This window comes from Myotis myotis, unplaced genomic scaffold, assembly GCF_014108235.1.
Source record: "Myotis myotis isolate mMyoMyo1 unplaced genomic scaffold, mMyoMyo1.p scaffold_m19_p_2, whole genome shotgun sequence".
Classification (NCBI taxonomy): domain Eukaryota; kingdom Metazoa; phylum Chordata; class Mammalia; order Chiroptera; family Vespertilionidae; genus Myotis; species Myotis myotis.
In genome coordinates, this window is record NW_023416324.1 from 132,336,472 (window position 1) to 132,480,650 (window position 144,179).

A 144,179-nucleotide genomic window follows, 5' to 3' on the forward strand; every position below is an offset into this window, starting at 1 on the left:
ATTACAGATTTTGAAATGTGAAATATTTCCTAAGATTAAAATTATATAAGCAAATTAGGTTAACTTTTTTTTGAGGAATATTTCTTAGTCTGCTTATATCTCAACTCAACTCTTATGGTTTTTGGCTTATTTGTTAAACCAAAGTCAGTGAAGCAAATCCAATAACAACCATATTTCCTTATTTTACTGCATATCTATGCTTTAAAATTATATATTAATGATTTTAACAAAATCAATAAATATAGCAATAACACCTGTCATGATATTGCTTTATTTTATATGTGTTTCATAATGTAATATATCCACATTATCTTAAAAATAATACACATATGCTAGCTAAAGAAAGAAGGTAATTGAAACAATTATCCAAATGGTTAAAGAAAAACAAATACTAATCTAATACAAACCTTTTAAAATTTACATGGAAAATTTTCCATTTATACATTCTTTTTGAAATTTGCATAGCTTTTTCAAAACATATTCTATCACTAGTTATCTAAATTTGAAATCCCAGAGATAGTTTTGAGTTTCCTCTTCTACACTTCTTGCTTATCTCTCTACCTAAACTTTCTGTTCAACTTATTCCCAAGTTCGATAGTTTCTGTCTCCTCCATTTACAGTATATTGAGCTCATTACTCCTTGACTTTCTCTCCCTCTGTCTCTCTAAGAGAGCTCTTCCATAGTAAATTCCTAGCTTCTTCTCCTTAAACAAATTCATCATGTAGAAAGACTAGTTATTCAATTTACTTACTCTTCTACATAAAGGTTCTTTACTGTTGAATCAGGAAAAAGATTCTCAGCCAACTGTCTTTATAATTAATTAGCTAGCCCTCCACTTCCTCTTATATGAACTAAACAGGAAGCCAAACCCACAGTACAGCCAAATGCATCTCATGATTTCTAAACTTTATGTTTTTGTTACAGTTTTTTGAACCTCATCCAGCATGGTCAGTGGTGAACCTGAGGAGGGGCGGTGAAAGATTAAAGAAGACAGGCAAGAGAATACAGCTGGGGCGAGGTGGGACAGAGTTCTCAGATGAAGAGACAGTGCCACAGCCTATAAGCCGAGTCTTTATTTTATAGTCAGATCCCATGAGGCAAAGCAAGGGTGTGGTCAAGATGTTTACAATGTTTTTGTTTCAGTCTACTTAATTACATGCACCTGAGAACTCTATCAAGCTTTGTGTTGGCAGCACTTGCTGCACCTCCCGCAGCCTACATCACTCAGCCACCTGGGACCACAGGTTCAGACCATAAGGCTTTGCCCTCCAAGCTGGGACCTGCACGTGGCTTTGCGATGAGAGGACCATGCCCTCTCATTAGACCGAGGCTTGAACCTGTCCAAACGCTGTAGCCGCTCTCCACAGTTTTTGCTAAATATTCTTAATTTTCTAATTAATCCTTTAAAAAGCTTACACAAGTATTGTGGTCCCTATCATAAAGCATGTTTTATTTTTTTATTTTTAAATATGTTTTTAAAAGAGAGAGAAAGGTAGAATAAGAGAAACATTGATGAAAGAGAAACATCAATCCATCAATTAGCTGCTTCCTGCACACCCTCCAATGGGGATTGAGCCTGCAACCCAGACATATTCCCTGACCGAGAATTGAACCTATGACTTTCTGGTGCATGGGATGATGCTTAACCAACTGAGCCACACTGTCTGGGCTATAAAGCATCTGTTTTATGAAGTAGTCCTTGATTTTCCAACCTGATGACAGCACTCTTTTGAACCACATTATTAGGGTTCTCTTACTAACAACCCTCTCTCTACTCCCCAAGTGCAAGATCACAATCATCTTGAGAGTATAGTTTCTTATTTATAACTAGAGGCCTGGGACATGAAATCGTGCACAGGTACAGCCCCTAGGCCTAGCCTGCGATCAGGGCCATCTCCCCGCCACCCATCCCAGTTCCCCATTCACCATCTGGTGATGGGAGCCTGAGGGCCAGGGGAGGGACTGAGAGGTTGGCTGTTGCTCCCTGCTCACCAGCCCCACCCCTGATGCGGGTTGCCCTCTGTGTGTGGGGTGACTGGCAGGGTGGGAGCCTTGGCCTGGTGCTGCCCGAAACCCCGCCACCCACCCCAGTTCCCGTTTGCCATTGGCGATTGGAGCCGGTGGGATGGGGGGAGGGACCAAGAGGTTGGCCATTCTGCCCTGTCTCCAGTCCTGCCCCCCACTGCCACCCACCCCAGTTCCCCATTCGCTTTCAGCAATCAGAGCCTGCTGGCCAGGGAAAGGGATCGAGAGGTGGTCAGTGCATCTTATAGTGACTGGTCGAGTGGTCATTCTGGTCGTTCTGCCATTATGGTTGCTGAGCTTTTATTATATCGGATTCTATATCTCACCACGCCTAATTTTGCATCTTATAACTAGATTTACTACTTCTGTTTTTGTGGAAACAGAACTGAATTTTCATTTGTTGACATACATTAAAATAATGTATTCCAGGCCTTGGCCAGGTAGCTCAGTTGGTTAGAGCGTTATCTTGATATGCTAAGCTTGTGGGTTAGATCATTGGTCAGGGCACATACAAGAATCAACCAATGAATACATTAATAAGTGAAATTGATCTCTCTCTCCTGTTTCTTTAAAATTAATAAATTATAACAATAATGCATTCCATTTATAAAATGAAGTAGGGAGTTAAAATAAAGAGTAGACGTGTAGAGCTATTTAGTTAGAATCAGCTACCGTCTAGTAATAATGTTTAGTGCCCAACATTTTAATTTACTGAAGTTTTATTTTAGTTAGATTCATTTTTCTCATTTAGCCTTTCCCCCTTTCTTCTCTCCTTTCATTTTCGCTATATATGTCTTCACGTAGATACAGCAAAGACTCTTTCTTTTTCATGGCGTTAAAGGATTCTTCCTCTACTTGATTTTTCCTAAAGTTAGACAGAGTGATTTAGAATGAACTAAATTTGACTTGAATCCTTACACATTTCAGAAAATGTCAGAGTTTTAAATTGCATACCTCTGTATGCATTAGTGAAATCTTGACTTACTTCCAGATTCTGCTTTGAGCAACAAAACACACCATGCTTAAAATTGAGCTCATTTGAAGAGCACTGTAAGTAATGTCTGTAAGAAATGTTACTCAGATATCATTTTCTCTCAGAAATATCTCAATATGTTCAACAGACCTGCCTGTAAAGCAGCAAACTGCTAACTCAAGTAAGTGAATAAAGCGGATATTAGTTAGCAGCTTCCCTGTGGAGGAAAAGTGGCCATGTGAGTGGGGGGGCAAATGCTATTTGAGGTCTATCTTTACTCGTGTGTGGGGTACTTTCAGCAGCTGTACTTTCAGAAAGTTATTTCATTTATGGCTCTTTGGGGGGGAGTGTTTCTATAAAATACTAACCTGGACACATTTAATTTTTACTTTTTTAGGAGAAAGCTGCTCAGTTTGGAGCATGTTCACTTCTGTTGAAAGCTGCATGTAGATCTTTCGAGAGGCCACATGCTTGAGTCTCTACTTTTAAATTTTCATGACAGCTTTTGCACACTCCTGAGCATTCAGGATCCAAGTTTCTACTGAAGCATGTAATTACTGGTGATGACTTAGCACCAGCCTTGTGGTGCAAAGTAATGACAAATGGAAGCAATGTCAATAAGAGGAAATTGGCAAACTGGAGACAGCCAAGTAAGACAACACAGAGACTCACATGCTCTGGCAAACTCTCCCACTATTGCTAGTAGCAAAAAAGAACTTTATAAGAAATTCTTATGTAAACCCCAAGGTGCTCACATCAGACAAAGGGGGGCGGGTGTGGGGGAAGGAAGACGGAGACGGAAGGACGCCGCCTAGTCATGGGATGAGGGCCTCCGCCTCGGCAAGTCTGATGGCGGGGCTTCGTCTTTCGTCTTCTCTCTTATTCTTCTTGGATCTTGCTCTTTCTTCTTCTTCTCCTACTTCTCCGCTTCCTCTCCTCCTCCTCCTCCTCCTCCTCCTCCTCCTCCTCCTCCTCCTCCTCCTCCTCCTCCTCCTCCTCCTCCTCCTCCTCTTCTTCTTCTTCTTCTTCTTCTTCTTTTCTTCTTCTTCTTCTTCTTCTTCTTCTTCTTCTTCTTCTTCTTTCTGATTTAGAATGAAAACAATGAATTCATTGATTTGTGTGTCCTACTCTTACTGTTGCAACTAGCTAGTTAATATTAATAATAGGAAGAGAGCAAGGATGAGGCTAGACATTATAAGCATGGTCATCTGGGCAGCTTCACCAGAAAGCTGCAGTTTCACATTCCTCACAGGGAACTACTAGTCCATTCCCTGCAGATCACTGGGGGAAGATTTCCAACAAAGGGGAAGATGGGCACATGCCAGTGAAGTCAGGATGATGTAGGGAAGATGTTGCCTATCAGTCTAACCTTGGAAACCATGGATTGGCTCGGATGGTAGAGCCACTGCAAGTGCATGAAGTCCTGAAGGATTCATTGGTTAAACTCCTAGTTAAAATCACCAGACTAAGAAACTTTCTCTCTCTTGTTCCTCTTGCTTTGATCCTGCTTCCGTGCACTCACTTGCTCCATGATGCATGCACACTAGCCTGCCATATGGCCCAAGAAGCAATATTGCTCATGGCCAAGCAGACCCCACACACAATGGACTGCATCTGGGAACACAAGCCAAGCTAGCCAGATGCCAGACTGGACTAGACTATGCTTTAATATGGAGTGAAGACTCTGGATAGTGATGTTGATTCTAGCTCTATTGAAGACAAGCTGGGACTTTTTCCATGGTAGAAAAAAAGGGAGATGGGACCTTGGAAAGGAAAGAAACTCCCTTAATGTTATATCATCAATACAGCTTTTCATGATACCTTATCCTCCCTTGTGGGGTGGTCTCTGGAAATTCTTGTTTCTGCAGAGCCCCAAGAGCTCCACTTCCACCAGTAACAGGAGGGGATGCAGAGGACATCCTACTGATAACCCTACTCTTCCAATTAGTTTCTCACCTAACCATCATTTTATTTGCTCTCTCCACTGTTTGCTTTGCTCCTTTGGCTTAGGGCAGTGTCTGTAGAAGCAACTCTCTAAACACATGACTATGACTTATGGAAGACCTAGACACTGCTCTAACTTGGAAAAAAGCTCTTTCAGTTTCTTTCTGCAGGATCCTAGCAGGATCCCAGCATCTCTATGAGCATGATAGAACCACAAGATCACAGGCCCCACCCCACTTATTAAATAAGAATTTTCATTTTGACAAGATCCCCAGGTGATTCATATACATATTAGAGTGTGAGAAACATTGCTTTAGCAAATACATTGGATTTAGTTACAGCTGTCTAGTTAGGTTAGCTGCGTTGAAAAAATTTAATCGAGTAAATCTAATTGGCTTTATTCAGTGATTCATGAATGGCTGCAGCCCATCTAGCAACTAGAAGGGTACTTCAAGTGTCTGGGACATCTTTTCTTTGGGTGAAGAGAACCTAAAGTGTTTTTTTGTTATGCGGATTGCTTCTTTCTGTGGGGTAAGTGGATGTGATCAGAGTGACAGATGACCTTACTGGTGCTTGGCTAGAAAATTCCAGAGTGGTTGATTAAGATTATGTTTCTGGGAGAGGTTGAAAATGCAATTAGATCAGATATTAAATCTAGGTTTGGTGTCCTGGGCTTTGGTACCTGTGACACCATTTTGGGCCTGTGGTTTTTCTTTTTAATAACTGTCACCGAGAGAGAGAGAGAGAGAGAGAGAGAGAGAGAGAGAGAGAGAGAGAAACAGAGAGAGAGAGAGAGAGAGAGAGAGAGAGAGAGAGAGAGAGAAAAGAGAGACACGGGAGAGTAAGACACAGAAGACACATCTTTGGATGGGAGAGTGGGCTATAGTTGGGAAATCAGGTGGGAAGATGGTGGAGAAGGCTCAGGCGTTTTGGTGGGAACAAGCTGGGGATAGAAAGGGTACAAAGGTAAGCAGGGTAGATTTCATAATGAGTCCAGGGGCCCTTCAGCCCAGTATTAAAAGGTGCTAAGCTGTATTGCTTCTCCTTTGGTTAAAAATATCCTATCTATGTAATTTATGCTTTGGACTTTTCATGAATTCAGCTATTTTAAGCATCATTAAAGCAGAATAAATTTTATGATAATAAATTAAATCACACAACCTAATGAATGTACTTTTTGGCACTTAGCAAGGGATTATAAGCTAAGTACTAAAAGCTGTGCATTTAATTGATAAAAGCACACTTATTACATCACAAATACATAAAGTTACCCTTTAATTTCACTACTTCACAGAGTTCTGTCTCATTAATTTCTAAGAGACACTGTGAAAGCTTTATGGTAATTTTAACAAATTGGTGTTTTAATTTGGATTTTGTAACCTTTTTTTGCCAAATAATTACTTAACCTCACAAATGCTAGCTTTGTAATAATGAATTAGTATTTATTATATAACCAGTAAAGTTATAATATTTAAATGAAGTTTATTTCACTTAAACACTCATTTTAATTTAAAATATTTTTTCAAAGTAGTAGTGGAAGTTTTTATGCATGGGAGAGTGAACTTGGTCATTCTTCTTAACTGAGCAAGCAAGTAATGTTTCAAGCTCAGCAAGGAATTTAGATTCATTCTTTCTGAAAATGCCCTGAAATTTTATTTTCTTCCTAAAAATTAATTCTAAATCACTTTTTCCCCTTGGTAATCTAAATAGAATAACTGTTTTGTTTGTAACATTATACTTAATGGGTAAAAAGATAAAAAGATATGAAAGCTAAGAGGTATAATTCCAGTTTCATGTGCTGTTCTAGACAATATTCTTGTCACTCAATGCAAAGTAGAAAGAATCATACATATTTACCTATTTTAGATGTATCAGTCTTCCCTGTATTTCCATAATGAGAAGAATCACCTGGGGTGCCTGTTCAAAACAACACAACAACAACAACAAAACTCTTCCTGGGGCTTTCTTGGAAATTCTGATTTATTGGTATTGGGAAGGAATTTACAATTTTTGTTTTTATCAGTGATCTATATAATTTTAATCTGGGAAACAGTATTCTCATATTAAGATTTAGAAAAAGGAAATTTGGAACACACGTGTGCCCAAACAGGTATATAGATGAGTGGTGTCCACCTGACTAAGCACTGGAAACTCTCTTTAAATCCTGGTGGCCAAGGCAACACGTTGAAACCAATGAAAGCACAATCCCTAAAGCAGGACCCAGGAGTCAGAATGAGTATTGGGGAAACTACCTTTCAGAAGGTTGTAACCACCATACCAAGTAGTTTCAGAGAATTTGAACAGGTTTGAAAGTAAAAGATCAAGAAGATAAGCATAAGAGAAAAAATTACATAATTTTCAATGTGATAAATTTACAAGGTCACTGCCTTTTCACAGAGAACATAGTCAGAAACTTGAGCGAATTAGGAATCTCAGGCAGTGGTTTAAAAAACTTGAGGGTGCTCTAGTAGCACATGGAGGGCTACTTAAAACAGATTGATTGGCTCCACCCCAGAGTTTCTGACCAGCAGGTATGGGTTGGGGCCTGTGGTCTTGCATTTCTAACAAATTCCAGGTGAAGCTGCTAGTTGACCAAGGGAGTACACTTTGAGAACCAGTGATGAGAGAGATCAAATGGGAGCATTGTGGAATCATATTAGATTGAGCCCAAGCCTTGGTAAGATGTTTGTCTGATAAATACCTCCTACTGAGATTATAATAAAAACTAGAGGCCTGGTGCACAAAATTTGTGCACAGGTGCGGTCCCTAGGCCTAGACCAGGGGTGGGCAAACTTTTTGACTCGAGGGCCACAATGGGTTCTTAAACTGGCCCGGAGGGCTGGAATAAAAGCATGGATGGAGTGTTTGTGTGAACTAATATAAATTCAAAGTAAACATCATTACATAAAAGGGTACGGTCTTTTATTTTTTTTAGTTTTATTCATTTCAAACGGGCCGGATCCGGCCCACGGGCTGTAGTTTGCCCACGGCTGGCCTAGACAGTGATTGAAGTGCGAGTGTCTGGCATGGGAGGGCAGGTCCCAGCTGACTTCTGGGCCTGGGCAGCACCTGGGCTCCTGGGCCCTAGTGCATCCCCCCTCTGCCTGAGTCATAGTGCCCGAGTCCCCACACAGAAATGTGGTGAGCACAGCTGGATGCCGTGGGCCAGGGTATAGTGTGGGCCTCTGGGCCACCCAGCAGTGCTACATGGAAGCCAAACGGGCAGCACGCTCTATCCCGGCCGGCCTCATAGACTGGCTCCTGCGCGAACCCATGGGGAGTCTGACCAGCCCCTGTAGTCCTGGTGGCTGAAGCCCAGCTCACTGATACGGGCTGTGCGGGTGTGGGGTGGGGTCCTCACAGGTGCCTGGTACCTGAGTGTGGGGGGACTTCCCCGGCATGTGAGCCCTGGTTTCCCAGGGGAAGGTAGCAGGGGGAGTGAAAGCGAGCTTGGCAGACACCCCACATTCTCACCGCACCTCCGGCCCCATCACCCCTACCCCCAGGTAGCTGGTGAGAGGTCATGGCATATCGCTGACACCCACCATATTCCTTGATGCCCCCTGGAAGTCAGTACATGTCATAGCAAGTGGTCGAACTCCTGGTTGAACAACTGCCTGAGGGGACAATTAGCATATTAGGATTTTATTATATAGAAGGATAGCTATCTGTTGTAGAATGCCTACCGTGTGCCAAGTGTTGTTCCAAGTATTTTATATATAATAGTCATCTAATCTTTAAGATAGTCCTACATGACAGATATATCTTTATCACTTTCATTTTATCGCTGTGAAAGTTGAGGTATAGGAATGTTAATGAACTTGTCCAAGGCAATACAGTTAGTAAATTGTAGAGCCGGAACTGGAATTGGTGTAGCCTGCCTCCAGAGTTTGTGTAGTTAACCACTGGTACACTGATGGGATGAGATGGAAAAGATTTGCTCAAACAATAGATGTTTGTAGCAGACCTAGAACTCACTTGCTTTACTTCTTTCACTATCCCACAGGGAAAATATAGAAAGATATGTTAGGGAAATAAATAACTGTATGAGAAATCAAAGTAAAAGGGAAGAAAACAGGCAGATTCAGAAACAAGTTTATATTTGAAAGAGGAGGAAGAGGATCTATTTAAGATAGAGTTTAAAATATTATAGCTCAGTTATGCCTTCCTGTAAGAGCGTGGAAATAGTAGAAAGGTAAATAAAACCAGTAGAGGGGTATCCCAGCACTACAGAAAAAGATGCAGCCTAAAGAGATGCTATTCAAGGGCTGAAACTGGTTTTGGCTTTCATTAGGTTAGCAGTAGGCAGTACAGGCGTTGGCAACACCTATTGCAGGTTCAATTAATGAATTTGCAAGGGTGATTTTTAGTCAGAAAAATTCCTGTACTTACTAATATCTTTTCATTTACCATTGAAGATCTATCTACTATATGCTAGGCATCAGGGCACAAAGGATTCAGTAGTGAACAAGCAAGAACATGTTCTTGTTGGGATAGTGATAACATTCTAGTGAGGGGAGTGGAATAAAAACAAAATAAATGTAATAAGTTTGATGGGATAAAATGTCTTAGAAGAAAATAAAACAAGATGATGGGAGATAAAGCATGCTGGGAATGGTGGCAGTGTGTGTGAAATGGTGGGTGAGAATAACATTTGATCATATAAAGAAGTCAAGGAAGGCTCTGAGAAGTGGATAATTGAACAAAAACCTAAAAGATCTGAAGTGTGAGGGAAAAGGATAAATGAGGCCTTGGTCAGAACTTTAAAGCAAGTCATCTGGTTTTACAGAATCAAACATAGGTGCTCGTGTCATGAATGGTTGGGCCAATGACAATACATTTCTTTTGCACCTGAAGAGACTGACGTCCACAGGAAAGAAGTCACCCACACATAACTGCAGGCAAAGTTTCCTGAGCACAAGGTCCACTGTCCCTACAGCTGGCAAGTAGACTACGCAGGTTTCTTGCCAACGGAATTTCTATGGGCTACACATGGCTGCTAACTGGAATTGGCATATATGTACTCATTCCAGACTTTGCTTATCATGTAAGAAAGGATCTGTAAGGATGCAGAAAATTCTGAGCAGAAAATTCTCTATCAACTTGACCCACTAAGATGTTTCTTTTAAAAAAATCTTTATTGTTGAAAGGATTACAGTTGTCCCCTTTGTTTGTTATCCCATTGACTCCCTCTACTCCACACCCACCCCTCCCAGACCTTCACCACTCTATTGTCTGTATCCTTGGGCTATGCATATCCTATCTAATAAAAGACAAAAAGGGTAATTGACTGTACCTTTGCTACACTTCCCATTGGCTAATCAGGGCAATATGCAAATTAGCCACCAACAAAGATGGCAGATAATTTGCATATGTAGGCGCCAAGTGATGGAGTGAAGCTGGCTGGCCCCAGGCAGGAGCAGCGAGCGAAGGTCAGCGTGGCGAGCGAAGAGCTAAGGCTCTTGCCTGCTGTGTCGGCCTCAGCCACGCCCCTGGGGCCCGCGCGGTGAGCGAAGAGCTCACCGCTAAGACCGCCCCCGGGACCAGAGTGGCCAGCAAAAAGCGAAGAGCGAAGCCCGCCACGCTGGCCCCTTCTGGCGAAGAGTGAAGGCCTGGGTTCTGGGCGCTGGAGGAAAACTGTTGCCAGCAGCCAGGGGAAGGGGCCCCCGAGGGGCCCCAGACTTCGAGAGGGCACAGGCCGGGCTGAGGGACCCACCCGAGCGCACAAATTTTTGTGCACCAGGCCTCTAGTCTATATATAAAAAAGCTTAAGCAACTGTAAAGGTGGAATGACTGGAACAACCGGAATGACCAGACCCTATGAAGCACACTTAGCAGGCAGGCAGGCGAGTGGTTAGGGGCAAGTGGTCCGGGATTGTGAGGGGATTGTGAGAGGGATGTCTGACTGCCAGATGTCCAACTGCAGGGGTTGGGCCTAAACCAGCAGTTGGACATCCCCTGAGGGGTCCTGGGTTGTGAGAGGGCACAGGCCAGGCTGAGGGGTCCCCCCATCCCCCTGCACGAATGTCGTGCACTGGGTCTCTAGTATGCATATAAGTTCCCCAGTTAATCACTCTCAATTCCCACCTTGCCTTCCCTCTGAAATTTGTCAGTCTGTTCGATGCTTCAATGTTTCTGGATCTTGTTCCTCACTTTATTTTGTTCATTAGCTTCCACATATGAGTGTAATCAAGTGATACTTATATTCCTCGGACTGGCTTATTTCACTTAGCATAATACTCTCCAGGTCCATCCATGCTGTTACAAATGGTAAGAGGTCCTTCTTTTTTACTGCTGCATAGTATTCCATGGTGTAAATGTACCACAGCTTTTTTACCCACTCATCTGCTTAGGTGCTTGGGCTGTTTCCAAATCTTAGCTATTGTAAATTGCACTGCTATGAACATAGGGGTGCATACATTGTTTCTGATTGGTAAGATGTTTCTTTTGATCAATAAAAACATTTTACTGCTACTAATGTACAAGAAAAAGCAATAAAATATAACATTATATGAACATATCATATTCTTTGACTCACTGAGCTGTGTTCTCATTGAAAATTAGAATGTAAATTAGAATGAAAATAAGAATGTAATTCTTATTTCATAAGAAAAGAAGTGGGGGAGAGTTTCTAAAAGCTGGCTTAGTCAATTGAATACAAGTGTGAGAGGGGAAGATATATAGCTGTTTGTGTATTTTGTCTAATCTGCTTATCCTGAAAGTAGGTAAAAATTAAAAAACACACATTTTTTGTACATTAAATTTTTTTGTAAATACAATTTATTTTTAATATAGTTATTATAATAATAATCAATGAGAGCAACCACAGAGTTGGAGAAAATAATTACTATACCCATATGTAACAAAAGGAATTTTAGGGAAATTTAGGAGTCTTTAATTTTCTTTGTTACTCTAGTTTTGAAAATGTAATTTTGCTGTAGGCATCTACACTAATAAAAGAGAAACATGCAAATTGACCATCCCTCTGCTATGCCCACCAGCCAATCAGAGCGATAGGCAAATTAACCAACAAAGATGGCGGTTAATTTGCATAAACAGGCACAGAGCGAAGACTGAAGACAGCGTAGAAGGAAGCCAACCGCTGCAGAAGGGAGTGAAGCGGCGGAGAAGGGAACGGAGCTGAGGCAGTGGACACAGGAGGGATCTGAGGCAGCGGACACAGGAGGGAGCGAAGTGGCAGAGACGGGAGGGAGCGAGGCAGTGGAGAGGGGAGGAGGCGAGGCGGCGGAGACAGGAAGGAGCGAGGCAGCAGAGATGGGAGGGAGCGAGGCAGCAGAGATGGGAGCGGCGGGCTTCGCTCCCTTCTCTGCTTCGCTCTGGCCTCAGGAAGCCCTAATTTTGCAGGAATAGGCCTGAGGAAGCCCTATTCTTGCAGGAATCTTCCTGCAATGGGCCTCTAGTATGATCATAAACAGGAGTTTATAATAAATGTGGGGATCTCTATATTATTTTCCTTTTTTATTATTTGACTATCTTTAAGTATTTGTTTAGGCCAGAGTTTGGTAAATTATTTTTTCTGTAAAGGGCCAGATAGTGGTATTTTAGGTTTTGAGGTCCATGCATCTTTGTTTATGATTATTCAAATCTGTCATATGTAGTTATAGATAGATGTAAATAAATGGACACAACCAGATTTGGCTTATGGGAAATAGTTTTTCAATCCCTGGATCCCATGATATATTCTGTGGTGAATTTTATTAGGCAAAGTGTTGGACATAGAAATCAAAGAGTGGATTTGTTTTCCTTAAACATTTTATAAGTAATTTTAATTTCTATATCATATATTAACATCTTCTGAAGTTACTGGAGAATCTAAAGCTGGTTTTAATTTTTTCAATGATTTTCACTCAGAGTGGCTTATTTTTTCGTTAATTTGTTGAGTTTTTATTGTGAACTGTACTTAATTTGTAGGTACTGGGGACTGGATTGCAGGTTTATTTCCAAAGAGGATTTGATTTTGCTTTTCTGATGAGTACCAGGTATGTAAAGAATCTGGGTCCATTTTAATTTCTCAGTTTTAGGTTTTCCCAACTGTGGTGTTGGTGAATCCCAGAATAAGAGTAGATTTATTATGGCAAGTATCCAAGGGAGATTTTACTAGTAGTGTTTTTATCATCATCATCGTCATCATCATCATCATCATCGTCTTTCCCATTCAGAACCCTGCTAAATAAAGGTAAGTTCCCTATCTTTTCTTTTAATTGCTAGATGAACTTTTTTCAGCCACTCTTACACTAAGTGGATGCAAGTTCATCAGCAACATTTTGCACAGTCTTAAAGCCTAATCTACTGATCTCCATGCAGTTCTTAATCTGAATATTATCCAGACAATTTTATCAGTAACAAATTGGGAGTGTCCATCTACCTGACTCCTGTGTTTTCCTCTTGGTTGCTTCTGAACTTATATGTGGAATAACAGTGTAACTTACTTATTTGGCTTCCTAAAACTCTAATACTATTAAAATGATGAACCCAGTTCTAGATGTTGATATATCATATATATATATATATTTGCATAAAATCTCAGATGGTGCACAGATCCTCTGGAGACAATCCTTGGACCCCTGAGAGTCAGGCTTTAAGGATTTCTGTTAATTATTAAAGTTTGAACAAGATTCTTTGGTTAAAATCAAATTCAAAATTTCATTTCAGTAAGATAATTGTAATTCTGAATGTTGTTGTATAGAAGATTACATTACTTCCTTAATGTATATATGGGATCTTGTGGGTATGTTGGGTTGGGAGAAATGTGAATAGTGATTAGCAGTGTTCCATTTATTATAACTGGAAGTGGCATTATTGACAATAAGCAAAATACTCTGGTTGCCTTGCTAATTATGTGGTGTTACTTCCTGCTCTAGATAAGTGGATGGTTTGAAAGAACAGTGATCAAAGAAAGGTTTATGCAGTGTGGTTACTTTACGCATTTTTCATTTATTGATGTTGGTGAATGTTTTTGCTTCTTGGAATTATAAAGAAATTAAGTTAGGGTTTACATGTGAATCCTGTCAAAAGAGAAACATTTCAACTGAATCAATAGGTTCAATAAAATATTTAGGATTGTGTATTATATATTTAAAATATGTGCAAGTGTTTTCTCTATTAAACTTCCTCTTAAAGCCCATATTTATAAAAAAAAAAAACCCACCCTTTTAAATAACATTAATTAGAGTAACACTTCAAAATGTCTTGATAATAGATTTTCAAAAGAGTTTTATGGTTAAATGAATTATCAATGTCCGGGGTTAGACTTAGTAAAAAGGGATTCTTCAGCATAATTTTTAGGAAATTTTAAAGTGCAAATGCAGTATTGTGGATCTCTAAAATAAGGTTTAACTAGCTGCATTTTGTATCCCTTCATTTAAATAGGCAATTCTTTTTTTGCCTCTCCTAGCACCGTTGTCGGCAAACTGCGGTTCGCCAGCCACATGTGGCTCTTTGGCCCCTTGAGTGTGGCTCTTCCTAAGCCTTAGGAGTACCCTAATTAAGTTAATAACAATGTACCTACCTATATAGTTTAAGTTTAAAAAATTTGGTTCTCAAAATAAATTTCAATCGTTGAACTGTTGATATTTGGCTCTGTTGACTAATGAGTTTGCTGACCACTGTCCTAGCAGAATAGATTTTAAACAGATCTGTATCTTTTTATACTACTTTTCTTTCAATTTAAATACAAAAATTTATACCTACATAAGTCATGAATATTTTATTCTATTTCTTTAACTGAATATGTACAAAGTTAAATAATTAGTGCTGACAATACAAACTATGTGTACATAAAACAAGAAGAGTAAGTTTATTTTAATATAAATCTAAATTATTAAGCTGGCTAATGGAATAAGCAGAATTTGTCATATCATCCCTGCTCATTATTATTCATCCTAAATCTCCCAAAACAAATTTATATATGACAGAAACAAAATGCTTGTGGCCAAATCCCTAAATGTCTGCTACCTAAAATATAGATGTAAGTGTGAACAACATATTTTCCTCTATGGGTTGGGTTGAACAGGAGGAGTAGAAGTCTAAGGTGCTAATTCCATGTGTTAATACCATGTCTTCCTCAGTAACTATGTGTCATTTTATTATCTGTGAAAAAAGTTATAATTAGGTTTAATAAAATTGAATAATTAAAAATTAAATAAGATCTTAAATATTTTAAAACACATTACAAAAATCTCTGGAAATGCTGAATCCTTTATGCTGACTGTCATGCATTCACCAGGTAGTAGCTTTTAGAGTATCTCAATTAGCTTAGCTTGCATTACAAGTTTAATACCTGGGAAATTTCAACCAACTTTCCTCTATAGAGAATGCTATTTAGTATGTTTCACAAGGGAGCATGTTTTATCCACATCATATCACATCTTCTAAATAATAAATAAATTTAGTTTAAAAAACAAAAATAATGCCCCTGGGTAGTGAGTGATATAGGGGCTGACTCTTCCTCCCCATGTCTTGGGTCCGGGCTGAAGAGGGAGGTGGTCCTTGGTTTACATCCTCCTGCAGCTCTTCTCCTGGTCAATGTCCCATTGAAGACCAATGCAGATCGATCTTTTTACATCATATTCTCTTAGGACTCATGCCCGTATTTGCTAGGAAACTGGACTATATATGCATTGTCACTTTAGTGGAGGGAAATGAAACTAATCTGAGGACATTTCTTTCTGCAGAGTTTTGGCTTTACTTCATTTTAGTCTAGGCTCATACCTATGTTTTTGTTTGTTTGTTTGTTTTTAAATCCGCACCCGAGGATATTTTTTCCATTGAGTTTTAGAGAAAGTGGAAGGGAGAAGGAGAGACCGAGAGAAACATCGATGTGAGTGAGACACATCGATTGGTTACCTCCTGCATGCTCCCTACCAGGGCCAGGAGCCTGCAACCAAGGTACGTGTCCTTGATCGGAATTGAACCCAGGACACTTCAGCCTGCAGGCCAATGCTCTATCCACTGAGCCAAACCGGTTAAGCCCTATTTTTTTTTGATAGGAAGAGAGTCACTCATGTTCTTGCCCTTGGGAAAATACCAGTCTACCAGCAACCTTGAGAACCCTGGGTCCTGGTAAGGCTTATGCCCTATTGTGGGCATCCAGTCCCAGTGACAGCAGCTGTGCCTAAAACTGTCGTTTCACTATTTCATTTCTACCACTTATATATTCTGCAGTACACATAAGCATGTCAAATGTCTCTATGTAGTTTTACCTTAAACTTTTGGATATTATCTAAAAGCAGCATTTGGAAACTTATGAAGTTAGAGCTCCAAGGTAGAAAATGACCTGGCAAACTCACTTAAAATATTTAAACATACATATTTAATAAATATTATAGAAATATGTTATAATATATTCTTATTCATGTCTTTTATAGTATCCAGGTACATAAAGTGAGATGAGTGGAGTATGGGTTTTAAATGTAATCTTATGTTTATCTAGCATTTTTAGTTAAAATTCAAATTTGTAATCAAAAGAGCTAAAAAGTGATATATGTACTTTGTTAAAATAATATTTTACTTCATTAACAGTAAGTCTGGAGCTATTGTTTTTAATTGTTCTTTTATTAATGCAGTGGTTTTTCCAAATTTGTCAGTAGCTTACTGAATAAGATGGTTTGCTTTTCAGTGACTTCGCATTAAGAGTTAACAAAATTATCACTCAATTTTCTGTTACATCTGTGAAATCAGTGTAAAAATACAAAATACAATATGTTTCATAGTGACATATTGTGTATATTTTTGAAAATGAAGTCGATGTCTAGATATGAGTTATAAAAACATATATTGATACTGTAGCAAAAATAAAAATGCATTGTTTGTAGAAAATTATTATTAAATTAAGTTGTCTGACCAGAGTTTTAAATCAATTTTATTTAACTAAAATACCATCCCACCAACTGAAATCACATCAGTAATAATGGAAAGGAAGAGTGACAAAATACCTCATCAGCATCAGCTCCAGGAAGGCCATGGTACCAACCTTGGATTAATATGTGAAGGCCTTCATAACTTTAAAGGACTTAAGAAAACATGCAAGTTGCCTGATGGTCCTAACTGTGATGAAAATCATCCACTGAAGTGGGTATTATTGTAAATCTTTGTCTACATGACAGATTTATATCTCTCTACCTCCATAAAATTCACCTTTAATGGTACAACACCTATTAAGCTGAGATATTTCTAGGTGTAGTACGTCATGATATTTCCCTGTATAGTTTACATTATTCTTGGCATTTTACTGCCTGTCTCATGAGATGGCTGAGAAGGAAAATATAGTAACTTGCACTCACTTCTCAAGGACAAAATGCCATGTCTTACCAGAAGTAACATTCAGAAAGTGAAAAGCAAATTGCGAATGCTAAGGTTGAAAAATGTGGCATATGAGAAGTCTGGAAACTTAGGGGAAAAACATTTTGTTTTGTGGAATACAATTTTAATATATTACCACATCCCCAGTTTTTAAGGTTGTTTTTTTTTAAATAAACATTTACAAACGTTAATTCTCAGAGATGTATATGTATGGGAAGAAAATATGATCTTTGACATAAACCCAGTCTCCAAGCTTATACTTCCACTAGTACTTGTATAGGGAAACCCTGGGGCCTCAAAAACATTTGAGTAACACTACTGTAGCACTTTCTGACAATACACACACACGGAGCAGGCTTTGTATAACAGAGGCAATTAAAATGTCCAGGCTTTCCCTTGAGATATGTCAGCACTTTGAAAACCTGGGATACTGAATAACTTAATTATTATTCACATGCAGCCTGAGAGGAAAATAATTTTAACTCTTACCATAGAGTGCTTCTATTTTTTTCTCTTAGGAGAAACAATTTAAAAATTACAAGCAGGTATTAAACTTTTGACACATTGTTATGAGTTTTTGACCATGATATAGGGTAGAAATTACATCTTACATGGACTACAAATAAATTTACAAACCAGAATGTAGCATTCCACAACTGAAAGAGATGGGTGATATTTTGTCAATCAAAGCCATCTATATATATAAAAGCTTAATATGCTAAGTGTCTGACCGTTCAACCAGTTGCTATGACATGCACTGACCACCAGGGGGCAGATGCTCCAACTGGTAGGTTAGCTTGCTGCTGGGGTCCAGCCGATTGGGACTGGGTGAGATAGGCCAGACATACCCTGGAGCCCTCCCGTGGCCCCTCCCCGGCCTCTAAAATATTTCTTCTAATTAATTTCCTTTCAATGTGCACGAATCCATGCACTGGGCCTCTAGTGTATATGTGAAAGAACTGAAAAATGACCAACACAAGTTCATATTATTAGCTAATGGGAGAATCAGGGCTTAAGAAACAGGTATTCTTTAGAGAATCTTCTCTTGAACCCAGGTAAAGTACAATCATGTTTTCTTCTCATGGAGCTAACTTTGGGGAACATTATATAATACAAAATGTTTCCCTTAGCCTTTGTGCTTTTTTACTATGGGGAAAGAGAAACAGAGAAGATAAAATTACTGACATTTTAAGTAAATATTTGGAAGGAGAACTTGTACTTCCTTTGTATGCATTGTATACTGCTGCCTAATCCATTTCTTTCCTTGCAACAACAGCTCTTTCATTTTATGTTAGTAATAAAGGACACAGTGAAGAAAACCTCATGTGCAACAATGTAGTCATTACACAAAGCTTTGGATGTATGGTGTTTATTGGTGCTACAAACTATTGGAAATAGCCATATAGATCTTGTAGAAGAGCTGTCCTATAATAGCTGGTAATGGTTTCACATAATAGGGGATCAGGAAATATTTGTTATTTGACTTGGTTCTTTTGAGGGTATCTTTTGTTGAACCTATATCTAAAATAATCCAGTGTGGAGCATGAATGGCCTGAAGAAATTAATATACTGAAATGTTCAACATATATCTTGTGTTTATAGGTTTTTATATAGAAGGATTTTCTTGAGACTGTGCTGCACAATTTTGCAATCTCCACAAAGCAGGACAGGAAAGCTCCCATAATCCTAAGTATTAACAAATAATCTGTACTTCCTTTTGACCTATAGGGATAGTGCAAGAGCATTCTGGTTAAACCATTGACCACGAGACAACTTCTTATAGGAAGAGACACTGGAGTGCTCTCTTTCTCTCCCATTCCACCTTATGAGGGCAAAGTAAGAAGGTGCCCATCTGCAAACTTGGAAGAGAGTCCTCACCGGAAACTGACCCTGCCAGACCTTGATCTTGAACAACCTCCAGAGCTGTGAGAAATACATTTCTGTATTTACAGCACCCAATTTATAGTATTTCACTATGGCACCCAGGGCTGACTAATACAATTTTCATTTAAAACAAAGACATGATTGATCAACAAATAAGTGTTTTTGGAAAAGTATTATATGCTTAAAATGTTCAAAAAATTGCACTGTTGTTTTTTCTTACTTTTCTCCCTTCCCCTCACCCCCATCTCTTAAGGCTCTTTACTTCTCCACTTCTTAGATCATTAAGAGAACAAACTGTTCTTGGGGGGAAAAAATCCAACACTTACAAACCTATAAAAAAAGTAAATGCATTGCAATCTTTCTACCAGCTTAATTCCTTTGTACACCAACTGAAAAAAAGAAATGAGAAGTTTTAAATGGAGTTTAATTATTTAAAGACCTGACATGTCATGTGAGCTCTATTATCCTCACTCAGATTTTAGTTTTGCCTTTTGGACCAAGCACATCTTCATGAACAGCTACTGCTTCCACGAGAGCTATTTGGAGTAAAAAATGCTGATTTTCTCCAAAATGAGAAATTATGTTTACATAGCAGAAAACACAAATTTAAGTAGAAATATGTTGGAAATGTCAATTTCTTTCCAACCCAAACAAATTAAGAGGATGGGAAATATCATTTGGAATTCAGAGCTTGTGAAATTTTGAATGAGTTCCAGAAATTTGGCAACCTAAAAGATTGCCTGGTATTTATGGCCTAGGATAAGTAGTTTAGGACTCCAAATTGAACTTGTTAACAGATATATATTTGTTTCTTGCTATAAGTACAGTTCCATGAACTGAAGATTTGTCTTACATATAACCTATTCTAAGTTACTATGTGTAATGCAGATGAAAGATTTATATTTATTACATATTTAAGATTATGGACATGTGCTCATGGTTTAGAGCATTTTCAAATGCTTATAAAGCTAAACACAGAAAACAAAATTGACCAGATTTCAAAGTTACCACTGTGCTATATATTATCTACTGATTGAGGAGAAAATAGCAGATGCCATGGAAGTTAGAGTTTAAGTGGGCTACTAAATGACCCAGCGATTCCACTTCTGGGAATTTATCAAAAGAAACACAAGGCATGAATTCGAGAGGATATATGCAACCCTATGTTCATTGCAGTGTTATTTACAATAGCTAAGATCTGGAAACAGCCCAAGTGTCCATCAGTAGATGAATGGATAAAAAAGATATGGTACATTTACACGATGACATAGTACTCTGCTGTAAAAAGGAAGAAAATTGTACCCTTTATGACAGCATGAATGGACCTGGAGAACATTATGCTAAGTGAAATAAGCCAGTCAGAGAAAGACAAATACCATATGATTTTTTCCCCCTTCTCTCTCTCTCTCTCTCTCTCTCTCTCTCTCTCTCTCTCTCTCTCTCTCTCTCCTCTCTCTCTTCCTTCCTTCCTTCCTTCCTTCCTTCCTTCCTTCCTTCCTTCCTTCCTTCTTCTTTCTTTCTTTCTTTCTTCTTCTTCTCTTTCTTTCATAATCCTCACCCAAATATATTTTGTCCTTTAATTTTTTAGAGAGAATAGAAGGGAGGGAGAGAGGGAGAGAGAGAGAAGGAGAGAGAGAGAGAGAGAGAGAGAGAGAGAGAGAGAGAGAGAGAGAGAGAGAGAAAGAGAGAGAGAGAGAGAGAGAGAGAGACGTGGGAGAGACACATTGATTGGTTGCCTCCCACACTCACCCCGACCAGGGCCAGGACTGAGGACTGAGCCTGCAATCAAGGCACATGTTCTTGACCAGAACTGAACTTGTGACCCCCCAGTCCTCAGGCCAACACTCTAACTACTGAGCCCAACCAGCCAGGGCAGTACCACATAATTTCACTTATATGTGGAATTCAATGAACAAACCGAACTACCAAGTAAAATAGAGACATACTCATAGATAGAGAGCCGGATACACAGCTCTGATGAGACCGGAGGATGTTGAGATTGAACAAAAAAAGGAAAAAGGAGAGAAAACTCATGGACATGGACAATAGTATGTTGATTGCAGGGGTAGGAGAGGGAATGGGTGGGGGTGGAAGAAGACATAGAGGGGATAAATGGTGATGGGGAAAAAAAGCTTCTGAAAAGTTCTAACTGCTTCCATTCCTTAGATGATATGAGCATTTGAATGCTGTAAACAGTTACTTGGAGCCATTACTATAGTTACACATCTATATTTCATCCAGCTTGGACAACTGGATTGCATTAGTATCTCAATTTTCACATAAGATATTGGAAAAATGAAGTTATAGCTCAGGCGTAATGGAATATCAAGATGCACGGCAGTCCGTAGAGATGTTATGGGGGTAGAAATCATTATGGTTGAGATAGCATAATCTATCTTTTGAAGCCAAAGTTCTAAACTTAAAACTTAAAAAATTACTGGCATTTTGAATTCTAATCCTATAGAGTAATCTTAAACTGGAAACAGCCCAAGTGCCCATCAGAAGATGAGCAGATAAAAAAGCTGTGGTACATTAACACAATGGCATAATACAATTTCTGGAGATTTCCCCCCGTATATCTGCTAAGTAAAATAAAGCACACAAACATCTAGTGAAGTACTTGTGTAAATGTTATTTCCTTTCCTTCTCCTTCTTAACAGAAGACCGGGGTGGAGGAAGATAACACTTTGATCTGCTTTGGCTGCAGTGTGGATATTGCTCAGCTCTCTAATTTGGTGGTTATAAAGAAGGGAGAACAATGGAAGGCAGTGGGCTAGTTCCAGTGTCTCTAATCTAGTGAAAGGAGCATCTGATTTCAGAATCTTTTGGAGAAGGTAAACGTTAATTTTATGTGTCAACTTGATTGGGCTGAAGGATGTCCAGATAGCTGGTAAAACACTATTTCTGGGTATGTCTGTGAGGGTGTTTCAGGAAGAGTTTGGTATTTGATTAAGTTCCCTGAGTAAAGAGATCTGCTTTCACCACTGTGGCTGGGCATCATCTAATCCTTTGAGGATTTGAATGGAACAAAACGGTGAAGAAAGGGTGAATTTTCTCTCTTCTTGAACTGGGACATTCATTTTTTCCTGACCTTGGACAATGGAACTTTTGGTTCTCAGACTTTTGGACTCTAGGACTCACACCAGCATCCCCCTGATTTTCAGGCCTTCAGCCTTAGACTGAATTACACCATCAACTTTCCTGGTTGCGGTTGACAAAGTGTGGTGGACTTCTTAGCCTCTGTGATTGGATTAACCCATTTCTCTAACAAATTTGTTCTATTATCTATCATCTATCTATCTATCTATCATCTATCTATCTATCTATCTATCTATCTATCTATCTATCTATCTATTATCTATCTATCTATCTATCTATCTATCTATCTATCTATCTATCTATCTATCATCTGTCTATCCTATTGGTCCCGTTTCTCTGGAGAACTCTGACTAATACAGAGAACAAAGACATTGGAATCAAAACAATTTCTAGCATACAGTAGATAATAAATATTTGTTCAATGAACACGCTGATACATGCCTTAAGATATTATGTGCCAAAATAATTGCAAGTGATTACTGAATAAATCAGAAACATAAGAAGTGAAGTGTATTAGCCTGTTCAGTTTGCCAAAACGAAATACCACAGTGTGGGTGTTTAAACAATTGGAATTGTTGCAGAGGCTAGATTCTAGTCCAAAATGAAAGTGTTGTCAGGGTTGGTTTCTGGTGAAGCCTCTTGTCCCAGTTTGCAGATGGCTGCCTTCTTGAGAAGAGAGATCTCTGGTGTCTCTTCCTCTTGCAGTGGTTCTCAACCTTCCTAATGCCGCGTGGCCCTTTAATACAGTTCCTCATGTTGTGGTGACCCCCAAACATAAAATTATTTTCGTTGCTACTTCATAGCTGTAATTTTGCTACTGTTATGATTCATAATGTAAATACCTGATATGCAGGATGTATTTTCACTGTTCGCGACCCACAGGTTGAGAACTGCTGCCTTATAGGGATACCTGTCCTATCGGATTAGGGCCCTAACCAATGATCTCATTTCACCTTTATTATCTACTTAAAGGCTCTATCTTCAAATACAATTGCATTAGGAATCAAGGCTTCAACATATGAATTTTGGGGGAAGGGGACACAATTTAGTTCACAACATGGAAGAACACATATTATAAGAAATGTGAACTATGTACTTTAGGCTGTTGTTGTCTAGTAACCATTGTAGGTATCCACACATCTTCCACTTGAAGACGAGTTTTAGAGCTATGAAATCTGCCCTAACTCAGCACTTGCAAAGTGGGGATTGAGGAATTTTAAGTAGTTCACTGTACCTACAATATCTTCAAAGCTTTCAAATTTGAGAATGACAATATAACATCTCTTCAGGATGGCCTAACATTTTTGCTTTGTTAAATTCCTTCACTATACCCCTCAAACAACAACAAACAAGTCAAAAAACACACTTGACAAAAATCAGCTTTTGGTTCAGCAGATTCCATCTGGCAGTTTGTTTGAATTTCACTTAAGTTGTTTGAAAAAAGATGAACTGTGTATCAGTGAGTTTTATATTCCTAGCTATTTAGCTACATTTATTGGTCAATTAGTAGAGTATATAATTTGATAAATATTCACTTTTATGTGTGTGACCCAGCAAAATTAGTAGGTATTACACAGTGTCTTTGGAATAGTATTTATAACTCCCATGGTAAACTCTATTTTTATTTTATTTTTATTATTGTTTAAAGTTTTACAAGTAGTAGTATATATGTCTCCTTTTTCCCCCATTGACCTCCTCCCGGCCTCCCCCACGCCCTGGTTTGTGTCCATTGGTTATGCTTATATGTATGCATACAAGACCTTTGGTTGATCACTTACTAGTTTTATTTTTAAATTAAAAAGTATGGCTGCAGTTTAAGCTCTGTATTCTCGCAGATTTACTGAACCACCTGGGTCTATTATTATTCAAAAAAACATATGTCATTAGTTTAAAATGAAAGGATAAATTAAATATATTTGGAATAATTCAGATTACATTATCTTATAAAGCCATACCTGATAAAGATGCTCTCCAGTGTTATAACAAGAATATTAAAATTAGTATTTAAGGATGAGTTATAGAGATGACATTATTTGAAGCCATTAAAATAAAATGCAGCATCTCCTCTAAAACCACACCCTCCTATGTTTTCATTTAATCTCATGAAAAACCACCAAGCCACAGTGAGAAGAGAAGCAGTAGAGACTCTTCTCTGGTTTCAAAAAATTATATTTCCATATAGTGCCCACCTAACACTTCTGTTTCAAAAACGATAATTCACAGAGCCTTGCAAAGAGACCATAGCTTAATGGTTAACCAACAGGCAGAATTGGGGAAGGACATTATACTAACTACAGATGAAAGGATTTGTGCATGTCTGGAAACTATGAGATTTCATGTTCAGCAAACTTCATCCCCCTATTCAAAAAGATAGAAGAAAGTCAATTCACATGTTTTGCGTTAAATATCAACTTTCTGCCATTATTTAAAATTTGCTTGGAAGTGGCATAAAAGTACTGAGATATTTCTATATCTTCATTTGTATTTGTGTGCAAGAGAAAGGGAGAAAAGGGAACACCTTTCAAAGCAAACGATTTGGGAAAGAGTCAGGGAAATATGTACACTTTAGATCTTGATTGAGAGTTAAACCTTGATGGAGGTTGTCAGGAAATGAAATGAAAACATAAGAGCATGTGGTTTTAGAGGAGGTGCTGTATTTTATTTTAATTAATTGGGCTACTCTAGGGGTGGCAGTTGGTTGGTGCCGTAATGTTACTTTTAGCTCTGTTAGCTTTGTTCTATGATTTCAGTTACAGTGATAGGAGGCCTCAGAAAGTTTCTAGAAAGACTGAAGGATCTGTGGCATGGCAGTATCTGGAATATAGCCTTGGCTTCTTTTAAATGCTCTGATAATTATTCTTGATGATGCTCAAATTAGTGTTATATGAAAAAATTATACCCATAGAATGTTACATTCATCAAGATTCTTTGAGTAATAATGGGCAGGAATCTAAGTAATAATGGGCAGGAAACTGAAGGAAAGAAAAGATTAAATAGAAGTTAAATGATATAATTCACAAAACAAAGAAGGACTGTTCTTCAGATCACAGACACTGGAACTGAGATTCAATATTGCCATGATTCTTTCTCTTAGAATCCTATTTCTACCTGTCTCTGAGTATAGGTTCCAGTTTGTTAGATTCTTCTATATATTAAAAAAAAAATTCTCCAGATCAAAGATCAGAGAGCATAGGGGAAGATTCTCCAACATATTTATTTAGAAAAATACTAAGGAAAGGCTCTTATTGGACTAATCTAGCCATGTTACCGTATCTGGAATAATCTCTGGGCCAGGAGAATGAGGTATAGCTATTTGTGGATCATGTGTTCACTTCTTTAGCTGGAAAGGTGGACCACTATAATTTACAGTTCAATCAGAAACACAAAGTTCTAGTCACTAAGGGGTGGGGGATGATTTATAGGTAGCAAAAACAACAAATATCCTCAAGGGCCCACTCTGGGAATGCACAGTCTCCTATATAATAAAAGCCTAATATTCAAAATGCCCCCACGGGCGGTGGTTCGACCGGGAATTCGACCAGGAGACTGAGAATTCGACCACTCACTATGACATGCGCTGACCACCAGGGGGTGGCACGGAACATGGCAGGCATCGGCGAGGTGGGGCTGGCAGCTGGTGGCAATGGAGGTGTTGCCAGCCCCAATGGGCCCCGACGAGAGTGGGACCACTGCGAAATGGTGGAGCAGGTGAGCAGGCAGCACCAGGCCAAGGAGGGTATGAGCGGGGGCCCAACTGCCCCAGTGATCACCAGCAGATGGTGACCAGCAGCGGCGGTGGGGGGCGGGGCTGCCACTGGCTCCCAGGCACTGATGGAGAAAGGGCAAATAGCAATATTAAAATATTTCTTCTAATTATTTCCCTTTCAATGTGCACAAATCCGTGCATCCAGGCACTAGTATACATATATTTTTCCACGTGAACAATATTTTAAGAACTTCTGTGTCATATCCAATTGTTTTTTAGATTTATCTTTATTGTTGAAAGTATTACAGACGTCCATTTTCCCCCTATTGACCTCACTCACTTCCCTGCCCCAGGTCTTCAAAGCACTATTGTCTGTACAAATTCTCTTATCTTTTCCTTATGGGTGACAGTCAAAACTGCTAAATCTAGCTTCAAATATAGAATCTCCTGGCAATGGGATATCATTATGATCAAGTCCAGATATGGCTTCTTATGAGCCAACAACTTGTGTGTTGAGTGATACATTTGACAACCTGATAGAATATACAGTGACAAATCCTAGAAATATTTCCACCCAGGTAAGGGGGAGTTTCTCAGCAGTGCCACTATGGACATTTTGATCTTAGCCTAAAGGCCAAGAAGTGATGACTATGGACTATTTGGATTGTATAATTCTTTCTTTTGGGGGTTGTCTTGTGCATTGCAGAATGTTTAGCCTTATTCTCTACTCACTCGATTTCAGTAGGAAATCCACCCCCACCCTAAGAATGACAAACAAAAAAATGCCTCCAAACATCACCAAATGACGCTCCATCACACCTCTGCAGCCCGAGGTTAAACAGGCACATTTAAAAGACAAACTGCTTTTTAAAAATTGCTTAATGAACTCCTCCACTGTCTTATAGCAATTACTTCCTGGGATGGAAGTACCTTCACTATTTCCCAGTCCAACTTGAATAGCCTCTTCTACATTTTTAGACTTACAACTTTTCATTCTCCTTTTTTGGTATAATTTATTTTATTTATTGAAATTATTTCTTTGTAAGTGACAAAAACCACAAATTCAAATTAACTTCAAGAAAAAGAAATGTAGTTTTTTGTTTGTTTTTTTTTCATTTCATTTTTGAGAGATGATGACTAGAATAGCTACAGAAGGCCAGAAAATCCCCAGGATATCAGAGACTGAAATCAGAGATTTGTTTATTAATTTAGCAAACTTTAATTGAAGAATTACTATGTACAAACCCCAAGATCAAGGTAGAGCAAAAATAGGCACTTTCTGATTTCCTAAAGCTTCAAACGCTATTTCAACAAGATTGATTATTTTTAATTGTTACTACAGCTTCTCTACTGGTTATTGGATTCATTCTTTCAGATTCCTTTATGTCAGTGGTTCTCAACCTTGGCTGCACATTAGAATCACCTGGGAATCTTTAAAATCCTAATTTCTGAGCCTCATCCTCTGGAAATTCTGTTTCTTTGTTATGGGGTGAGACCACAAGATTAGTAACAAAGGAACAGAATTTCCCGAGGATGAGGCCCAGAAATCAGGATTTTAAAAAGATTCCCAGGGAATTCTAATGTGCAGCCAAGGTTGAGAACCACTGCTTTATGTGGTGATAGGCACAATCCTTAGCATCTCCAGGGTTATATTTTTTAAATTTCCCAATTTGAAGAAAAGATGATTCTTATTTGATAGTTGTTGTTTTTTAAAGAAAATCCTGGAGGACCCACTCCTGGATCAGTCCCATTGGGGTGCAGTGGCCAAGTTTGGGGTCTCTGGATCCAGTTCTCCACAGAGTAAAACTCTCTTCTCCTGGAGCTGGGAAGGGGCAATAGCCGCTGTTACCCTCTGCTGCTGCTGTGGAAGACAGCTCGTGTCTCTGCTTCCTAAGATTTGGTCCTTTATGGCAGGTTTAGCCTTTATCTTTCAAGGTGTTTTCTACCTTTTCAAATGTTCTTTCTGTTGTGTCCCATTGTCTTTCTCATGAGAAGTTTATTCTTTTTACTTAATTTTTTAAAAACAGTTTTCTCCCAGTTTATTACAGAGTCAGAGAGTGTGTAAACTGTTACATCATCCATAAGTTTCATGTGCACTTTCTATAAAATATCATTTGACTGTTGGGCTTTAAACCCCTTACAACTGGTACAGGCCCATCCCAAGTGTGTGCAGTTGTTTTGAAGAAATCCCAATTTAATTAGATTTTCACTGTATCAGTGTTGTTCTTCAGTTCAATAGCTATATATTTAATTATTAGATAAATGGATGTAATGGCCAAATTCAGATAAAAGACAATCATTTGCCTTTTATATTCTTAATTTTCTTTAAAAAATCAGTAGATAATTTCATGTCATTATCTGTTTATAATGATACTAGAGGCCCAGTACATGAATTCATGCCCCTTGAAAGGAACTGTGGGCTGCGAGGCTGCAGTAGGCACAGTGTGTCTTGGCCATCCTCCATTCCCCAGCCCAGCCCCTCCCACTGCAGGGCCCCGGTCCTGTCTGCAGGCAGCCCTGCTCCCGCCACGACCACTCCCACGTGCTGACAGTGGCAGCCCTGCTCGCACCCACTGATGGTGTAGAGCGATTGAGGTTGGTGCCAGCAGTGGTGCAAGTTGGGCCAGTGCTGTCAGTGGGTATGAGTGGCGGCTGCTGCCCCAGTTGCCCCCAGGAGCAAGGGGAGGTGGAGCAGCCCTCAAGGGCAATCAGGGCCAGCAGCCGCCACTTGCACCCACTGATTGCGCCGAGTGATCGGGACTGGTGCTGGGCATGGGCATTGGGTGCAAGCGGCGGATCCAGTGCCAGGAGCAGGTGCAAGCAGGGCCTGCGCTGTAAGCAGGTGCGAGCACCGGGCAGGACTGCGGTGCGTGGGAGCAAAGAATTTTCAGTAACCACTGAGGCTCACCCTGATGATAGCAACTGGTGCCCCACCTTGGTCTGGCACCCCTGCTCACTTGCTCCACCATCTAGCTGCGGCCAACGCCCACCATGTTCCGCACATGCCCCGTGGTGGTCAGAGCATGACATAGCGACTGGTTGTTCAGGTTGTTCCACTGTTCCATTTGTATATTAGCCTTTTATTATATAGGACTAGAGGCCAGTTCACGAAATTCGTGCACTTGGAGGTGTCCCTCAGCCCAGCCAGTGCCCTCTCAGAGACCGGGGAGCAGGCCTAAGCCAGCAGTCGGTCATCCTTAGCACTGCTGAGGAGGCAGGAGAGGCTCCTGCCACTGCCACTGTGCTTACCACTCGTGAACCCGGCTTCTGCTGAGCGGCATTCCCCCTGTGAGAGCGCACTGACCACCAGGGGGCAGCTCCTGTGTTGAGCGTCTGCCACCTGGTGGTCAGTGTGCATCATAACGACTGGTCGTTCTGCCGTTTGGTCGATTTGCATATTAGCCTTTTATTATATAGAATGACTACCTTGACTACTGATTTATAATGACATTAGCCAGGTCCTTTTCATTTTTTTGTGCCATCAATTTTGGAGAAGGGCAATCTTTTCATGGAAAAAAAATCTATATTGGTTTGCACAATAAAAAATGTACTTTTTAATACTGAAGAATATCTTTAATATTTTCACAATGCTAACAAAGGTTTAGTGAGAGGAAAGGCAAGATATTTTTAATTCAAGTTGCTATGCAGCAATCAAAATTCTCATCTGAATTTTTACAGTTGCAAACACTGATATATAGTGACAAAGGTTACCTTGTAGTTTCTTTTTCTTTTTTTTTTTTTTAAAATTTTGTATCTATGCCTTTTTATTTATTTATTTATTTATTTTTTAATTTATTGCTTAAAGTATTACAAAAGGTATTACATATGTGTCCATTTTATCCCCCCGCCCTAGACAGTCCCCTAGCCTCCCCTATCCCCCAGTGTCTTATGTCCATTGGTTATGCTTATATGCATGCATACTGTAGTTTCTGACTATGATGCATCTAATGAACTATATATTAACAAATGATAAAATATTAGTTGACAGTTTTTAGAAATATTTGCTGTTTCTCCCTCTTTCCTGATATTATTTACTTGGCTTTTAATTATGTATCTATCTTAGTGTTTTTTCATATTAGAATTACCTGTGGGGGTCTTAAAAATATTGAGGCTTTGGCCCCAACCCAGACCAATTAAATCTGAATTTCTGAGGATGTATCTGGGCAGCAGTACTAGGCTAAGCTCTATAGGTGATTATAAAATGCAGGCAGAGTTGAAAACTATTGACCTCTCTTTATGTCCTGTAGGAACAGGAAAATGAATGTTTTTGCCCTTTTGATGGTGTACCTAGCTTCAACTTTATGCTGTATCCAGGATCCATTTAAACATATAAGGTCTTAAAATATGAATAGGATTTAAGAGAGTTTTGCTCCAGTGCAGCATTTAAAACATAAAGCCTATTTTGGACTTTTTTGTAACCTCACCAGAAGAGTATATGGAGACTTAGTTATTCAAAACTGAATTATTTTTATTTAACTATTGAATACATTTTATTAATGTATAACCTTTCTTTTATGTTGTGGGTAAGTGCTTTGTATCATAGCTTCTTATTTTTTCTCTCTCTACAACATTGATTTTGGCTCTCCAGATAAAAAACTAATTTTTCCTTATATAACATATACCATAGGTTACTTGAGAGTGTCAGGGTAATAAAAGTGCTATTGTGGATACTATGATGTCATGAAGAGTTGAGGTTTTAGAATCTGAATTATTCTAGAGAGAGTATTGAACATAATGGAGTGTCAAAAATAGAAAAGATAAAGATCCCTCAAAGAGAGACTTCTTGCTAAAAAGTGTTCTTTATGGAATGTTGGTTTTTATAGAAGTGATAGAAGCCATTTATCAAATGTCCAATTCTTCATTAAAATATTTAGTTGTGCCTACTATGTGGCAGGCAATATGTTAGAGATTTTAAATGGGGAGCCAGATTGAAGGAGATGATATAATAAGTATAGAAATATGTATACATTCATTAATACATCAAAAACGTTTCAATTGTACTTAATATTCCTTTTTCAGATGGTCATGTCTCCTAGGATTTTTCAAGCAGACAAGTTTCTCCCTTTTGATGTTGTCTGTGTCCCTAAGGTGATGCACAGAACAGGGGTCAGAAGAGGATGGCTCTGGCTCCTACTTAGTGCCCGACTCCCTGAGCATCACTGGTTCTCCCACCCTCTGCGTTAAGTCTTTATTTGAATCTTCTACTTACCACCACTTTCTAAACTTTGCTCTTAAATCCTAAACTTTGTCTTGCTTATCCTGGTTGAGTGTGTTTCCCTTATCATTGATTTATCAAATTTCTTGGATGATGCAGGCCACTTTTTGTGCCGATCATAAGTCCAAGATCAGAAATGATATTTTCATATGTTATAATCAATTTTGAAATCACTGCGAATTGATTTTATCTCTCTTGACCTCATGATTCTCATGACCCTTAAACTGTTTCAGTAATTTATGTAGGTCCTGAAGATATTTCCTAATTTAACTTGGGAAATAGCTTGCTTATTATTTTTCCACAGATGATTATTTATATACTAAAGGCCCAGTGCACGAAATTCGTGCACTGGGGGGGGGGTAGGTTTGGGGAGGGGGGTCCCTCAGCCTGACCTGCACCCTCTCACAGTCTGGGAGCCCTTGGGGATGTTCAACTGCCGGCTTAGGCACAATTGCTTTGATTTGGTTGAATGGCCGACTGGATGACTGGACACTTAGCATATTAGGCTTTTATTATATAGGATTAAAACTAGTACTAGATAAGAATTTAACTGTTATATAATATTATAACACTGAAGATTGACAATAAAATTATTTTGTAAGATGGTGTGCTTCTCAACCAGGGGCAACTTTGCCCCCCAGGGGATATTTCACAATGTCTGGAGACATTTTTTGAAATTTTCACAAGTAGGCAGTGCTGTTGGAATCTAATGGGTAGAGGCCAGAGAGGATGCTACACATCCCCCAGTGCACAGGACTGCTGCAAAGACAAAGGCTTGCTCAGCCCAAAGTACCAATAGTGCTGTGGCTGAGGAAGCTTGTCTTAAAATAATTATAAGAAAAATACTCTATTATTGAATTTTTAATGTATGCTTGAAAGCCATGGTACTACACATTTTTATCTAGGAAAAAGATAATTTAAAATCATCTATACTTTGAGTACTTCTTTCCTTTACACCTTAAAGTATTCCTTCTAAAGCTCTAAATTGGGTGGATTAAGTGATTTCCCTTCTAAAATGTTCAACTACCTATTACCACGAGTGCTTCCCTTAAGTGCAAGAGCAGGCTGTCTTCTCAGCAAGTTATGTCAGATTCAGTTATTAAGGAAATGAATACCCTCTAGATAAAGTATGGTCCCATTTTGAAATAAATTACACACTTAAAGGGTGCTGCACCAATTTTTCAAATATGTTTCTTCTGTAGAATAAAAATTATATATCTCTGTCAACCCTATAGTTTCACCCCTAATACCTAGGCTTGATTTTTAGATTTTTAAGGGAATATAAATGAATGTGAATACTTATGCTCTCTTGGCATGATAAATATATGAGTTGCCCATAGGTATACTTCTATATATTTGAGCATAGTTTATGCACATATCACTTCTAACCTTTACTGGTGCCTAACATAATGCCTTTCAAGAATGTTGTGATACTGTGAGAAGTACCTACCCATATCTATGCTTTCATAAGAAAAACATTTTTTGTTGTTGGATGTGTCCATATAGTATATTATGATAATGTGCCTATAGCCTTAATTTCTGTTTATAAAATTAATGAAGTAGAGTGAAACTGTCTGTCTTATTTTTATTTTATTTTTTAAAAATATATTATTATTCATTTCAGACAGGAAGGGAGAGGGAGAGAGAGAGAAACATCAATGATGAGAGATAATCACTGATTGGCTGCCTCCTGCATGCCTCCCACTGCGGATCCAACCTTGGACCAGGGCATGTGCCCTGATCAGGAATCAATCCATGAATTGAACTGTGACCAGGAACTCGACCAGGTTCATAGGTCGAGGTTCAATCCCTGATGAAACTGTCTCTTTTATAAGCCTTTTCTTGTGCTCTCAGTCTGGAGTACACAATCCTAACACTCCAGATATGTCACTGTTAAACTTCTTAGCAGAATGCTTCAAAATATCTATTCATGTGCTCTCTCCCACACGTGACTGTCAATTTTTCTTTAACTCCAGGTCTGTCACATTGCCTGGCATAAAGAAGGAGAAAGAAAGGGCCGCACGCTGGCAGTGGGCCACTCTCTGCCTGTGACCTCAGTGCTCACTGATTCAGAACACACAGTGACAGTTTCTAAAACAGAGATCAGCTCCACGTTAATGGAAAGCCAAGATTTTTTTTTTTTTGGCTTATTTTTTTGTTTGTTTTAAATTAATCTTATTGCGAAGTGAAATGGCCACATGTATAGCTCCACGTCATGTGATGGTTAGTAGGCCGATCTCTGGAAATCCATCCTCCTTTCCAGAGAATGGTGGGGGAGTTCATAATTAAACCCGAAGTACTCGGACTTTGGGGAGCTAATTTTTAATTCAGGGGATTTAACCTAATCAGATGGGAAGAAAGGATATTTCCCTCATTGTTGGGGGATAGGATTTTTTTTTCTAATTTTCTCACAATAGGTGAACAAGGAAGCACCCGGCCACAGTTGCTGTGGGTAGTCTTCTTGTTCCAGTGGAGAAAGCCTTTCTAGTAATAGAATTGACACACAGAAGAGGAGAGGGCTGTGGTAATAGCAGAGGAACAGGGCTGGATCCTGGAATATGCCACGCCTGTAACCTACCCCACTTTTTGAATTAGATGATGTGAAAAAATGTCCTTCTGTAATTTTTAAGCCTGTTGAGGTTGTGATTTCTATTACTTGTAGTCTAGGTAACAGAATGTTAGAAATTCCTAATTCCCTCCTTTTTAAAAATCATTCATATCTGTTGCCTTTTTTGTTCTGTAATTCAGGCTATAATTACCAAGAACACATCCAGCAATTATTATCTTTCTCTCTACTTATTTGTGCTGAACCTCAAAATTTCTTTTCATATATTTTCTCTTATCTTGAGGCCTGCTGACAATTGTCTTTGGTTCTCAACTTTCCTCATGTGTCTGATCAAGACTCCGTTAGAACAAATAATTTCTCTCTAAGAGAAATTCCAGCACCAGTTAAGACAGCTATTCACAACCTGTAGGTCGTGACCCCTTTGGGGGTCGAACGACCCTTTCACAGGGCTCGCCTAAGACCATCGGAAAACACATATATAATTACATATGTTTTTGTGATTAATCACTATGCTTTAATTATGTTCAATTTGTAACAATGAAAATACATCCTGCATATCAGATATTTACATTACGATTCATAACAGTAGCAAAATTCAGTTATGAAGTAGCCACGAAAATAATTTTATGGTTGGGGTCACCACAACATGAGGAACTGTATTAAAGGGTCGCGATATTAGGAAGGTTGAGAACCACTGAGTAAAGACCTTACAATTTTCACATTTTCTTAATCTTTCTATTCATCACTGAGAATCTGAGAGATGACAGAATCCCAGAGGCAATGTAACATAGCGGTTAGGAGCTCAGGTCTGGAGTTTTTATATTTTCAAATGTGGGCCTCACTGCTTAGTGACCTTGGGTGAGTTATTTAACCTTGCTCAACCTCAATTTCATCATCTGGAACCGGCACAGGCAGAGAGTGGCCCACTTCCAGCATGTGGCCCTTTCTTTCACCTTCTTTTAAGGTTATTTATTTATTTATTTATTTGTAAATAAAGTGTTATTGAATACAGTTACTCTTAGTTATGTATTGTCTATGTAGATTTTGCATTACAATAGCAATTGAGTAACAGTGGCAGACTATGAGGCTGGAAAAGTTTGAAATATTTAATATCTGGCTGGCCCTTTACCAAAAATGTTGACTGACTTCTGATCTAGAAAATTATCCTATCTAACAAAAGAGAAACATGACCGCTACCCTTCCCATTAGCATATGACCGCTACCCTTCCCATTGGCTAATCAGGGCGATATGCAAATTAACTGCTAGCCAAGATGGTGGCCGGCAGCCAGGCAGCTTGAAACTAACATGAGGCTTGCTTGCTTCAGTGACGGAGGACTCCAACGTTCCCCGCCTGCCTTGCCGGCCTCTGAGCCTGCAGTTTGAAACATTGTAACAAATACAGAAGCTAAACAAAACCCCAGAAACCTGCTTTCAGCTAGCCGGGATCTCAGAGCTGGAGTTATACATTGTTTCGATTATAGAACTGAAACAAACCAGATACCTGCTTTCAGAAGCAGAGGCCTAAGAGCTGGAGCCTTAGAGCTAAAGCTGGCCCAGAATAAAAAAAAAGAAAAAAAGTAGCGGTTGGGAGCTTCAGTCACCCGCCAGCCTGAAAACAGCCCTCAGTCCCTCACCCAGACTGGCCAAGCACCCCAGTGGGGACTCCTACCCTGAAGGGTGTGTGCCCAGCTGCAAACAGCCATCATCCCCTCACCCAGGCTGGCCAGGCACCCCAGTGGGGACCCCCACACTGATCCAGGACACCCTTCAGGGCAAACCAGCCGGCCCCACCCATGCACCAGGCCTCTATATAGTAAAAGGGTAATATGCCTCCCAGCACCGGGATCAGCATGACAGGGGGCAGCGCCCAAACCCCCTGATTGCCCTGCGGCTCTGTGTGTGACAGGGTGTGGCACCCCCCCCCCCCCAGGGGCCCTGCTCTGTGTGTGACGGGGTAGAGCCATAACCTCCCCATCGGCCCTGTCCTGAGTGTGACAGGGTGGGGCGCCCCAACCCCCTGATCCGCCCTGCTCTGTGTATGACAGGGTGCAGTGCCCCAACACCCCTATTGGCCCTACTCTGTGAGTGACAGGGGGGAGCTCCCCAACCCCCTGATGGGCCCTGCTCTGGGCGTGACAGGGTATGGAGCCCCAACTCCCCTGATGGGCCCTGCTCTGTGAGTGACAGGGGGCAGCACCCCAACCCCGATTAGCCCTGCTCTGTGTGTGACAGGGAGTGGTGCCGCAACCTGCCCATCAACCCTGCCTTGAGTGTGACAGGGAGCAGTGCCCCAACCTCCCAATCAGCCCTAACCTGAGCGTGACTGAGGGTGGCATCGCAACCTCCTGATCCCCCCTGCTCTGTGCATGACAGGGGCGGCGCCCCAACTGCCCAATCAGCCCTGCTCTGAGCCTGACCAGGGGCTGCACCTAGGGATACGGCCTGCCCTCTGCCACATGGGAGCAGGCCTAAGCCAGCAGGTCGTTATCTCCCGAGGGGTTCCAGACTGCGAGAGGGCACAGGCCTGGCTGAGGGACCCCCTCTTCTCCTCGAGTGCACAAATTTTTGTGCACCGGGCCTCTAGTCTATACTAATAAAAGGGTAATATGCTAATTAGACCAGGAGACTGGACATCTTCTGACTGTCCACCTTCCTTCCAGACAAAGCCACGGTGGTGGGGGCTGAGGCAGAGGCAGTTAGGGACGACCAGGCCAGCAGGGGAGGGCAGTTGGGGGCCATCAGGCCAGCAGGAGAGCAGTTAGGCGGCAATCAAGTCAGTAGGCAGGCAAGTGGTTAGGAGCCAGCGGTCCTGGGTTCTGAAAGGGATGTCCGACTGCCGGTTTAGGCCCCATCCCGCAGGAGTCCCGGATTGGAGAGGGTGCAGGCCAGTCTGAGGGCCCCCCCTGCCCCCCCCCCCGTGCATGAATTTTGTGCACGGGGCCTCTAGTGAGATTAATAGAAACCTGTAGCTCATAATATTGTTAGGAGCTTTAATCAAGATAATCCACATAGATAGTTAGCAGGGTACCTGACACACATCCTTCAATAAATGTTACCTGTCATTATTGTTGTTAATAATAGTAATGTTTAGGAAAAAGGTTAGTGCCTGCAGATCAGAAATTATTTGAACTGTCCTGGCTGGGTGGCTCAGTTGGTTGGAATATTATCCTATACACCAAAAGGTTGTGGGTTCAATCCCTGGTCAGGGCATGGACGGGAGGCAACAAATAGATATTTATCTCACAATGATGTTTCTCTTTCTCTCAAAAAAAAAAAATTAAAAACATATCCTTGGGTGAGGATTAAAAAAATTTATTTGAACCAATAACCGCAAACACTTTTTGCAGTTGAGGAAAATGATGGCAGTGAGGACACATGATGTAGTTTCACTGAACAATATTTATTAGTGGATGAAAAAAAATAATATTATTGGAGTCAGTCCCCAGCTGAGGCATAAACATAATTGCCGAGCTACATAAATATATTTATACCATCCCATTGAGACTGCAGTACTTTAAATCTTATTTTTTTATCCAGAGAAAATAAATGTTATTTTAAAAATCATAATTTATTGCTATTGTTAATTCAATAATATCAATTGTGTATGGGGCTGCCTTAGGGAGGATATATCAATAGTGTTTGGCCAGACAGTGGGGCAATTAATAGAATCCCCATTTTCCCTAAGAGGTTTATTTGTCATGTCAAAGTTGCTCTGGTCGGGTGCAACACAGATGGTGTTGTGACAGCACAGAATGATGAGTGCCACATTGTTCCTCCTAATGACCGTCTTCTGCTCAATTCATCTTGTTTTGCAGTCTCGGATCTCTGCTACATGATTGTTTTGAAAATAGGGAGCATCAAACAGGGGAAGTAAAAAAACACATATGAATCCTTTTGTTATTTTTTTGATTGGTATGTAGGCCCAGAAAGTACTAAAAGATAATATGAATGAGAATACAAAAACAAAACAAAACAAAACAACACCAAAACACACCAACAAAACCAAACCAAAACCCCACCCACTTGATCCCATAGATGAAAAAATAACATACATTTCTCAGAAATAGTAGAGGGTATGGACAGTTTTATACAAAATAAATTCTATCAAGCTAACATGGTCATTTCTATGATTATGCTGGGTATGGTAGATAAAAGAAAACTGCTTTACACATATTAAAAAAGAATACGAGATAAATTGTGATTCCCTATTAATTCATTGTTGAGAGGACATTAAACTAGTTAGAGAATCAATAAAAATCAATAAAAATAATGTAAATGTCAATAGGAAAAAGATAGTTAAAATAATGAGGCATACTGAATTAAAAAACTGACATTATGATGATATACCATTAATAGTTTGATTAAAATTGATCAGAGTAAGAAAAAAATAATGTTATATTCAAATTTATACTTTTCTGACATTCACTGTATGGCTTTCTGATTTTTTGAACTTCTGTAATTTTTTCTTTAGATGTTGAAATAAATGCCAATGGAAGTTTCTTCATCCCATAAATTTTTTCCTAAATAATGGGAATAATGGTAAAATGTTTAGGACAGTTTTTCTTAACTAAGACTCTTAAGAATATTTAGCATAGATTTAAATAATCAAGTTTAGATAAGTTATACATTTTAGCAATTTAAAAAATAATATTTAAAATTAGTAATCATATCAATTTCATAATTGTGAAAAGGATGTTTACAACTTTTCACCAAGACATACATATTACATTTGATAATAGTTAGCTTGAGCCTGGCCAGGATGGCTCAGTGGTTGAGTGTCAACCTTATGAACCAGGAGATCATGGTTTCATTCCGGGTCAGGGCACATGTTTCTGGGTAGTGGACTCAATCCCCAGTATGAGGTGTGCAGGAGGCAGCTGATTAATAATTCTCTTTCATCATTGATGTTTCTATCTCTCTCTTCTTCTCCCTTCCTCTCTGAAATAAAAAAGATATATATATTAAAAAATAGCTTGAGTCATAGCTTAGATTCCTGACTCATTCAATTTTATTGTTATTTTTTTAACTAAAGTAGAAAATCTTATCTCACAATGAGGGCATTATAAGTGGCTTTAATTGTTAGATCATTCTGGTTATTTAAATAGAATGTTCTTCTAAGTTGAAAGCTTTTCCATTCGGAAGCTAGATCCATTAATTCCTAATCTATTCATTGTTTACTTTAAACTCTAGAAAGTTCTGTTGTATTTGTACATTGTTTGTAAATGTGTCCAATACATTTTTTATTAGTCCTTACAAGAGAATATTTTTCCATTGATTTTTTTTTATTTTTTAGAGAGAGTGGAAAGGAGGCATTAAAAGAGGGAAGAAGAGAGGGAGAGAAAGAGAGAGAGAGGAAGAGAGAGAGATATATTTATTGGTTGCCTCTGGGGCCAGGGATCAAACCTGCAACCCAGGTACATATCCCTGACTGGGAATGGAACCCTAGACCCTTTGGTACAAGGGGTGACACTCTAACCACTTAACAACACTGGCTAGGGCTGCACCTAATAATTTTTTACATCTATTTCTTTCTCCAATCAATGAAAAATAATAATTGTTAGGAAAGAGTGAAATTCTCGCTGGCCTCATAGAAATTCTTGTTTTATTTTTGTTTTCAACAATAAAAATTGCAATATTTTTATGCTAAAATGATGACTTTTGTCACTCAAGATATTAAACGTATCACTGAGCTGTGCCACTAAAGCAAGTCCTATGTCATCATTTAATGCTTTTATCAGGCATTGCTGTTGTCATGAAGTCATACTTTTCATCTCAGACCCTATTTTGAATTTGGAAAATACATTGTCCCTAGACGGCCAGTATGCTTCAGTGTGAAAAATTAGCCATGTATTTACTGCCAGTTTTTTCACACAACTTGCTGAGAGACATATATGCTCAGTAGATGAAATGTGATACTAATGAACGTTTTCATCATATTTTTCTCTATGGATGTGACATTGTGCTGGATTGGCATTCAGGTGGATATATGTATATATTTTTTTAAAATTGTAGAGCAGTGCTTTTCCTTGTTAGACATAAAAAGGCTGCTCTGTTAAGATGAATTCTAGCACATATTTTCTAGTGTACACTACAAAATAAAAATATTACTCCTTGTAGCACATTTTCCAGAAATAAACCATACAAAAAGACATCAGGTACTTCTTCCATATACTGCCTAGAGCTAACGCTCATTCACATGCTAGGCAAATGTATGGTCTTGCCTACTGCAACATGAAATATGCGCATTTCAGTGGTGCTATTTTGCATTATATGCCATGGATATATGTGTATGACTTTTAGGTTGTACCTTAAAAGGTAAGAACTCTCTTCTCTGTTTGGGCAAAGGTGAATATCAGGATAGACTCCTGGGACCTAGAGATGGAATGGTGCGTTGAAAAGAGTAGAGGCCTCCTTCTAGCCCTGGATTCTATGTGACTGAGTAATAAACTTTGATCTTATTAATTGTTTTATTTATCTCTCTTACAGTAGCTAAGCTATGCTCTAATTATTTTACTAACAAATTTAACTAAAAAATTGTATTAAGAGCAATGTCTCTAACTGCATCTATATCCAAAATCATTAATATCTTTTCTTAATATCTCTGAGCCTCAGGTTTTTTATCTATAAAACAGGGATGTTAACAGCTAACTCACATGGTTATTGTGAGGATTAAATAAGATAAAATACATAAAATTCTTTAGCATAGTTTCTAGTGCTGTGAACAAGTACTCAGTAAATTTTAACTGTTATTGAATTTGCTATTTAGGTAGCTTGGACCATTATTAAATTAATCATTCATTTACTATTCTTGTAAATAGAGATTATAGTTTATTAAATAAGTTTCTGATAATTTTCCTGTTGCTTTAGCACACTTGATCCTGGGATATACATTGGCCTGGTTCTTAACCTGTCCAATAGCTGGATTTCCAACCAGTTAACTCAATCCTCAACCAGTGATCAGGTATCCCTCAGCTTTGCTAACTGAGTTCTGGTCTCTGCATATTCTTATGCATTAAATAAAATAATGGTTGTAAACTCATTGGCATTTAGTTAGCACTTAATAATTGGAAAGTACTATTATTATGATTTTTTGTAGTAATTATTTATCCATCAATTTAGTGGTGAGAAATAAATAAATAAATAAATAAATAAAAAGTCAGATGGCTTATTCAAAGTTTCTTTCCTCTTTGGTATAGTTTTGCCCTTGGTGAAAGTAAAATAAATCAAACTGTAAAACCATTTCAAACAGTAAGAGGAATTTGTGGAAATAATTCTATGGTAGTTTGAGGGGGAAAAGAGGGGGCAACCTGGAGGGGAGGGGCTAGCAATCTGAATCTGTACCTAGTTAACCAGTATCCTAATGCACATTCTTGTTAGCCTATAATTAAGTCACTGCCCCTTCCTTAGGCAATAATCTGTCTTCCTAAATACTCCCAATTTACAAGGGCCACAAACCAAGAATTCAACTACTTAGCCAGAAGGGAGGTAACTGGCACCACTCAGGCCAGGCCTTTAACTGTAATCTTACTTCCCCATTCTAACTAACGTAGGTAGGGATGCAAAAGCCCGCCACAAAAGCCCAGAAGTTAGGAAACAAAGAATTTTAGGAATACATGTAAGGAGTGATCTCGTTGTATAAGAGGCTCAGGCTTTGGATCTTCAAATCCCCTGAGCCAGCAGCGTTGCTTTGAATAAAGGTTTCTTTTTTTCCTGAATCTTCTGAGTGCCCATTGTGCGTTTTCCGGTTGCCTGGTAAATCCTGTAACAGCTAACCGAGTCAGTGGCAGAGCTTACTCACCACTCAGATCTCAGGAAGGACAGAAAATTCAGACGGCCTTGGGACCCAGTGGTCACCAACAAAGACCCTAGTGCCATCAGAACTTGTCATCTCTTTCTCCTTCAGGAAAATTACATATTCGTAGAGTTGCCTTATATCCAATTTATTTATATTGGAAAATGCTTGCATGTCTTTGGAAAATTCCAATCATACAGATATTTAGTATATATAAAAAAGTAATCCTATATAACAAAAGGCTAATATGCAAATCGACTGAATGGCGGAACGACCAGTTGCTATGATGAGCACTGGCCACCAGGGAGCAGACGCTCAGCACAGCAGCTGCCCCCTGGTGGTTAGTGCACTCTCACAGGGGGACCACTGCTCAGCCAGAAGCCCTGAGCCAGGCTCACAGCTGGTGAGTGCAGTGGCATTGGTGGGAGCCTCTCCCGCCTCCACAGTAGCATTAAGGATGTCTGACTGCAGTTTAAGCCCATTTCCTGGGCCTAAGCTGCAGTCAGACATCCCCCAAGGTCTCCTGGACTGCGAGAGGGCATAGGCCAGCCTGAGGGCACTCCCCTCCAGTGCACGAATTTTGTGCACCGGGCCTCCAGTATTTTATAATTATTATCATGTAATGATGTGGCTTGATGTACTGTAGTATTTTCACTGATTCTCTTATCTCTACTTTATCCTACTAAACAAATTCAGTAGAGAAGAACATATTAAATAAAAATGCTAAGTTAGATCCAATATTTACCATAGCATCGAGAACCAGTCACACTATGCAAAATTTTTAATTGTCTACTATTTGCAAGAACTGTATGTGCTCCTTGGCACTGCAGATTAGTGCTGCATTTTAAAAGCAATGATCTTTGTCTATATTTCATTTTTAAAAACATTTTGTTATACTGATCAAGAGATGGACTTTCAGGTAGTTTTATATTAAAGACTTGCTGTAATAATTACATTAAAAATTAATTTGGATTTTAAAGCTCTTGGGGGATGCTTTGATCAACATTTTCCTAAAAAAGTGTCATTCATCATTTACATTAAAGTATGCATAGTGGTTAGGAGCTGGAGTTTAAAACTAGATTCCAGGGTTTGAATTCTGATTTTGTCATATACTGGATTTTGACTATTGTAAAATTACTTAACTTCTTTGAACAACAGTTTCTAAATGCAAATAAGAATAATAAGAATAATGACCTTATAGAGTTGTTAAATGAGTGTTAAATAAGTTCATATGTTTAAAGTCCATAGAATAGAGATTGCTATTATAAATGTTGTTACTACAAAAGTACAATTAAAAAATATTGCCTTGCAAATACACTTTCAAAATGAAAACAAAACAAAACTCATTTAACAGTAATTCTTGAATCTAGGGCTTGATGTCTTTTGCAATTTTGGAAAATATTTGGCCTTATTTTTCAAATATCGCTCTTGGGATTCTAATTACATGTATTAGGTTTTTCCACCATATTTCATATTTTTTTGTGATTTTTTTGCATATTCCATCTTTTTCTATTTATGCTTCAATTTAGATATTTTCTACTGCTCTATTTTCTAGTTTACTCATCTTCTCTTTAGCTAAGTCTGTCTAATTTGCTATTAAATCAATTTGTTGAGCTCTTAATTTCAATTATTAAAATTTTAGTTTTGGAATTTTCATTTTTTAATAGGCTCTAAATTTCTGCTGATTTTCCAATTGAAAGGAGTTTTTGGGATAAAATAGGAATTTTTAGGGGGAAATAGGCAAGTCTAGAAAAATGTTAGAAATTAAAGGGCCCATGGAAAACACACAAGGCTACAGAGCTGGGAGAAGGTACATTTCCATAACACAAGGGAGTCAGGTGCAGTTACATCTCCATAAGACAAGGGAGACTGGGAAAAGTTACATTTCCATAAGACAAGGGAGACTGGGAAAAGTTACATTTCCATAAGACAAGGGAGACTGGGAAAAGTTACATTTCCATAAGATAAGGGAGACTGGGAAAAGTTACATTTCCATAAGACAAGGGAGTCAGGTGCAGTTACATTTCCATAAGACAAGGGAGACTGGGAAAAGTTACATTTCCATAAGACAAGGGAGCGGCAACAGCTATCCTATATAATAAAAGGCTAATATGAAAATTGACTGAATGGAGGAACGACTGGTTGCTATGATGCACACTGACCACCAGGGGGCAGATGCTCAATGCAGGAGCTGCCCCCTGATGGTCAGTGCGCTCTCACATGGGGCGTGCCACTTAGCCACAAGCTGGGCTCACGGCTGGAGAGCACAGTATCGGTGGCAGTGAGAGCCTCTCCCGCTTCTGCAGCAGCGCTAAGGATGTCCTGGGAGCAGGCCTAAGCCATCAGTCAGACATCCCCTGAGGGCTCCAGGACTATGAAAGGGTGCAGGCCAGTCTGAGGGACACTCCCCCACCCCCAGTGCAAGAATGCCATGCACTGGGCCTCTAGTATTTCCATAAGACAAGGGAGAGGCAACAATTTTATTTCCATAAGATAAAGAAACTGGGAATAGCAAGGGGTCTGTATTTACAAAGTAAAGAAGGAGGAAAAGTCCAGAGGGAATGGGAGAACAATGAGGGAGGAGGGCTTCACTTGTCCCATGTGAAATTTGACTTTTGAGCTCAGGAGTTGTTATAGTGACCAAATCAAAGGTAATACTGACCAATCGGAGGGGATATCAGGACACAGGAACTGTGGCCTTTACAAACTTGGAGAAAAAAGGAACTCAGTGGGACTCTTTCCCTCTCCCCATGTGGGAGTCTGTGCTGTGAGATTCTTCCTCCTTCCCCACATGGGAGTCTGTACTTGTTCTTCAATAAATTTCCACCTTTGCTATACCACCTTCTGTCTGTGGGTTCATTCTTCGACTCTGACAGACAAAGAATCTGGGGAACCATCCTGCCTAGGGGAACACCGCGTGTTTCAGTCCAAAAATCCTGTATCACAATTTGTATTTTCTTTTCTTCATTATGTTAATTTCAATATATGGATCTTCTGTGTTTCTATTATATATTTTTTTCTCTTTTGCTTTTACTTTTTTGATCTTATTGCCTGATATATGATAGTTAACTTCTGGTTAATTACTGGACATTGTGTTCAATAAATTTTGGTGTCATTTATGGCTCTCAATGATCTTATCTTCCTCCAGGGAGGACTTACTGATGCTTCTGGAAAACTATTAGGGAAAATGCAGATAACCTTATTTCAATTTTTCTAAAGGCAGGACTATGCTTAATTAGCTCTACAGCTACAATACAGTCAGCTAAAGATCCCAACAGAAAGTCTACAGTATTTACCGGGTGGTCCTCCTTAGAGCTTCCTGAACCTCAATGTTATTCATACTGAGTCTGCTTACCTCTTCAGCCATGGCTTTATGCGTTAAACTTTCTGTAGCTTGGTCATAGGTCATAGCTTATGAATCGGCAAATGCTTATTGGGCAAAGCAGTACCAAATACTAGGTTTCCATAATTCTGTTTTCTCTGGGATTTTGATCCCCAACTTCTTCTACTGTTGAGGATTTTTAACATCTTTAAACTAATTTTAAAACACTATTTTAGTTTCTCCAAATGTTCTCAGTGTAAGGTTGGTATAAAAATACCAATCACCACAGCCATTTGTTTCATCTACTCTTCCCCCCCCCCCCCCCCCCCGGACCACCAGCCTCTTTTCATGTTTTGCTTTGGAAAATGTTTAAAGTGGGTCAGTTAATATTGAGAGATTGTCTAAAATAAAATGAACTAAGTTTTTGCAAATGAAAGATGCAATGGTTGCTCTCTACAATTCCTTTGAAAAAATAGCAAAAGGCAATAGAGAGGAGGCTGCACTTAGGAATTAGGCTTTTGTGTTTGGGAATGTGATCATTGTGTTTGCAGAATAAACATATCAATGTATTCCATATTCCTCAAGTATGAATAGACTTAGGCCCCAATCTTTTATAAAGTCAGGGAATACTTGTGATTCTATTTGTTTTTTGGTTTCATTGTTTGCTTTGGAAAATATTTTAAGCAGAATCAACAAATGTAAGAGAATTTGGCACTTTGAAGAGGGCAAAGAGTCATTTGATTTTGTGAGAGTTACACTGTAGGGTTAAAAGTTTTACTTAATTTAAACATAAGATATCCCTTTTTCTTGTTAAGGATTAGAGTTAGCTACTAGTATAATACACCGTGCCTATTACTGTCTTGGGTTTTATTCTCCTCCATTTCTTCCATGTGTTAATGAAAGTAGTTTCTGATCTAGGATGGCTATTTATCATGAATTGCATTTATTTTTCAGTGTCTTAGTTCTTATTGCAGAGAACATCATTTGAAAGACATCATACTTTCACAGATGACTAATCTGTGATTAAGATAGATCACCCATTGCTTCATAAGTAACATCTGGCATCAAAGATAATTCCATTGACTTGAAATTTCATAAAATCTAACATAACATCATTAGCTTGAAGAAAGGACTGTCATTCTCTCTGGTTATAATGAAGCATTCCTACTAGAAAGTCACATAAAGGTGCTTTATAATTTTCCCCAAAGATGTATAAAGCGGCAAACACATTTTCTGGAGTTATTCTAGAAGTTTGCTTCTGCACAACAGAGATCCTTGAACAATGAGGAAGAAAGTGTAATTCTGAGGCATAGATCATGCTTTACTGAGTAACTTCTAATTTGCTAATACTTGTTTTGCTGATGCATAACCTCAGATACTAACAGAGGAGACAATTGATTTCTAATGAAAAATATGTTTCTGTGGCCAATATGACCCATAAACACTATTTCTTTCCCTCCAGATAATAAATTTAAGTGAAAAAATCATACATAGAATTACATCATTGATAGGTTTGAACTGATGAGAAAGCTTTACTGTTTCTGGGAATAAATCAAGATGTCATTTTTTTCTCCTTCCAATCTATAATGATGTCAAGTCAATGCTGGGAACTTTCCTGAGTACATATTAGGTAACTATAGGTTTAACAACAACAATAAAGGTTAAATTTTACATTAATTAAAAACAATACTAGTTTCTAAATTATTATAAAATTATATTATAATTAAAACCAGAAATATTTTCTTTAAAGAAATTTTTTGATAGTTTTAATTCACAAATTAAATATTTTCAAGAGCTCTATTTATTCTAACACTAAAAAGTTTTGCTCTCACTGTCTATCCTATAGCAAAATGAAAAAAAATCCAGTTCACACTTTCTCTATGAAAATAATGTCCTTTTAAAGGAATTAAAATAATGTGTACTGAAGGTGAAAAGGATAGTAGGAGGTAATTATTACCATACTCTCCTCATTTAAAGTGTATAAGTTGATAAATCTGTAAATGGTAAATGATATATAGTACTAATATACACATAACTTTTGAAATCATCCTCTATTTTTATTTAATATACTAGAGGCATGGTGCATGAAATTCATGCACCTGGGGGGAGGGGTTGTCCCTCAGCCCAGCCTTCACCCTCTCCAATCTGGGACCCCTTGGGGGATGTCCAACTGCTGGTTTAGGCTCAGTTCCACTGGGATTTGGACATCCCTCTCACAATCTGGGACTGCTGGCTCCCAACTGCTCGCCTGCCTGCCTGATTGTCTCTAACTGCTTCTGCCTGCCAGTCTGATCACCTCCTAACCACTCCCCTGCCAGCCTGATCACTCCTTAACTGCTCCCCTGCCAGCCTGATCAATGCCTAACTGCTCCCCTACCGGCCCGATTGCCCCCAACTGCCCTCCCCCCCCATTGGCCTGGCTGCCCCTAACTGCCCTCCCCTGCCAGCCCAGTTGCCCCTGAATGCCCTCCTCTGCTATCCTGGTTGCCCCCAACTGCCCTCCTCTGTTGGCTTGGTCACCCCTAACTGCCTTCCCCTGCAGGCCTGGTCCCCCCCGCCTGCCCTCCCCTACAGGCCTTGTCGCCCTTAACTGCCACCCCCCTGCCAGCCTGGTTGCACCTAACTTCCCCCCCATTGGCCTGGCTGCCCCTAACTGCCCTCCCCTGCTGGCCTGGTCCCCCCTAACTGCCCTCCCCTGCTGGCCTGGTCCCCCCTAACTGCCCTCCACTGCTGGCCTGATCGTCCACAACTGCCCTCCCCTGCAGGCCATCTTGTGGTGGCCATCTTTTGATCACATGAGAGTCGCCATCTTGTATGAGGACGTGAGGGTCAATTTGCATATTACCTCTTTATTATATAGGATTTTTAATCATTGGTTCAGCCTTCCCTAGGAAACAGGTACAGTATCATAAAGTATGAGGCAGCTGAATTCATGGGACATAGAAGGCTGTTTCTGTGGACACTACCTTTAATTTGATTATACTATTACCAAGAGTCTTCTGTATTTTAAGACAACTAACAGCAGAAAAGATAGTATTCATATCAATGTCTTTTTCTTGCTTTCTAGTGCTTAGATTTTGTTACTCTGTCTATAAAATGGAAAAACTAACACAAACAAACAAGCAAAAAAAAAAAAATATGAATCAAACACCCAAACTAGACCAAACTTTGTAGTGTTTAATTGATTATAAATGATACTTCTAAGTGGTTCTCTCTGACCAGTTTCAAATAAAAATTTTAAACCTGTTCTTGTGAATAATTTATTTAAAATACAGCTTGGAATTTTATAAAATATGCAGTTTGGTTTTAAAAACCTGGTGATAGTCCTCAAAGGGATGGGAATTAACATTTTTAAATTACTGACTGCTTAGTACTATGCCAGTTGCTCTTCATACATGATATATTTAAATCCAAAATGGTAGTTGTTATGGTTCTATATTACATCATATTGGTTCACATCTTTTGTGCCCCAACTCTTTTTTCCTCACCCTCACCTCATGTGCTTGCCTGCAAGTTTCCAAATAAATCAGTTTCCCTTTCATATTTGTTGCAAGCTCTGCTTTCTAGAGGAATTAGGCTGAGAGAAAGTACTTCGTTATTTAAGAAATATTTTCACAAACATCATCTTAAATACATAATTTTAGAATGAAGATTTAAAAAAATCAAGGTGACATTGAGAAATTAGATGAACTATTATACTGTTTTCAAGGTTGCTTATGTAGAAAAAGCAACCTTACACCCTACTGCCACTACAATTAGCAATATTTTCCAACTCTTTTTTTAAAAATGTATTTTATTGATTTTTTACAGAGAGGAGGGGAGAGGGATAGAGAGTTAGAAACACCGATGAGAGAGAAACACCGATCAGCTAACTCCTGCACACCTCCCACTGGGGATGTGCCTGCACCAAGGTACATGCCGTTGACCGGAATCGAACCTGGGACCCTTCAATTGTCAGGCCGACACTCTATCCACTGAGCCAAACCAGTTAGGGCGTATTTTCCAATTCTTTAGTAATAACTTTTATTATTCACTTTTAAATCTAATATATATTGTACAGTTTTAGAAAATACTAATTTTAGACAGTATCTATTTACCACTTACTAAGATGTTGAGGGATTATCACTCCCACCGTTCTTAAGCTTCTCTCTTCTGATGATCTCATTCACCTATTTGTTTTCTTTTTGGTTAAAATTGTTTAATTTTTCCATTTACTCAGTATTATATATACCAATGATCAGTTTTCCCCAAAAAATTTTCAACAAAATATAGTGAATACAAATGGTCATATATCCTAACACTCCAACTTATTAAATAATCTATCAGTTCCATTCATTTTCTCGGAAACCTCGCCTCCAAGCCTCCCCACACATGCTCCGACCTGGAAAAATTGTTCTCTAGAACTAATGCATATGTTAATCTGCGTATTTTCCTTAGTTTCTCTCCTCTGCTAGATATCCTATTTCTTGAATCTTTTTTTCTTTCTATTTTTTTGGTTTACTCCTTCATTTGGTTGGAGCACATTCTCTAGCTTTCTAAAGAAAGGAGGTAAATATTTGAGGCTTCTTGAATTAGGTGACATCACTTAGATTTGGCTCAAGTTATTTTTACATTGATTTATACTAAACTAATAAAAGTATTGAAAAAATATATGAGATGAGATAAAAGTGAGAGAGTGTTTATAGCACAAATTATGTTTAAAGTTCTGTGTCAGTGCAGCCTGCACATAGTGGACAGACCTTCAGATCATAAACACTATGACCTGGATGCTTTTATTCCCTTACATTGCAGGCGGGGCTGGCAGCATTCAAGGGTCTGCTTAATGGTTTCTGTTTTATTACTGGGGCATTTGCCCATGGCTGAACACTTCTTATTTATGTGAAAATGCTTTTGTTTTCTTTGTATGCTTGATCAATGGTTTGTCTAGATGGAATATTCTGGATTGAAAATCATTTTTCCTCACAATCTTGGATGTTTGGACTCATTGCCTTTTAGCATCTAATATTGTTCTTAAGTAATTTAATCCCCTTTTCACTTTTCTTTATTTCATTGTCATCTGCCTTTTTCCCCTTCTTAAGACATTTTGGTCTTCTCTTGAGGACCTTCTCCAACCTCTAGCCCACACCAGTATTATATCCGTAGCAGTTACAGGAGTAGGAAGGCGGGGACTTTCTGTTCAGGTAGATATTTATTATCTGCTCTTGGCTCCCCTTCAGGCTTTTCATAGTTCAATTAATTATCATTAGATTTCCCTTTTACCCATTGTTTCATATCACCAGGACTTTAGATTTCAAGACAGATTTATATTCCAATTGATTAAAAGAACATATCTGGCAAGCTTGATGATGAAATCCAGAGATGACTCAAAGTAAAGAGTTTAGCAATTATGGAGGTGAATTATAAATAGATGGATAGTGAGCTTTGAGCCTTTCAACACAAAATTAATGCCAGGTAAAAGTTAGAATTAGTTTAAAGATCTGAATATAAATGTATAAGCATTGAAAATGTAGAAATACACAGAAATCAATGGTTTGTGCAAAGGAAGTTTAAGAATTCCATCTACTACCTTTTTTCCTTCTTGGGAATGGTAAATGGATAATATCTCAATGTAATAATTAAAGAAATAATGGTTTGAGTGTATTTATTAAAATTATAAAAGTAACTTTCCAGAGAACTGATTTAATGTAAGCAGTAGTAATCCATTGTAAGAGTTCAAATCTGATATTCTCATGGGAGAGAGAAGATTTCAAATTATTAGGGATTGTTATATCTCCCCTGTTTTAAGGAAGGAGTATTTATTTATTGTTGGATCTAGCACTGTAACTTGTTTGAATTAAAAATTCCAGGTTATTGATGAGAAAAAATTTTGCAGGTGAAAAAGTGTCCATGGCAGTTGCTAAGTACCATTTGATAAATATTTGGTATATATTAATTTTTACAGAGACCAGTAAATATGTTATTTGCTTTAAAATTATTTTTAGTTTTTTAAATTGGCATTTCTTGGATGAAATTTATGCCATGATTCGGCTACAAGGTAGTTTACTTCTATGTGTCATACATTTGCAAATGCTAACCTACATCCTATCGAATAAAAGAGAAATATGGTAATTGGCGTACAACAGCTACCCTTCCCACTGGCTAATCAGGGCAATATGCAAATTAACTGCCAGCCAAGATGGCGGCTGGCAGCCAGGCAGCTTGAAACTAACATGAGGCTTGCTTGCTTCAGTGACGGAGGACTCCAACGTTCCCCACCTGCTGCTGCAGGCCTCTGAGCTGCAACTCTAAGCAACTATGTAACAAATATAGAAGCTAAACAAAACCCCAGAACCTCCTTTAGTCCGCTGGGCTCCAGTCAGCAGGATCGCAACATTGTAAGCAAAGGCCAGAAACCTACTTTCAGCAGCAGAGGCCTAAGAGCTGGAGCCAAGCCTCAAAGCTAAATCTGGCCCAGAATAAAAAAAGAAAAAAGAAAAAAAGGAGCGGTTGGGAGCTTCAGTCACCCCCAGCCTGAAAACAGCCCTTAACCCCTCATCCAGACTGGCCAGGCAGCCCAGTGGGGACCCCCACCCTGAAGGGTGTGTGACCAGCTGCAAACAGCCATCATCCCCTCACCCAGGCTGGCCAGGCACCCCAGTAGGGACCCCCACCCTGATCCAGGACACCCTTCAGGGAAAACCAGCCGGCACCCACCCGTGCACCAGGCCTCTACCCTATATAGTAAAAGGGTAATATGCCTCCCAACACCGGGATCAGTGGAGCTGCGAGGCCTCCCGGCACCGGGATCAGCGTGACAGGGGGCAGCGCCCAAACCCCCTGATTGCCCTGCGGCTCTGTGTGTGACAGGGGGTGGGGCCACAACCTCCCTATCCATCCTGCTCTGTTTGTGACAGGGGAAGGTGCCCCAACCCCCTGATCAGCCCTGCTCTGTGTGTGACACGGTGCAGCGCCCCAAACCCCCTCCCCATGGGCCCTGCTCTGTGTGTGACGGGGTAGAGCCATAACCTCCCCATTGGCCCTGCCCTGAGTGTGAGAGTGGTGGTGCCCCAACCCCCTGATTGGCCCTGCTCTGTGCGTGACAGGGGGTGGTGCTGCAACCTCCCCATCGACCCTGCCTTGAGTGTGACAGGGGATGGTGCCCCAACCCCCCAATCGGCCCTACCCTGATCATGACTGAGGGTGGCATCACAACCTCCCAATCGCCCTGCTCTGTGCATGACAGGGGGTGGCGCCCCTACTCCCCAATCAGCCCTGCTCTGAGCCCGACCAGGAGCTGCACCTAGGAATTGGGCCTGCCCTCTGCTACCCGGGAGCAGGACTAAGCCAGCAGGTCGTTATCTCCCGAGGGGTCCCAGACTGCGAGAGGGCACAGGCTGGGCTGAGGGACACCCCTCCCCCCGAGTGCACAAATTTTTGTGCACCGGGCCTCTAGTCCTATATAATAAAAGGGTAATATGCAACTTGACCCTAACGGCAGAACAACTGGGAATGACCTGTCACTATGACATGCACTGACCACCAGGGGGCATATGCTCAATGCAGGAGCTGCCCCCTGGTGGTCAGTGTGCTCCCACAGGTTGAGCTTTGCTCAGCCACAAGCTGGATTGATGGCTGCGAGTGCAGTGGTGGAGGTGGGAGCCTCTTCTGCCTCCTTGGCAGTGCTAAGGAATCTGACAGCAGTTTCAGCCCCCTTCCCAGGGAGCAGGCCTAAGCTGCAGTCGGACATTCCCCAAGGGCTCCAGGCTGCCAGAGGGATGTCTGCTTGCCAGCTTAAGCCTGATCCCCTGGGGAGTGGGTCTAAGCTGACAGGCAGACATCCCCTGTGGGGTTCCAGACTGCGAGAGGGCGCAGGCGGGGCTGAGGGACCCCTGAGTGCATGATTTTCATGCACTGGGCCTCTAGTATTTCATAAGATTACATTTGCCAGTTTACATATATTAAGTATTTTGAAAGGAAAGAGTTGTGAAATGGTTGGTTAACTTCTTCAGTTAAAAAAATATAAATCAGAGCCTGAAGCAAGCTAACTTTCATTCTTTCTTAGTTTTCCCACCAGCCACTCATAGGTCTTACTAATGACAACTCACGCCTAAATACAGTTCTATTTATTTCCTATAAAATCATATGGTTGAGTTCATAAGATCTCACAGTGGTAAGGTACCTAGAAGGTTAGCTGACTTGTCCAAGTTCCCTCAGGTGGTTAAAAACAGAACAAGGATTAGAATTGTTTTTTTTGGTTTTGTTTTGTTTTACTGATTATCTCTGCATAACAGCACAGTGTCTGATTAAGGCTATGATTCTCAGATTTTAAAATATAATGCTCACTAAGAAATCACTTGACAATTTCTCAGATCTGGGTCAGACTCCAGAATCTGTCATAAGAAATACTCCATTTGTCATAGTCCACACTTGGGTATGCATTGTTTTAAGGTTGTTTCCCTTAAAGCAGTTCATTAGTCACTTATCTTCACAAAAAAAACTTATGTCAAATTGCTTCCAATCTTGATTAGTAATATTGGAGTAATTTTTGTTCCAATCCTAACAGAAAGAAATCAGGTGAAATCTGATCTTATTGTGCTTTATTGAACAGTTTTCTAAAGTTGAAAAAGAACTGGATATTATCAAAATAAATATATAAAGTACTTATTTCCCATCCTGGTTACCTTGGGTTATCCTCTTAGAAACCTGTGCGAATCTTTAGCAGTATCATTAAATTTCATTCCTAAAAACATATCTCAGATTTCTCATAGAAAGTAACAACTTTTAGGCAATTGAATTTGTGTATATCCCATCTGCAGCATTATTTCATGTTATCTTTTTTCCATCTGCATTATAAAACTTCATGAACCCAGGCTGTAATACAACAATGTAGTTCGCAGTCCACTGGTGCTGCTGAAATCAGTCTTCTGAGATGCCTGATTTCAAACATGATTTTGCAGGTAATGGGCTGTTTCAGTTCTGCTTCAGCTTTCATTGCCATTTTCTTCCCAGCAACAGCTGTATTTTATTATTGTCATTTGGAATACATAAGTAAAGGCGAGAACACTGGTACTGTGTTTAATAGTATTTCTCATTAAATAATTAGGGTTAGCATAAAGAGTGTGCAATTTCTTTGAATGAAAGATGCTATCAAATTTCTGACAATTTGGCATATTTTTATAAATCATCAATACATTTAATAAACAGAATATTGTCCACAAGGGTTCTGAATCACATTCTAAAAGTTCTCTGTCAGATTTTAGTTGGTCTTATTTTTGACAAATTTTTAAAAATGAAACAGGCATGTGCCTTGTCAGTAATAAAATGGGAAATGAAACAACATAAATAAAGTCATTTAGGTAGAGAGAGGATATAAAATTTTCCAATTCAGAGGTTCACAAACTATGACTTGTGCCAAATCCAATCCACTGCACGTTTTTATAATTGAACTTTTAAAAATATTTATCTTTACCAGTATTGTTGAAAATATTACAGATGTTCCCCTTCCCCCCATTTTTTTCCCTGCTGGAACACAGCTACTACCATTAGTTTGTGTATTGTCTGACTATAAATGAGCTATAACAGTAGGACTGAGTGGTTGTGACAGATACCACATGCTCCACAAAGTCTAAAATATTTCCTATTTGATCTTCTAGAGCAGGGGTCCTCAAACTTTTTAAACAGGGGGTCAGTTCACTGTCCCTCAGACTGTTGGAGGGCCGGACTATAGTTTAAAAAAAAACTAGTCGGCTGCTAAGCAACAGGCAGCAGCGGCAAAAACACCCGGCGGGCCAGGTAAATGTTTTCGGCGGTCCACATGTGGCCCGCAGGCCGTAGTTTGAGGACCCCTGTGAGTCTAGAGTCTCTAGAGTTTAAGTTTTCTGATCCCGCATCTAACCCAATAGCTGTAGCCTTCACAGAATTCTTGGAGATCTTTGGGAAAAAATGCAGAATGTAGACCCCATACTTAAGGATTTGAATTCAGTAGGTCTGGAGAGAGGCTTAGAGCTTTCTAGATAACTTTAGTGAGCAGCAAGGATTGAGAGACCTTATCTGACATCGGAAATAAGTTTATATTCCCCTAAAGTACATTACATTGTGTTCAGAGAGTGGGAGGCCAGTCAGAGAGAGTTGGGCTTGTCACATTGGTCATGCCTTCAGATAAAAACAAATCCAAGATGACTTTTTTCTTCTTCTGGTTGACCAAATAAATGCTTCAAACATGACCTGACATGACTTGTGATGATCCTAGAGAAGCTGAATATCATATCAAACATATTTACTGTGGTTCAGAGGTAAAAAGGTTACTTTGAGTTGAGGTGTCAGGGAAGTGTCACAAGTGTATGTTTTGCACTGTGCCTAGATGCTTCAAAAATGAGAAGGAACCAATGCTTCAGATAAGGTCATTGCAGAGATTACTTTTTTTTTTCTTCTCCATAAAATTCCAGAATCAGAGTTTACCAATCTTGGCTTGCCTTAGTCCGATTCAGTTAAAAAAATGTATCCATCCAGGCACTATAAAGTTTTGAGCATAAACAATGAATAAGACAGACATGACCTTGCATGTCTCTTCCATACAGCAACAATACATTATGATAAAGGAAAAGTACCTTCTGGTCATTCAGGAGAGTGCCTTACTCAGCCTTGCATGAGCTGGGAAGTCTTTTCAGACTAACTAAATTATACGTTGGTATAAAGTAAGGTGGAATTGAGGCCAATCAAAGGGAGAAGAATGAGGATAAATTAGTGCAATGGCAATAATCTTGACATGATTAGCACAGAGTACTAATGGTAGACATGAATTTGGAAAATAGTGAAGGATTAATATTTTAAGGGCTTTTTAAATGCCATTTTGAGGACTGTGGACTTTCCACAAGACAATAGGAAAACCTAGTAGAGTTTTGAGCTGTAGAATGACATGAACAGAGGGCAAAAATATTCTGTTGATACTTGGCAGGAGATATTCAAGAAGGGCAAGCAAGTCTTGAGACAGAAAATCCAATTGAGTGTCTGTGATAGTCTCTTGGGACACAGAAACTGGGCCTTTGAAGCAGGGCATTACAATAGTGAAGGAGATAAACAGATGAGTTTTAACTTGGAGATTCCTTATGTGTTGCATGGAAAGAGGAAGAAAAAGGAACTGGGATAGCGGAGGGTCTGGCTCTTTGTTCAAGAAAATGCATTTGGAGAGCCTTATGGTAATCTAGAATTTACTACTTCAGTTTTAAATCTCTTTTGCCTCCAATTCTGCCATTGAAATAACAATAAAAAAAAACCCTGCCAACCCTCTGGCTCTACTGAGACCACCAATGCAAAGTCAATTTGCTTCATGACCCTTGAGGAGAGGGTTGATTTTGAGGATTTCATTTTGTAAATGGCTGAGGGCTCACACTGAAATGAACTGTGACACATTCACAACTATCTTAATATTACAAAATGTAAAAGGCAAGGCTATTTGCATACCTCCCTCCGTCTGCCAGCTTTGGACAAGAAACCCCTTTCACCTTAAAGATCCATTCATCCTTCCAAATGATCCCACTTAATGTATGACTCATATCCATTCAACTGCTGTACTTGGAACATTTAAAGGATCCATGGGCCATTTACTTCTTTTAGAGATTGTTAGCAATGCTATCTTGGGGATTTATGCTTCCTTTACCATGTTTCTTGAACTGTGAGGGGGGACTTTACTATTCATTTATCCTAGTCCTGGAAAAGCCAAAACAGACATATGAGAAAAATAGTGAGGGAAGCAATGTTTGCATTTGTTGTTTATGCATTGAACATTGGCAAAATAGTGTTCTGCATTCAAATGATAAATATTTGGAGAGGTATGTATAAGCTATAGAATCACTCAGTGAAAAGAATAAGTTTTATCTGTATTCATATTGATTCCAGGTTAGTCATACATCGTCTTTATTGAAAGATGTAGATGGCTTGCTATGATAGCAACGTGTTTTCACATGCTCTTGCTAACTTGCTGCATTTTTACTCCATGCATTGTAAAATTTTCTCCTTCATTTTAACAGCCAAACATTAAATGCAAATAGGTTTGGGGACTGAAACTGGATAATTGATAAAATTAATTACCCTATTTTAAAATTGTAAAATCTTATTTCCTTTGCAGTTCCTTTCAACTAGACTGTAAAGCCCTCTGTAATATTACAAATTACTTTCTCTCGATATGCTAATTTCTTAGCTAGTTTCCAATCATAGAAGATATTTGAACTATATTTAGAAACTTTGCTGAATTTCCTTTTCTACTCACTTTCATACTGAACTTTCCTAGATACTTTTTTCATTTATTGATTTTTGTTTTAGAGAGAAACATCAATTTTTTGTTCAACTTATTTATGCATTCATTGGTTGATTCTTGTATGTGCTCTGACCAAGAATCAAATCCCAAACCTTAGAGTATTGGGGTGATGCACTAACCAACATAGCTACCTGGATAGGGCCTAAAGACATTTTAAAAAAAAGCTGTCTAACAACTGTGATCTATTTTTTTTTCTTTCTCTTTACAATGTCACTTCTTTTACTTCTAATGTCTGAAGCTCTGGCAGAGTTAGCAGTCTTTTGGTAGGTTTCATCTACTTGAATTCAAAGTTGTTACCTTGAACCCATCTGTCCTTGGCATTTCCAAATGCAGTAAAAGAGTTCCATGATATTTATGCATAATTATGGATAGCAGGAATACATTTAGCTACAGGAAATGTAGGTGGAACTCTCCAATAAACATTTTTTTCCCACTGTGTCTCTATAGGAAGATACACGAAAGAAACAGTCTCTGTCCTAAGAAGCTTTCCAGGGAAAAATCCAGGGAGCTTCTTATTTAGCAGATAACTAAATGGCAAACACGATGGTACTGACTATCGACACAACAGTAGATATTTAGAAAAGCAGAGACTTTTAGGGGTTGGAGTTATTGGAAAGGCTTAATATCACACATAGTGCTTGAGCTGGAAATGAATAACTAAAATAGGCAGAGAATGGATATGGAAGAGGTAGCAAGACAGTAAGGGAAGACAGTAGCTACTGCAAATAGAGAAACTAGCCTAAACAAAAAGGTGAGGTTGCTTCAGGTTATAGCAGACACCTTACCTAATGAAATCATCATACATGTGCCTCTCACCATTTTGCTCATGGGTGTGTCTGCATTTCAGGACTTGAGTGTGATGGGTTTGATTTTCACCTCTGTGTATCTGATCTTAATTTGATAAACAGCTGTATATCCTCTGTTGCTGAATTTATTTTTTGCCTTGATTGCTTCCGCCAAGATCCTGGCTTCATTGGGCTAAACCTGACCCAGTTTTTGTATTGTTTCTCTCCTTTTTTCAGTTTGCTGCTCTTGTTTGATTTATGAACCACCACCATGCTTTTGGTCCTTATGGTGTAGCAAAAGACAGAAGATGAAAACTAATTTATTTTGAGTTACTAACAGGCTTTCACACTTGAGTATTTATTTTCTAAGATCTATCTATCTATCTATCTATCTATCTATCTATCTATCTATCTATCTATCTATCTATCATCTATCTATCTATCATCATCTATCCTCTCTCTCTCTAAGAAACTGCTTTTAGTTTGGTTTATTATAAATTTTCAAAATGAAGATAACAAAAAACTACCTTCAATATGTTTTAAGACTTTCAGGTTAGTTATCATAAAACAGCAAAAATGAACCATCTCCAAAATGATGACTTTGATATTCTGTCAGTAGGTCACTTTAGAAATAAGTGTCATGCATGGTTCTGCTGTGGGTGGTGGGAATGGCACCAGGTACTAGACCTCTGGGGTAAGACTGGACCTGGGATCAGCAACTTCGGTACTTGATTTCTGGCTAGCAAAGAATTCAGAGCCAAGACCCAAACTATAAGAAATAAATTTACAGTGGGGCCTTGACTTACGAGTGTCCCGACTAACGAGTTTTTTGAGATACCAGCTGTCTCTCAGCCAATTTTTTGCATTGAGTTGACAGAGTAATTTGAGTTAACGAGCTCCTTAACGAGCTCCTTAACGAGCTCGGTCTCAGAACGAATTAAACTCATAAGTCAAGGCCACACTGTATTTGGTAAATCAAAGAGATAGACAAAGTAATTTCTAGAAAAAATGGGCTTAGGAAACAAGTTATAGAGGTAAAGAAAGGGCCCTTGGAGCTTGGGAGTGAGGAAGCTAATGGTGAAGCACCTGGGGAGAGGGGTAGGGGCAAAGGGGAAGGGAAAGGCACAAGGCGCATGGTGCGCCCAGGAGGGAGAGCACACTGGGTCCTCTCCTGTGGTCAGCAAACTGCGGCTCGCCAGCCACATGCGGCTCTTTGGCCCCTTGAGTGTGGCTCTTCCTAAGCCTTAGGAGTACCCTAATTAAGTTAATAACAATGTACCTACCTATATAGTTTAAGTTTAAAAAATTTGGCTCGCAAAAGAAATTTCAATCGTTGTACTGTTGATATTTGGCTCTGTTGACTAATGAGTTTGCTGACCACTGCAAGTCTATCCTAAGGGTTTAAAACAGGGGTGGGCAAACTTTTTGACTCCAGGGCCACAATGGGTTCTTAAACTGGACCGGAGGGCCGGAACAAAAGCATGGATGGAGTGTTTGTGTGAACTAATATAAATTCAAAGTAAACATCATTACATAAAAGGGTACGGTCTTTTATTTCAATAGTTTTATTCATTTCAAACGGGCCGGATCCGGCCCGCGGGCCATAGTTTGCCCACGGCTGGTTTAAGGGCTGAAATTTTAGGGGAGGTTCAAGTGGAAGACCTTAATAGAATATTGAGCAGGTGTGTCCTTTCAGGGTTGTGGTCTCCACTGATTGATTGGCTGGCACCAGGGCAGGGGGTCATTATTCAATGCAGCTGGTCTTGAGGTCAGCAATGACTGGTTTTGTTGCTTCTCTGGACCTGGAGCTGAAATACAGCTGAGGCCTAGATGTTATCTCCAGGGAGAAAAGGTGAGGGGGTCCAAGCCTCATGACTAGGGATATGCTAGTGGAGGAAACGTCTCCCTGGGGATGAGGTCCCACCCTACAAGTGTCCTTTGCCAGGCACCTGGGGTTCCCCACCCTGGTTACCTTCTGTACCTGGCTCATCATCTTTGCTCTGCTCATGTCTAACTGCCTACCAGAGTTCTATGTCCTGGTCACAAAGAAAAAAAAAATAACCCTTAGGAAGCTTGCTTGTTAAGGTCAGGAAGAAGAATATAAATACAAAGATAATTGAATAATTTAATTTTATATGCTTATAGAGTTTGGAGGGGTGGATGGTGCTCCTGTAGCTAAGATGTTCAGTTGAAGTATCTCTGAGGAAGTGATATTGAAGATGGGATATGACATTTTTGTTGAGACAGGACAGATGAAAAGGAATCAGTCATACAAATTATTGGGGGAAGAATATAAGCACGTGAAACAAATGCAAAGGCCAAAGTGGGAATGAGCTTGTTATACTCAAGGGACAGAAGTAAGGCCAACATGCTTTGAATAGAGTGTGAATGGAAATATGAAAAAAAGCCTTGAATAAACAAGACTAAAGATAAAATTGAAAAATACATATGTTAATATTTTGGATTTCTACACAAGTAGGAATTTTCCCAATGTACCATATTGGCCCAGTTTTTATAACACATTTTATGTGTTGTGGCATTTCTATTTAATTTTTGGCTTACTTTAGGAGTTAGTGGAAGGTCAGACATTTTGAAAGATTAAATCAATTTCTAATCCTGTGGCAGGACTTTGGCTTACAGCATATTCATCACTTATCAAAAACCAGAGTAATTTGTTTCCTTTTTAATATTTAAAATATTTAAAATATTTAAAACTTTTCTTTTTTATTACATTTTCCAGCAGGCTTAAAGGTTATGATGCTATATGTAGGCAATGCTAAATGAAGGAAATGCTAATAAAATGCAACCAAGGGCTCATTTTATGTGAATACAAAATGGAGGTGAATTTGGCATGGGTTGATAAATTTTGTAGCTCTTAGGTGTGAGTTTGAATCCTAGAAATTTTCTTTATTACCTCTGTAAACTAAGACATTTTTTATCCTTTTTAAATTATTTTTTTTTATTTCTTGTGTTCACAGCACACAAAGAAAAGGTTGGGAAGTGTTTTGGTTCATATCAACATAATAAAAGAATTTATTAAATAGTCAGTCTTGAGTGATGTCTTGCTTGTTTCAATAAGTTAAATGTACACTCTCTCAGTCTTTTTGATATTTACAACTGAAACAAACTTTGTGCTATCTTGGGATGCTGCTGACAGTGTCCTTTTTGTCCTCTTACCCTTGCCTTGCCTCTCTTTTTCTTCTGTCTCTCAATGTATGTGCTGTAGGTGGGGAGATGGGATATTTAAACTAATAATGAGAGTAAAATATAATAAGTGCTATGGTGAAGGTATGTAAAGTACAGTGAGAACATAGTAAATTTCTTTCCCCAGAGTTCAGTGAGAAGTTAAAGATCAAATTGAGGCTTCAAGTATGTGTGTGAATTTGCCAGGCAGACAGGGGAAATGGGGATTCTAAGAAGATGCAAGGGTGGATAACCCTGTATTAGTCAGGGTTCTCCAGAGAAACAGAACTAATAGGTTACTTGTTTGTTTTCTTATTATGAGGAATTGGCTCATGTAATTATGGAGGATAAAGAGTTTCATGATACATTGTCTTCAAGCTGGAGACCCAGGAAAGCCAGTGGCATAATTTCAGTCCAAATCTGAAGGCCTGAGAACCAGGGGAGCCAATGGTATAAATCCCTGTCCAAGGCTGAATACTGATATCCTGGTTCAATGGGCAGGCAGGAAGCAATAGGGGTGAATTCCTCCTTCCTCTGCCCTCTGTTCTCTTCAGGCTCTCAATGGATTAGACAACTCGCACCCACATTGGGGAGGCTAAGCTATTTTACTGAGTCAAATGCCAATCTCATCTGGAAACACCCTCATGGACACACAAAGAAATAATTTTTAACCTGGGCACTCCATAGACCATTCAGGTTGGTACATAAAATTAACCATCAGTGAAAACCAGTCAGTTGTTCATTGTAACTAAGCAACTTTGAAGCCTCCAAATAAATATCTTAGAAATAGCTGTGATTTTTCTGAAAATTCTCCCTAATCCACAAATCTCTTGGTTTGGTCTGGGAATTTAGTGAGTCACACTCTGTGTGACCTGACCTGGACCTTAGCTTCATCTCCTTCATCAGCCTGGTAGAACTAAAGGAGATCAGAAGTTGTGTATAAATGTTTCTAAGTATATTTAAACTTTCCAGGATGATTGTAAATTGGATGAAAAATCCTCTTTGATTTCTGGCTAGCTGAAACTTCATGTGGAAATGTGTAAACAGAGTTGCTTACATTTCTAAGCACAACTAATCTCCTGCCAGAGAAAGTTAAAACATAATTTGAGGGCTGAAAATAGACTGAAAAGACACCTATTTTACTCTTTACCAACCTGTAACCTTCCAGTTACCTGAAATGCTTGTGCAACTTTTTGATTACTCCTGAGGCTCAGTCCCCTTAAAATCACAAAAATTATCTGACATCTTCTAGCCCTTCATTTAAAGATGAGGCTACAGTTCTGGAAAGTGAAGTGTTTCTCTGATGTTCACCTATTTAACAAATGATAGAGCCAAAGATGGCAGAAAATTGGTGTTTGTTATTATGGCAATTTCCCTAATGGTTGATAAAAAGTAAGTGAAAATAAAACAATGACCCTTAACCATCTCCAAAAATATGAGCCAAATCAGAGAGTTACACTTCACTAGGACATCAAAATGGAAAATTCGTCTCAAACATATCAGTAGTGGGTATTCTGCAAGGCAGTTAAAGCTCTTCTCTGTGAGCCTTCACTTTTCTGCCATCCTAGACTCTCTTATTAATTGGCATCAGATAGTTTCTAAATCTTTGTCTGAAGGAATATCTGTTTATAACTCCTCCACAGATTATGTAGCCTTTGAAGATCAAGTCTTACGTCTCTTGTGTAATCCTATCTAATAAAAGAGAAACATGGTAATTAGCCCTACATCCACTACCCTTCCCACTGGCTAATCAGGGCGATATGCAAATTAACTGCCAGCCAAGATGGCGGCTGGCAGCCAGGCTACTGACACGAACAGGAGGCTTGCTTGCTTCAGTGATGGAGGACTCCAACGTTCCCTGCCTGCTGCTGTTGGGCTCTGAGCTGCTAAGAAACATTGTTACAAATATAGAAGCTAAACAAAACCCCAGAAACCTGTTTTCAGACAGCCAGGATCTCAGAGCTGGAGTCGCAACAAAGTTTCAAATACAGAAAGTAAACAAAGCCAGAAACCTGCTTTTAGCAGTGAGGCCTCACAGCTAAAGCCGGCTCTCAGCTCCAGTGACAGCCATAAATCCAAGAATAAAAAAAAGGAAAAAAGGAGCAGTTGGGAGCTTCAGTCACCGGCCAGCCTGAAAACGGCCCTCAGCCCCTCACCCAGGCTTGCCAGGCACCCCAGTGGGGAACCCCACCCTGAAGGGGGTGTGACCAGATGCAAACAGCCATCATCGCCTCATCCAGGCTGGCCAGGCACCCAAGCGGGACCCCCACCCTGATCCAGGACACCATTCAGGGCAAACCAGGCGGCCCCCACCCGTGCACCAGGCCTCTATCCTATATAGTAAAAGGGTAATATGCCTCCCAGCACCGGGATCAGAGGAGCCGTGAGGCCTCCTGGCCCCTGGAGCAGTGTGGCAGGGGGCAGCACCCAAACCCCCTGATCACCCTGCGTCTCTGTGTGTGACAGGGGGTGGGGCCCCAACCGCCCTATCCGCCCTGCTCTGTTCATGACAGGGGAAGGTGCCCCAACCCCCTGAAAAGCCCTGCCCTGAGTGTGACAGTGGCGGTGCCCCAACCCCCTGATCAGCCCTGCTCTGTGAGTGATAGAGGGCGGCGCCCCAACTGCCCCCCATGGGCCCTGCTCTGTGTGTGACAGGGTAGAGCCATAACCTCCCCATCGGCCCTGCCTTGAGTGTGACAGGGTGCGGCGCCCCAACCCCCTGATCTGCCCTGCTCTGTGTGTGACAGGGTATGGAGCCCCAACCCCCCTGATGGGCCCTGCTCTGTGCATAAGAGGGGGTGGCGCCGCAACCTCCCCATGGACCCTGCCTTGAGTGTGACAGGGGGCGGTGCCCAACCCCCCAATCGGCCCTACCCTGAACGTGACTGAGGGTGGCATCGCAACCTCCCAATCCACCCTGCTCTGTGCATGACAGGGGGCGTCGCCCCTACTCCCCAATCAGCCCTGCTCTGAGCCCAACCAGAGGCTGCACCTAGGGATTGGGCCTGCCCTCTGCCACCCGGGAGCAGGCCTAAGCCAGCAGGTCGTTATGTCCCGAGGGGTCCCAGATTGCGAGAGGGCACAGGCCAGGCTGAGGGACCCCTCCTCCCCCCAGAGTGCACAAATTTTTGTGCACCGGGCCTCTAGTCCTATATAATAAAAGCCTAATATGCTAAGTGTCCAACCATTTGACTATTTGCTATGACACGCACTAACCTCCAGGGGGCTGACTTGCCAACCAGTAGGTTACTTAGTAGCTTGCTACTGGGGTCCAGCCAATCAGGACTAGGCCAGACGAGCCATACATGCCCTGGAGCCTTCTTGTGGTCCCTTCCCAGCCCTTATCATGCACTGGTGGGGTCCGTTGGCCTGGCCTGCCCCCTCTTGTAATCTGGGACTCCCTGGGGTATGTCGGAGAGCTGCTTTTGGTCCGATCCCCGCAGGCCAGGCCAAGGGACCCCATTGGTTCACTAATTCATGCACCAGGCCTCTAGTTTAAAATAAAATAAAATATGGACAAATATAAGTCAAAGCTTTAAGCTGCTATATTTTTGTGTTTTTTTTTAAGAATCATGCCTATAATTACTAATCCATCAAACCCCCTATGTCTTTCTGTTGGTCACTCTCCTTCTATAGATTAACATATTCCTTTTTTCTATCTATTGTTCCTTATTTGTCCATTTGTTCCTTCCTCTATCCATCAAAATATGTTTATTCCCTTCATCCAGTCATACAGGCATCCTCTTTTATCATCTTTAAATATTAATTATTTTCTACACTAACAAAATTTTGGAGTACAGAAAAGTATAATGTATTGTTGCTAATGACAACAATTTAAAAAAATACTTAACTTTTTATTCTATTTTAATTCTTTGTTCCCAACATAAAGATGTATCTGTTAAATAAAATGCTTTCACTTTATAATTTATTTTATTTACCACTTTGAAATAAGCACCATTATGTTTTTCCTAAAATTTTCTAAATTGTTTTTCTCCTATGAATATTTAGGAGCTCAGAGTATGTTTTGGAGAACTTCTATATTAGGATTGTGAGATGGTTATTAAATTTATGGGGTGATTGTTAAAATACAGGTGAGTGGGAACTCCTTCCTTAAGCACTGGTATCTCTGGGTGATTATTGTGCAAGTTGAAGTTTGAGAACCACTAATATGCTGCTCTTTTGATAGCATTACTTCATTCTTCTTCTTTGTTTTCTGTCTTTCTAAAGTCTTACCTAATAGTCTACCTGTGGAGAACCAGCTTCAAATGTTTTTAGCCATTACATTAAGTTTATATTTGGTTTTTATCAAAGTGGAGCATAAAGCTCAATAAAAATAGCACTTTACCATAGCTAATGCTCTCCCTGAATCCCTAGAAAACATTATCAAGACCACACAAATTATTATAGACTTCCGTGTCCTGCTGTGAAAAAGCACAGCCACATCTGCCCACAACAGCCCGGAACAGCGAGAGCATTGCCAGGCCTCTGTCTATTCCTCACCGAGAAGTATGACAGGTGTTCTCGGTCCCGAAGTTTTGCCTCTGAGCACGTTGTAGTCCAACTTGGAAACAGATGAGATGATGCAAACGGCAGATGAGAGCTGTCAACAGGCTTAAGAGGAAATGAAATATTTGAGAAAAATGTGGCAATATTTGTAATTAATAATGAACAATATTTGTAAAAAACAACAATTAGTTGTTTGAAAAAGTCTTCAGTTCACACTAGTGATATAACTTTCTGGCAGTTACTCTTTTCATATCACAGAAAGGCAGATAATACTGTGATCTGTCTCCTGAGGTATTTTGTGAAAGGTTGGGGGATTATTAAAATCAGCTGACTGCTTCCTCTATTTGATGACAAAATGATCATTCAGTTTATTTATTTGACAGAAAAAGCAGAACCAAATGTTTATTTGGGTGCCATCTTCATGTTCCGGAATTACACAGTATTTCAAAGACTTCCTTTTCTGGATCTGAGTAATGAAACAACTAACTTTAAGGAAAGAGAGAGATTGTTTGTAACCAAGTAGATCAATATAGAACTTTATTGTAGCAACTAGAGGCCTGATGCACAAATTGTGCACAGGTGGGGTCCTGCCTGCCCGAACTGGCTGGGGGAAGGGGACAAGGGAGGTTGGCTGGCTGGCCCTGCCCCTGGTCGAACTCCCGAGGGAGGGGGCAATTTGCATATTAGCCTTTTATTATATAGGATGTGTTGATTTGCTGGGGTCCAACCCCAGCAGGTCCAGGGGTCCCCAAAGGTGTGGATGGAGTCAGCGAAGAAGGAATGACACAGAGACAGCGTTCAGTTGATCAGCAGCCTAGCCAGGATCTCTAGCCAGGATCTCCAGCCAAGTTCTGGTCTGGATCTCCAGCGAAGTTCTGCTTAGGATCTCCAGCCAGGTTCTGTGTCCATGTTCTCTTGCTAGGTTCTCCAGCCAGGTTCTCCAGGTTCTCCAGCCAGGTTCTGTAGCCATGTTCCCTCGCTAGGTTCTCCAGCCAAGTTCAGTCACCAGGTTCTAGTCAGGTTCTCTTGCCAATTTCTGTAGTCAGGTTCAGTCCAGGATCTTTTGCCATGTTCTCTCCAGCGAAGTTCTTCTGTCTGTAGGTTCTGTGTTCTAAGCTCTGTATTCTAAGTTCTGTGTTCTAAGTTCTGTGTTCTAAGTTCTGTGTCTTGCTGTCTTATTACATCTGTATTTATACCAGTTGATTCAATCCTATCAATCTCTATTACAAAGGTTAGGGCGTTTCTTATCTCCATTCCAGGGAGTAAATATTATGTAGCTTAAGCATGATTGTTCATAGTTAAAGTGATTAATTACCCACCTGGCACTAGTTAAGAGGTTTTATTCCCTCCCTAACTCCAAGGGAAAATCCCTACCTGGGGAAACAACCTTTCTCAGAGACCTTGGTTAAAACACATAGTGCCAAGAAGGTGAGCAAACATATTAAGAACAGTATGCCATATATGCCAGGTCCCTTGAAACAGCAAGCATGGACCAGCTCCCGGCATTGATTCTATGCCAAACACTGAGCTACAAGCTTCATATAATTTTTTAACTTAATATGTGAATATTGATCCTAATCTCTTGGTTAATTTATTTACTTACTTATATTTGTCTGCTTATTTATTGTCTTTCTCCATCATTAGAATATAAGCATTGTCTTCCCAGTACCTAGTGTGTTTGGCACATGGTAGATCCAGGAATATTCCCTAGACTTGAACTTCCCGGCTTCCTGGGGAAGAAATGTTGCCTCTGCGTCAGTGGTTCTGTTTCTCCTGAAGGCATGCATCTCTCAGTGCAGCACTTACTTGTTTGAAAGGGTTATATTTCATTTCAAGTAAAAAATATAGTCAAAAACATACCTTAAGGCTCTCCAGGGATCAGGCTCTAATTTTCTTACCTAACCTTATCTTTCACTGTTTTCATACATATATTTTCCCACCTCTAGGTCTTTGCATTTTCATTCCCTGAGCTTAACTACTCCTCATTGCTCTTGAAATCCTACTTAGCCTGCATGCCAATCTTGGTTTAAGAGCCATTTTCTAATTTCCCTGGATAGAAGTAGCTTTCCAGCCTTGGAAATGTCAACAGCTTTTGTAAGCTGTCTCAGGACACTTATCACACGGCGTCTTACATCATTTTATTGCTGTCTGGTCTTCATGTGTGTGTTTTCCTTCATACTAGATGATTACCTTGAGAAAAGTAATGGTGTTCCTCAGTCAGCCAAGTACAAAATAAGTGCTCAGTATTTATTTATTGAACAAATAACTGGATATATGGGGGGAAAAGCCTGGAATGGAGACTTTATTATATTTACCCAGAAAAACACACACAACCCCTCAATAAGGCAGAGCTATCTTCTCCTTATGCACTTTATGGGATGATTCTCTTTTTATTTCTAGAAGTTTAAGATTTAGGTATTACTTATAATTAACTGGCATTTAAGTATTTTGCAAGTTTGCATGATTAGAATAACTAACAGACCAAGTAAATGTTTATTTCCAATAATTAAATCATTAAAAATGTTTAATATATCCTTATGTAGGTTTATTCAGTATTTCTAAAACTATTTGATTATGGCTATCAAAATTGGTAGCTTTGATATTTATCTTTCTCATCATAGAATACAAACCAATTTATAAATGGTAAAAATTCTATGATGGCAAAGAGTTTTTGAACTCGGTATATGCTGAATGGTTATGAATATATATTAAATATATGTATTAGAAAATTTTATGAAGGAATTTATGTAATTTTGAAATGTGTATTATCTAAATTATCTCCAAGATTTACATGAATTGTGAGAGTATTTTCAGTAAATAGAATAATCTATAGCTCTGAACATAAAGTATCAAGAAATGTTTTGATAACTGCATGGATAATTGAGCCAAAATGGGCCATTGAAATGTAAGCTTGGAATGCTGATTATGCCATTTAAATATTTTTGAGACTGTTGTAATAAACCAAGATTACTTGCCTGTAAATTATCTATGATCACTGTTGCAGACAGAATTTGAGATTCAATGGATTGCCCTGTCTGATTCAGATGGCATTTCTCCATTAAAAAAATATTTTTAAAGAAATTTTTATTAAGCACATTTCTTGTATTAGGTGACATGTGTTTAGGGAAATGGAAATGAATAATACATTGGATTTGACTTCTGGAAGCCTAGAGTACAGATGACACTTGAACAAGGAGACTAATTATTTCTTTAGAAGATACTCCTGGTTCATAATTTTTATCAATGCTCCTACTTTGCTTTTCCATTTCATTCACTACTACACAGGAAAATTACTTTAAAAGTGACACATCTATATTTCAAGTTTAAAAGAACACAAAATTTCTCACAAATGTGCATTCTATAAATTTGACATTTTTCCCCCAGTGGGCGCCATGTAGGATCCAAATAATTAGGTACTAGAGCAGTGGTTCTCAACCTTCCTAATGCCGCGACCCTTTAATACAGTTCCTCATGTTGTGGTAACCCCCAATTTCATTGTTACAAATTGAACATAGTTAAAGCATAGTGATTAATCGCAAAAACAATATGTAATTATATATGTGTTTTCCAATGGTCTTAGGAGACCCCTGTGAAAGGATCATTCGACCCCCAAAGGGATCGTGACCCACAGGTTGAGAACCACTGTACTAGAAGAAATGTTTATGAGGATATGGGTACTTATTATATTTTATTCCTTGTTTTTCTTTTTCTTTCTTTTGCCTTTTTTTAAGTGATTGAAAATCTGGCATAGCAAGGCACTGTAAGTACATGTCCTGTAGAGAATCTGTACCATCACTGTGAGGGGTGATGTTCAGATGTTGACTGATTGACATTAATAAAGAGCATGAATCCTTTGGAAAAGATTTCTTCCCAGCCCTTGGGTGTGCCTCCCAGGAGTTCCAACACTTGCTTGACAGACAAGTGTCAATTGTGAATAGACATATATAACTGAAAACTCAGAGAGGAAGGAAGCTGTCTGCAATTCTGATGCAGAGGATAGAAAAAGGGAGAGAGAGAGGATTGTGCAAGTTTCATAATATCTTTCACCGGGAACAGGTGGAAAGAGCATGCGGTTTCTGAAGGAAGTCCTCAAAAAGATATTTTTTTTTTACTGATTGTCACTTAGATTCCTTACCTGTAAGTTAACCCTTTCAACTATCATTAGAGATGAGCTTTGGTTATTATTATCCTGAGATAGGTAGGTTTGTGAATTAAACTCATATAGAAGTATAAATGAATGATAACTGACATTCTCCCAGGAGAAACTTTTGGCCACAGACAGGGTAGAAAATGCATAAGAGAAACAAGGAGTTTGAGAATAGAGGAAGCTGCATGGCACAGTCAGAGGGCAGAAAAGGGACTGGGTAATATACAAGCCAATCCTTTCCTATTCAATTTTTCAAGGCCCCAGAGCTCCAATCCATACATTATCATGAAATTGCAGGAGATGGAATCTGAGACTGAGCGGATTATGTGATTCAAGTGCTATGAGTGAGCTCTTGGAAAGGCACGGCATTTTGCTTACACATCCTCGGGATATGCAACAGAGTGAAAGAGGGAACAATTGGAGAACAGCATAAGAAAATGAAGAAAGAAAAGATGAAAGTGGGTTGGGGGAAAAACAAAGCAGATTCCTAATGGAAATTTAGAGATTTTGTAAAATGAGCCACAACCAATTTTGAAAAATACGATGTAGGCATTTGCTAGAATTAAGTGGCAATGGATTAGCATATAGGACTTATGACTCTTGCTTTGAGGTTAGACTTCCAACTCCCTCCTTTTTTTTTTTCCTGTTGACTGTAGGTGAAATAAATATTATAATGATGGGACTCCAGTCTACATCTAGAGATAATTCTAGAGCTAGCCAGAACCTTAGTTAAAGTCAAATACTCAGCTAATTATATTTCTTTCTATCACAATTGCGTTTTCCTTTTTAAAGAACCCATTTCAGAATTTCTATCTCTGGACATATTACCTGTGCACATCATTTTGCATTATGCAAAATCCTATGACTTCATTTCTAGTCACTAGTAATTTTTTGCTGATATATGTAACTTACAAAGTACCACATCAAATATTATACAGTTGAATTCTGATAGTTTCTATTTCAAACAAACAAACAAACAAACAAACAAACAAATAAACACAAGACTTTCTAGTTTTAGTAGAAAACATGAGATTAGCACTGACTGCTGATAGTGGTTTTGATTGTGGCATAATATCAACTAGTGGAGATATTAGTAAGAGGATGTTTTGAGGGAAACATTCTTAACAGTAAGTGATATTCTGAGTTCTATAGTTTACATAGTTCATTGCACATATTAACATCTGAGAATGTCTGTATGAACAAATTCTGCAAAGAAATGAATAGTGCCTTTACCTAACAATGACTAATGATAAAAGCCTTCTCTTCAGTTAGCATGTAGTGCCTGGTCCATGGATCTTCCCAGGTGTGTAGACATTATTAGCCCATCTCTGGGAAGTATTAGGCTTTTGCAGGAATATCAACTCTGTTGAATAATTTTTCACTTTATTTTTGTTTATAAACTTATTCATTAAAATTATTTCTTATTTTGGTACATTCAACCAGACAAGCTGAAATAGTAAGATGTTTCCCATTAACGTTATTAATCCATGTGGATTCCCTGTGAAACGGTGCTAAGTAAGAACAATACTGTCACACAGTGACTCGGACTCTTTGTCAGAGTCTCACTTTGAGAGAAGTGTACCTAAATCTGTAGCTGGGTAACAAAGAGTTATTGTGTAGTGTGTCTGCCTGATGGGTCCTTAGCAGGATAGGAGTGCCTGTAGGGCTGCTTTTGAATAATCTGCCAGCAGGGTTCCTTCCTGTTCTCTTAATATACTATGCTCCCTACTGTGGGTAATGATTAGAAAATGAATGTGGAGAGTAGGAGAGTCTAAGATCTAACAGGACTCCTATTAAACTTCCTCCTCCATTGTTAAACTTTCTGATAATTCCAACCCCCTGATCCTTCCATTCTCTGATGCCTATAACACTTATCATCACATTCTTTCATTATGGCTTTTAATCATGTGCAGTCTCTACCATTTTCTAAGTGTTTCTGGCATCCTATGTTATATTGCTCACTCTAGTAGGAAAAAATTGCCCCTTTAACAATTGCCCCTCCATAGGGTCTACCAAAGGGCCATTCCATTAGTTCAATAAATTCTAGCCCTGTTGAATAAATGAGGTGTAATCACTATTAAAGATTTAAACAGTTCAAAAGCAATGTTATGTTTTAATGAGCAACATGGTCAAATGGGCTGATTATTATCATCTGATAGAATGGATAGACAATGAGTTATAACAAAGGCAGCACTGTTCAAACTTCAAGAACATCTGAAAGAATACATATTGTTAAAATATAGTGAATTTTGTCTGGTTCAATCAGAAAAGATGGTTTTAAATGTACTTTCTTCTTCAGCTCTGTTTCTTTGAAATATTTGAAAAAAACGACTGCCTGTCAGTTACTCAAGAATACTATAAGTTGATAGAGCCAGTGCCTTGAGAAGTGGTGGACTATTTATGCTTCCACAATTATATCCTCCTGTTTGCAAAGAAGACAAATAATTTATTAGAATGGAGAAGTTAGATGACAGTTTTAGCTGTTAGAAGAAAAGGGAAGCATACAATCATGGGGCGACAGAAACCATTATACTTCCTGACTGGAAACTGGAATGGGAATATTTTATGTACTTGCCAGCCGGCCTTCAGTCTCAGGACATAGCAGTAAATGCAGAGGAATTCTCTATAGCATTAGCATTGACTCAGATGAGCTTTGTCTGGATACTTCAACTTTCTCAGCTTCAAAACAGAGTCAATGCATCCTATTTTGTACTTACGCATTCACTAAAAAATATTTTTCTGGCCTTGCTATGTGCCAGACCCTTTCTAGGGTTCCAGCAGGAGACAAAAGAGATATAATCTCTGATCTCCTGAATCTTACATCCTAGCGAATATGTGTGTAAATGTGTGCTGAGGGAGTGGTAAGGCAAGGTGTGCAAACATTCTACTAGTAGAATACAGACATTCAATAATAACAGCCGTTGTTTATCAAGGTGCTATGCATCAAGAATTTTACATACGTAATTTCTCATAACATGATAGCCATGAGAAATTTGATTTGATGAGAAATTGATTTGGCAAGAATTAAATGATTTTCAGTAACCCTTACTTCATACAGCCTGGATTAAATATTCACCTTCCCTTATTTACCTTCTCTTTCTCTTGGCATTGCCCTTTATGACATATCATTTTATCAGGCTTATGCCAGGTGTAGTATATTTGGAACTATAATTGAACATGTACCAAACATTAATTTTGGTAATAATAAGCTATAGTCATTGCTCCATTTTGTCAGAGATCATACATCTTGCTTAATTTATCTGTCTCTAATGGGGTTGCCTAAACTCAAAATTATTTCATCATAAATGAAGGAATGAATATATATGCTGGATAATATGAAGGTTCTTTTGTCTTACTGTTTATTATCCAAGGAGTACTGTCTCCTTTACTAAGTCAGTCTTGTAGGGAGTGGGTTTAAGCCTCAGCAGAATTGAGTTCTCTGCCACACGAGTCTTGTAGAAGTCATGTTTTACTGCCTAAACTCAAATGACGTATTTTTAGCAGGGATACCAGAGGACTTCAGGCTGGAGGCATGTAGTGGGCATGGATTGCAAGACTCCTCTGCTTCCTCAAGGGAGATGTGCTCTGTTGGGTAATGGTATTCAGCCTGGCCTAGAGGAGGACCTTTCAAGTCTCTCAGCCGTGGGCAAACTACGGCCGGATCCAGCCCGTTTGAAATGAATAAAACTAAAAAAAAAAAACAAAAAAAACCCCGTACCCTTTTATGTAATGATGTTTACTTTGAATTTATATTAGTTTACACAAACACTCCATCCATGCTTTTGTTCCGGCCCTCCGGTCTAGTTTAAGAACCCACTGTGGCCCTCGAGTCAAAAAGTTTGCCCACCCCTGTGTCTAGAGCCTCCAAATAGTTCCTCCCCAGGTATGTCTTTTACCTGAACCACATCGTCCTGATATCACTGCATAACTGAAAAAGATACTTCCAGTTTCTCTGTTTATCCAGTCCCAAGAGTAATTTGTTTCTGACATCTGCACTTTCTTGCTACATTATCCATGAGTTGGGTGCTAATGACTAGGCAATTCACGTACCCTCGGGGGTGAAAGTATGACCAGTCTGTATGCATGTGCTGTCAGCAAATTTCCCTGCTGTATAAAATCCAGCAGGAACTCAGTGCAGCAGGTTGCAGAGGGCCTCCAGCAGAATAGCCTTTACTTTATTTACTGCTCAGACAACCCCTATTGATAATCATCAATTGCCTAATTGAAAGTCTGATGAATGACAGGCAGCAAAATTATGGGCTAAAAAAAAAAAAAGATGTATTGAGCTCCTACTAATGTGCAAGGTATTTTGCTAGGCACTTACTGCATAGATGCAGGATTTGGGCCCAAACACTAGAAAAATTAAGGGAAAAAAAAAGGTTAGACCGAATACTCAATGCTTTATGAGTCAAAAACTTCCTCTTAGAATGTAGCACGTGGTAGGGTTTTGATATATTTTAATGAAATGAATAAAGCATAGCATTAGAATTCAAATCTGTGAATTTCAATTGAATGGATGTTGATCAATTCTCTAGAACTTTGATACTGTCTATCTATCTATCTATCATCTATCTATTATCTATCTATCCATCACCATCATCTATCTATATATCACCTATCTATCTTCTTCATCTATCTATCTATCTATCTATCTATCTATCTATCTATCTATCTATCTATCTATCATTTATATCTATCTTTACTTGAATTTTGCAAAATACTTTATCCTTACAATTTTATTTTGATCTTATTAACCTTTCTGGGAGATATGTGGTGAGACAGATAATCTCATTTTGTAGGCAAATATCAAATGGCAACAAGAGTTTAATATTACTTTGCACAGCAAAGTTGGGACTCTGAATCAGCTCTTGTTATTCTCAGTCTAGTGCTCCTTCCTGCATAGTACAGTGTCACCTTCCACTTTAGTAGAAACACTGCTACCAGCTGTAGCAGCATTTCATTAAATTGATGTAGATGCTCTAAATGCAAGCTGTCTTCATTTGCTGTCCTAGAATCTGGAGGAACATCCTTTCAATCATTCTCTCAGTCTTTCAGGTAGGTATCTCTAAACACTGAATGTTTATGTCTTTTAAAAAAAATCAGTGTTAATCAATGACAATAATTGAGGAATCTGAATGGGTTTTTCTAGACACTCTGGGTGCTTTAGATTCAGTGTATGTGGAATCAGTGAACAGGGAACTAGGTGAGGGTGAAAGGAAGGGTGAGCATGCAAAAACAGACAGGAGATCATGTAAACGACAGCCATTCATCCACAAATGATTCTTGGGCAGTGATTGCACAAACCGCACTGAGGGACATGAAGCCTGCCCTAGTTAGCCTGCCAAGAAAAACTGTGTTTTAGCCCATGTGGTAGAGCACATTTCTGGCAAGAGTGCTTTCTAAATAGCAGCCCCATTCTAGGGACTGGAACGGATTTCACAAATGATAACCTGCCTTGTACCCCAGGGCAGATGTATGATTCTGCAACAAGAAGTTGATGCTTAACCTCTGCACGGCCTCAGAAACCATTCAGTGGTAGAAGCCACGCAATTTCAACCTAATGTACCTTCAAACCCCAAGGCTGCCTTGCTCTATCTGTTGAATATCATGTCTTTTGTGCAAAATCAAGTCCCTTAACAGAGAGGCAAAGATGCTTTAAGGAAGTGGGCTGATAGGACTCTGCCGTTCCTTTTAGGGGAATCACTCTGCTCCCCTGCAAGCTGCCCAGACGGGACCAAGAGGGCTGTGCATGCCTTCAGCTCCGACTATCCCTGGAGTAACTGTCTCATTGCCTTGTGGTGTTTGTGATTTGTTCGTGTTCATGTAACAAAGCAAAAGAGATATAAACCAAACTTGCATAATTTTGGTTTGGCCACGAATCCTGGAATTTTCAACAAGAAAGATAATGATTTGGAGCTGGTTGGCCCTTTCTTTGTGTCAGACCCAAAGGTTTGTTTAAGCAAAATGAGTAACACCTCTGAAGTATCTAACTTTTTCTCTCCCGTTTTTTGTTCCATATCTCTGTTGAACTCATCTCAAACAAGGATTTTTAAAGTAACTTGCCTTTTCTGGTTTCAAAGTGATACTCCAACATTCCTGACATGATTGCTTTGGAATGTCTGAAATTCACCAAGAAGCTGCATTATTATCCCATTAGTGTTTGGTTTTAAATACTATCACTTGAAGCAATGAAATCCCCATGTGCATCAGCCTTTATTGTTCTGTTCTCATGTCACGTGCCCTGATGGGAGATCTCCTTTTCTGTGTATCATGCCCACTGGGATATCACTTGCATTTTCTATACAGTATTCCTGACATTTCAAGTCTCCACTACCTCACACTGAATCACTCAGTTGAGAATGTTACATGCATTATTGTTTTCCATTTCATGAGTTTGGTCTGCTTTTCAAGCTAGAATATCAGCTCTAGTTAGTTGTCCATTTGTTCGCAGGAGAGGCATAGTTCCACGGGACATTATAGTCAAGACTACAGAAGTAGTTCCAGAGCCTTCTATCGCCACTCACACCTCACAGATGTTTAATAAGTGCTTGATGTGAGTGTTGACTTATCCAGTGCATATTCGGCTTCTTGGAGCAGCTTTTTTGGTTTGTCAACACTGGTAGTGTGAGTGAAATTCTAGTAGAAATACCCCTGCCAGTGCTGTGTCTATTACTTGCAAGCTCAGCACCATGTTCAGGCTCTCAAACTTCTTCTCCAGGAAAACCCTGTAGGTCTCCAGGCCCACCAGCTCCACCTCCAGCCTCTGCTCCTGGTTTGGAAGCTGCCTGCTGCCTCTGCAGAGCTTGCTGCTCAGCTTGAGCTCTTTCTAGTCTTCCTCAGCTCTCTAAGCTCAAATTCTTTGATTTTTCAGAAGTTTAAAGATAAACTCTTGTAAGAAATGCTAGTCAAGTAGAGCAAAACATATACTAACACACATGTATGTATATGTGATACACACACATAATTTTGGGCTTCATGACACTTTAAATATGGTGTTCAGCAAAATGCTACTTTTCTTTATGTTAAAATTGTGAGGAATCCCCAAAACTTTTAGAAAAATGTCCATATTATGTCTAGGAAGGTGACCATATTAAACAACATTAAATTAATATAAAATGTTACTACAATGTTAAGTATTATTAAAGCCAAAACTTAGACGAAGGGTTTAAAGTAGTATTTCTTTTTTAGTGTTGACATGTTTTTTATTTTATTTATTTATTTTTATTTTATTATTTTTTTAGATTTTTTTTTCCTTTATTGATTAAGGTATTACAAATGTGTCCTTATTCCCCCAATGTCTCCCCATCCCCCCACTCATGCTCTCACCCCCCGGTGTCTGTATCCATTGGTTATGCTTATATGCATGCATACAAGTCCTTTGGTTGATCTCTTCCCCTTACCCCCACCCTCCCCTACCTTCCCTCTGAGGTTTGAGCTTCTCTGTCTCTAGATCTATTTTGTTCATCGGCTTATGTTGTTCATTATAATCCACAAATGAGTGAGATTGTGTGATATTTATCTTTCTCTGACTGACTTATTTCACTTAGCATAATGCTCTCCAGCTCCATCCATGCTGTTGCAAATGGTAAGAGTTCCTTCCTTTTTACAGCAGCATAGTATTCCATTGTGTAGATGTGCCACAGCTTTTTTAATCCACTCATCTGCTGATGGGCACTTAGGCTGATTCCAAATCTTAGCTATTGTAAATTGTGCTGCTATGAACATAGGGGTGCATATATCCTTTCTGATTGGTGTTTCTGATTTCTTGGGATATATTCCTAGAAGTGGGATCACTGGGTCAAATGGGAGCTCCATTTTTAGTTTTTTGAGGAAACTCCATACTGTCTTCCATAGTGGCTGCACCAGTCTGCATTCCCAACAGCAGTGCACGAGAGTTCCTTTTTCTCCACATCCTCTCCAGCACTTGTCGTTTGTTGATTTGTTGATGATAGCCAGTCTGACAGGTGTGAGATGGTACCTCATTGTTGTTTTGATTTGCATCTGTTGGATGATTAGTGACTTTGAGCATGTTTTCACATGTCTCTTGGCCTTCCTTATATCCTGTTTCAAAAAGTGCTTGTTTAGGTTCGTTGCCCAATTATTGATTGGGTTGTTTATCTTCCTTTTGTTAAGTTGTATGAGTTTCCTGTAAATGTTAGAAATCAAACCCTTATCAGTGATAACATTGGCAAATATGTTCTCTCATGCAGTGGGCTTTCTTGTTGTTTTGTTGATGGTTTCTTTTGCTGTACAGAGATTTTTATTTTGATGCAGTCCCATTTGTTTATTTTCCCTTTAATTTCCATTGCCCTAGGAGCTGTATTGGTGAAGATATTGCTTTAGCATATGTCTGAGATTTTGCTGCCTGTGGATTCCTCTAATATTTTTATGGTATTAAATTCTTATTTTAGATAAATTCTGCTTCACTTGGTAAACTTTAATTGAAACATTTGGGGCGATGAATTATTTGGGAGAAGTAGGTAAGATTTCTGGGTTATTGGCCAAATATTACAAACCTTAAACCAGCAAGGTTGATTGAAGTTTAGTGTTGAAGTTCTGATTCTATTTGTCATTACGCCAAGAGCAGGAACTCTCTGGTGAAGTTTTTATTATTATTAATTTATTTATTTATAATTTTTTTTTATTTAGGATAATTTAACATTTTAATACTGAGAGGTTTGGGAGTTCACTTTTAGTTTTTTGTTTAGTTATATCACACTAGGTAGTAGATAACTTATAATTTATTATCCTTGTATTTAACAGTTCTATTCATAAGACTCTCACTTTCAGAAAAATGTTTTTTACCTGGAATGTGCAGGTTTACAGGATGATTCTGAGCAGAATGCCTGGGGGCCCATATTTTAGGAATTATTTCCTTAGTGGCTAGTATGGGACACTTTCCACAATTCTGGATTCTCATTGCTGTAGGCTTTGAGAATGTGCATGTCTACAATATCTATGTAAGGCACACACACACCTACTTAAAGCTGGTGCTGAATGTCCTGGTTAATCAAAGTGAAATATTTCAGAATTTTCTTGTAGCCCAAGTTGTTCCTATTTACTAAGCAAACTTAGTGCTTTGAAAGAAAGGATCATACTTTACCTACTTATATAAAAATATATGGACTCTTGTCTGTGCTTTTAGGATTGGAGTAGTTCTGGGATGCAGGGCATAAAAGGATATTCATTCTAGTAAGTTGCTACCCCTAGCATTTTCTTCAAGGCCTAGAACCTGTTGGTTCTAACATATTCAGACAAGCTTTGGGGAATCTTCATGAAATTAGATTCCTCCTGATCCCTCTAATACAGGTGAATCCTGAAATTTTATCTCCATTTAATAGAGTAATCCAATATTAAATTATAGCATAAACATTTATAGAAAAATAAAAACAGGTTTTTTGAACTTTAACCTGTTGAATTCTTAGCCTTGGTCTCTGGAGTTGGTGTGAACTTATGAAGACATGGGATATTGTGCTAGGAGTACAACCCACCATTGTGCATAGGCCTGTAGAAGGTTTAGTCCCAAGTTAAGTTCTTTGGAAATAGATGCTAAGATAGAATTTATGGTGCAAATGTTTATTAGGGTTCTCAACTCCTGAAATAAAGTAAAAGAATGGAACAGATAGAAAGGAGAAAGATGAACTTTGAGGGAGGACTAACAAAACTCTAGCCTATCCAGTGGGGAATTCTGGAAGGTGTATCACCATGCGACTGTTCTATGTTGGGCCATCACTTCTCTTAATCACTGGATGTGGACTGCCCTATAGAGGGTTTGACCTTGAGCAACATGACTCTGTACAAACAAGATGGACCCAGGTTCTGGAACCTACAGGGATCTATTAACCGTGAGTTGTCTTCTGACTCCATTCTCCACAACTGGGCAATAATAGTCATGTCTCTAAGTCTACCACTCTTTCTTTGATCTAAATTTTCAAGAATAAGATATACTTAATTATTGGAAATTCTGCCAAACTTTTGCTCTACCTTACAGAACTCTTGAGGGTTTTATTGCTTAGAAGTTGAGAAACTGACCATAAATAACAGTATTTTAGAAACAGAATTATGATCTTAGTATAACCTGCTCATTTTACAGAAACAAAGGGAAGTCCAGAGTGATTGTATAGCTTGGTTCACATCAAACACCTTGTTAGGCATAGGACAAGGATTAGATGGATTAGATCTAAGAATACTTAGGTTACAATCCAAACTCTACTCTCACTGTATTATAAAAGTATTTACTCTTAAAACTATTTAATTTTTTCATTTTGATCATTATTGTGAAAGATAATTATTATAATACTAGAGGCCCGGTGCACAAAAATTTGTGCACTCCGGGGGGGGGGGGGGGGCGTCCTTCAACCCTGCCTGTGCCCTCTCGCAGTCTCGGACACCTCGGGGGATGACCACCTTCTGGCTTAGTCCTGCTCCCCGGGGGATTGAGCCTAAGCTGGCAATCAGACATCCCTCTGGCAGCCCAGCAGCCCTCAGGGGATGTCCACTTGACAGCGTGGAACAGGCCTAAGCTGCGGTTGGACATCCTTAGCACTATTGAGGAGGCAGGAGAGGCTCCCACCACCACTGCTGTACTGGCAGCCATCAGCCTGGCTTGTGGCTGAGCAGAGCTCCCCCATGTGGGAGTGCACTGACCACCAAAGGGCAGCTCCTGCATTGAGCGTCTGCCCCCTGGTGGTCAGTGTGTGTCATAGTGACCAGTCATTCCCAGTATTTCTGCTGTTAAGGTCAGTTTGCATATTACCCTTTTACTATATAGGATAGAGGCCTGGTGCATGGGTGGGGGCCAGCTGGTTTGCCCTGAAGGGTGTCCTGGATCAGGGTGGGGGTCCTGCTGGGGTGCCTGGCCAGCCTGGGTGAGGGGATGATGGTTGTTTTCAGCTGGTCACACCCGCTTCAGGGTGGGGGTCCCCACTGGGGTGCCTGGCCAGTCTGGGTGAGGGGCTGATGGCTGTTTTCAGGCTGGCTGGCGACTGAAGCTCCCAGCCTCTCTTTTTTTTCTTTCTTTTTTTTTTATTCTGGGGTTTGTTTAGCTTCTATAATTGGAACTTTGTTGCCGTCACTGGAGCTAAGAGCCGGGCTCCTGCTCGCTCCAGCTCTGTGGCCATGGCCTGCTAAAAGCAGGTATTTGGGGTTTGTTTAGCGTCTATAATTGAAACTTTGTTACTTTCAGAACTCAGAGCCGGTCCGCGGCAGGCGGGGAACCTTGGCTTCCTCCATTACTGGAGCAAGCAAGCCTCCTGCTCGCTTCAGCTGTGTGGTTGCCGGCCACCATCTTGGTTGGGTTAATTTGCATATCTCGCTGATTAGCCAATGGGAGGCGTAGCAAAGGTAAGGTCAATTGCCATGTTTGTCTATTATTAGATAGGATGAAGTGATGCCCTCGAGTATTACCCAAGTTGCTGTTTACTTCAATGATGTAGGGAGTGGTGACCTCTCGTATAGTGACAAAGAGCTGTACAGGCTTGAAATATTCACTTGAGGTGTTTCTCATCTGAAAAATATCCTCTAAATAAAAAGCCATTTTAACAATTAGTATCCAATGTACAAAAGGACACTATTAACAAAAGGAAGTTATAACACATATTAAATTAACATATCAAAGAATTACAAATTGTTTCTTCAAAAGCATAACACCTACAGGTAGGCAGGAACTATTAGCAATGAGGTCACACTTAGGTTAATAGTGTATTTGGATTACAGTTTGGGGCTTTAAAAAGAGATACATTTCTCAGGACTAGGTTGACCAATCTTATTCAAAATACAAAAGAAATAAAACTCTGCTTTCCTGCTCCAGACAATCTCCTTTTTCCACATGAGTCAAGCCCTAAGGAAAAACTAGTTCCGATAAAATGTCCTTGTCAGTTTCAGTGCTTGCTACTGCTTTGTGATTTATTTGGGGGCTGTTAGGTCGCTGAAGGAGGAACGCAGGAGGCCAGAGTGGTGAGGGATTACGAATTTACTGTACACCAGGTGGCTGAGCCTGGATGGCTTCAGCACCCAGTGAAGGGAGTCAGCGGCTTTTAAAGGACATTTGGCAGGATTTTTTTTCTGGGTGGAGACTTCTTTATGCATACCTGGAGGGGGATGTGGTCACCACAAATGAAATGTGGTCTTCAACAAAGGGAATATCCATGATGAAATAGTCTGAAGAGCCAGTTCCTGGTCGGGGGGTCGGGGGTGGGTATCAATTCAATTGCTCGAGCAAACCTAACAGGGGCAGTTGGCCTTTTTCATAAAATAATACTTTGTTATTAAATGGTTGTAATGATATTCAATCTCACATCTCAGAATATGAATTAAGGCAGGTCTTCATTACTTAGTTTTACTTTTTTACTTTATGTATTAAGGAAACAGAACATAGCTTTAAATGTAACAAAGTTTGATTTAGTTTTTTATTAAATTAATATACATATCAGCAATCTTTTCATAACTTTATACTTTATATGTTGTTAAAATCATTCTTTTAAAAATGAAATCCCTACATTTCTAGGTCATTTCCTACAAGGAATTTCAGCAACTTCCTAAGTCCCCATCCCCAGATATTTATGGTAGATATTCTATAATGTTTGTAAGCATAGACATTTTATAATGTTTATAAACATAGACAATCTTCCCTAGCTGGTTTGCCTCAGTGGATAAAGCATCGGCCTGAAGACTGAAAAGTCCTGGGTTCGATTCCGCTCAAGGGTACGTATCCAGGTTGTGGGCCTGGTCCCCAGTGTGGGGTATGCAGGAAGCAGCCAATCAATAAAAATATATAAAAACAAACAAATGAACAAAACAAAACAAAACAAAACAAAACATAAACAATCTATGAACATTTGAGAATGCTTGCCTGTTCCACAAAGTTGTCCTGGCAACTTCTCCTTACCTAAGACATCCATTGCTTCAACTTTAACTACCCTTACTTCTCAATTGGCTTTCAATGGTCTACAACAGGGGTCCTCAAACTTTTTAAACAGGGGACCAGTTCACTGTCCCTCAGACCATTGGAGGGCCAGACTATAGTTTAAAAAAAAACTATGAACAAATTCTTATGATCACTGCACATATCTTATTTTGAAGTAAAAAAACAAAATAGGAACAAATACAATATTTGTATTTGCATGTGGCCCGCGGGCCGTAGTTTGAGGACCCCCGGTTTACATTATGGTCCTTCATCCTAAAAATATACTCAATTTTAAATTCCCAACAGTGAAAGCAGAGAATAAATTATAATTTTAAAAAATTCATGAAGAATATATAGGTCCTTAGAAAAATTACATTAGGTTAAGTTACTCTACTCAAGGTCAAATCTAGGCTCACCTTTGGGATACTTGTGAAATGTGCTTTCATCTTTGCTTTTGACCTAATGTCGTTTAGGAGAGCCAGTTGACCTTCTTCTCTCTAATGAGAGTTTACTTTACCATGTCTGTGCTACTGTGATTTCAGGCACCATCCAACCACAAGACTCCAGACTGAAAGAGGACGCTCCACTGTTACATTAATTAGGAGATCTGTTGTTTAAATTTTTATTTCCACCCTTGGATTGACATAATCTTAGTAATATTAATCATATTTCCACTGATTTAAATGAAACTATACCCATGTGTTGTGGCCTTGCCCTGTAGCTATAAAACAAAATAACTATACATCAGTCCATTTTGTGTAAGTCTTAGATAACATTATACTTAAGATAACAATTTATGTTTCACTGTCAAATTCAATTCAATTCCTTTTTACATCAGTCATCTAGCTACCTTTAAGTCTTTCCCATCTCAGTTCTGAATGTCCTGTAAACTAAAACTTAGAGAAGTATTTACATACATCTTTATATACAAATAAATTTTATGTGTGTATATTGTCAAATTGCTTACTGACAAAGCATTATTTTTTCCAATGATTAGTTTTCAGAGTCAATACTTTGCTAAAATATATACCCAAATGAAATGATCAGATAAACCATTAACTTTCTTAATATGAAGCATATGCATTCAGGTTACTTCCCTTCTTTCAGGTCTCCTCCATAAACAGGAAACAAAACAAAAACAATATGTGAAGTTCTTAAATAATAGCTTTTGAAGCCTACTAATTAAAGTTACATGAATGTCTATTTTTGAATTCATTGTTGTTCTAGCTGGCTACTTAGATAACTCTCAAAAAGTATCCTAACTAATAAAAGAGAAACATGGTAATTAGCATGCGTCCGCTACCCTTCCCATTGGCTAATCAGCGAGATATGCAAATTAACTGCCAGCCAAGATGGCGGCCGGCAGCCAGGCAGCTTGAAGCTAACATGAGGCTTGCTTGCTTCAGTGACGGAGGACTCCAATGTTCCCCGCCTGCCTTGCCGGCCTTTGAGCTTGCAGTTTGAAACATTGTAACAAATATAGAAGCTAAACAAAACCCCAGAAACCTGCTTTCAGCCCACCAGGATCTCAGAGCTGGAATTGATACAGTGTTTCATTATAGAACCCAAACAAACCAGATACCTGCTTTCAGCAGCAGAAGCCTCAGAGTTGGAGCCAGAGCTAAAGCTGGCCCAGAATAAAAAAAAAAGAAAAAAAGGAGCAGTTGGGAGCTTCAGTTACCCGCCAGCCTGAAAACAGCCCTCAGCTCCTTACCCAGACTGGCCAGGCACCCCACGGGGTCCCCCACCCTGAAGGGTGTATGACACGCTGCAAACAACCATCATCCCCTCACCCAGGCTGACCAGGCACTCCAGTGGGGACCCCCACCCTGATCCAGGACACCCTTCAGGGAAAACCAGCCAGCCCCAACCCATGCACCAGGCCTCTATCCTGTATAGTAAAAGGGTAATATGCCTCCCAGCACCGGGATCAGCGTGACAGGGGGCAGCGCCCAAACCCCCTGATTGTCCTGCAGCTCTGTGTGTGACAGGGTACAGCGCCCTAACCCCCTGATCGGCCCTGCTCTGTGTGTGACAGGGTGCGGCGCCCCAACACCCCCCAGGACCCTGCTCTGTGTGTGACGGGGTAGAGCCATAACCTCCCCATCGGCCCTGCCCTGAGTGTGAGAGTTGTGGCGCCCCAACCCCCTGATCGGCCCTGCTCTGTGGGTGATAGAGGGCGGCGCCCCAACCCCCCCTCCATGGGCCCTGCTCTGTGTGTGATGGGCTAGAGCCATAACCTCCCCATCGGCCCTGCCCTGAGTGTGACAGTGGCGGTGCACCAAACCCATGATCTGCCCTGCTCTGTGGGTGATAGAGGGCGGTGCCCCCACCCCCTGATCCGCCCTGCTCTGTGCATGACAGGGGCAACGCCCCAACCCCCTGATTGACCTGCTCTGAGTGTGACAGGGGGTGGCACCGCAACCTCCCCATCGACCCTGATTTGAGTGTGACAGGGAGCGGTGCCCCAACCCCCCAATTGGCCCTACCCTGAGCATGACTGAAGGTGGCATCGCAACCTCCTGATCCGCCCTGCTCTGTGCATGACAGGGGGCGGTGCCCCAACTCCCCAATCAGCCCTGCTCTGAGCCCGACCAGAGGCTGCACCTAGGGTTTGGGCCTGCCCTCTGCCACCCGGGAGCAGGCCTAAGCCAGCAGGTCGTTATGTCCCGAGGGGTCCCAGACTGCGAGAGGGCACAGGCCGGGCTGAGGGACCCTCCCTCCCCCCTGAGTGCACAAATTTTTGTGCACCGGGCCTCTAGTCTATAATAATAAATGCGTAATATGCTAATTAGACCAGATGTCCTTCTGGATGTATTCCAGACGACCTTATGGACAAAGCTGGGGCTGCGAGGGAAGCCCAGATCCCGGGTGAGAGAGGGAAGACAGTGCTGACAGCCGAGGAAAGGAATGCCTACTCTTGCACAAATTTCATGCATCAGGCCTCTCATATATTAATATTTTGATGATTAAAATATTTGTTGAAACTTGAATAGCTATATTATTCCTAAAATTGTGCATATTTCAAATACAGGCCTTCAAATACAGACATACCAAAAGTACATTAGCATATCAAAAAATCACAAATTGTTTCTTAAAAAGCATAACACCTATAAGTAGCATAAAATTGTGCACATTTAAAATATAGACTTTCAAGATCCTCATACCAAAAGAACATTGCATTTTGACCTCTTTATTATGTGGAATGGGAGAAAATACATTTATAAATTATCCCAAGATTCATGAAGTTTTATTTGCATTAAAGTAATGTCACTTATCTAGGCCTTTGAAGTTATAGGGCGATTAGAGCTAGATAGAATGATGTACAAACATCTGGAACTTTACAAAACTCAATGGGTTTTTGAAACTAATTTAATCTAAGTATTGGTTAACTTTTTCTTTGTAACAGAACATCCTAAATTGTAGTGCTTGAAAATACAGTAATTTACTTCATTTGTGATTCTGTTAGATGATAATTTGTGCTGAGTTCAGCTGGGTGGTTCTGTTAATATGGCCAAGCCCAGTTGATTTCTGCTTGACTTTCTTGTATATTAGCTGGTAGATTGCCTGGTATAGGAAAGCTTGTCTGGGATGCTTCATCTCTGGTCTATGTAGTCTTTCATCATCCATTGAGAATAATTACCAATTCACAACTACTTTTCAAGCTTCTGCTTATGTCATATTTGCTAGCATCCCATTGATCAAAACAAATCACATGGTCAAGCTCAGAGTGAGAGTGACAGGACAAGGTGTCATGGATAGAGGGAAGGGGATTTTTGTAATCATTCTAGTTCACTGTAAAATGGCACATTGCTTAAAATATAAAGTGGTGTTCATTGCTCATTACACCTAAATAATTATACTCAAGTATTCTACCTAGTAAGGGGCTAAATACATCATTAAACCTTCTTGATTCAAATTATTTGATTAGTTAGTCCTGATGATTAAAACCCAATTTAAAATTTTCTTTGTGACTTTTAGATTATCCATTTCTTGAAGAGCACAGGAAAATCCTATATCTGTAGTCCCATACACATATTCATACCTTTATTATTTGTATTTTCAACTAAAAAAACTTCTAAGTGGATGACTAAAAATATATTACCTTAAAATGATCGTTTACCCACTATGTTGGCTAGAATGAGCAGCTGGAGAGAATTCTGCTCCATGCTAATAATGGTAATTTCAAAGTGTATGACCTTCTAATAAAACTATTTGATAGCTTAACATCTTTGTGTTTCTTATCTGTAGAGTTGCCAATAATAATGATAGACACCCTATAAAAAACAAATTATTATTATTTTTTATTTGTATTGATTTTCAGAGAGGAAGGGAGAAGAAGAGAAAGATAGAAACATCAATGATGAGAGAGAATCATTGATCGGCTGCCTCATGTACACCCCCCACTGGGGATTGAGCCTGCAACCCAGGCATGTGCCCTTGACCAGAATCAAACCCGGGACCCTTCAGTCCGCAGGCTGACGCTCTATCAACTGAGCCAAACCAGCTAGGGCTAAAAACCAAATTATTTCCCTTCCCAGTGTTACTTAGTTTGGTAAGATTTGATGTCATTTATATTTTCCCCCAATTAGTTGTGATTTCTTAGTCTTGGCGATTATTTGGAATTGCAATGTGATGGTATGTTTCTAGGGAGATTTAATCATCACATAAAAAAGAAAAACAATAACCTCACTCATGAAAGTGATTTTTATATATTGTGATAATTACAGAAATTGCAGCTGCCATGTAAAAAAAGTTTCAGTAAGAGGAAACTTGATACCTGTGACAGGATGACTTTATGTTACTATTTAAATTTGTGTTAAATTTTGTTTAAATGAGCTATACTTTTATTTGCTTTGGTTTCAATCTGGAAAAGATGATATAAAGTAAAAGTACAATTTTACTTTAACTTTTGTTAAAAGTAGTTCATATTTTTAATCAGACTTAATTTAAATGTAAAAATTATTCAAATACATGCATGTGCATATATATGTACCTGTGTATATATGTCTATCAGTATATCTATTATCTATCTACTTATTCCCTATCTATTTACCTATCTATCTATCTATCTAATCTTCTATCTATTTATCTATCTTGACTACTTAATCTACATTGATTACTTTCTCAGTTTGTCCTCCTATATTCAGATGGACTATAGTCAAATGAGGAGGCTATTTTCAGGATGTGATGTGAAAATATGTCTTTTTTTGTAATATCATGTCAAGGAAAATAAAATTAAACCTGTATATATATAATAATTGAAAATATCAGTTTCAAAGTTGGTTATACAGAACTGTGACCTACCATATATTTACTCGTTCATTCATAAAATTTTGATGCTAAGTGCTAGGCACTATAGTAAGTGTTGAGAAATCACAGTGCTTGCCCAGGTACAAGGAGTGGCATGTTTCTAATGAGCTGAGCCCTCCGATCCACTCTGCCTGTGTTCTTCAGAAAGGAATTCATGGCCATGTAATAATAGCCACCTGAGTTGGTTCTTGACAGTGTGATTTTCAAAGAGAATTACATATATCTATTTGATAGTCTTAAACATTTACCTGAGTTGGTTCTTGACAGTGTGATTTTCAAAGAGAATTACATATATCTATTTGATAGTCTTAAACATTTTATAATTTTAGGGATATATATATTACATTAAAGAAGTATAAAACCAAAGAAAAATATGAGGCATACTTTTTTTACATGACCTTTTGCAATTCAGGTATGTGGAGTGTATTTATCCACTCTTCAAACTTACAATGGCTTTTCTTTGCCTCAGAATAAAGTCTTAAACAGTTCCCAAATCAGTACGGATTTTCTCTGAACTAATCTCAAACTTTTCATTCTGTTCTTCTACATCATTTTATAAACTTTAAAAAATTCCATATTTACATTTCCTACATGTTATATGCTTTTACCACTCTTTAATTTTGTCTGTGTTCTCCCCTCAGCATGGTCTTTCTTCTACTTTTCTACCTGTCAGTGTCTTTTTTCTGATTAAAAGCATAGTTCACCTGAATAAAAATGCTTTGCTTGGTTCACCTGTCATAAGAGCTACTCTCACATAGTAGGTGTTCATTAAATATTTGCTCAATGAGTTAATTCTGTCAAAATTTAATTTACTACTTATTTAATTTGGGGTTATATTATAGATAGCTGTTGTATCTTCCTCTTAGTCATTAGTTTGCAAGTTCTATGAGAGATAGGGTCATGCATTAATCATTTTTGCAAAGATCTAGTACAATATCCTCCTCAATACAAAGCTAAGAACTAAAATTATCTCAGGGAAATTTCTAAAATTAAAGTCTTGATAAAGTAGTATCATGTGACTTGATAAAGGCAAGAGAATTTTGGATATCAAGGCAGAAGGCATTCTACTCTATTAGGACAATTTTACATTTCCTTCAGTAGGAAATACATTTCTGGATGGCCTAAAACATCTATTTTGGATCTCTGTTGAATTCTCCCTCTTCATCTGTGAAGTCATTTTGAAATAAGACCTATAGTCAAGTCACAGTTGTCCCTTCTGTACATAAGGATGAAAATATTCACTTTGATGACCTCACTGGTTTGCTGTGAGGATCAAATATAATAGAATATTCACAAATATTTATAGATACAAACAAAACTGAATTATCTTAAATCTTCTTGGAGCTGACTTTAAGTTTTCCAAGGTCATAGCAAGAAATCTGGGTTTTAACATATTTTAAAAAAAGATATTTGGGGGGGTGGGGGGCGGAGAGAAAATTCTCCTCAGAGAGGGCTCTCCACATCTGCCTCCTTACTTGGATTCCTGCCTTTTCCTGTTTTTGTGATGCATCCTCTTTTCTTCATAGGGGTGATCATGATTTGTCGTAATAGATTTACTTGCATACTTACTCATTTTATATTTTACACGTCTATAGGACTGATGAGAGTAAAATTGCCTGTGATTCTCACTACTGAATAACTAGTATCTACGAGCCTAAAAGGTGAGTACCTAATACATTCTTGTGGAATGATAAAATGACCCTGGACCAATGGGTCTCCAATTTCAACGTGAATAAGAATCATTGAATCTGCTGAAAAATACAGAATCTGACTTTTAACCTGGGAGATTTTGATTTTATAGTCTGGCCCAGGGCCTGGGAATATGCATTTGCCATATCCCTCTCCCCTCCGTGGCTCTACTGTGGATGATGGATAGATCTCCCCTTGATAAATAATGACACGGTGGAACATTTCATGCATTTCGTGTGATAATCACTGCTGCCTTCAGTGACTTGGAAAGAGTTAGAGCTGGTTTCTTGATATAACCATAGAGGATCCCTTCTAGAAATGTGCACTGTGAGGAGGCAGGTTAGTCTTTCATTTGTCTCAGAAAATGGCAATTACAATTCATACTTTTGAAAGAATAGAAACTAAGGCTACTTAAAGTCTTGGTTTGGCAGGCCACAGCAATGCTGTGTCTTTGGGCATTGGACGCCTGCCTGAAGCACTTGCCCAGCGCTAATTACAGAGCACCGGAACTTTTATCCATCGTCTGTTCAGCTGCACAAAAACTCGAACACCTCGATGAATGGTTTGCACTCTTTCCAGCAGCTCCAGGAGAGAGGAAATTCCTTTTATTAAATTGGACTATTATTTTTCATTTTAAGCTTCAATAGAGACCCAGAAACAGGTGACTGTTTCTCTTTTTCCCCTAGGCCTAAAGAAATCAGGATAGCTGCTCCTGAGGAAAGAAAGCAGATAAAGCCTCAGCAACATTGCTATTAACTTGCTTCTCCCAGAAGCAGACGTTAATGACCAACCAGTACCGCCCCAAACTGAAAACAGCTTAAGCACTGCTCTGGCTTTTGTTGATTACCTGTTAATGCTTTCTGCTGTTTCTTCTGTGTCTGGAAATCTCTCTGTATTTCCATGTCTGTATCTATCTCTATCTATCTCTATCTCTATCTATCTCTATCTCTATCTCTATCTCTATCTCTATCTCTATCTCTATCTCTATCTCTATCATCTATCTCTATCTTTATCTATCTCTATCTACCTCTACCTCTACCTCTACCTCTACCTCTACCTCTACCTCTACCTCTACCTCTACCTCTACCTCTCTCTCTCTCTCTCTCTCTCTCTCTCTCTCTATCTCTATCTCTATCTCTATCTCTATCTCTATCTATCTCTATTTCTATCCACATGCATGACTATATATCTATACCTACTTCTATTTTAACAGTTGGGTTTGTTTACTTTTAAAATTATTGACATTACCTCATTATAGATGACCCTGCTCAGGGCATTTTGCTTTCCCAAGGCCATGGTTGGCAACAGAGGCACTTGCAACCACTCACATTAGATTTGTGAGGTCTGATCATTTCCTAATACTAGGAAATGGGCTCTATATTCCCATCTCCACCCAAGGTTTACAAGGGTAATTTTTCCCAAGCAAAACAAAACAAAATAAAAAATTCAGGCATTTACCTGAATAATCTGCTTTAAAATTTATTTTATTCTATAAGAGGAAGATTTTTGTTTTTCAAACTTAAGTTGGATTGCTTAAATTTCTACAGTCTGGGTAAGGAGACCATTAGAGGAAACTGGGAACTGAAATTAAATGGATGGTTAAAATATTCTGTGGTACTAGAAACATACCCTGCCTTCCCGTGGCTTTGATTGTGGTACTCGGGAATGGCCGAATGGGTTAATGGCCACAAGACAGGAGACTGCTAAGGGTAATGATAACCTGAAGCTGGCAAGTGAAAGGTTCTGAGTGGGCCGGGTTCGTGCACCTATGATATGAGGCCATAATGTTTCGAAAGAGATTTTATTCCAGGCATCTGGGTGCAGGTGGGCTGAGTCCGACGAAATGGAGTCAGCGAAGAGAGCAGGGAGAGATAGGTTTTTATTAATTTTTGCTGGCTGTAAGCCACTTTGCTGATAGCAAAAGTCTGGTCTGCCCTTGGTTCCTCTCAGCATCAGATGGCTAGTGGTTATCTGGGCTACGTGTGCTCAAGGTTGCAAGCTTTCTGCAAGATATCTGCTGAGCACAATAAGTTTTCTCTCTGCCCCATTTTATTCTCTTAACCCTTTCAGAAAGTATTTTAACATATGTGAGAATTATAATGCTGAGACTGAAGGTAAACTGTTGAAAAGGTAAAGCAAAATTGTAAATGACCAAGGATGGTTGGATTGACTTTCTCAGTGAGCATATTCTAGGGAAGTACAGTCAACAGTTTTCTTTTGGCTCAAAAAATTTATCCTGACTGTCTAAAAACAGGGGAAGTAAGCTCAATTCCTATGGGGGCAAGGAATGAGAAATATAATTAAGCAAAGTAGCTTGGATATAACCAATATTTCTGGAATCATTTGCCCTTTTTCAATTAAATTTTGTCTTCTTACTTTTGCTAGAAATATGGACACAAAAATATTTCTCTTTTTCATAATTTAACTATAAGAAAATAAACGGTCTAAGTGAGACGGTAGATGGAAACTGGACAGACAGCCCTAGGGAGCCCAAGCAGAGAGAGGCGAGGACTGGAGCTCCTAGGTCCCTTCTAATAGACACTCTGCTGCCTAGCTAGAGGCTGCCATGCGGGAATGTGGGCACAAGCCTGCCAGTTATTCTCTTTTTAAGAGAAGCTAGAGAACTGAATTTTTAGATGGAAACTCCCAATTTTTAAATTGTGGCTGCTAATTCAACTTTTCATGCAGTCTTTTTCTAGTATAGATATTCATCACTTCAACAGTTACATAGCTATCTCAGCATCCTCTGTTTTTAGCCTAGAGCAAGCTTTCCAGAGGCAGAGAGTGGGGTGTGATTTATGTTGCCTTATGCCCTGGAAGAAAGTTTCCTAGTGAGTTGATAAACTCTGTTTTCTTTTACCTAGAGCTTAATTATTTTTCCCTTGCAATTGGCTTTTGAAAATTTTCCTTATATGCATCATTTGAGGAATGCAAGAAGCATAGCAATAAGGCTTATTACAAATAGATTTCAATATCCATGTGTCAAATTGCTGTCCCCCAAATATAAAATGTATGTGACAATATATAAGTGACCACTAGTCATGCACAGTAATACTCTTTAGAAAAGGGTTCTGCACTGGTGACTTGTTTCTGGAATATTTGGAAGATTTTCAAAACTGTAATTATGGAGCAAAATAGGAATTATAAGGATGATAATCTTTTACCAAACCATCATTTATAGAAGTTAATGAAACTTGAATAAACAAAACACAAAATAAAATAAAAAACAAACAAGCAAGCAATTCACAAGTATTCTCAAAAAAGACTAAATAGCAGTGGGGCAAGCCATGTTGTTATGGTTCTGGTTATTTGGGTGTATAATCAAGGGTTATATCCTATATAATAAAAGCCTAATATGCTAAGTGTCTGGTTGGCCATTCAACCAATCAAAGTGTAATATGCCAATGATATGCTAAGGCCATTCAACCGCTCTCTATGATGTGCACTGACCACCAGGGGGCAGATGATCTGACCGGTAGGTTAGCTTGCTGTTGGGGTTCAGCAGTTCGGGACTGAGCGAGATGGGCTGGACACATCCTGGAGACCTCCCTCAGTCCCTCCCCAGCTGGCCAGCCTCCCGTGTCCCTCCCTGACCCTGATCCTGCACTGGTGGGGTCCCTCAGCCTGGCCTGCACCCTCTCATAATCCGGGCTGAGGGACCTCCCCCAGAGTGTACAAATTTCGTGCACCGGGACTCTAGATTTATAATAAAAACAATGTATTCTTGAGGAAAATACAGAATTTTAAAAATCATATTTAATGAGTATTTTAGTAAGGTCTCAAACAGCTTTAGATTGTACTCTGGGATTTAGGAAAAACTTTCAAATTTCAACAGTTTCTTTGAGGGAGAGTAAGTTCATATTTTATGGTTACTTTTCCTGTATTCAGAACATAATTTTTTTTCTGTCACTGATAAAATTCAGTGATGGCAAAGCAGTTTTATGCTATGAATCTTATTTATGGCACATCCCCAACAGGTTAATAAGGAGCTTTCCTAAAATGTTGCTGCTTTCAAGAATCATTAAAATCCATTCTTTACCTTCTGGGTTAAAAATATGATTGTCATCTGATTTAGTGAAACATGCAATCATTCTCCTCCACCCCCTGTGCTATCATCTCTCCACCTAATCAAAAGAAGTAGCCAATCTACTCCTTACCCATCGAGACCCTTTCACCAATCGCCTATGTTCCAGTGATCTATGGCTGCCTAGAAACCACCCCAATCCTAGTGGTTTAAAGCAATAAGACATATTTATTTTTCTTATGAATCTGTATTGTTCATTGCTCTAAAGAGATAGCTCATCTCTGCTCCATGAAGGATTGCTGGGAGGCATATATGAGGGTTGAGGGTCCACCTTCAAGTGACTCTTTTATGTGGTTGGGAACATGATGCTTATTCTTGGCTGGAGGTCAGCCTGTATTTCCTGTGATAAGATTACGTTTCCTTGCATCCTCTAGAAAAAGGCAGACACGGAGTTCAAGATACCAATGTAAGCGCTTGCCTCGTGTTCTATTGGCCATGTAGTCACAAAACCCATCCAAAGGGAGGGTACATACACTGCACCTCTTGGTGAGTGTCAAAGAAAAAAATGTGTATGTTTACCTATCTTTTTTATTTGATTTCTTGCAACTATCATCCCTCACCATTTCTACTCCCAGATCCCAGATTCCAAACACATAACAATCCTGGATTGTAACCACAATAGACAAATTTAATTTTACCAAGCAAGACAAAACAAAATAAAAAAATTAGTATTTACATGATTAATTTGCTTAAAAATTTATTTTATCGAATAACAGAAATATATTTCTTTTCAGAACTTAAGTTGGATTACTGTCCTTTTTTTGACTCTTTTATGCAGTCTTCTTGGACTGCTCTTTCTTTCCCAACCTGAACCCAGAATCCCATTCACCTGGTAAAATGTAATCATATTTCATGAATTAACTAATGTGTCTTTTTCCTCTATGAGGTTTTTCCCAACTCACCTCAGGGAATAACTACATTTGGCACTCCTTACCTACAGATTCCAAATCTATGGATTCAAACAACCACCAGTTGTAAATTTTTGGAAAAAAATGTTATGTTACTGACGTGTACCATATAGTTAGACCTAAATGGTTGTGTCTATACTGAACATCTACAGACTTTTTTTGTCATTTTCTAAAGAATGCAGTAAAACAACTGTTTACATAGCACTTACATTGTATCTATATATATAAAACCCTAATATGCAAATAGACCGAATGGCGGAACAACCGAACAACCAGTCACTATGATACACACTGACCACCAGGGGGCGTATGTGGAACATAGCAAGTGTTGGCAGCAGGTGGCAGAGCTAAAAACATGGTGGACTTCATCCACAGCGGGATTGTGGAGCAGGTGACTGGGGATGCCAGACCAAGGTGGGCCACCTATTGCTGTCATTGGGGTTAGCCTCTGATGGTACTGAAAACTCTTTGCTCCCGCATGCTGTGGTCCTGCCTGGCTCTCGCATCTGCTGCCAGCACCAGCCGCACTAGCACCTGCTGCTGGCGCCGGAGCCACTGCTCACACCCGCTGCTGGTGCCCAGCGCCAGTCCCAATTGCTTGCTGCCGTCAGCAGGTGCAAGTGGTGGCTGTTGGCCCTGATCGCACCTCAGGGCTTCTCCACCTCCCCCTGCTAATGAGGGGCGATTGGGGCAGCAGCCTCCACTTGCACCTGCTGACAATGCTGGCCCCGCTTGCACCTGCTGCTGGTGCTGGCCCCAATTGCTTCGTGCTGTCAGTGGGTGCAAGCGGGGCTGGTGCCATCAGCGCATGGGAGCAGTGGCGGCAGGAATGGGGCTTCCAGTAGAGAGGGGACCCCACTGGTAGGGGGTGTGGAGGGTGGGCCGAGACCTACCCCTGTGCCCTCTGCAGTCTCGCAGCCCACAGTTCCTTTCAAGGTGCATGAATTCGTGCACTGGGCCCCTAGTTACATATAAAAGCACTTGAAATATACAGAATGCTAGTGAAATGCATAATTTTAAAAATCAGATAAGTATTAAATGTCTATGGTACTATATGGAAGAATTGAGCCAAAGACATGAATATGACTTCGGTATTCCTTTTTGTTCAAATAGTTATTGATTTAAGAGCAATATTTTTTTGCAAATTGTCATGGTGCTGAGTGACTTTAGCCCCCTCCCCCAGCTTTTTTTGAGATATAATGGGCATATAAAATTGTGTAAGTTTAAGATATACAATGTGATATCTGCCACACATATATATTGAGTAATGATTGCCTCAATAAAACTAGTTAATACCTCTATCACTTCACAAAATTACTTTTGTGTGTGTGGTGATAACATTTAAGATCTATTCTCTAAACAACTTTTAGTACATAACACAGCATTGTTAACTATAGACACCATGTTGAACATTAGATTCTCAGAAGTTATTCATCTTAAAGCTGGAAGTTTGTTTTCTTTGACCAATATTTCCCCATTTCCTTCACTGCCTTACCCCTGGCAACCACCATTCTATTCTCTATTTCTATGAATCCAGCTTTCTTAGACTCCACATATAAGTGAGAACATGCAGTATTTGACTTTCTCTTCTTACAAAATACACGTTGAAAGTTATCATCAATAGAAAGCTAATTCTCTTCTTGTAGAATGCTTCCTCAGACAAATTGTAAAGTGCTGATCTGAGGACAAGTATTATTCAAGGAGATAAATTTTTATATTGTTTCAGTCCCCGTTTTACTGAGGTTTTGGAATTTTAAAATACCTCCAACAGAAGCAAACATTTGGAAAGGTAATTAAAATCCAGATTTTTAATTTGTCCTGTTGTACAGTTATCATAAGAAAGCAGAGCCCTGGCTGGGTGGTTCAGTTGGTTGGAGTGTCATCCCACATGCCAAAGGGTCATGGGTTCAAATCCTAATGTGGACACATACCTGGGATACGGGTATGATCCCAAGTTGGGGCGCATTCAGTGGTTGGGGGATAGGGGGCAGTGAGGGTGGCCAAATGATGTTTTCCTCTCACATGGATGTTTCTCTCTTTCCCTTTCCTTCCCCTCTCTCAAAAATGAATGAAAAGATATCCTCAGGTGAGGATTTAAAAAAAAGCAGAGCATGCTGTGCTATTGTAAACCTGTAGTTGTTGCCAACATTTATAGAACAATTAGTTTTTCCAGTTCTGAAGTGTCCAGAGAAAGAAGTTTATTATACATTTGTCATGTAGTTTGAAAAGAATATTTAAAAATGTCTGTTCTTTTGATGGTCTTTCTGGTGATAGTGAACATACAGGCCAGTTTTCTTAGTCTAAGGTGATGTAGCTTTATTAAAAGGTTAAGTAGCTTCTTTTCTTATGTGAAAAAAAAAGGAAAATATTTTCAGAGAAATGAAAGACCTGACTGGCCAGGTGGCTAAGGTTGGGAGAGGGAAGTGCCAACATAGATAGCCTGCCACAGACTAAAGATGTTTTGCTGCCAAGGCAGGCAAAATTTAAAAAGAAAAGCTCAGAGCTCAGAATGCACAAGCACAACATAAGGAGACATATGGTAATTTAATTCTGTGAGAGAACATCTAAGTGAGAGGGTGTTTGCAGCAAGTGCAGGGGGAAGCTTCGATAATAGTGTCAGGCAGTTGCGGAGAGTGTTATGTGCTGGTGTGCAGTATACAGGAGAAGAAGAGAGTTCAGGTACAGATCAAAAAAGGAAACATTGTGGTGTGACACGGCTAAGAAAAGGAAAGGTGATTCTGTAAGAGGATTCAATCAGGGCTGTGAAGTCCTAGTTATAGAACAAAGGGGAAATGCATAAATCCAGAAGGAATGAATTCTCAGCAATATTCATGCAAAAAAAATAGTAGAGGAATCTTATATAATAAAAGCCTAATATGCAAATTGTCCCTTTGGGCAGTCATTCAGCTGGGAGTTTGACCCGGAGATTGGGAGTTCGACAGCTCACTATGACATGCACTGACCACCAGGGGGCAGTGTGGAACATGGCAAGTGTTGGCAATGTGGCACTGGCAGCGGGCAGCAGTTAGGTGCTGCTGGCCCGATGGGCCCCAATGAGAGTAGGACTGCGGTGGGATGGTGGAGCAGGTGAGCGGGTGGTGCCAGGCCAAGGTGGGTGTGAGCGGAGGCCCGATCGCCCCGCTAATAGCCCCACAGATGGTGACCAGCCTTTGCGGTGGGGGTGGGGCTGCTGCCTGGCTCCTAGGTGCTTAGGGAGCTGGGTGGGGGGCCCTGTCCTGACTGATAGCCCCATAGGTGGGATGGTGGAGGAGCTGAGGGGGCAGTGCCAGGTCAAGGAGGGGTTTCAGGCAGGGCTGCAGGGCTACAAGGCTGGGGGTGTGAGCTGGGATCCTATCTCTGCAGGCCACCCCAAGGGACCCCACCCATGCACGAATTCGTGCACCAGGCCTCTAGTGAATATCTATAATAATAAAAGCATAGTATGCTAGTTAGACTGGACAGCCGAACAACCTTCCAGACACCTTTCTAGACAACCTTCCGGATGAAGCTGGGGCTGCGAGGGCCGAGGCAAGCTGCTATGGCTATGCGAGCCTAGCCCTTTGCACAAATTTTGTGCATCGGGCCTCTAGTATAAAGAATAAAGACTATAGTTCTCTAACATGATCAAAAGACTCCTTCTTTATGAAGGGAATATTGTTTTGAGTATCCCTTATATGCCTGGAAATTAATACATACCAAAGATGTTTATTTTATTAAAGTCTCGTTTAAACTCACAATATAATTGTGTTTGGGGAACTTACTATTTTTCTTAAGTCAAAAATTTACTAATTCAGTAGATCCTTATTAAACAATTAACTAGAGGCTCGGTGCACAAAAATTTGTGCACTCAGGAGGGTCCCTCAGCCTGGCCTGTGCCCTCTTGTAGTCTGGGACCCCTCAGGGGATAGCCACTTGCTGGCTTAGGCCCACTCCCTGGGGGATCGGGCCTATGCTGGCAGTCAGACATTCCTCTGGCAGCCCGGGAACCCTTGGGGGATGTCCACTTGCCAGCGGGGAATAGGCCTAAGTTGCAGTCGGACATCCTTAGCACTGCTGAGGAGGTGGGAGAGGCTCGCGCCATCACTGCTGTGCTGGCAGCCATCAGCCTGGCTTGCGCCTGAGCAGAGCTCCCACTGTGGGAGCGCACTGACCACCAGGGGGCAGCTCCTGCATTGAGCGTCTGCCCCCTGGTGGTTAGTGTGTGTCATAGTGACCAATGATTCCCAGTCGTTCTGCTGTTAGGGTCAATTTGCATATTACCCTTTTATTATATGGGATAGAGGCCTGGTGCATGGGTGGGGGCCAGCTGGTTTGCCCTGAAGGGTATCCCGAATCACGGTAGGGGTCCCATTGGGGTGCCTGGCCAGCCTGGGTGAGGGATTGAGGGCCGTTTTCAGGCTGGCCACACCCCCTTCAGGGTGGGGGTCCCCACTGGGGTGCCTGGCCAGCCTGGGTGAGGGGCTGATGGCCGTTTTCAGGCTGGCCACAGCCGCAGGCTAGAAGCAGGTATCTGGGATTTATTTATCTTCTATAATTGAAATTTTGTAGCCTTGAGCAGAGCTCAGGGCCAGCCAGGGCAGGCGGGAAGCTTGGCTTCATCCATTGCCAGGGGCAACCCAAGCCTCCTGCTCACTCCAGCTCCGTGGTCACCACCATCTTAGTTGGGTTAATTTGCATAATCACTCCTGATTGGCTTGTGGGCATGGCTTGTGGGCATGCCTTGTGGGTGTGGCGGAGGTATAGTCAATGTGCATGTTTCTCTTTTATTAGATTAGATGTTCTCAAAGAAATTTTAAGTGCTTTACCAGTTCTCAGATATGTTTATGTATATTCTACTCTCATTGGTTCAACAAAGTGCCTGGTTACTACTGAGATGGGAAAAACAGTATTTTAATTTACTTTTCTGCACTCCTAGCTGATACAGAGAAGGGGAAAATAATGAATTGTCAACCCTAAAAGCATCATTGTACTTATGTACTAACAGTTGTAGATATTTGAGAAGAAAATATACATTTAAAAAAGTGATGATTCCTAGTAGAGTTCAGAAGTCAATTTACCCTTTCTCACTTTAATTTAGAGTTTTTAAATTCCTAAATCAACCATGGCAGGGCAGACACTATCACTGCACATGTATTTATTTTTTTCCCCACATGGAAAGCACCCTTAAATTTCATAGGTGAAGATCAAAAGGAGATAAGCAAAGCTGATATGACTAACAGTGATAAGAAATCACCCAAGATCAGTTTTCCCATCAGAGCTAAGCCTCTCACTCAACTTGGTCACTCAAGTTGGCATGAGGAAGGAAACTAAAGGCAGAGCTGATAGGTCTATGCATGGTGCCTCTCAGGCCCTGCCTGCTGTCCATCGCCACGTTACAGGACTGATGCTATTTAGCCATGTCCTCCTAGAAACTTAATTTACATTTCCCCGTGTTTCAGCTTCCTCAGCACCAAACTGTCCTGAAATAGCCTTCAAGTGAAAGACTATCTTGAGATGAGTACAGTTCTCAACAACCTTAAAAAATTTTTCAAAAAGACTTTCATGGAACAATAGGGGAAATATTAAGGTTCTCAAAAGGCTTTTCAATCATTTTTTGAAATAAGTAGGAGTAGAACTTTCCATTTTTTTCTTTAAAATTTCAATAACATTGAGAAAGAGATTGAAAATTGTTTTAAATTTCTGATTTAACTGTAAGATCTTCTCTTGATTTTGTCTGTGGCAAGTGATGTTCAAATCCACTTATGTATGCTTATGAAACATCTTATAAAATAGAAAAGATGTTGAATTTTGTTATACTTGTTTTAAGTTTTATTGAATCAGACTTTCCATTTTGTTTGATACTACTCCTTGGAAGTTCTATTTTATATAAAAAAAAGAGTTTTCCGGTGTAAGAGAGACAATTTTAGTGAATCATCATTAAAGTTAAGTGAAGGGTAATCAGAAATTTATTTCATCCATTACCTACCTTATTCTTTGTATACTTTTCCTGTTATTGATTGAATTACCTTCTAAATTCATTGATTCATACAAATACAGTATTCTCAGATTCCTATGTCCTTGAGAAGCATATTGAATTAAATCTTAACAGCATTAGTCTCCAAAGTCATTTGCAGTCACCCATGATACAGTGGAAGTGAATGAAGCCATTAGAACTTATTTTTATATTGTCTTGTAATTCTAAAAAAAAAAATTGCATATATTTAATATCATACTAGAGGCCCGGTGCACAAAAATTTGTGCACTCGGGGGGAAGGGGGTATCCCTCAGCCCGGCCTGTGCCCTCTCGCAGTCTGGGACCCCTCAGGAGATAACGACCTGCTGGCTTAGGCCTGCTCCCGGGTGGCAGAGGGCAGGCCCAATCCCTAGGTGCAGCCCCTGGTCGGGCTCAGAGCAGGGCCGATTGGGGAGTTGGGACGCCGTCCCCTGTCATGCACAGAGCAGGGGGGATTGGGAGGTCGCGATGCCACCCTCATTCACGCTCAGGGTAGGGCTGATTCGGGGGTTGGGGCACCGCCCCCTGTCACACTCAAGACAGGGTCCATGGGGAGGTTGCGGCGCCACCCCCTGTCATGCACAGAGCCACAGAGCAATCAGGGGGTTGGGGAGCTCCCCAGTAACAGGCACAGAGCAGGGCTGATCAGGAGGTTGGGGAGCCTTCCCCTGTCACGAACAGAGCAGGGCTGATAGGGAGATTGTGGCCCCGCCCCCTGTCACACACAGAGCCGCAGGGCGATCAGGGGTTTTGGGTGCTGCCCCTGTCACACTGATCCCAGTGCTGGGAGGCCTCGCAGCTCCGCTGATCCCAGTGCTGGGAGGAATATTACCCTTTTACTATATAGGATAGAGGCCTGGTGCATGGGTGGGTGCTGGCTGGTTTGCCCTGAAGGGTGTCCTGGATCAGGGTGGGGGTCCCCACTGGGGTGCCTGGCCAGCCTGGATGAGAGGATGATGGCTGTTTGCAGCTGGTCACACACCCTTCAGGGTGGGGGTCCCCACTGGGGTGCCTGGCCAGCCTGGGTGAGGGGATGATGGCTGTTTTTAGGCTGGTCACACACCCTTCAGGGTGGGGGTCCCCACTGGGGTGCCTGGCCAGTCTGGGTGAGGGGCTGAGGGCTGAAGCTCCCAACTGCTCTTTTTTTTCTTTTTCTTTTTTTTATTCTGGGCCAGCTTTAGCTCTGGCTCCAGCTCTAAGGCCTTTGCTGCTGAAAGCAGGTATCTGGTTTGTTTGGGTTCTATAACTGAAACAATGTATAACTCCAGCTCTGAGATCCCAGCTCACTGAAAGCAGGTTTCTGGGGTTTTGTTTAGCTTCTATATTTGCTACAATGTTTCAAACTGCAGGCTCAGAGGCCGGCAAGGCAGGTGGGGAACGTTGGAGTCCTCTGTCACTGAAGCAAGCAAGCCTCATGTTAGTTTCAAGCTGCTTGGCTGCCGGCCGCCATCTTGGCTGGCAGTTAATTTGCATATCGCCCTGATTAGCCAATGGTAAGGGTAGCGGTCGTATGCTAATTACCATGTTTCTCTTTTATTAGATAGGATTATATCAATACTATTACGTTTATAGAATGCATGGACAAATATATTCATTATTTACATATAAAAATATATATTGGATAAATATATTTTATATTTAACATTTACACACATAAAGAGAACATATATACTATGCATTTATGTATATAGGGTATATATTTTAGAGCTACATCATCCATTAGAGTAGCCATTAGCCAGAGATGCTGTTGAATACTTAAAATGTAGCTATATAACATGTTAAAATAAGAATATTATGGAGGTATTTGGTTATATTGAATATACTATTAAAACCTACTTTTACCTATTTATTTTTACTTTAAAGATGTGTGCTATACAATTTAAAATTATATATATGAGGGATATATTTTTATTGGAAAGAGCTTTTAAAAACATTGTTTAGACAAAGATATTCACTATATTACAAATATATAAAATACACACTTGGGAGATGGTTTAAAAACTGTTTAGAAATATTCCTACATGATAAAATCACTATTCTACAGTACTATAAAATGTAATCCATTAAAATATTAATTGAAATAGTTTATTAATTGAAGATGATTTAGTCATTAATTAGAAATAGTGTGTTAATAAACCTCTGTATTTATGGTTATTTTACTTGACACATTATATGCTCTCCAACTTCCCATTTCTGAGAGTTGCCCTCTCTGACTCTCTCAGCTCTGTGGTTTTCTGGAGGCTTCCTTATTAATTATAGCCACAAATACATGCACCTGATCCAAATTAGATTGATCAGTATCTTTCTGAATTCTGAAACCGAGTCAGAGAATCCTACTCTGTCATATTAGTCAGCATCCTATATATAAAAATGCAGTGACTGTGACGACCAAAATGACCATTCGACTTGTCACCATGAGGTGCATTGAGCACCTCTCAGTCCTTCTCTCCTCCCCCCACTCCAGGCCCGCAGTCTCTGATCACAGCATGGCGAACAGGGAACCACAGTGAATGGAGCAATGGGGCGGGACTGGTGAGTGGGCAGAACAGGGACCTCTTGATCCACCCCTGCCAGCTGCAGTCTTCAGGGAACCGGAGTCATGCTGTGATCAGGGAACCACGGGGAACTGAGGTGAGTGGTAGCGGTGCAGGGCTGGTGAGCAGGGCAGAATGGTCTGCCTCTTGGTCCCTCCCCCAGCCCTTAGGCTCCAATCACAGCTTGGAGAACAGGGAACCATGGCGAACCCAGGTGAGTGGCAGCAGGGAGGGGAGAGGGCGGAACACTGACCTCTTGGTCCCTCCCCTGGGCCCATAGGCTCTGGGGAACCAGAGCCATGCTGCGATCAGGGCACCACAAAGAACCAAGGGGTGGTGGTGGGTAACTGGCAAGGGGGCAGAAGATGGCCTAGGGATGCACTATTTCATGTGCACTGGGCCTCTAGTAGTAACATAAGAAGCTCTAGAGCATGTAGTGGGATGAGTTATGTCCTGTGGAGAGAACCAGGCTGCTTTACTAGACTCTAATGAAGAATGAAAGAAGCAGAGATATGTAGAGAATACCTTTTTTCCTGCATTTTCCACCCATTAGGTTGAATGTTTCAGGGTTCTAATAACACATTTTGAGTTTCTGTCACTTGAAATAAATTTTTTTAACTAATATACTCATCAGGAGCATAGAGAAACATCATTTTACTAATGGTTTATCTCTTAGGTGTTTTAAATATTGTGATGCTTTAAATATTAGACTAAAGCTTCAGTCTAATTCCTAATTATAAAAGAAAAAGAACACAGAAATTTGATTTTAATCTTTTAAAAATATTTTTTCTGCTATATAAAGGAAATATATGTTGATTATATGTATAAAATGCAGGAAAATGTAAATAATTAATTAAATATCACCAGATATCCCATTATTCCAAAAGCTTTGTTAACAAGAGTATTTTATTGCATAAATGATTTTTATTGCATAAAGACTAATAAATGATAGTATTTTAACAATCTAGGTATCTATTTTTTTACAAAATTTATGCAATACTAGATAGTCAATATTCTATTTAGTATTTTTTATCTGTTTAAAATTATATCATTAGAATTTTATTATTACACTAGAGGCCTGGTGCATGAAATTCGTGCATGGGGATGTGTGTCCCTCAGCCCAGCCTGCACCCTCTCCAATCTGGGACCCCTCGGGGGATGTCTGACTGCTGGATGTCTAACTGCCAGTTTAAGCCCCACCCCTGTGGGATGGGGCCTAAACCAGTAGTTGGGCATTCCTCTCACAATCTAGGGCTGCTAGCTTCCAACCACTTGTCTCCCTGCCTGTCTGATTGCCCCTAACCACTTCTGCCTGCCAGCCTGATCGAGGCCTAACTGCTCCCCTGCTGTCCTGATTGCCCCTAACTGCCCTCCCATGCAGGCCTAATCACCCCAAACTGCCCTCCCCTGCAGGCCTTGTCCCTCCCAACTGCTCTCCCCTGCTGGCCATCTTTGACCACATGGGGTGGCCATCTTGTGTGTTGGAGTGATGGTCAATTTGCCTCTTTATTATATAGGACTAGAGGCCTGGAGCATGGAAGCAACCACAGCTGAGAGGCACTCCCACTGTGAGAGCGCACTGATCACCAGGGTCACCTCCTGTGTTGACCATCTTCCCCCTGGTGGTCAGTGTGCATCATAGCAACTGGTTCACCGGTTGTTCTGGTCATTCCAACATTTGGTCGCTGGGCTTTTATATATATAGACTAAAACCTTATCCAGAAAAAGTAAGATGGCGGCTGGCAGGATGGAGGTGAGGGAGAGGATGTGAGTGAGTGAGAGGGTGAAGGGAGAGTGTGTGGATGAGTGTGGTGTGTGTGTGAGTGAGTGAGGGACAGTTAAATCTGACAGGAGTAGCAGGGGCTGGCAGACCAGACTCTCCTGGACAGGGAGAGACTACCACCGCTGTGGGCACTCCCCGGACTGTGGGACTTGGGCATGGAGCCATCTTGAAAGGAAGAGCGGCCTCATTTAGCAACTCATCAATACCACCACCCAGACAGCCCTTGGACACTGCCTGCGACCCGGCAGCCACTCCACCCAAAATCCTGCAGCCACACCCACAGACTTGCAGACCCTAGGACCTCCACCTCCAAAGGAGCACCACTGCTGCAGGAGTAAGTGCAGCTTCCCCCTCCCCAGTGGCAGACCTCTGGGCAGCATATTTGCGCGTTTCCAGTGTGCAAGCCTCTAGAGCCCACCACCCCACAGGCAGCACCTGGGAGCCGCTGTGAGTATCCCACTGGGTGTGATATTGTACAGACAGTAGCACACTGCCCTGCAGCAGAAATTCTGAATTCACTCTCCTGAATAACTGCCCACAGACACTGTTGCACAACTTCAGCCCCAGGGCCCCTCAAGGTGCGTCAGAGCTCCGCGCCGCAAACACACTATGGGTACCCCTGTTGCCAGAAGCCGGTCCATCCTTGCTGCTTGACACAGTCGCTGCAGGATAGAAACATCTGCACAGCATATGTTTCAAGGGACCTGGCGTATATAGCATACTGTTCTTTTTTTTTTTTTTTAAATATATTTTATTGATTTTTTTACAGAGAGGAAGGGAGAGGGATAGAGAGTTAGAAACACAGATGAGAGAGAAACATCAATCAGCCGCCTCCTGCACACCCCCCACTGGGGATGTGCCCGCAACCAAGGTACATGCCCTTGAGCGGATTTGAACCTGGGACCCTTCAGTCCGCAAGCCGACGCTCTATCCACTGAGCCACAGCGGCTAGGGCCATACTGTTCTTAATATGTTTGCTCCCCTTAGCGCTGTGTGTTTTAACCAAGGTCACCTCTCCGAGAAAGGTTGTTTCCCCAGGTAGGGATTTTTCCCTGAAGTTAGGGAGGGGATGAAACTCCTTAACTAAGTGCCAGGCGGGTAGTTAATCACTTTAACTACAAACAATCATGCTTAAGCTACATAATCTTTACTCCCTGGAATGGAGATAAGAAACGCCCTAACCTTTGTAATAGAAATTGACAGGATTAAAATCAACTGGTATAAATACGGATATAACAAGACAATAAACAGCAGAACCTCTCTGGAGATCCAGATCAGAACTTGGCTGGAGATCCTGGCTAGGCTGCTGATCAACTGAACACTGTCTCCGTGTCCTTCCTTCTTCGCCGACTCCGTCTACGCCTTTGGGAACCCCTGGACCCGCTGGGGTTGGACCCCAGCATCTGGCGCCCGAACAGGGACCCTTATGTAAGTCCCCCCATACTTGGGACGGATAGGACTGCACCGTAGGGTGCTGCAGACCCCCCCTATAGAGGATAAGTAGGGTAAGCGGGTAGTTAGTACAGAACTTAGATTGACAGGATGGGTCATACTGAGTCTAAAGAAAAAAGACTCTGTATTAATCTTTTAACGCATATGCTTGCTAGCAGAGGAGTTAAGGTAACTCCCAGTCAGACAGAAAGTTTTATAGAAGACGTATGTCAATGGCTTCCTGAGGATGGAACTGTTAATTTAGAAACTTGGACTAAAGTAGGAGAGCAATTAAAGAACTATTACAGCTACCATGGATCTGAGAAGGTCCCGGCAGATACCTTCTCTCTCTGGAATTCAATTTGTGAAACCTTGGCACCAGAGGCAAAAACGGTTGAACTTTCTCAAACTTTAAATAGTCCCTCAGCTCCACCTAGAGAAGATACATCATTACTGTCTTCAGCTCAATCTAAAAGCAATTTAGCTATGCCTACTGATCGGGAGGAGAATAAATATCATAAACATGACCATTGGTCCTTTCCAGTCAGTAGAGAGGAGAGAGGCCCTCCCATTCAAAACAGGCTCCCCAAATTAGAAAGGAAGCCTGTGGCTCCTATGAGCTCCATGTCTAAATTTCAAAGGGCGATAAGAGAAGCTGAAGCTAATGGAGATCTTGAATTCTCACTCTGCTTCCCAGTTGCATATGAGAATGAGTCTGGTGGGGACGGAAACCCCACCTGGGAGCCTATACCTTACAAAGTACTTAAAGAATTAAAATTGGCCTGCTCTGAATATGGACCTCTAGTTCCTTACACACAAACCTTGGTAGAAACCGTAGCCAGTAAATGGATGACTCCTTATGATTGGTCACAGGTTTGTAAAGCCTGTCTCTCAGGAGGCGATTACTTATTATGGAAAACTGAATATGATGATCTTGCTAAGAAAGCTGTAGCCACTAGCAAAAAAAACAGAAAAGGAATAACCCTAGACATGATATTAGAGAAAGTGATTTTAACACGGCTGAGGAGCAAATGAATATGCCCACAGAGGCACTTACCAAAGTAACCAGTTGTGCCGTAAATGCCTGGAAATCCCTACCTTATACAGCAGGAAAAACAACCACCCTTACAGAGGTTAAACAGAAGGTCGAGGAACCATATCAGGATTTCCTTTCTCGCCTCATACAGGCAGTGGAGAGAGTAATCAATAACAAAGAGGCAGCCGATATCCTAATCAAACAACTGGCTTTTGAAAATGCTAATAATACCTGTCAGGCTTTATTAAGGCCGATTCTCAGAACAGGAACTATAAATGATTTTATAAAACAGTGTGCTGATGTAAGTCCAGCATTTATACAGGGTGTAGCTATAGCTGCAGCTCTCAAAGGGGAGACATACCCTCAATATGTACAGGGTATAGGACAATCCAGCAATAATACGGGTAATAAAAGAAATATGAACTGCTACTCTTGTGGCTTATCTGGGCACTTTAGCAGAGAATGCCCAAATAAAAATAATAATACTCAGGCCAGATGGCAAGCTCCTCGACAGCCTGGAAATACACTAGGGAATAATATTAATTCTCCAAAAACCGTTTGTCCCTGATATCAGGAAGGATTCAATTGGGCAAAGGAATGTAGACCAAAATACCATAAAAATGGTCGGCCTTTAAACTCTACAAATAGCTCCCAAGGAGGTTATATCCCATCACCTCAATTGGGAAACTTGAGAAGGGGCCAGCCCCAGGCCCCTGCAATAATAGGGGCATCAACCTTCAACCCCTCTGCAAATTTTGATCAGTCAGTGACCTCTTCAGGGCAACCCCAGGCAGTGCAGGATTGGACCTCCACTCAACCACCCATGCAATACTAACCCCAGACTTGCCAGTAGCAGCCATTCCTACAGGAATGTCTGGGCCGCTGCCTGAGGGAACTGTAGGCTTAATATTAGGACGGAGCTCCACCTCGTTACAGGGGATCTTAGTCATCCCAGGAGTTGTTGATGCAGACTACACAGGAGAAATACAGATTTTACTTTCCCCACCCACCACAACTATACAGATTCAGCCCAACCAGAGAATTGCCCAATTACTCCTGTTACCAATACATAAAATAGGGACAGCTGTTACCCAGAAAGCTAGAGGGGCCGGAGGCTTTGGATCTAGCGATGCAGCATTTTGGATACAAGAAATCCATGCCACTAGACCTACAAAAATTTTACAAATTCAGGGAAAACCAATTGAAGGTCTATTGGATACAGGAGCAGATGTTTCCTGCATAGCAGGGAAGGATTGGCCCTCTTCATGGCCCACGCACACCACCTCCACTTCCCTAGTAGGACTAGGCAAGGCATCTAATGTAAAAAAGAGTTCTCAGATTTTAACTTGGGCTGATGAAGATCAACATTCAGGAACATTCTGTCCCTATGTAATTACGACTATCCCCTTTACATTATAGGGAAGAGATATCTTGTCTCAAATGGGAGTTCTATTATATAGCCCCAGCGGTGTTTGATTTACTCCTGTTACAAAATATTACAAGAAAATGAGTTTAAATATTCCTCTCCTCATCATGTTCTACAACATACTCTATTTGTAATTAATATACTAAATGCAGATTTTGAGGGAAATTCCCCGATGTACAGGCATTGGAACCCTGATTTAACTAAACCTAAAGCCCTCGTCAAATGGAGAGACTTGTTTACAGGAGCCTGGAAGGGACCTGATGTACTTTTAACCTGGGGGAGAGGATATGCTTGTATATTTCCACAGGACGCAGACTCACCTGTGTGGATTCCAGACCATCTAGTCCGACCTTATGTCTCACCGCCCTCCATCTCTGCCTCACCATAGCACACCTGACCAGTGCCCGTCTGCAGCAGATGTGAAGCCCTGAGCTGGAACAATCTGTCCATTGGGAGGATCACATGTGCCTCCTTTTTGTCTTTCCACATGTCCCAGCTTTGCCCCACATCTCCTTTCCTTTTTTCCTTTTTTTAAAATCTAACTACTTGTTTGCTAGTTCTTTGGCCTTTCTCCTTCTTTCCTGAACACAGCCTCTTCTAGAATCTCCCTACCTTACTGTTCCAGGAAGGGCACCTCCCTTTTATGCCGTGACTAGGGGTGTTTGGTATATGTCCCATACATGGAGTTGTCTTGTGCCAAGAGCCTGACATCCTGGGCTGAGAAAGCCCTGTTCCAGGACTCTCCTTTGCCCTGTATTGGCCCCTCTTACCCTTGTGTCAAGAGGGGCCCTCTTCTTACAATCCAATTGCCCATTGCTGTTGCCTGAGCTCTCTGTTCATGCTGAGGTTGAAGCCTCATGGTGGCTGGTACCATGGATCTGTCTCTCACCCAATAGCGTGAGCTGGGCCCTCCCTGGAGAAGAAACCTGGGTTCCCCAAGATATGTGATCAATGCCGGGGCCCCGCCAGCAGGCAAGGGGATCCCAAGGCAGTTGCTGGGCATGGAGGCCAGAGTTACATAGGCTACCAAGGAGACAGAACTGAACCTCACATCACCCTACTTGGCCCAGAGATGGCTGGTAGTCAACGACGGGTAAGACCCCACAGGGTGGGGCAACCTAAGACAGGCACAGTCGGGGGCCAGTAGGAGAGAACTTGGGGTTCAACAGAGGTGGGGCACAGATCCTCACCCCCCCAATTGTTCAGGGGCTTGAACACTCGCCCCTTCTGAGGAAGGTCTCCTGTCCCCATGGCTGCTTCCCGCTTCCCATGCCCAGCTCAGATCGGGACCCAGGTAAAGACAGAGACTGGCTGACAGCAGCTGCTCTCTCACTGCAACAGGACTTGTTTCCCATTTCTACCTTGGACCACAGGGAAAGGGGAAGCTGAAGGAAAGGGCTGTGTCGGGATGCTGCCTTCTTCCCTTTCTTCTCCCTCTTTTTTCTAAACACTTCCATGCCTTGTAGTTCTTTTGCTTTCTCTTCTTTTTCTCTCTACTACCCTCCATCTCCCATATCAGCTGACCCAGAGGGCACAGCTTACTCCTCCTCGGATACCGACACCACCATCAACCACGGCCCTGATGGACCCTTTAATGCAGCCCTTCAACTCTCTGACGCTTCGGGAAGCCCGTCGCCAGTGATGCCGCCCGCTAGCCAGACCAACAAAGACAATCAAACCAACAACTTGAGGACAGCTGTAATCCCTTGACTGAAGAGACCGGCAACCTTCTACAGGAATGGGGCTCCTTGTGCACTCCATCCACTATGTTTATAGTTATGCTCACTTTCATTGCTTGCCAGTCTTCTTCTGAGTTTTAAATGGCCCAATCTGAGAGGTGGCCACTGGTTTGCATGCACTATCGTTTAAAAAATAAAAAAGGGGGAATTTGCCAGAAGCCGGTCCATCCTTGCTGCTTGACACAGTCGCTGCAGGATAGAAACATCTGCACAGCATATGTTTCAAGGGACCTGGCGTATATAGCATACTGTTCTTAATATGTTTGCTCCCCTTAGCGCTGTGTGTTTTAACCAAGGTCACCTCTCCGAGAAAGGTTGTTTCCCCAGGTAGGGATTTTTCCCTGAAGTTAGGGAGGGGATGAAACTCCTTAACTAAGTGCCAGGCGGGTAGTTAATCACTTTAACTACAAACAATCATGCTTAAGCTACATAATCTTTACTCCCTGGAATGGAGATAAGAAACGCCCTAACCTTTGTAATAGAAATTGACAGGATTAAAATCAACTGGTATAAATACGGATATAACAAGACAATAAACAGCAGAACCTCTCTGGAGATCCAGACCAGAACTTGGCTGGAGATCCTGGCTGGAGATCCTGGCTGGAGATCCTGGCTAGGCTGCTGATCAACTGAACACTGTCTCCATGTCCTTCCTTCTTCGCCGACTCCGTCTACGCCTTTGGGAACCCCTGGACCTGCTGAGGTTGGACCCGGGCACCCTGTGAGCTGCCACTGGGCGAGTGTGTATCCATCCACAGGCATTGCAGAAAAAACTGAGTCTTTCCACTCCATAGCTGCAGAACTCTGGACACTACAGTTGTGCTTTTCCAGTGCTCAGGCCTCCTGAGCCCACTGCTCCACAGGCGTGCTCTTATCCAAACAAGGGTGCATTGCCCTAGCAGTAGAAATTCTGAATACCCTCATCCTGGATACCTGCTCACAGACACCTTGATCATCCCTTGGCTTCAACCAGGGCCCTTCAGAGTGTGCCAGGGCAAGCAGACCATGGGTGCCCTGTGAGCTACCACTGGGAGCATGTGTATCCAACCACAGGCCCAGAAGCAAAAACTTAATCTTCCCAACCTACAGCTACAGAACTCTGGACACCACAGTCGTGTCTTTCCAGTGTGCAGGCCTTCTGAACCCCAACACCCTGACAGATAGCTCCTGGGTACATCCATGAGCCCCTGCTGGGCCTGTGAGATTTCAACCAAGGACGCAAGGCAGCAAAAATTGGGATATCCCCTTCTCCGGCTGCTGACATCTGGACGCTGCAGTTGCACCTTTCCAACTCAAGGCCTACATCAAGAAAACCCAAATAGCTCAAGTAGGGAGCTATGCTAGATTACCAAGCTCAGGAGACCCAAGAGATCACACCAGCAGCACCATCCTCAAAAGAACCTGGGTAGCAAAACAGCCAGATCTAGGACACAGAAACAATTAAAATGTTAGAGCAAAACATGGGGAGACAAAAAAGCAATCCTCAAAGGAATGAAAAAGAGGAATCACCAGAGAAGGAGTTAAATGAAACTGAGGCAAGTAACTTTTCAGAGAAAAAATTTAGAGTAATAGTTATAAGAATGCTCAAATGGCTGGATGACAAATACACGCAACTTGATGACAAATATACACAACTCAATGAGAATTATAAGGAGCTGAATGAAACTGTCACCAATATGAAAAGGAACCAAGAGGAAATGAAGAAGGACATAGCTGTAATAAAGAACACAATGGAAGGCTTAAACAGTAGACTAGAAGAGGCTGAGGACAGCATCAGCAAGCTAGAAGACAAGGTAGGAAAAAACACACAAACACACAGCAACTGGAAAAAAAATTTAAAAAGCAAGAGGAGAGCCTAAGGGAGCTTTGGGACAACACAAAATGAAACAATATCCACATAATAGGGGTACCAAACGAGAGGAAGAGAAGCAAGAAATAGAAAACCTGTTCAGAGAAATAATGACAGAAAACTTCCCGGATATTGGCAAGAAAAAAATTACACAAATCTAAGAAGCACATAAAGTCCCAAACAAGATGAACCCAAAAAGACCAACACCAAGACACATCATAATTAAATTGGCAAACATCAACGACAAAGTGCGAAACTTAAAAGCTGCCAGAGAGCCCTAACCAGTTTGGCTCAGTGGATAGAGCGTCGGCCTGTGGACTGAAAGGTCTCAGGTTTGATTTCGGTTAAGGGCATGTATCTTGGTTGTGGGCACATCCCCAGTAGGGGGTGTGCAAGAGGAAGCTGATCAATGTTTGTCTCTCATTGATGTTTCTAACTCTCTATCCCTCTCCCCTCCTCCCTGTAAAAAAAAAAAAAAAAAAAAAAAAAATATATATATTTATAAAAAAAAAAAAAAGCTGCCAGAGAGAGAAAGTTAGATACAAGGGATCTCCCATTAGAATATCGATGGATATCTCAACAGAAACACACCAGGCTAGAAGGGAATGAAATGAAATATACAAAGTGATGCAAACCAAGGGACTGAATCCCAGAATACTATGCCCAGCAAGGCTCTCATTCAAAATTGAAGGTGGAATCAGGAGCTTCACACAAAAAGGACTAAGAGAGTTTATTACCACCAAGCCAGCAATGCAAGAAAGGCTAATGGGACTACTGTAAAAAGAAAAAAAAAACAGAAAGATAAGAAGAAACACAAATATTAAGAATAAAAATGATAACCAACAAGTACTTATCAATAATAACATTAAACATAAATGGATTAAATTCCTCAATAAAAAGACATAGGGTAGCTGAATGGATAAGAAAACCCGACCCATATATTTTCTGTCTACAAGAGACCCACCTCAGAACAAAGGATTCAAACAGACTGATAGTGAAAGGATGGAAAAAGAGTTTTTCAGGCAAAAGGAAGTAAGAATAAAGCTGGGGCTGCAATACTTATATCTGACAAAATAGACCTTAAATTAAAGGCCATAACAAGAGATAAGGAAGGCCACCACTTAATACTAAAGGGAGAAATCCAACAAGAAGATATAACTCTGGTAAACATATATACACCCAATACAGGAGCACCCAAATACATAAAACAACTTCTGGAAGATATCAAGGGAGAGATCGATAGCAATACAGTCATAGTAGGGGACTTTAATACCCTACTGACATCACTGGATAAATCCTCTAAACAAAAAATCAGCAAGGAAACAGCAATCCTAAATGACTCACTAGATCAGATGGACTTAATTGACATCTTCAGAATATTTCAACCCAAAGCAACAAAATATACATTCTTCTCCAGTGCTCATGGGACATTTTGAAAGATAGACCACATATTAGGACATAGACAAAGTCTCTTCAAATTCAAGAGGATAAAAATCATAACAAGGATCTTCTCAGATCACAGTGGCATAAAACTAGAAATCAACTACAATAAAAACAATGGAAAAAAATCAAACACTTGGAGGCTAAATAGCATGCTATGAAAAAATGATTGGGTTACCAAAGAGATCAAAGAAGAAATAAAAAGCATCCTGGAAACAAATGACATTAAAAACACAACAATCCAAAATCTATGGGACACAATGAAAGCAGTCCTGAGAGGGAAGTTTATAGCACTACAAGCCTACCTCAAAAAACAAGAAAAAATGGTAATAAATTACTTAACCCTGCAACTTAAAGAATTAGAATGATAGTGACAAGAAAAGCCTACAGTATCCAGAAGGAAGGAGATAATAAAGCTCAGAGCAGGAATAAATGACATACAGACCAAAAAAAAAAAAAAAATTACAAAAGATCAATGAAACCAAGAGCTGGTTCTTTGAAAGGATAAACAAGATTGATGAACCTCTAGCAAGGCTCACCAAGAAACTAAGAGAGAGGACCCAAATAAACAAAGTCAGAAATGAAAGAGGTGAAGTAACAACTGATCCCACTGATATACAAAGGATTGTAAAATCATACTATGAAAGCCCACTGCATGGGAGAACATATTTGCCAATGTTATCACCGATAAGGGTTTAATCTCGAACATTTATTGGGAACTCATATAACTTAACAGAAGGAAGATAAACAATCCAATCAAAAAATGGGCAAGGGACCTAAATAGACACTTTTCAAAAAGAGGACATTCAGAAATCCAAGAGACATATGAAAACATGCTCAGAGTCACTAATCATCTGAGAAATGCAAATCAAAAAAACAATGAGGTACCATTTCACACCTGTCAGAATGGCTATCATCAACAAATCAACAAACGACAGGTGCTGGAGAGGATGAGGAGAAAAAGGAACCCTCTTGCACAGCTGGTGGGAATGCAGACTGGTGCAGCCACTATGGAAGACAGTATGGAGTTTCCTCAAAAAGTTAAAAATGGAGCTCCCATTTGACCCAGTGATCCCACTTCTAGTAATATATCATAAGAAACCAGAAACACCCATCAGAAAGGATATATGCATCCCTTTGTTCATAGCAACACAATTTACCATAGCTAAGATTTGGAAACAGCCTAAGTGCCCATCAGCAGATGAATGGATTAGAAAACTGTGGTACGAGAAACTAAGATGGCGGCATAGATAAACACCCGGAAATTGCTGCCTCCCACAACAACTTCAAAAAAAAAAACAATATAAAGACAAAACGGACATCATCCAGAACTACAGGAAGGCTGGCTGAGTGGAAATTCTACAGCTAGAAGGAAAGAAAAGCACGCTGAGAGCCAGAGGAGCTCTGGAAGTAAAGTGCAGAGGTATGGAGGCTCACGCACGCAGAAAGGGGCTGGCACCTGAGCACACGGCTGTCTTTTTGAATCGGGAGGGAGTCACAAGCTCCCGACTGCTCTGAACTCCAGTTCCGGGAAGTCTCTGGGGACCCAGGACTCATACGGGAAGAAACTGGACTATCTGGCAGCGGGCAGAACTCGGAACTTGAAGTTGGCTTTCCCTCAGAGGTGCTTGCAGCAACTACCCGGACACTGAGCCGCTGGGCCCCTTAGGGCAGGGCTGAGGACCAGCCATAGCTGCTTGCTCCGCCCTTTGAATCCCTGAGACCCTGCCCCACCCAGGCTGAGGCAGAGGCTTTTGCATATGAATGCCCCGGCCCTTTGCAACCTGAAAATTACCTAACTGCAGCTGGGCCAGACAGACCCAGAACTTCCAAGAGAAGGCCCAAGGCCCCACAGCGGCTTGCATTGCTTCACAGCTGGGCCTCATCAGGGTACCTCCAATCTCCAAAAAAGGAAGGGGAATCTGCAGTTCTCTTCGTAGCTCCTGCTGTGTAACCTCAGGCAGAGGCTAAATTAGCACCTCCTTAGATCCAAGAGCCAGTGTACCCAGTGGTCAGAGGGGGACCATCCAGATTACAACTCCTCAGATCCATAAGGGACACACTCAGGGTGCAGACTCAGTGAGCACCAAAACCCCACTGAAGCAAGTCTTGCCCCAGAAGGGTGTCTTCAGCACAGAAGTTCTCCCACTGCAGACAGAGCTGATTCTCACTGCCAATTGGCCCGGAGGTCAATTCCTCCCAGTGATCCTACAACAATCAAGGCATAACTACAATAAGACTGTGCAAAAAGCCCACAAGGGGATACACCAAGAGTGTCCACCTCAGGTAACTGGGGAGGCTGAGACACTGGGCCCTACAGGACACCTAGCACACAAAGCCACTCTATCAACACAGGGAAGCAGGCAAAATGCGAGACAAAGAAACAGGTCACAAATGGCAGAAATGGAGGAAAGCAAACGACTGGATATAGAGTTCAAGGCCACATTTATAAGGTTTTTCAAGAATTTTATGGAAACCGCCGATAAATTTAGTGAGATCCTTGATAAATCTAGTGAGACTCTCGAGGATATGAAAAAGGACCAACTAGAAATTAAGCATATACTGACTGAAATAAAGAATAATATACAGAGATCCAACAGCAGACAAGAGGATCCCAAGAATCAAGTCAAAGATTTGAAATACAAAGAAACAAAAAAGACCCAACCGAAAAAGAAAAAAGATTCCAAAAATATGAAGATAGTGTAAGGAGCCTCTGGGACAACTTCAAGCGTACCAACATCAGAATTATAGGGATACCAGAAGAAGAGAGAGGGCAAGATATTGAAAACCTATTTGAAGAAATAATGACAGAAAACTTCCCCTACCTGGGCAAAGAAATAGACTTACAAGTCCAGGAAGCGCAGAGAACCTCAAACAAAAGGAACCCAAAGAGGACCACACCAAGACACATCATAATTAAAATGCCAAGAGCAAAAGACAAAGAGAGAATCTTAAAAGCAGCAAGAGAAAGACAGTCAGTTACCTATAAGGGAGTACCCATATGACTGTCAGCTGATTTCTCAACAGAAACCATGCAGGCCAGAAGAGAGTGGCAAGAAATATTCAAAGTGATGAATGCCAAGAACCTACAACCAAGATTACTTTATCCAGCAAAGCTATCATTCAGAATAGAAGGTCAGATAAAGAGCTTCACAGATAAGAAAACGCTAAAGGAGTTCATCACCACCAAACCAGCTTTATATGAAATGCTGAAAGGTATTCTTTAAGAAGAGGAAGAAGAAAAAGGAACTCTTACCATTTGTCACAGCATGGATGGAACTGGAGAGCGGATAAATACCACAGGATCTCACTCATTTGTGGAATATATTTAACAACATAAACTGATGAACAAGGACTGATCCAGAGATGGAGAGGCATTGATTGGACTGTCGGGCCTTGGAGGGAAGGTAGGGGAGGGTGGGGGTAAGGGGGAAAGACCAACCAAAGGATTTATATGCAAGCATATAGGCCTAACCAATGGACACGGACAAGGGGGGGGGGTGAGGGCATGAGCGGGGGGTGGGGGGGTAGAGGGTAACCTGGGGATAAGGACACATATGTAATATCTTAATCAATAATATATATATATATATATATATATATATATATATATATATATATATACTGTGGTACATCTACACAATGGAATACTAAGCTTGTGTAAAAAAGAAGGAATTCTTACCATTTGCAACAGCATGGATAGAACTGGAGAGCATTATGTTAAGTGAAATAAGCCAGTCAATGAAAAAAAAAAATACTACATGATCTCACTCATTTATGGATAATAAAGACCGTTATAAACTGATGAACAAAAATAGATACAGAGGCAGAGCAGCAGCTAACAGACTATCAAACTACACTGAAAAGGCCGGGGAGGATTGAGGGTAACAGATCAACCGAAGGACTTGGATGCATACATATAAGCATAACCAATGGACATAAGACACTGGTGGGTAGGGGAGGCTGGGGGAAGGTCAAGGGGGGAAAAAAAGGGAGACATATGTAATACTCTTTGTAATATTTTAAGCAATGAAACAAAATTAAAAAAAAACTTTATCCAAACATGCGTTTTAAGTAGCAACATTATTTTTATAATATATATAGGTGCATTATATTTTATTTTCCCACCCTGTAAGTTCTTTAAGCTTTTTTTAAAAAAAATTTTACTAGAAAAATAATTCTGAAATGAATACATATTCTCTTGTATAAGGGTTTGACTGGATCTCTGGATATTTCCATAGAATAGATAGTGAGGTACAATATGGATAAAAAAAAGTATGATCATTTTTACATACTGATTTGTGTTGCAAAGTTACTTATGGAAATGTTTGTAGCAAATTCATATACTCAACAGTAGTGTTTGAGTACACATCTCACTGGAATTTAAAATATATGGGATATATTTTTAAAATTGCCTAAATATTACTTTATATTTTATTATTAAATAGGTAATTCAATCAGTTTATATTGTTACCAATAAAATATTTTCCAATACAATATATTTACAAAATCAAACAACATTTAGATTTCCGAATTTGTGCAAAACACAATGTCAAACATTCAAATAATGCTTAACTGTAAAATATCACAGTGATATGGAAATAAAGGTATTTTGACCTGTAGAGATGAGTTTTCAAAGAATTATGTGCAAATCTGTATAAGACATAAAAGTATACTCAAGCAATTGAGAATCGCAGTATCAGAAAAATGTATTAAAGTAGAAAAATGATATAAAGAAGAAGAAAATGAGCATCCAATTATGATTTTTGAAATATTTAATGTAGATGTGGAGTAAGGAGGGACATCTGAAATTGAGAATAAGCCAAGCACTGGGAAATATGGAGATAAGAGAAAAAATAGTCATCATGCTTATTTTTCTGTCTACCATGCTGCACCACATTTCTTTGATGATTGTCTTAAACTTGTTTTTGCCCTTGTAAACACATTTGAAGAGAATTCTCCAAACTCAAAGAGGTGATAGATAATAAATGAAGGAATAGGCAGCCATAGAGGGTAAGAGGAGGGTTTTACTTTAAACAACTGCTCTCTTGAGAAGCAAGTTTCATTATTTGAAACCAACTTGCCTTTTTCCCCCTTTGATGTGTTGTCAAAAAGTCTTACAAATTAAGATATTGCTTCTCTTTTAATATTCTAAAACTTTGCTGATGCAAATAAAATGCTCCAAGGTTAATAAGCTAATCTTTTATCACATAGAAATTCATATATATTCTGGGATCATGTTCCAAAATGTGCCTTAAAACACTTCATTAATAATAGCTGATGTCTTTACATCTTAGGTAGGTCAATTATATTTGACATGATGGTTGAATATCATTAAAAGGTAGAAAACATTAATCTTCCAAATTTAAGAAACCCCTTTTTTTTTTGGCTTATGAAGGAGGACATTTGGGATGGGAAATTTGAAATGCATGAACGTATAGCACATTTGATTTAAGAGGAAATTCTATGCATTATATTAAGTATGTGTCTTTTAGAATATAAACTCTAGAGAGTAAAAGTGGGCAGTTGCTGCCTCAGCTTAGACTCCCCAAAGCATTGCTGTGAACACATTTTGTATGCAGGTAGCTTATTTGGGAACAGGATCTCGCAGAGCAGGAATGACTGACAAGGGTGTATAGTGTGACCTTCTAAGTAGATTAAAAAATGTGTTTTAGAATTCTCTGACTAAAAGGAGGGCATATATCCATCAGCTCCTGACCCTATTGGTCAAGCATAGCTCCATGGGAAATAGCTAACTCATATTTCTAGGTTACATGTGTGAGAGGGCTAAATGAGGTCCCATGAGCATCCCACACCATACCAGAAGAGAAACCTTCCTATAGGAAGTGGTTGGTGGTGAGGTCTGTGGTGAGGTGCAAATAGGTTGTGGTGAGGTGCAAATAGGTTGTACTGGTGTAAAACTGGTTGCAGCTGCTACAGGCCTGGTTGTCACACCTGGAATAAGGGCTGAGAGGTTTTTGAAAAAGGCACATGAGATATATATCCATTCCAACACTTGATGCACTCAGATCTATTCATACTCTCTGTAAATCCATGGTATTATTTGAACAAGGTAATGTTCCCAGTGCTACTGCTTTTCCTGAGGTCAAAATAGATATTTCTTATTTATCTCTTCAAGCATCCAGTCTAGATTTATCTCATCCTTTGTCAGAATTTCAACTTGTCCAGGTTGCTTGCCTAGTGAAATGGCACTTCAGTCCTAAAGAGGCTGAATCTTTAACTGAATCATTTTATTTGACCACAGTTGCAATTGCTTGTTCACAGTTATTATTAGGCACAGTGAGGAGTGTGTCTAAAAGATAAGAGATGCATCAGAACTCACTTATCTTTTAGATATACTCCTCATTGCCCAATATGTAGTGGCAATCCTAGTCCTCATAGCAGTCACAGGCAATATTCTCTAACATAGTAACTACTCTTTTTTTAACCCTCACCTGAGGACATATTTTTATCAATTTTAAGGGAAGGAAAGGAAGAGAGAGAGAGAGAGAGAGAGAGAGAGAGAGAGAGAGAGAGAGAGAGAGAGAAAATTGGTCGCCTCACATAAGTGTCTCTACAGGGGATTCAAAACTCAGCCTACGAATGTGCCTCACTGAGAGTGAACCTGCTGCCTGTTGGTGTACAGGACGATGCTCCAACAAACTGAGCCGCCCATCCAAGGCAGTCACTCCTTTTTTGTTGTTGTTGATTGATCTGTTGACATAAGAATCCCACGATAATAGTCATTGTTTCAAGTTCAGTGGCACCCTTAACTGAGTTCCCTGGTAGAAGGACCTCTACCAGGAACTCTCATCTAATGTTTTGGGAATCGGAAGCACAAATTCCGAAGTGTGTTAATGAGACAAGTGAAAATAAGGGCAAATTATATGTCAACCCGTTGGCTTATGGACCCATGTTTTTCTAGTTATTCGACAAGGCATCAGATTTTCATTTTGGTTCAGCACCCTAACAGTCTGGAGAAAGAAAACCAACCCCACAGGATATTGTCCATAAGCTGGCAATTTAGCTGAGCCTTTAACTGGATAGAGTGTGTTTCTATTAGATTGAATGTTCTTGGTGGCAAGGTTTATCATAAAATGGAAGAATCCGTCATCATATACCTATTGTTCCAACTTTTTTCCCTGCCATAAATAGGCCCCTTACCCTTTCAGTGAATGAGTGATGGTGCTGGAAGACATATTTTGGGAAGGAAAGACAGATTCCTTTTCCAGAGTAGATATTATCCTCTATGATATTAAAGGTCAAATGTATTCAAAGTGCCAAAAAGTGGATAGCTATTCTCCTGAGAAATGCTGCCATATTGAAGGCTAAGTGTCGTCTCTGCTGCTGGTAAGTTGTTTATTCAGCAGCAGCAGCAGTCTGCTCAGCCTGGTGAGAGGGAACCCATGCTGCTGGCCCCATGCACAGTCTTCCGACCTTCTCCATGGCTCATTTACCAGCACTGGGTAGCCAAGGAGAAAGGCTGCTGCTCTTCCTAGGACATGTGATCCTGCCTGTTTGAATGCTTAAGTATGTCCTCTGCCGAGAATACTTTCTTCTGGGTCTTGTTGAGGACATGGGAATCTACCCACAGAGTTAATGACCAAGTGCATTGCTCACAGGTCTGGTACGAGGTGGTTTTCTCTTCATCATTGCCATTTAGAGCCATCCCTGAACGGGAGTATAGTACAGCAACCATCCATTTGTGGCCAGTATTGGTACCAATCCATCTGTAAACCACATCCAAGCATTTTTCTTCTTGGTCAGTTAGTTGTAGGGCACTTCTCCAGAAAGACCAAATGTCTATATATCAGTGTTAGCTGAGATGGGGTCTGGGTCTTTTCTTCTTGTAATTCACTTGCATCTTTGGATCTGCTCAGGAGACATCCTGAATATGTCATTTCTCTCATGCAGCTGCCTGCTGTGTGACGGGGCAGCTCTAATCCACAGTCACCTAGCATCTCACCATTAGGTCTTAAGTCTCTCTTAGGGCTCATTAGCACAACAGGAGCTATTTCTCAAGGGCTGTCAAGGGCTGGTAGTACTATATCACTGAGAGCATGGCCCTGCTGCAAAACCCGTAGTGTTCCTGCAGTGGCTCTCTATTGTGACTTACCAGAGACCCTGCAAAGCCCTTTTTTCCCCACCCACCATGGATACTTCTATCACCATCACAGCTGCTAGGTCATCGGACCTGAGTGTCAGAACAGCTTGCAACCACCTTAGACTTCCTGCAGGACCTTCCATTACTTTGGAAAGTAATCAAAACTGTCAGTATTTAAATCACTGAAACATAGATTAAAATAGAATGTTTAAACTTTCTACAAATTTCAAAAAGGATCATCAAGTGATGTGCTTCTTTTTTCAACATAAGGGGTGAAAAAGCAGCTACATGTCCTTACCTTAAACAAGATGTCTCGGTATTCTCCTGCTCACTGGACACCTGTAAACTTCACAATATAGGAAAACCTTGAATCATCATGGCATTTATCTTCTACCCTCTGGTGATTCTGTCTTTCCAGATTACTTACTGCTCTTGAGTTCCAATTAGCATTATTTCACATTCTAGTCAACCAATAATGTTGTTCTGCAGAATGTCAAGATGATGAATTCTTTGTGAAAAAGGATAGTTCCCTGAGGAGAGAGACTGGGATATGTGAGAAAAGACAGTCAATGTGTATTGCTATCTCTTTCATGTAAAAGAGAATTCCTTTCTATCTTCTGTATGGGCAGTGATTGGAATGTATCCAGTAGATCAGTGGTTCTCAACCTTCTGGCCCTTTAAATACAGTTCCTCATGTTGTGACCCAACCATAAAATTATTTTCGTTGCTACTTCATAACTGTAATGTTGCTGCTGTTATGAATCGTAATGTAAATATCTGATTTTCAGGATGGTCTTAAACGACCCCTGTGAAAGGGTCATTCGACCGCCAAAGGGGTCGCGCCCCACAGGTTGAGAACCGCTGCAGTAGATGACTAGCCACATACAAAAAGACTTTGTTGATATGTCTCAGTAAAGAGCTACTTCCAGCACAGAACTAGCTGTGAGTAAAGCTGCCATTTGGTTAAGTTTGTAATAGTCCATCTTCATTTGCTATAATCCATATGCTTTTTCAAGGACAAATAAGTGAATTTAAAAAGGGCTTGATGAGAAGTAGCAGTGGTATCTAAAATTCCTCCTGGATAACAATATTGCTTTTGCTCTATAATCTCTTGACAGAGTTTTGTGTCAGGTTAAAGTGCTTTTACGTATCCTTTCTAGCCTATGGCTCTTGCACCATAGGTAAAAGAGCTAAGGTGAGAGTATGCCAGCTACTTCATATATAAAGTCAATTCTACACTTAGAGACTGAAGAATTGAATCATCAGTAGGAATTATGAATGATTGTCACTTGGATTTGGACCAAAATTCTCTCTATCACATGGTCTGTATAAATTCCCTCAGAGGACCTATGATGGGGTTTTAAGTCTTCTAGTATATGTGTCTTAAAAAAAACTTTGAGTACTATCTTTTCCTCTGTGTAGGGTCATGGGTATTTTTAGGAAATTAAAGGCATGTTCATCATATATGCTTATGGAGTCCTTTTCTAAAGAAAATCTAACTTCCCAAATTACTTACCTTCAAAATTCATATTAAAATCTTAACCTTCAGTACCTCAAGATGTAACTGTATTTGGAGAGAGGGTCTTTAAAGAGTAATTAAATTAAAATGAGGTCTTTGGGATGGGTCTAATCCAATATGACTAGTACCCTCATAAAAACAGAAAATTTGGTCCTGGCCTGTGTATGTTTCTCATGGTTAGAACTTCGGACTATGCACCGAAGTGTCTCAGGTTCAATCCTCGGTCAAAGGCATGCACCTGGTTTGCAGGTTCAATCTCTAGCCCTGGTTGGGGTGCTTGTGGGAGGCAATCAATTGATGTGTCTCTCTTACATTGATCTCTCTCTCACTCTCCCTCCTTCCTTTCCTCCTTCCCATTCACTGTAAAACAAAAAAACAAACAAACAAACAAAAAAACAATGTAAAAAATATCCTCCTTGGGTGAGGATTAAAAAAAGAAGAAGAGAAAATTTGGACATAGGCAGATATAAAGTGAAGATCATTGAAGACATAGGAAGAAGACAGACATCTATAAGCCAAGGAAAGAAGTCTCAGAAGAAACCAAACTTGCAGACACCTTGATCTCAGATATCTAGCCTCCAGAATCTTGAGAAAATATATTTTTGTTGCTTAAATCACTCAGCCTATAGTAGTTTGTTATGGCAGCCTTGACAAACTATACACTCTGCAATTAATGCACTCTAAGTGGACTGAGTTGGATTGGGTATTGGGTGAAGAATTGTGATTTTGCAATATAGCAATTCGTCTCAGCCTTCTGATTTCCAGATCTTGAACTTGTTGTAACACCATAAATAGTTGTACATCTATATTGCCTCTTGAAGCACCATAGTCTATTAGCCATCCATTACCATTAATTTCTGTGGGTTAAATTAATCTGCCAAGCTGGCCTTACTCTGACATTTAAATGCTGCACCTGGCCTCTGCCATTCTGAAATTTTTATAATTTCTATTGATACCAGTGAACCTACTGGGAAGCATCTCCTATTGTTACTTCTGCCTGCAGAGGTCAGACCCACTGGGCTTTTCATATATGCCCGTGCCTCTTTCACTAGAACATTTCTTATTAGCTCTCTAAAGATATGTCCTCTGGGGTCTCCCAGGGAAAATAGTCAGGTAGTGGGGCTTCCAATATCTCATAGTAAATTCATTTAAATATTTTTATTTTTATTTTCCCAAGTCTTCTGATCTCTTTCTCAGTACTATTCTAAGGACATTGCATAATCTCTATCTAATTTATTACAGACTCACCATTGAATCCAAACTTCAAAGAACCATCCTGCCCTAACCGGTTTGGCTCAGTGGATAGAGCGTTGGCCTGCGGACTCAAGGGTCCTAGGTTCGATTCTGGTCAAGGGCATGTACCTTGGCTGCAGGCACGTCCCCAGTAGGGGGCATGCAGAAGGCAGCTGATCGATGTTTCTAACTCTCTATCCCTCTCCCTTCCTCTCTGTAAAAAATCAATAAAATATATTTAAAAAAAAAAAAGAACCATCCTTTCAGTGCCTTAGGGCAAAAAACTAGGTGCCCTTACTAGTACATTGAACTCTGAGTCACACACTTCTAAACCAATAAATCATTCTCTCTTCAGCCTTATATTTTGCTATATCCTCACACTGATCACTGACCAGTGTGTTGCCCTCAAGAATACTTCCTCATACATATATTACTCTGGTTTCTGCTGATACATATTAGCATTCCTTGAAATTCCTTCAATGTATAAGAAATTTCATTTCTCTGTTTCAGCTATACTGAGATCTAACCTTGCTTTTAGGCCTGAAAGCAATGAGGAGTTGTGGGTATACACTGTGAAGAGGACACACAAAATCTGGTTAAGCATCTGCCTTAGAATCTTTGCAGGGTAGTCAGGAATGGGAAGGCCATTTTTCTTTATCAGGGTGAAGAAAGCTGCTTCTACTTCCTTAAAGAATTCAGGGATATCTGCAGATTCAATATTCTTAGAATTTTCTACCAAAAAAATCTCCACTTTATTTTTAGTAGGGCTCTAGCTCTTACCTAGCAGATCTACCAAGGCCATTCTTGGGCATGATGTTTAGTAGGGTGTATCCTGTGGTTACAGGAGGTGTGGCTCTCCTTAAACACTCTTCTAGAATCCTTCTTTCTTTTCAGGAACGCTTTCAGTTAATGGTAAGCCAATTTGAGTCTGTCATTTTTTTTTTTCTTCACAGCTTCCAAAACAATCAAATAAAGGCACTGAAATCCAACCCATAGAATTGTCTTGTAAAATGATATTCTGGTAGCTACGTATATCAACACCTCAACCTTCCATCTATACCCCATTCTAACCACCACAGGTAATATTCTGACTAATTGTAGTGCCCTTGTAAGCCAGTTTCAGACCATATATACCTTTCGTTGTCTGACTGAAGCTTGATCTGGCTTCCAAAACCCATTCTGAAGATTTGTTATGTAGAGTTGACTCAAGTAACAACTGTCTTAACATGGGTACCCAGGAAAGTAGAGTCAGAGACAAAAGAATATATTTAGTGTTGGAGTGAGGGATAGGAAAGGAAAATGAAATGAGAAAAAGCTAAAATAGAGGTGCATTATCAACTGCAGGTTGATTTCACTGCACTTTATAAAATGCTTTATGAAATGTGTTTTAAAGTGATCTGCCTGGGGGATGAAAGGAGGAACCATTTATCTTTTGGCTTTCATCTCCCATTAGTTTAGGATGGCTCCTGGGCATTCACTCTCCCACACCTCTAGATTGGTCATGCTTAAATGCTGAGCAGGTGTCTGCAGACATCCCACACGGTGGCATTAGAAAAATTCTGAAGATAAGAGATGTGAAGCATTCACTTAAAGTTCTAGGTATGTTAAGCTTATTAAAGTTCGTGAAGATGGGTCACTGAAATGGCAGCTGAAGAAAGGTGGGCTCAGGAGCATTTATTTAAAATTGGATTTGTAGGCACTAACTGGCTTTAATGGTAAATGTTACACATTAAAATGCTTTCTTTTTTGAAATTATTATGTATCTGAGAAAGTTTCATAAAATTGAATTTTGAATATAGTATAATCATTTTAGGTTAATTATAAATAATATAATCAATAAAGGGAAATAATTCTGCCACTTCCGTGTGCAAACTGTGTCACTGGGTTCCCAGTTTGTTGGATATGTCTCATCATAGGCTTTTTGTCCTTCCAATTTCTGCATTTGCTTTTGTCTTTAACTATATTTGTCAGTGATTTTTTTTCTAGTTTATATTACACAACAGAGTGATGTTGCTGCCAATGAAATATGTTGCACTATATTACTCATAAATATTTGCTTGAATTGGATCAAAGCTCACTTGATACTACAGGTGTACCTTGTTGTATTGCACTGTGCTTTACTGAGCTTTGCAGATACTGTAGTTTTTACAAATTGGAGATTTGTTGTGAGCAAGTCTATCAGTGCTATTTTCCCAACAGCATTTGTTCTGTGTCACATTTTGGTAATTCTTACAATATTTCAAACTCTTCATTATTATATTTGTTATGGTGATCAGTGATCTTTGATGTTATTATTGTAAATGTTTTGGGGCTCCACGAATTGTGCCTATATAACACAGCAAATGTAATTGATAAATGTGTGTTCTGACTGCTCCAGCAACGAGCTGTACCCCATCTCTCTCCCTCTCCTTGGGTCTATTACCTGAGATACAACAATATTGAAATTAGTCCAATTAATAACCCTACAATGGCCTCTTAGTATTCAAGTTAAAGGAATAGTCACACATCTCTAATTTTAAATCAAAGCCTGGAAATGATAAACTTAGTGAAGAAGGTATGTTGAAAGTCCATATAAGCAGAAAGTTAGGCCTATTGCACCAAACCGTTAGTGAAGTAATTAAAAGTGCAACTCCAGTGAACATACAAATGATGAGAAAGTGAAATGGCCTAATTGGTGATATGGAGAAAATGTTAGTGGTCTGGATCAGGGACAAACAAGCCACAATATTTTCTAAATCAAAGCCTAATACAGAGAAAGGCCCTAAGACTCATCAACTTTATGAAAGCTAAGAAAGGTAAAGAATCTGCAGAAGAAAAGTTTGAAGCTTGAAAAAGTTTAAGGAAAGAAGCCATCTTTACAATATAAAAGTGCAAGGTGAAGCAAGTGCTGATGTAGAAGTTGCAGCAAGTTATACAGATCCAGCCAAGTTATAAGATCCAAGTTATAAGATAATTAATGGAGGTGGCTACATTAGGTAACAGATATTAAATGTAGACAAAACAGCCTCATATGGGGAGAAGATGCATCCAGGACTTTCATAGCTAGAGAGAAGAAGTCATTGCCTGGCTTCACAGAGTCAAAGGACAGGCTGACTCTCTTGTTGGGGGTGATTGCAGTTGGTGACTTTAAGTTGAAGCTAATGCTCATTTATCATTCTGAAAATGGTGGGGTTCTTAAGAGTTATACTAAATCTACTCTGCCTGTGCTTTACAAATGAAACAGCAAAGACTGGATGATAGCATATATGTTTACAACATAGTTTCCTAAATATTTAAGCCCACAGTTGAGACCTACTGCTCTCTCTCTCTCTCTCTCTCTCTCTCTCTCTCTCTCTCTCTCTCACAAAATTACTTTCAAAATATTACTCAATTGACAATGCACCTGGTCACTCATGGGCTCTGCTGGAAATGTACAATGAGATAAATGTTGTTTTCATGCCTGCTAACACAACATACATTCTGCAGAGCATGGACCAAGGAGTCATTTTGACTTTCAAGTGTTATTATTTAAGAAATACATTTTGTAAGGCCATCACTGCTGCAGATTATTCTGATAGACCTGGGACAACTGCATTGAGAACCTCCTATACAGGATTCACCATTCTAGATGCCAGTAAGGACATTTATGATTTATGGAAAGAGGTCAAAATATCAACATTAAAAGTCTGGAAGAAGTTGAGTCCAGCCCTTAGGGAGGCTTTGAGAAGTTCAAGATTAAATGGAGAACGTGAGTGCAATTGTGGTGGAAATAGCAAGAAAACCAGAATTAGAAGTGGAACCTGAAGATGTGACTGGGTCTCTGCAATCTCATAATAAAACTTGTAACAAATGAGAAGTTGCTTATGTATGAGGGAAGAAAATGTGTGTTTTTTTTTTTCAGTGAAATTTCCAGATGAAGATCCTGTGAAGATTATTGAGTGATAACAAAATATTTGGAATATTACATAAACTTAGTTGATCAAGCAGTGGCAGGGTTTGAGAGGATTGACTCCAATTTTGAAAGTTTTATTGTAGGTAAAATGCTATCAAATAGCATCACATGCTACAGAGAACTCATTAGAGAAAGGAAGAGTACATCAGTAAGTCACATTTCATTGCTGCCTTATTTAAAATTGCCACAGATACCCCAACTTTTAGCAGCTGTTACTCTGATCATTCATTAGCCCTCAACTTTGAGGCAAGACCTTCCTCTAGCAGGATGATTATGACTTGCCTAAAGTTCAGATGATGGTTAGCAAGACATTATTTTTAAAATAAGAAATATACATTTTTAGACATAAAGCTATTGCATCTTAGTAGACTACACTGGAAATATAAATTTCATATGCACTGGGAAGCCAAAAATTTTTTGACTCATTTTATTATGACATTTGCTGTGTTGCGGTATTCTGAAACTGAACCTGCAATATCTTCTAGTTATGCCTGTATATGAAAGATGAAGTAACTTCAGGGTTTTGCCAGCTCCTTTTAGAAACACAAAGATAGTTGGAGTTGAGATGAGTTTTGAGCTTTTCCCCTTCATTGTTTTATGGATCTCTTTTTTTAAATGATCAAGTGTCAAATGGGAAATCCTAAGTGATCAAGGATAATGATGATAGCTTGTGTCTTATTTATTGTTGTTAATGTCTCTGGCACATTGTATGCATGCAATAGTTGAATATTTATCTAAGTTTATTTTTCTTATTTGACTTTGTTGTTCTATAAGTTACAGCCTCACCAAAATATCTTCTTTCATATCTATTATTATCTTATGTTTTCCCTGTATTTTATCATTACTAATTTAACTTTGCTTAATTTTCCCTAAACCAACTCCTTTTTCCTATGGTTAAAAATTTCCTAGTCCAGTTTTTATCTTTATAAGTCAATTAATTACCCATTTAAAATAGGTTTAAATTTGTTTCTTGTAGCTAAAAACATTATTTAGACATAGCTCAATTTTTCTCTTATTTCACTTCTTTGGCCCAAAATAACATTATTCTCTACTATTATTTTCCAGAGGTTTCATTGAAGTATAATTATCATACAGTAAATCACGCACACTTTTTTAAATTAAATTTTTAAAAAGAATTTTATTGACTCTTTTTAGAGAGAGGAAGGGAGAGGGAGAGAGAGAAACATCAATGTGTGAGTGAAACAATGATTGGCTACCTCCGGCACACCAAGCCCACCACCTGGGCACGGGTCCTGACTGGGAATCAAACCAGAACTCTTCCAGTGCATGGGATGGACACTCAACCAACTGAACCCCACTGACCAGGGACAATAAATCACACATATTTTTTCATATGTACATATTGATAAAAATTGATAAGTTTTGGCATATGTACATACTAGTATCAATGAAACCATTGCCATAATCAAGATAATGCACACATTCATCCTCTACAAAAGTTTGCTTTGCTTGTGCTTCTCTTACCTACCTGCCAGACAACCATTAATTATCTGTCATCTACATTAAATTCCTTAGAATTTCATGCCAATGGATTAATGCATTCTGACTTGTTTTTTGTTTGGCTCTTACATTCAGTGTCATTATTTTGAAAATCATCCATTTAGTTGTGTAAGTAGTTTGTTCCTTTTTACTGCTGAGTGGCATTCAGTTCTGTGGATATGCCACAAAGTTTATCCATTCACCTGTTGGTGGATATTTGCTTGTTACAAATAAAGCTGATATTGATGTTTTTGAACAGTTTTTTTTCTATGGATAAAATTTGTCCATACAGATTTTATGCATACACATTTACCCATAATTTTGTATGAATTAAATTAATTTCTCTTGGATTAAATTTAAGAGTAGAATGGCCCTAGAATGTATACATAACCTTTTTAAAACACTGCTTCCCAAAATGGTTATTACCAGTGCATGAGAGATCTGTTTGCTCCACATTCTCAGCAGTAGTCGGTATGGTCATTGTAAAATGGTCACCCAGCCCTGGCCTGTGTGGCTCAGTTGGTTGGGCATTGATCATCCTGTGCACTGAAAGTTTGCTGGTTCAATTCCCAATTAGAGCACATACCTAGGCTCAATCCCCAGTAGGGGGCATGCAGGAGACAGCAGATTGATGTTTCACTTTCACATAAATGTTTCTCTCTCTGAAAAAAAAAATCTTAAATAAAAATGAAATGGTCACCTAAATAGATCAAGCCTTAATCTAAAAAAACCGGTAAATTTTACCTTATTTGCAAAAGAATATCTGCAGATGGAATTAAATGAATATTTTGAAATGAGATTACCTTAAATTATCTGGATGGGTCCTAAATGCCATCACAAGTATCTTTTTTTAAATATATATATTTTATTGATTTTTTACAGAAAGGAAGGGAGAGGGACAGAGAGTTAGAAACATCAATGAGAGAGAAACATCGATCAGCTGCCTCCTGCACACCTCCTACTGGGGATGTGCCCGCAACCAAGATACATGCCCTTCAGTCCACAGGCCAACACTCTATCCACTGAGCCAAACTGGTTAGGGTCATCACAAGTATCTTTATAAGAGCGAAGCAAAGGAGTTTTGAGAGACACACAGAAGAGAAAATAATGTGGAAGTGGAGGCAGAAATTGGAGCCCAGGAATGCTATAGATTTCTGTTTTAAGTTAACAATTTGTGGTAATTTTTAAAAAATATATATATTTTTATTGATTTCAGAAAGGAAGGGAGAAGAAGAGAGAGATAGAAACATCAATGATGAGAAGGAATCATTGATTGCCTGCCTCCTGCACGCCCCCTACTAGGGACCGAGCCCACAACCTGGGAATGTGCCCTTGACCAGAATTGAACCTGGGATCTTTGAGTCCACAGGCCTATGCTTTATCCACTGAGCCAAGCCGACTAGGGCATGTGGTAATTTTTCATGGCAGCCTCAGGAATCTAATGCAATGGGTTTGCAGTACTCAGAAACATGACACGGTCTTGATCAATTGGATACATCTACCCAGGACTTCAATGCTTTAATAAGTGATTCTACGAAAACGCAATAGATAAACTCACTGAGGTAAAATAAAATGTCTACTGCTGTAGTCATGACAGTAGTTGGTGGTCGTATTGATACTATTGTAATAACCTGGCTATCATTTAACAGGAAAAAAAAGGAAAGCCTAGATATAGAAATGCCATTATTATGGATTTGTGAAAAAACTGCATTTAACATTATTCAGGTCTATTCATTGCAGATCCATGGGGGAAGGGACTAGAGAAAAGCACTGTAGATGTATACCCAGTAAAATCTGAGTGACGTGGGTGGCTAATTACCAGTCAGTCACACCTGAAAATGAGTCAGTGGCCAGAATGGGCATGGTCACTGCAAGTTCCCAACTCTAACTATATAAACTTCTACAAAGGAGCCATACTCTCTTGGCCCCAAGGTGCTGAGCCCTCTAGGAACTGCTTCAGTGGGCTGCGCTCTCCTGCGCCCCAGGCACACGGCCATGTTGGGCTCCAAACATGGACTAGTGGACTTTAATCTGGTCTAAATTCTGAACTTCACCAGGCTGCAACAAGGAACGGAAACCCTGGACCCCCGCCCTGTTTCTGACTCTGCTGAACTCTGCTCCTCTTCCAGGGCTGGCTTAGGGGGCAGGGGATTGGGAATGAAGCCTTCGTCCACATCCCATCCTCCCATGGGGGCTTCTGAAAACCATTTCAGCTGTGCTCCAAGAACCTCGCTCCCCCAAACGACAGGGAAGTTCCATCCATTGGCATCAATATGACCCATGGTGCTTGAATATCTTGCAGTGCTGAGGTACTATCCTGCTTGTTGTGCTTTGTATTTTTGCATGTTAAGAGCTACCTTAGCTTCTGTCTACTTTCCAAGCCTGGTTCTCTACAGTCCTATGGATTTAATAAGACCCCTGTTTTTGTTTTTCTCCAAATAAATTCTTTGAAACCACAGTTGATTTATATGAATTGTAATTCTAGGTTTGTAACAGATTCAGACAAAAATATTAAAATGCTTTTCAGTTTTAAAAAAAGAAAGAACAGTTTTTCTTGTACTCTTTTTTTTTTTTTAAATAAACATACAACATACTTTGGAGTTAACAGTTCCTGGGATACTTATTGATGTCTTTTACTTTCTCAGAAGCCAAAATTTAATAAAAACATCTTTTTAAGTCTTGTGACAATATTACCCCATAATAGACAAAATCAACATCAAATTCTACTTGGAGTAATGTTTTGAGTTCAATACAGGTGGATCTGACAATGATATGTTACTCTTTAATATAATTCCCTACTCCAGTGTTTATCTTACCCTTTGGGCCACATCCTCCTACACTCAAAAGACCAGTGCTCTGTTGTTGTGCATTACCAATGTAATAGGTTTTATGTCACACTCATAGATGCCACCATTATCCCCTTCATTCTCACTCAGCCAAATATGTTCATTGAAGTTTAACATGTCTTAGCCACATAGTGTACTTTGCAGTGATTAATTGAAAAAGTTTTGGATTTACACAGGACATTTTCCAAAATATTTTCCCATTCAAGAAATGTTTGCAGATTAAATAAATAGGATATTTTCATTATTACAAACCAAACAAACCTCAATTCAATTTTCTGTTTAGTGTGTTTAGCTTCCCTTAAGCTCTGTTTACATAATGCCCTATAAACAACCTGTCCTCTGGGGGAAAATCAGTAAAAATATTTGATAATTCATAGCAAGATAACTGCCTGATTAATTAATTTTTTTTTACTACTTAGTTATACTTTTATATAGAAACTAGTGGCCCCGTGCACGAAATTCATGCAAGGGTAGGGTCCCTATGTCTGACCAGCGATCAGGGAAAAACAGGATCTTCTGGCTGCCGGCCAAGGCCTTCCTTCCAGCTACCAACCAGGGCCTCCCTTCCCCAGCTGCCAGCTGGGGCCTTCCTTTCGTTCTGCACCACCCCCTGGTGGTCAGCACATGTCATAGTGAGTGAGCGGTCTCCCAGTCGAACTCCCGTGGGGGCAATTTGCATATTAGGCATATATATATATGTATCCTATCTAATAAAAGAGAAACATGGTAATTAGCATACGAACGCTACCCTTCCCATTGGCTAATCAGGGCAATATGCAAATTAACTGCCAGCCAAGATGGCGGCCGGCAGCCAGGCAGCTGGAAGCAAACATGAGGCTTGCTTGCTTCAGTGAAGGAGGACTCCAATGTTCCCCGCCTGCCTTGCCGGCCTCTGAGCTTGCAGTTTGAAACATTGTAACAGATATAGAAGCTAAACAAAACCCCAGAAACCTGCTTTCAGTGAGCTTGGATCTCAGAGCTGGAGTTAAACATTGTTTCTATTATAGAACCCAAACAAACCAGATGCCTGCTTTCAGCAGCAGAGGCCTCAGAGCTGGAGCCAAAGCTAAAGCTGGCCCAGAATAAAAAAAAAGAAAAAAAGGAGCAGTTGGGAGCTTAAGTCACCCACCAGCCTGAAAATAGCCCTCAGCCCCTCACCCAGACTGGCCAGGAACCCCAGTGGGGACCCCTAACCTGAGGGGTGTATGACCAGCTGCAAACAGCCATCATCCCCTCATCCATGCTGGCCAGGCACCCCAGTGGGGACCCCCACCCTGGAGGGTGTGTGACCAGCTGCAAACAGCCATCATCCCCTCACCCAGGCTGGCCAGGCACCCCAGTGGGGACCCCAACCCTGATCCAGTACACCCTTCAGAGCATACCAGTCAGCCCCACCCATGCACCAGGCCTCTATCCTATACAGTAAAAGGGTAATATGCCTCCCAGCACCGGGATCAGCGGAGCTGCGAGGCCTCCCAGCATCGGGATCAGCAGAGCCGAGAGGCCTCCCGGCACTGGGATCAGCATGACAGGGGGCAGTGCCCAAACCCCCTGATCGCCCTGCAGCTCTGTGTGTGATAGGGGGCAGGGCCACAACCTCCCTATCCGCCCTGCTCTGTTCGTGACAGGGGAAGGTGCCCCAACCTCCTGATCAGCCCTGCTCTGTGCCTGATAGGGGAGAGCTCCCCAACCTCCTGATCGGCCCTGCTCTGTGTGTGACAGGGTGCAGCGCCCCAACTCCACCCCCCCACAGGCCCTGCTGTGTGTGTGACAGGGTAGAGGCATAACCTCCCCATCGGCCCTGCCCTGAGTGTGAGAGTGGCAGAGCCCCAACCCCCTGATCAGCCCTGCTCTGTGTGTGACAGGGGGAGGTGCCCCAACCCCCTGATGGGCCCTGCTCTGTGTGTGACAGGGGGAGGTGCCCCAACCCCCTGATGGGCCCTGCTCTGTGTGTGACAGGGGGGAGCTCCCCAACACCCTGATCAACCCTGCTCTGTGCGTGACAGCGGGGAGCTCCCCAACCCCCTGATTGGCCCTGTTCTGTGCGTGACAGGGGGTGGCGCCGCAACTTCCCCATCGACCCTGCCTTGAGTGTGACAGGGGGCGGTGCCCCAACCCCCCGATCAGCCCTACCCTGAGCATGACTGAGGGTGGCATCACAACCTCCCAATCCGCCCTGCTCTGTGCATGACAGGGGGCGGCACCCCAACTCCCCAATCAGCCCTGCTCTGAGCCCGACCAGAGGCTGCACCTAGGGATTGTGCCTGCCCTCTGCCACCCAGGAGCAGGCCTAAGCCAGCAGGGTGTTATCTCCCGAGGGGTCCCAGACTGCGAGAGGGCACAGGCCAGGCTGAGGGCCCCTCCTTCCCCCCGAGTGGACAGATTTTTGTGCACTGGGCCTCTAATATATATATATATATATATATATATATATATATATATATATATATACATACACATATATATATATATTTATATATATATATATATATATATATATATATATATATATATATATCAAGGCTGAATTTTAGTGTATTTCTCTTCTTATCAAATGGAATTCATAGAGAGCTAATTAGAATTTCCTATGCTTTTTATCTTTTTACTTAAATGGGTTATACTTGAAAAATAAAAGGGAATTAAAATCTATCCAGGAGACTAAATACATGCCAATTTGGGACACTGGGACCAAAAAATATACTTTTTGTCTTTACCTCTACAATTCTCTCTGACAGTGAATGTATATCCTTAGTTTCTTATCAAGAGAAAAATATATTTCTTGTGGTCTCAATACTAAGAATGAGCTTAAATTTATTGCTATCTCATGTACACATTGGAGACCTGTCACTCTTAGTATTGGGCAGCATCTCCAGTTATTACTATTATCAAAATTATCTTAAAACACACTATCTTTGCCATGCTATTCATTGCTCCCTAGTAACAAGCTTTTATATTTTTAATTCAACTATATTATTTTATTCTCAAAGTAACCTTTCTTGTTGTTGTTAGTGAATATCAGGAGGATGATACTTTTAAAAAATTAAATAATATAAATTTGATTATTAACTTCATAGTCTCTATATATTTGCCTCTCCCAGAGAAAGACATGTAGATCAATCTCCTTTAATATTATTATAAAAGAAGAATGTGACAAGAATCTAGATATATTATAGGACCATATTTTGCATTTTTGGAAATTTTTACTTTTTCAGAATAATAAGATTGACAGGACTTAAGAGATTAAATATTTAACCTCATATTTTTCAGAAGAAAAAAGATGAGTTAGCATGTGATGACACACAGAAAGACATGCAATTTATGGTGGAAATAATTCTAGTGATTAAGTCTTCTAATTCCTAGCTCTTCTGTGCCTTACTTGTGATACAAAGTTTTACAAAGGACACACAGCAGAATCCTTTTAGGCAGTGCATTTGTTTAATGTATATCAATATCAACATATTTGCAAACATTGCATTTGATGATCTTTTTCGGACTCACATCTAGTTAATGTCAAGAGTTTCATAGAAAGAGGAACCTGGGAGTTAGTCTTGCCTTGGTCATTTCTAGTTATAAAACACTAGAAGCCCAGTGCACAAAATTCACGCACAGGTGGGATCCCTAGGCCTAGCCGGTGATCAGGGCCTATTGGGGCCATCTTGCCCAGTCCCGATCAGGGCCTGGCTGGCCGGGGCCTGCCTGCCAGGGCCTGCCAAACAGGGGGAGTGACTGCAGGTTTGTTGGTGGCAGGGGGCAGGGGAGAAGGGACTGGGGGAGGTTGGCTGGCTGTGGGAACGTGGCTGTGGGAGCAAACTGACCACCAGGGGGCAGCTCCTGCATTGAGCATCTGCCCCCTGGTGGTCAGTGCACATCACAGTGACTGGTTGACCAGTTGTTCCAGTCATTCGGTCATAATGGTTGCTTAGGCTTTTATATATATAGATAAGGTAATAGTCACTTTGGTCTCACATTCCTTAATAAGTGGTCAGGCTATGTTACCTCTAAGGCCTCTTCCAGTCCTTATTCTTATTCTGAAATACACATTTATATCATCTGTGCCATTCCATATCTATGTGGAATATTTATTATTCTGAGTAAGTTGAAAAGGCAGAGTTTGTGGTGAATGGTTTGGTTTCTTACCATTCTTTTTTTTTTTAATTAAATCTTTATTGTTCAGATTATTACATTTGTTCCTCTTTTTTCCCCCCCATAACTCCCCTCCTCCCAGTTCCCGCCCCACCCTCCACCCTCACTCCCCACCCACTGTCCTCATCCATAGGTGCACGATTTTTGTCCAGTCTCTTCCCGCATCTCCCACACCCCTTTCCCCCCCAAGAATAGTCAGTCCATTCCCTTTCTATGTCCCTGATTCTATTATAATCACCAGTTCATTCTGTTCATCAGATTATTTATTCACTTGATTCTTAGATTCACTTGTTGATAGATGCATATTTGTTGTTCATAATTTGTATCTTTACCTTTTTCTTCCTCTTCCTCTTCTTAAAGGATACCTTTCAGCATTTCATATAATCCTGGTTTGGTGGTGATGAACTCCTTTAGCTTTTCCTTATCTGTGAAGCTCTTTATCTGACCTTCAATTCTGAATGATAGCTTTGCTGGATAAAGTAATCTTGGTTGTAGGTTCTTGGTATTCATCACTTTGAATATTTCTTGCCACTCCCTTCTGGCCTGCAAAGTTTCTGTTGAGAAATCAGCTGACAGTCGTATGGGTATTCCCTTGTAGGTAACTGAGTTTCTTTCTCTTGCTGTTTTTAAGATTCTCTCTTATCTTTTGCTCTTGGCATTTTAATGATGATGTGTCTTGGTGTGGTCCTCTTTGGATTCCTTTTGTTTGGGGTTCTCCGCGCTTCTTGGACCTGTAAGTCCATTTCTTTCACCAGGTGGGGGAAGTTTTCTGTCATTATTTCTTCAAATAGGTTTTCAATATCTTGCTCTCTCTCAACTTCTGGCACCCCTATAATTCTGATGTGGGTGCGCTTGAAGCTGTCCCAGAGGCTCCTTACACTATCCTCGCATTTTTGGATTCTTTTTTCATTTTGCTTTTCCGGTTGGGTGTTTTTTGCTTCCTCGCATTTCAAATCATTGACGTGATTCTTGCGCTCCTCTGGTCTGCTGTCGGGAGTCTGTATAATATTCATTATTTCAGTCCGTGTATGCTTAATTTCTAGTTGGTTCCCCAATATAACATCGAGGGTCTCATTAGTTTTCTTGTAGATCTCATTAAGTTTATCGGCGGCTTCTAAACAGTTCTTGAGAGACCTTAAAAGTGTGGCTCTGAACTCTATATCTTCCATTGACAATTTTGTCCTGTTTCTTTGTCTCCGCATTTTGTTATGCTTCCTTGGTGCACCCCCTAGTGGTCTTTGTGCGCAGTCTTATAGTTAAACCTTGATTGTTGTAGCTAATACCAGGGAGGGTTTGACCTCCAGGACAAGTGGCTATGAGAATCAGCTGTGTCTGCAGTGAGAGAACTTCTGTCCTCTAGGGAGGTGCTAATCTGGCGTTTGCCTGAGGCTATCCGGCAAATGCCTCTGTGCAGGGCTTGGGCGGGGCGGGTCGAACAGGATCAACAGGGTGGGCCAGAGAGAGCAGTTATGGCGGCTCTCAGTCCTGTCCCCCGGGGCTCTGCCTCTCTGAGTCCCAGCACCCGCTGCAAACCTCGGAGAGAAAGCTGCACTCGCTCTGACCGAAGCCAGACAGTCCCGCTTCTCCCGTTTGAGTCTGGGTCCCTAAAGACTCACCTGTATCTGGAGCTCAGAGTCTGCGACTCCCTCCCGATTGAAAACGCCAACCGTGCCCTCCGCCGCCAGCCCGCTCCGCGCACTCCGCACCTCAGAATTTGACTTCAGCACTGCGCCGCCTCTGAGGGTCCGTATGCGTTTCTCTTTCCTCCTAGTTGTAGGACTTCCACTCAGCCAGCGTTCCTGTGGTTCTGGGTGATGTCCGTTCCGTTTTTTAGTTTCACTTTTGAAGTAGTTGTTCAAGGCAGCAAACTCCGGCGTTAACCTATGCCGCCATCTTGGTTCTCCTGTTAAAGCTTCTGTTTCTCTTACCATTATTTATGAGAACCAGAATCAGCCCTGCTGTGCTCTGTTTCCACATGCTACCTTCCACTGTCTCATGAGCAAGTTATCTCCCTGTGATACCACACAGCCTGGCACAGACAGGTGGGCATTTCCAGCCCTTCTAGGGAGCAGACCCCGTTGAAGTGCCAAGATGTTACTGTGAGAGGCCAAAGATATTTATTTGCTCTGAAGACTTTCTGAGGGTTGGAGAAATATGTATTCCATAAACACAGCTACACATACAGTTATATTTAATTATATTAGCAGGCTATTATGAATAAGAAAAATATTTTAAGATACTAAAAAATTCTGAGCAAATTTTTGTATTTTATTTTCTCAAATATTAAAATTATCTAATATACTGCATGAATACTCTCGGGGAGTTGGCAATTCCTTTGATCTTACCAGTGTCCTCATTTAGGAAAAAGTTCGGAGCCTGGACTTTAATTTCTCCCCGTTAACATTATCTTCTGGTAAGAAATCAAGAGTTTCAGTGCAGTGGTTTCAGGGTGAGATAATCAGATAAACCGTATGAGCTGAGACATTTATGGTTGGTAGTGGTTTGGTTACTAATATCTTCATGAAAATATTTTTAATTTTTCTCAGAGGCTTGAGGTCTTTAGCAAGTCACAGTGGGGAGATCAAGGTGCTATGGCAGGCATCTAAAGAACACAGTTCAGGGCAAGAAGGTTTCTGTTGCCTCTCTAATCACACCTGCCCTGGTGTTGGGTATTACCTGCGATGCATACTCATTTTAATCTTCACGTACCTTTGATTATTAGGAATTTTCATGCTTGAAAGGCTGGCTCTGCTACTCCTCCACAGAGTAAGGGAAGGAAATGGCACATCTTGCAAATTTCAGTGATTTTGAAAGGAACAATGAAAAGGAGGTGGTGCTGCTTCGGAAGGCGGGCTACAGATGGAACAAAAGGTTAACTCACATTTCAGCTGAAAATAGAAAGTAAAAATAGTAATGATGATGATCTATAGAAGAGCAGAAAACACAGCAAAATGGCAAAATGAAGTTATTCATTTTGAATCAGCAGCTTCTTTGAAAACATCCTCTGGTTGTTCAAAGGGTTTTATTGTACAAATTGGCATTCAGGAGGCACGTCTGACAACTGGCCCATTGTGTCTCTTTTACCAATTGTCAGCAACAGTCTTTCTTTGGCTCCACCAGAAGAGGAACTTTAATGTTCTAAGGCAGTTTCTTTGAGGACAAATGATTAAACTTTTCCTCCCACGTTTGAATGAAATGATTTTAAAGCATAACCTAGCATTCAGTAGCTTCTCTATAATATTTAAAGCTGCTTTCCACTTCCCCCATCACCAGGAATGGGAGTTTCCTTGCTTTTAGTAGCTATCAGTCTTTTGTCTGTCTGACCTCACCTCATAAAAAAGATAATCCATCTTCACGGAGTTGCATTATTTTAAAAAGAAACTGTTGTTACTACAGACCTCTGAGGAATGCACAACTGGTATATGTATAGGAATGTGACTGAAATACAACAATCCCTGCTGAGCATTTTGTATGTATGGCTGTGAAGAGGTACTGAGTTATCCCACAGGACTGGCTGCAATTACTTCTTGTCAAACCTTAACCCCAGCCCATACTCACTCTCAAATAGTTTTAGAGCTCTTGAATTAGGAAAAAGCCCTCCTTGCTAAAGAGAAAAAATAGGGAGTGATTTTTTTCTCAGAGAACTACAAATGACAAAAGGTGTACATTAAATCTAGTGATTAAACTTGACAGTCAATTTTATAAACAGAATCTTTAAAGCCATATTGAAAAAGTAAAGCTTTAGTAAGTGTTGACTATAGTCCAAAGTGTTCAATTTCCATTAATAATGCAATAGCCCCTTTGCAGATTGTTCTATTTATGTACTCTTATGAACAAACTAGGGGCCCAGTGCAGGAATTCATGCATCTTGAAAAGAACTGGGTCATGAGGCTGTGGTGGGCACAGAGACAGGTCTCAGCCCATCCTCCACACCTCTGCCCAGCCCCTCTCACCATGACCCCTGGTCCCCTGTCTGCCAGAAGTACTGCTCCTGCCGCCACTGCTCCCATGAGCTGATGGCACCAGCCCCACTCACACCTGTTGACGGTGCTGAACGATTGGGGCTGGTGCCAACAGCGGGTGCGAGTGGCAGCTGCTGTCCCAATCGCCCCTCAGGAGCACAGAGAGGTGGAGAAGCCCTCAGGGGTGATTGGGGCCAGCAGCTGCTGCTCACACCCACTGAAGGCACTGAGCGATTGGGGCCGGCACCGGGCGCTGGCAGCAGGTGCAAGTGGTGGCTCAGGTGCTGGCAGCGGGTGTGAGTGGGGCAGGCGCCGGCAGCAGGTGCGAGTGCTGGGTGGGACAGTGGTGTGTGGAAGCAAAAAATTTTCAGTAACCACCAGAGGCTCACCCCGATGAGAGCGACCAGCGCCCCACCTTGGTCTGGCGCTCCCACTCACCTGTTCTGCCATCCTGCCGTGGCCAACACCCACCATGTTCTGCACTCTGCCTCCTGCTGCCAATGCTCACCACATTCTGCACATACCCCCTGGTAGTCAGCACATGTCATAGTGACCTGTTGTTTGGTTGTTCTGCCATTATTGAACTTAACTGTAAACACATTGTTTTATAGGCATTTTCTAGTAGAACATGACATCATCATTACATTCTGATAATATAGTTATTAAAATCCTGTTACAGATGATAAACTTGTTGTTTAAGGTTATGTAACTTGCATAAAATCACTGTGGCAGAGACTGCTAGTTTTATATAAACATACTAGGGGCCCTGTGCACGAAGATTTGTACATGGTGGGGGGCTCCCTCAGCCTGATCTGCACCCTCTCTAATCTGGGAGCCCTCAGGGGAGCCCTCTCCAATCTGGGAGTTTCTGTCTTTGCAATCATATGAGTGAATTGTCTAAGACCCCCAATCCAGTTTGGTTTGTTGCTCACAGACTAATAGAGGCATCTTTTTTCTTTGCTTCATGGTGGAAATTTCCTGGAAGTTTTAGTATACCTTCCCTTTAATTTTTCCTAGACACTCTGATTTTACTTATGACTCTCACCTTTGCTTTCCCTCCATTCCCCACCGCAACAGTAACTTGCTCCAGGCTCACTTTGCTCTTGTGCTAGGAGATCCATCTGCCACCAGAACTATGATTACCAGCATTCCTGGTGCTCCCCATGCTGGGAGTGACCAAGGGAGCCATGTCCCCCCAGGTGCTGGCTCTCCTGCTTCTGCTCTCTGCCTGGCACCTGTGTATGCAAATTAACCCGCCATCTTTATAGGGGCAATTTGCATATTCACACCTGATTGGCTGGTGAGCATAGAGAAGGGGCGGTCAATTTACATGTTTCTCTTTTATTATATAGGATAGCCATGGATTTTTGGTTATGTGTATAACCATGAATGAAAACTCTATTTTCTGGATTGCTTTATAACGTTGATTAAGTTTTGGCTAACATAGTAAGTATACTGTGTTATGTGTAGGGCATGACCATGTTTTCTCTCTTTCCTCCTAGTTCTAATGTCTGCTTCTGGGATCTTGAGCAGCTAGTTCAGACACGGATGCTGACATGACAGAAGATAAGGGGAGCTTCTCTTTAATTAGCTTACCTTTACATAAGAGAAAAAAATTGTGTTTATGCCAGATTATTATTTTATTTTATTTTTTTCTAGTTTCACAGTTTTATTCATAATTTTTGTTAGTAAACCAAATTACTGTACAGTTACCAGGACTAAATCAAAGTATGTCCTGCAATAGTGTATATAAATATAGCAATTCAGGAGTTTACAATCTTAAATACATTGTTCAACATGGCTGCAGATTATTATTTTTTTAAATTTATCTTCATTGTTGAAAGTATTACTGATGTTCCTTTTTTTTCTTCTGCATTGACCCGCTCCAACCCACCGTTCCAGGCCTTTACCACACTATTGTCTGTGTCCATGGACTATGCATATGAGATTACCCCCAGTTAATCTCTCCCCATCCACTCACCCACCTGCCTTAATCTGAAATTCAACAATCTGTTCCATGCTTCTATGTCTCTGGATCTATTTTGTTCATCAGTTTATTTTGTTCATTAAATTCCACATATGAATGAGATCATATGGTACTTATCTTTCTCTGACTGGCTTATTTTGTTTATTTTTAATAGACATAAAAATATAATTGAAATAGAAATGGAATTTAATCCCATATTACCTAAACCTAACCCATGTTCTTTATCTTAAAAACTATATAATTTCAGTACACCTGCCATGCATCAATATTGGAGATCTTTGGACACCTCCTTCTAGACTATTGAACCAAAGTTTCTTCAACACTGTTGAAAAATCATTACTTTATTACAGTTTATGATATAATAGACTATATTATAATATTAACTCTTGTTTAAAATACTTAAAGTACTAAGGATTTTAAAGTACTTTTCAAGCATTAATTTTTATGTAAGTAGAAATGTCCATATTATAACAGTTTATAGAGCTGTAAATGAAGATGTTAAAAATCTTTTACAAAAGGCATTGGAATTTGTAAAAGCAATTGGGAGTTGGGATAAGAAATGGAGAAGTTACACTTGATTTCCTCTCCTATCACCAATCTGTCTTATTCACTTCCTTCCAATGGATTCTTTTAGTAAAATTCCTATTTCCTTTGAACAGCTGGTAGTAGTCTTATCTCCTAATGATATACACCACATTAAAAACCAGTCCAAATCTAAAAATTCTACTCGTGAAGATAAGCATATGGTTTGGAAGATGAAATATGCTGACTGTATGATTACATTCCTGTTTACTTGTATAATACATGACCATTAAGTCATCCATCATTCTTTCTGTGGACTTAAGTTGGGTAAAGGGCAGATGAGGAAAATAAAGAACAAATTAACTTTAGCAGACTATATTTTTTGCCCCCTGATATTCTACTTGTTCCTAATTGTATTTTTTTTGAGGAGGGGATTCTGATTACTGTTTTAATTTCTTTTTACAAATAATCTTTATCGTTGAAAGTGTTACATATGTCCCTATTTTTTCCCCCCTTTGACCTCTTCTAACCTGCCCCACCCT

The 144,179-nt window shown here is 40.4% G+C and overlaps 1 long non-coding RNA gene and 1 pseudogene across 1 annotated transcript; both read left to right on the forward strand.

Annotated features, from left to right (window-relative positions):
* Positions 1-12,880: 12,880 nt before the first annotated feature.
* LOC118675411 lies at positions 12,881-89,642 on the forward strand. Its single transcript, XR_004973897.1, has 4 exons — positions 12,881-12,943; positions 18,993-19,189; positions 21,809-21,982; positions 89,575-89,642. It is a non-coding gene; the product is annotated as an uncharacterized LOC118675411 (long non-coding RNA).
* A 37,571-nt stretch (positions 89,643-127,213) lies between these two features.
* LOC118675678 lies at positions 127,214-128,909 on the forward strand (annotated as a pseudogene).
* Positions 128,910-144,179: the final 15,270 nt, after the last annotated feature.